Below are 144,179 nucleotides of genomic sequence, written 5' to 3' on the forward strand. Positions count from 1 at the left end.
TTTGTACTAATTCCTGAGTAATCCCACTTCATATGTTACTAGTGTAGCCTGGCTTGCTGTATCATCTCTAGAGATTTTAAAAATATATACTGTAGTTATGTTTGACAGCTGCAGAGCACTAATCTCAAAGCATTTTAACTGCTCTAAGGAACAGTCCTATTGAATTTATTAGGGAATGAATACCATCTTGAAGAATTTTTATACCAATCTATAGTAGGCATGTCCCATTCCATTACATTCTATAAACATTCAGAGCAATTTATATAGAATTCTATTAGTATAATCTCTCTATTGCATTATACAGGATTTGCTATAAGAGAAGGTAAAGTACTGTAAATAGCTGTATGCCTGTTCTACAGATTAGGTAGCTGAGTCCCTGAGATGTTTCATAACTGGGCTAAGGCAACACAGCAACCTAGTGGAGCCAGGAATAAAACGCAGTTTTCCTAGCTCTGACTCCTGTACTCTATCCCAGTGGTGCGCAAACTAGGGGGCATATATAATCAGCATTCACCGCTCAAGTGGTTTGCAGAACAGCGTATCTTCCAGAATTTCATCCTCCTAGGAATACCTGCCAAACACAGTGAGTTGATCCAAATTCTTTTCTTGACACTTTTTATGGCATCATACTCTGTGTGCACTGCTAATTAGATTGACTTGAAGGTCACACCAGGAAGGTGGAGGGGACAAACAGAGATGAGACTATTCATTCAGTTTAGTGTTAGAGCATCTGACTCACTTGAGAGGTCCTGGGCTCTGAACTCTATTATATATGTTGCTGGTTTATTGCCTTGCCTTAGATGCCTTAAAATTAATGAGAATCAAAATTAATTTTAAAGGCATAGTAGGCCTATTGTAGTTATGAAACTTACCAAATTGTTGAAAATAAGCCAACCTGTGCTTTTATTTGTATGTTTGTTGTTTTAAAAGGGCAAAAGGCCAAAGGTTCTTCATACCGCCCCCCCCCCCCGAAGTGACCCGCCAGTTTGCACACCAGTGGTGTAGACAAAGCCTGAGGCAATCATCAGTGGAGGAGGGTGGAGAATATCAGATCCCTAAATGCATCTTCAAGGTGTGCAGGGAGGACTAGAAGACAAGGGAGATCACTGATGTGTTGGGCAGGGAATGTAAAAAGAGTAGGAGTCCCTGAACCACAAAGGCCTGTGTTACCACACACCTGGCACACCTCTAGCCAGCCCTAACACTGCACCATTTTTAATCAGAAAAATTACCTAGAGAATCCTTCAGGAAGGATAGGGACACATCCATTTTGCTTATTCTCCTTCAGATATCACTGGTCTCCCTCTCTTCTGTATATATTTCCTTAGGCAATTAGTAATGCAACAAGGTCTTTATTATGATGCCCACTAATGTCTCAGGTTTATTAAAATAATTTTTGGTTTTAAATCCTCTCAATATTATGTTCTAGCATTATGTGTGATCATTTAAGAAAGAGGAATTCAATATTTCTATACAACAGAGAAACAAACTTGCATACTACCTTAATGACAACATGTACTTGAATTAAGTTCTGAATATAATCAGTGTAACATATCACACTAAAGTCTACTGAAACTTTATAGTATTTCCTTTTCTGCGTCACACATTGTTCTCCCTGGTACTAGTTAATGAAGGATGGAGTTCTGCCAGGCAAGTCCTAGACTAAAAGACTACATGCAGCATATATTAATGTGATTATTGAAAACATACAGACTTTTGTGTTACTATCCATAGCAGTCTTCATTAAAGCAAGACCCTGTAAAGACATAAGCTAGGTACAACAATAACCAAGCAAAATACAAATTTTACTTCTAGTATAGCAAACTCAGCTCTTTGTAGTGGGAAAGTCTGCTGCTGAGAGGCATGAAATGAAATGTGATTATGAGCTTAACTTGGATCACTACTCATATGACAATTCTGGACAAAGAGCTTATGGCATTGCATAAGTGACAAACTGTGAAAGAGATTACAAGCCTGCATTTTTGTAATGCTCATTATTGTTTATACTGGTAGTAAATACTGCACAATTCCAGCACCTTGAAACACAGGAGACTATTACAATTGTACCAAAGAAAATTTATAGCAGATTAAAATAGGCAGAGTGCCTCAGCATGCTCTCACTTGTTCCTGCACAACTCCACCGCTTTCAAGGGGCTTGTCTGGGTGTACAGTATCAGAAATTAGAATTTGGAACATAGTCTTCAGTTTAATCAGTGTGGGTAGTTATGTACATGCAAGTAGTCTCTCATGCCTGGGTGCCTCATTGAATTCACTAGAAGAGGGTGTGTGTGAGAAAGTGAGGTATGATGGAGCAGATCCAGAAAAAGGTGTTGAACTCACTGAATTTTATTTCCCATAATTAGATGAATCAACATTTGCCTGTTCACATCTGCCTACTCCTTATAACTAGTTCAGCATACTCACCTTCTTAATGAATAGCAGACAGCTGTGCAGAAAGGAATCATATCCTTTCCTTATTTGTGATTTATTGTGTGCACTTATATGGAATGTGAAACTGTACAAAAGGCCAAAATATAATAAAAGAAAGCCTTGTACAGAGCAGGATGCTATGCATTTCTCTCCACATCACTGGTGGGGGTGGGGCATCTTCAAGCCTAATGAGGACCCCCACTTCTCCCTAGTCCAGCTCCATTTTGAAATTGCCAGAAATTCTCCCTTCAGTCCACAGAGTGCAATTCAGTGTCTCTCAATGGGACACTCTCTGCATCCCCAGTGCTCCTCTAACTGAAATATGTCATGGCTAGGTTAGGCAGAGATGTGAGCCCTTCACAGCTCCTCCTCCTGCTTGGCTGGAAGCCAATGAAAAGTCCCCATCCTCTTTCAATATAATCATACCACATTTTCATTTAATCAGCCCTTGGATCAGCACAATTAAGATATTATCAGCATTTTCCAGCTCTCCATAGCTTCTCCTGGCTGCCAAAATTAAACATACACAAATAATGGCAAACTAACCCTAATTTTCCTTAGACTAAACCTTAATAATCACATTTTCAATAGGGTTTATTTTAGTGCTCTGATTTTTTTTAAGACCCTTCTTTAGCACACACTACAGAATTTTAATATGATGATTATTTCTAATGAGTTGTTAACTAGAGCTGAAGTCACCAATCTAAACCCAGGAGGACTTGCTTTTCCAGTTCTTATTTACCCTTGGCGATGTAAATTTTCTGCTTGTATTTTTTAAAATACTCAATCATATTACACAGTGAAATATTTAAACCACAAATTTACTTGAACATTAGTCATTTTATGAAGAGAATCTGTGCTCACTTTTGCACAAAATTATTTCACCAACAGATCAATTAAATTAAAACCCTTCTTCATCTGGGTGGAAAAATTAATATTTTCCATTGAGATTGCATAAAAGTTGTTTATTTCATTCATTCCTCCAAAAGTAAATCATAGTGCCAGAACTAATTTCACAATGACTCTAGCAGGATTTAACTTACTTCAATACAGCGTACTGTTATTAAGCAATATCAGATAAAGCCTATGAGAACTTTTTAAAACATATTAACAAAATATATAATTAATTTAACTGAATAGCTTTTAATTCAATGTGGTGGTGTCCTGCATGCTTTATTCACTGTTCAGATCACATCACAGACACTTTTGTTGCAACGAAAATTTGGATTTGGTTTCTTGCCCTTCCATTTTATTCTCAGTTCATTTGTTTCCGCATAACATCAAAAATACAGCCAGCTCCCCTCCTTGTGAGGCTGCTTTAGTCAGCCACTTCGGTAACATAGCCATAGATAATATTACATACAAAGGGCCTAATTCTTCACTGTTTTGCTCTTGGTGTAATCCAATAGGAACAGTAGCATTTCTCACACACACACACACTCACTTTGCACTCCATGAGCAATTTATATCATGTTAATCCCAGGACTGAGTGATTGGTATAGGAGCTCATTCCCAGTCCGAGTCTTCCAACTAGTCTGCATAATCTGCTTTTCTAATTTGTTTGAGCATTCTGAGTCTCAGTATGCACATTTTATCTCAGGATCTAACTTTAAGTATGACCGGAAACAAGGCTACATTAACGTTCCTTGGATGGGTAGTATGATTATCTACCCTTTGCCTGCAAGATGAGGCTGATGCCTGGAAAAAAGCATATTAAATTCTGTTTGCAAACAAATTCTTTTGATCTTCTGAATGCTTGTAAAATACAGTAATTGTTCCTAATGCCAGAAAATCTTGCCACAATATTACCATTAACATATTGGACTTTTCTCTCTCTTTGGTGTATTGTAAGGATGCTTCACATAAAGCAAATGGAGCGCTGTCCTTCCTGTTTTAACTCATGGAGAATGGATTCTGAAGTTTCAAAAAGTGGTTGAGATCCTCCAACATCCCTAAGTACTGTCACATTCTTTGCTACAAAGACTGCAGTGCATGGAAAGTTCACTTGCTTTTTTTTTTTTTTTCCCCAGATCAGAGTTCACAGCATTTGTCTTGCTTCATCAACAAAAGTTCCAACTTCAGTCCTTTGTACTTCCTGTTTATGTTCACCTCTTCTACAGTTACCATACTACCCTTCTAAAAATATGCTAGAGTGTTTGACCTTAATCACACAGTAGTAGCAATATAAGCAATAATGTTTTGAACTGTGATAATGTGCCATCTCCTCAGCAACAGGAGAGAAAACTAAAGGATGTGTGGGGCATAACAGGTACTTTCTAGCTGGAAGAGAGAAAGATGCAGCTCTGTACAAGTGTCCACTTTGGGTATGTCTACACAACTGCTGAAAGCAATAGACTAATGCTAGCATAGCTTGGGCTAGTGCGCTAAAAACAGCTGTGTAGCTGTTGCATTGACTGCTTCCCTAGGCTTCAGAGCCTGAGCTCCAGTCCAAGCCATAACATCTACACTGTTACTTTGAAACAAGGAGTCTGGTGGCACCTTAAAGACTAACAAATTTATTTGAGCATAAGCTTTCGTGGGTAAAAACCCCTCTTCTTCAGATGCATGGAAAATTACAGATGCAGATATAAATATACTGACACATGAAGAGAAGGGAGTTACCTCACAAGTGGAGAACCAGTGTTGACAGGTGTCAATTCCAGGAGAGGCAAAGCTGCTTTTATAATGAGCCAGCCACTCCCAGTCCCTATTCAAGCCCAAATTAATAGTGTTAAATTTGCAAATGAATTTTAGTTCTGCTGTTTCTCTTACAATACCCACCTGGGGAAGTGAGGAAACAGACTGACAGAGCGAGACACCTACTACAGGACAGGCCCAACAAGGAAAATAACAGAACACCACAGGCCATCACGTACAGCCCCCAGCTAAACCCTCTCCAGCACATTATCAACCATCTACAACCTATCCTGGAAAACGATCCCTCACTCTCCCAGATCTTGGGAGGCAGTCCAATCCTCGCTTACAGACAGCCCCCCAACCTGAAGCAAATACTCACCAGCAACTACACACCATACCACAGAAACACTAACCCAGGTACCAATCCCTGTAGCAAACCTCGTTGACTACTCTGTCCCCATATCTACTCTAGCGACAAGATCAGAGGACCCAACCACATCAGGCACACCATCAGAGACTCATTCACTTGCACGTCTACTAATGTTATATATGCCATCATGTGCCAGCAATGCCCCTCTGCCATGTACATTGGCCAGACAGTCCCTACATAAAAGAATAAATGGACACAAATCGGACACCAGGAATGGTAACATACAAAAGCCAGTAGGAGAACACTTCAATCTTCCTGGACATTCTCTAACAGATTTAAAAGTAGCCATACTTGAACAAAAAAACTTCAGAAACAGACTTCAAAGAGAAACAGCAGAACTAAAATTCATTTGCAAATTTAACACCATTAATTTGGGTTTGAATAGGGACTGGGAGTGGCTGGCTCATTACAAAAGCAACTTTCCCTCTCCTGGAATTGACACCTCCTCATCAGTTATTGGGAGTGGACCACATCCACCCTGATTGAATTGGCCCTGTCAACACTGGTTCTCCACTTGTGAGGTAACTCCCTTCTCTTCATGTGTCAATATAATAATGCCTGCATCTGTAATTTTCACTCCATGCATCTGAAGAAGTGGGGGTTTTACCCACGAAAGCTTATGTTCAAATACATATGTTGGTCTTTAAAGTGCCACCGGACTCCTTGTTTTTGTGGATACAGACAAACACGGCTACCCCCTGATACTGTTACTTTGAGTGAGCTAGCATGAGCCCCACCAGCACAAATCTGTGGGGCCAGACTGTGAGACTCGCTCGCGACAGCTGTGTAGACATACTCTTAAGAGCTACAGCTCCTTGGGCTCTGCCACATTTTAGTGTGCCAGCCCCAGAACAGCCTCTGGTGGAGAAAAAAAAATCCTCGAAGGGGACAACCTTGCACTTGGGAGATACTAGGGATCAAGAAATCACCAGGAAGGGACTGCTTCTCTCTGTTGTACATCTCACTATTGTATCACATGGACCATTACGGTAGGATATTATATAATATTTGTATGATGCTAATATGTATTACATTGTGAACATAGGAATTGCCAGACTGGATCAGACTTTTAGTCCTTCTAGCTCAGTATCCTGTGTCCAACAGTGACCAGCACTAGTTGCTTCAGAGAAATGTGCAACAAACCTCACAGGAAGCAGATGAGTGGTAATCTGTCCCCTTTAAGGTCTCACCCTAATGCCCAATAGTTAGAGACTGGGTTAAACCATGAAGCATGCAGCTTTATATCCACTCCAAAACTTTTTATTTAGCGAACTATTATAATTCTGGGTACTTTCATTTTTATATATGAAATCCCTCTTTGAATTTTGCTACGTATTTGGCCTTATTTATGTTAAAACTCTAGCACTTTTTCTTTTGAATATAAATGTCAAGCTGCGAATTTGCATTGTAGCCTTTAACTCCCTATCACATGCAGAAAATAAACATTTTGCATAGGTGGCCTGGTTTTCCAGCAAGGCCCTGTATCAATATAAAAGATCATGCCTTAGGTTTTCAGAGGTGCTCTGCACATCAAGTCATTAATTTAACCACTACTTCCCAAAATAATTTAGCCCATCTTCCATTTTTTTGGTTTTCAGTTTCTCATACATCATATTTTGTTTGGTTGCTTCCACAAATGTCCCACATTAGCCATTCTCACAGGTAGTTTTCTCTGGCTGTAACAGCCACTTTCTGTGTCAATACTTTTTACTGTGTTCCTGCAGTAATTTACCATATTTTAAAAAAGGCATTAGAAGGGTTGAGGCTTCCATACTCTATGCAAAAAGAAATGGAGTACTTGTGGCACCTTAGAGACTAACCAATTTATTTGAGCATAAGCTTTCGTGAGCTACAGCTCAGTGAACTGTAGCTCACGAAAGCTTATGCTCAAATAAATTGGTTAGTCTCTAAGGTGCCACAAGTACTCCTTTTCTTTTTGCGAATACAGACTAACACGGCTGTTACTCTGAAACCTGTCATACTCTATGCAGCAGTTTGTATACTAATATTTGTTTCATTGCCATGTAGCATATAAAACTTATAATTAGTCAAATAATTTTTGCGGCCTGCTTGTTATAAACCATTCAATCTAAAGCAGTGGTCACCAACTGGTCGATCATGATTGACTGGTCGATGCTAGAGGATCTCCCGATCGATCACAATCTCCGGCGGTGCAGCGGGGCTGCCGCTAAGGGAACATGGCCCTGGGGTGGGGGGGTGCAGGGGTCTCCCTCTGCACACTGTTTCTGCCTGCAAGCACCACCCCTGCAGCTCCCATTGGCCACGTGCCCCCTGCCCCCCTCAGGGGCCTCAGCGGCGTGTTGGCCCCTTCCAGGAGCAGTGTCGGGCTGGGGTAGGCAGGGAGCCTGCCTTAGCCTTGCTACGCCCGCCGCCGACCAGGAGCTGCCGGAGGTAAGTGCTGCCTGGAGGGAGGCCACACCCCAACCCCCAGCCCTGATCCCTGTCCTGGAGCCAGGACCCCATACCCCCTCCTGCACCCCAAACCCCACCCTGAGCCCCCTCCAAGACTCAGCACCCCATACTCCCTCCTGCACCCCAAACCCCACCCTGAGCCGCCTCCCGGAGTCAGCACCTCAAACCCCCTCCTGCACCCTAACCCCCAGCCCTGACCTCCCTCTCAAAGCCAGCACTCCAAACCCCCTCCTCTACCCCAACACTCTGCCTCAGCCTGAAGCTCCCTCCCAGAGCCAGCACCCCGTACCCCTTCCACAACCCCAACCCCCTACCCCAGCCCTGACTCCCTCCCAGAGCCAGCACCCCATACCTGCTCCTGCACCCCAAGGCCCACCCTTAGCCCCCTCCCAGAGCCAGCACCTGAAACTTCCTCCTGCACCCCAGCCCTGAGCCCCCTCCCAGAGCCAGCACCCCAACACTCTGCCCCAGCTTGGAGCCCCTTCTGCATGCAAACTCCCACCTAGAGCTTCCACCCCTCACTCCTTCCTACACTCCAACCCAGAGGCTCAGCCCAGAGCCCCCTCCCACACTGCGAATGCCTTGGCCCCAGCCCAGAGCCTGAACCCCAACCTGCTATCCCAACCCGGTGAAAATGAGTGAGGGTGGAGGAGAGTGAGCGATGGAGGGGGGGGATGGAGTGAGCAGAGCAGGGCTTTGAGGAAGGGGCGGGGCCTCAGAAAAGGGTAGATCCTGAGTTGCCCTTAGATTCAAAAAGTGATCTTGGGCATAAAAAGGTTGGAGATCATAGATCTAAAGGTTCAACCATATCCCAAGACCCCTCATCTGACTTTGATGGTATTATTGCAGGGATGAATTTGGCCTAAGAACTCTGCCTCTCCTATCCCAATATGGTATTAAGAATACTGAAGTGGGGCTGTGATTCAGAGACGGCTTTGTTGTACTAATACAGTACCATCGGTGTGTTACTCAACACTGCTCTGCACAAAACTTACACCATGAAATAGCTATTCAGTTAATCTTTCTGGACACTGTAAGCACCATTTGGTACCTTACCAAACAAACGTACCAAATGAGCAATCCTTAAGTCATTTTCTTTCAGTGTTAAAATGATCCATAATTATGACTCAAACAAAAATGTAAGATCTCACTAAGACAAATGAAATTCATGAAATTTGAAAACATTGCTTGGACTGTAGAGGCAGTAAAGAAAACTAATACCATAGTAGTCTAAAATCAAGCTGAACATGATAGATTAGGAAAGCAATAGAATAAAAATGTATTAATGAAAGAACATTTTCTGGAATGCATATACAGTGAGACTTGTCCAGAGTAACAAAAATTGGTTGCTACCTGATGATGGTCTTCTAATACAGATGCAGCAGAATTTACTTTTTACATTTGGACGAGTCTCCTACTACGAGAAATTGCCTAATATTTCTTGGGCCAGTTTCACTGTAAATTGAAACAAAGGGCATAGATTATTCTCCATTACATTGCAAACCCCCAAAATCTGACTATTTTGGGAAAAAAAAGTTATATGGCCCTGATCCTGCTTCCAATAAATTTTGACAGCAAAACTCCCACGGACTACTACAATAAGCAAGAATCACACTTCAATATGTTTGCGAGAACTTCTTCCTATAATGCTAAGATTAATGGAATTTTGAAAGATGATTCAATCAATGTAATAGACCATAGTAGACAGAATTCCCTAGAATTCTTCTGAACATACTAATGGAAGTTATATCAACCATTACACAATCTATAACCTCATAAGATGCAGCCAGAGGACATAAGATCCTGCAATCCAGTCCTCAATCTCCAAAAAATATCCTGCACTTCATTTATCACTTATTCATTTACCACTTAAAATATTCTACTTGCCCATTTATTAGCCTTAAGTTTGATACATTTAAATCTTTTTTTAAACAGATCAATATATTTAAATTTTTGTAGAGGAATAACTTTTTTTTCTAAAGAAAGTATCTCTCTGCCTGCTTAACCTCAACTAGGCTGAGGTCATTAAATTTCCAAAACTAGTCATTCCCACACTTGTAAGTGCTTTAGTTTTATGAATGATGGGATAGACAAAGCACAATGTTGCCACTTAGAAATCTTAAAATCTATCCACACTAAAAGGTGGGGCTTTAATTCTCTTTGGAGATGAGGAAAAGTTAAATACACATTTACAAATAGTTTATAAAAAGAGTTACAAAATCATTAATAGATGTTATGAGCATGCTACAGACATGAGTAATATGTGGTATAGGTATTTGTCAGCACATCAGTAGATGGTGTTACAACCATCTGATTTATATATCATTTATAAGCACGGTGGATAAAAATCAATGATTTAAAAAAAAATTTAAAAATCAGATTTTTTTGATAAAATGCTTTTTGAGGAAAAAAACCTATCTAAAGATAGTTTTAATTAAGATACATTATAGCTTAAAGATTGCTCATCATGGAATAGGGATTATAAATTCTAATTCTATAGTATGAGAATATATTCATGTAATATTTAGGAAAAGTTTTGTAAATGAGTTCCAATTGTTCATGGATTGGGGACCCAATTTTATGGAGTTCCAGGGGCTTCTGTATAGATTATTTAGGTTAATCTTTCTACCTACCCAATGGGACTCAGTGCTCAGTTTAGAAGATACCATCAGAGAGGCTTAGTTTTACAGTTCTCAAACTGTGGATTTGTGTCTCCAGAGATAACATGTTGTTAACAGCAAAAATGTTTTTAAACAAACAAACAAATAAATAAATAAATATATAGAGGTGAGAAATAACAGACCTCAAACCTATTGTCCCTCTGAAAATTTGTGTTCACAGAGTCAATCCCTTACCTCTTTCTAAAAGTGCAAAGTTTCAAAAAGTTCAATGAATAGAAGATTGTTGGGGGCAGAATAGATCTGGACAAGAAGTCTGGAGATAAATGTGAGAAGGGAGGACAGGCAGTAGAAACAAAAATGAAACTGTTTGAGCAGCACATTCTAGAAGTCTTGAGGTCTTTCTGAGTGTAGCCTTCATTGATTTGAGATCTACCATACCATTCTCTCATTAGAAGGGAAAACCTATAATAGCAGCAGGCTGTAAAAGATAACCAGTTTGGGAATATTTTAATGAAGTTCCTCTACCTGTGGGTAAGACAGGCATTTGTGCAAAATGCAAACAGTGCAACAAAGAAATGCAAGGCCTGTTTGCCCTAATGAAACAACATCATGAGAGGCGTTCCTTCTTAGGACAAAGCTGCTTTGAAGCTGATGAAAGGAATATGTCTGAACATGCAGGATCTTCAGGTTGGTAAACTTTTTTTATTTCATACTTTTCCAAAAGGACTGTCTGTCTTCCTTCTGGACTATTCTTGAATTCTCATGTTTGAGCAAAAAATATAGTTGTTACCCTATGGTACTATCATTTTAGATGCAGTTGTGATAAAAAATAAATAGCTGAAATAGGCAGATTTTCCTTTTACAATTTCACCTTTAAAGTAGTACTGAGTGTCAGTGAATGCAATGAGTAATACTAAATGGGCAGTATGGTAATAATAATTAAATAACTGCATTGACTTATTTTGTTTCGGAGAATCCATCCTTAACATAGAGGATTCTCAAGACTATCCACCTTCAACATCACCATCATTTTCTATAGTTTCAGAGTTATCTGCCAATGATAATGTTTCAGTCACATCATGTATTTCACATAGCCACAGTATATCACCTGTAGCAAAAAGAAAAAAAAATCTCCATCATCCAGAAACAACCATAGATAAATTTGTGATGAGAACCAGCAGATTACAAAAAGAGGTGATTGATGAAAAAATTGCCTGTTTGTTTTTGCAACAAACTCTCCTTTCCACATGATTGAGAACCCACACTGCATTAACATGGTACAGTCGTCATTAAGACAAGGATACAGTCCACTCAACAGAGTAGATGTCGCAGGCAAATTGCTGGATAAAGTGTATGAAAGAGAAATTGAGCAGTGTGCAAAAGGTCTAGAGGGTAAAATTGTTAACCTGAGTCTTGATGAGTGGAGCAATGTCCACAATAATCCTATTGTATGTGCTTGTGTGACAACAGAAGAAGGGAATGTCTTCTTTAAAGAAACAATTGATACGTCAGGAAATGCACACACAGCAGAATACTTACAAGAAGTAGCAGTAAAAGCTATAACAAACTGTGAAAAAAAATTCAAATGTCTAGTATGCAGCTTGGTCACAGACAATACTGCAAATGTATCCAAGATGAGAAGAAATTATTTAGAAGAGAGTCCCAAGCTAACAACATACGGTTGCAGTGCTCATTTGATGCACCTTCTAGCCAAAGCCTTCAGTGTTCCAGAAATAAAGGCTAAAGTTGTTGAAATTGCAAAATACTTCCAGTCATAAATATAAAGGGAAGGGTAACCACCTTTCTGTATACAGTGCTATAAAATCCCTCCTGGCCAGAGGCAACATCCTGTTACCTGTAAAGGGTTAAGAAGCTCAGCTAACCTGGCTGGCACCTGACCCAAAGGACCAATAAGGGAACAAGATACTTTCAAATCTGGTGGGGTGCGGGGGGGGGGGGGAAAGGCTTTTGTTTGTGCTCTTTGTTTACGTGTTTGTTCTCTCTTGGGACTGAGAGAGGCCAGACAGAAATCCATCTTCTCCAACCCATCCTAATCCAAGTCTCCAATATTGCAACCAGTATAGGTAAGCCAGGCCAGGCGGATTAGTTTCTTTTGTTTTATGTGAATTTTCCCTGTGTTAAGAGGGAGGTTTATTCCTGTTTTCTGTAACTTTAAGGTTTTGCCCAGAGGGGGATCCTCTGTGTTTTGAATCTGATTACCCTGTAAAGTATTTTCCATCCTGATTTTACAGAGGTGATTCTTTTACCTTTTCTTTAATTAAAATTCTTCTTTTAAGAACCTGATTGATTTTTTCATTGTTCTTAAGATCCAAGGGTTTGGGTCTGTGTTCACCTGTACAAATTGGTGAGGATTATTATCAAGCCTTCCCCAGGAAAAGGGGTGTAGGGCTTGGGGGCATATTTTGGGGAAAGACTTCTCCAAGTGGTCTCTTTCCCTGTTCTTTGTTTAAAATGCTTGGTGGCAGCAGCATACGGTTCAAGGACAAGGCAAAGTTTGTACCTTGGGGAAGTTTTTAACCTAAGCTAGTAAGAATAATCTTAGGGGGTCTTTCATGCGGGTCCCCACATCTGTACCCTAGAGTTCATAGTGGGGAAGGAACCCTGACACTTCCGTAACAACCACTTTGCAATAGCTGCTCTGAAAAAAGTGGGAGGAACCAAGCTAACTCTCCTACAAGACATGCGATGGAACTCAGTAGTGGACTGTTTTGAGCACTGTCAAGAACTGGCTTACTCTGACGACAGTTCGTGAACAAAATCATGAAAAAATTGGGCTTAAGAGAAATGTTGAACACATGCTGAGTACCCTGAGGCCTATTTCTGTAGCCTTGAACAAAATGCAGGGAAATAGCTGTTTTGTTGCTGGTGCTGTTGAAATTTGGAAGGAACTGAGTGAGATCTTAAAAAGAGAAATATGCAATGACAGAGTTAAATTACAAGCATTAAAAAAACGAATGGGACAAGCACTATCTCCAGCTCATTTTCTTGCAAATATTCTCAGTATTCGGTACCAGGGTCAAACCTTAACTGCTGAAGAAGAGGAGTTGGACATCCAGCAATCATCCTTCCACAATGCCAACTATAGTAAACTTCAGAGCTAAGAGGGAACCATTCAAGAAATATATGTTTGCTGATGATGTTTTAAAGAAAGTCACACCAGTGAACTGGTGGAAGTCACTTAAGCACTTGGATTCAGAGACTGTTGAAGTGATAATCTCACTCTTAACAGCAGTAGCTTCTTCTGCCAGTGTAGAAAGAATATTTTCTTCCTTTGAACTAATTCATTCCAAATTGAGAAAGCATTTGGGACCTGAAAAAGCAGGAAAGCTTGTTTTTCTTTTCCAGATTATGAACAAACAGGAAAATGAAGGTGAAGACGACTGAGTTAGCTGCAGAAGCCAATATTTGAAGTTTCTCATGTTGACCTGGCTGACGTAGTTGATTTAATTTTTTTTTAAATTTTCATTTAACTATTTTAGTTAAAAACAATTTTAACAAAAACAAATCTGATTTTAAAAAACTTTAATGTTTAACTAAATTCAAAAATTCATATGCTTGTTTTGCTAAAATATTATGTTTGCTGTTGAAGAAAAAAAATCCAGAATACATAATGTTGTTTTAGTTAAATAAAAGAATTTAAATGTCTGTCTGATGATGTTCTCCTCCTAATACAGCATGGCAAGAAAATCCTCCAAATATTAATGATTAATGTGTTGCATTTGAGATAGTTCACCTCCCAATGACTTCATAAATATCTGCTTCAATTACCTGTGGTAAATGAAATAACCAAATAATCATTCATTTTCTTATATAGCTGTAAAACTAATTGAAAAGTTTTCAAAATAAATCACTTTAAAAATGTATAGTGTGTACCTTCTAAAAATGAAATCTCTGAGTTGTGAAGAATATATATTAAGGTTATAACAACCAACAAGAATGCACTTTTATGTAGAAATCCATGATTAAATCGAGTCTTCCTGACTAGTGATTTAAATTATGATTTAAATTTGATTTAAATCAAATCCACCCTGTTTATAAGCAAACTACTGACTGCCGGAGTCTATAATAATTTATTACACTTGATTAAACACTTAAGACATCTGTTAATCATTTATTAATCCTGTATAAGACATTTATAGATAAAAAGAAAAGGAGTATTTGTGGCACCTTAGAGACTAACCAATTTATTTGAGCATAAGCTTTCATGAGCTACAGCTCACTTCATCTGATGCATAAAAGTGGAAAATGCAGTGGGGATGTTTTTATACACACAGACCATGAAAAAATGCGTGTTTATCACTTCAAAAGGTTTTCTCCCAACACCCCACTCTCCTGCTAGTAATAGCTTATCTAAAGTGATCACTCTCCTTACAATGTGTATGAAAATCAAGGTGGGCCATTTCCAGCACAAATCCAGGGTTTAACAAGAACGTCTGAGGAACCCAGAAGTCACCTACTACAGGCCAGGCCCAACAAAGAAAATAACAGAATGCCACTAGCCATCACCTTCAGCCCCCAACTAAAACCTCTCCAACGCATCATCAAGGATCTACAACCTATCCTGAAGGATGACCCATCACTCTCACAAATCTTGGGAAACAGGCCAGTCCTTGCCTACAGACAGCCCCCCAACCTGAAGCAAATACTCACCAGCAACTACATACCACACAACAGAACCACTAACCCAGGAACCTATCCTTGCAACAAAGCCTGCTGCCTACTGTGCCCACATATCTATTCAGGGGACACCATCACAAGGCCTAATAACATCAGCCACACTATCAGAGACTTGTTCACCTGCACATCTACCAATGTGATATATCCCATCATGTGCCAGCAATGCCCCTCTGCCATGTACATTGGTCAAACTGGACAGTCTCTACATAAAAGAATAAATGGACACAAATCAGATGTCAAGAATTGTAACATTCATAAACCAGTCGGAGAACACTTCAATCTCTCTGGTCACGCGATTACAGACATGGAAGTTGTGATATTACAACAGAAAAACTTCAAAACCAGAGTCCAGCGAGAGACTGCTGAATTGGAATTCATTTGCAAATTGGATATAATTAACTTAGGCTTGAATAGAGACTGGGAGTGGCTAAGTCATTATGCAAGGTAACCTATTTCCCCTTGTTTTCTCCTACCCTCTTCCCCCGCCCCTCTCCCCCTTCCGCAGACGTTCTTGTTAAACTCTGGATTTGTGCTGGAAATGGCCCACCTTGATTATCATACACATTGTAAGGAGAGTGATCACTTTAGATAAGTTATTACCAGCAGGAGAGTGGGGTTGGGGGAGAAAACCTTTTGAAGTGATAAACACGCATTTTTTCATGGTCTGTGTATATAAAAACATCCCCACTGCATTTTCCACTTTTATGCATCAGATGAAGTGAGCTGTAGCTCACGAAAGCTTATGCTCAAATAAATTGGTTAGACTCTAAGGTGCCACAAGTACTCCTTTTCTTTTTGTGAATACAGATTAACACGACTGCTACTCTGAAACCTGCATTTATAGATGTTCATTAAATATAAAAGTGTGGTCAACTAATTCTTAGAAGATGCACCAATCACCATGGTATTTCGGCACAAACCACTACCTTAGTTTTGTGATCCACTCAAACATAATCATATTCATCTGCATAAGAAGTTTGTATCAGATATGGAAACTATATCAAATGAAATTAGCATTCAAAATAGAGTCAAGGGTGTGCAATAATGCTTATTTATCTCCTTCTCAGTACAGATGTCTGCATCATGTTAAACATTTGAGAAGACATTTCTAGCTTTTGACCAAGTTGTAAAACTCCTATCTATTAAAGACCCTGGGCAATCCCTTTGGAAAATTTCTAGTTGGGTAATTATATGGGCCCAAATCCTAGCCACTTGTACAATTCCTGAGCAAACAGACCTTGTAAAGTGCAACGCTGTTGGTCAGGAGAGGTAGAATGCTGTCCTCAGGACATGAAACACCACATGTTGTAACCCTAGCTGTGGCTGCCACATCCCTCCTTTTCTTGCAGAGATTTTACATCAGTGGATCATCATACTGTAGCTAGTCTCTCTGTGGCCCATTTTCCCCACTCCCAAGACTCTGCTTGGCCTTGGTGTGAAGAGTTGATGACCCACAGCACTTCTGTTTTATGTGCGGCAGATATGCACTCCCTGTCCCCCCATTTTTTCTCCATAGCCTTCCACTCTATACAGTGAAAGCAGAGAGGTTCTTCTACATTGTAAGTCTTCTATGCCTGCAGGGCAGGGCAGGACTTATTCTATTTTACATTCCCATTTAAGTTCAACTGGGGAAGATCTCATTTCTCTAAAAAATTGCTGAGTAGTGTTATTGGTGCAGTGTGACTGCTGAATTCCACTCCAGAGGTGGGTGTATTTCAGAATATAAAGTATATGGGGATTGTTCTCAATAACAAGCACTATATTAGTTATCTTCTGAGAATTTCACAAACGTTTAGGGTTTCTCTTTCAGCAGGTGGAGAAATATAGCCCCAGCAAAAAAAGTTTCAGAGGTCGTAGCCTGAAACCATAGCAAGTTCCCAAGTCTGGTCTTTGAAAGATATTTTCCATGGAAATGACCTTTCCTTCCCCAAGGGAATGCCTGAGTGCCCCCTTACATTTCGTCAAAATACCAACTGCATGAGCATCCTCATACTGCACTATTTCTCACTGAAATACTGGCACCAAGTCCTCTCTTTATGAGGAGGCTGTACCCACAGAAACGTCAGCAGATGTTTGGAAACATAATTTCAGTTGAAAGTTGAAGTAAAAAATTCAAGTCTCCTTTGAATCTTGACCCCCTGTGTCTGTGGCTTTTATGGGTGTTTTATCTGGCTTTACTCCTACTTCAAGCCAGAGGATGTTGCAGCATTTCAAAGATGACTGGGACAGCTTATCCAATAATTTATTGAACTAACAGGAAGAAATAAAATGTAACGTAAACATAATATTGTTTCTAGCCTATCTTAATTCTGTCTCAGTATCTGCAACTGGTTCCTGTGTGTGTGCAGAAGAGAGAATATGAGAGAGTCAACAGGAATTGTAGGACACTACAAGGTGTGTCAGAATTTTAAACTTCTAGCTAAAGTTTAATGTGATGGAGTTGACTTTGGAAGAGGATGGGTGGGAATCTGTCCCTTTGTACAATCAGTAGAAAAAGAAACAAGTGGCAGATGGCCATTTATTCATTTAAAATAATCTAATAAATAAGGAAAGGCTGTACAACAGTAGATTAAGTTGAACTATTCATTGAAAGATACCTTTAAAATTGTTAATTAAATTCTCACTAGCAACAACATGTGGAGTAATAGCCAATCACATTCATATATTTTCCAGCATGCTGTCACTTTATCTTACAGAGCAGGAGTTCATGTGTCTTCAAAACCAGGTGTGATCCCATGAGCAGGAGGGATCATATGACCCACCACAGAGGCTCCTGGGTGATTAGAGACTCATTTCAATGAGAGCTCTCCATGAAGAGACCTTGAGGGAACCACCCTGAATGAACCAGATTTGAAAAACTGATCACAGAGATTTTAAATCTCTCAATGAAATACATTGCAAATTTCTTTGTTATAGGGGGGAAGATTATTGAAAGTTACTCAGCTCCCAAACAAATGCATTTCCCTCTCAGTGAGCAAGATTTGGCATGTCTCATGAAGAAAAGTTATTGGAAAAATAAAACAATCTATTTTAAAAAAAATTGAAAATATAACCTCAAGCATACTGATGGCGAAGAGCCTCAAGAAATTGGTTTGTTTTTACTATAACCCAGGCTTTTATTTCACATAGCTGTCTATCTACCCATCCTGGTATTTCTAGTGCATCCACCGCCATATTTGGGCGCCAGATAACACAGTTGTATGAGAAACTTATTCTGATATTTCAGAAGAAAGGGGGATGCATCAGAGAAATACAAGTAGTTTCAGACAATGGAAACAATTAGCACAAGTGGGAAGCAAACTGGAAAGCTACTGAGAAGCAACAGTGAGATTGTCAAGAAAGATGTACATTACACTGGACTGTGAAAGACATTGTCTAAATTACTAACAGAAGATGATACACACTATTAGAATTAAAGATCTACATTTATCCAGTCTTTTGCTTCTCTTTTCTTCACACAGGTCTTCAATTCACTGGACACACAAAAACTGCCACTGAAGCTGGGTGCGCAAGGAATATGGGATCTGGCATAAAAAATTTATGTATTGGTCATCTGTTAGTTTCACCCTAATAAGGAACATCTCAAATTTTTGGCACTGCACCTTTTCAGTTCTTCTTCTGTGGACAAAGATTAGGAAAGATTTAGTCACTGATCCTTTGTACAGGTTTAGGTGTAATTCCTTTATTAAATAAATTACTGAAAATACTATATTTATGATGGAAAAAGGCATTCTGAGAAGGTAGTTTTACAGCTAGGTTTGGAAAACAAATGGCAATCATTCAGCAAAAGGATGAATAGTAAGTGACACAAAATGTGCAGACCCAAGCGAACAATAGGTAAAGATATTTTGGTTATGGCACCATCTACAGCTCATGAATAATATTACACAACTAAAAAAAATACTTAGTATTAAGGCTAGTTTTTTGTCAGGAATATTTTTAGTAAAAGTCAGGGACAGGGCATAGGCAATAACCTGTGACCTGTCCCTGACTTTCACTAAAAATATCCCTGACAAAAGGGGTAGGTGGGTTCAGCACCCACTGCTGCTGGGGCTCCCAGGTCCCCCACCCCTGCGGTGCATGGGAGCTCCACGGTCCCCCTGCCTTCAGGGCTGGGCTATTGAGGGGTCCCTCGCCCCTGGGGCATGCCCTGACCCTGGCGCACTTCTCTACTCTAACTTTTTTTTTTTTTTTTACACTACAGGTACTAACTATCTATGAACTAAATGACAGTCCAAACAGGGAAAGCTACAGCAGAAAGCTGGAGCACAGCAGTTCCGAAGCACCTTCACTGGCAACAAGAAGGAACTGAGGGTGGGGGGAGCACACAGCACCCCTTATACCACGCCATGGTGGCATCACTCGGGGCACTCCCCTACGGAAAAACTTAGGCACCAGTGCACGTGGCGAGCACACACACCTATTGTGACATGCACATGAGCAATCACTCGAAGAACTTTTGGTACAAAGAGAAAATATCGAATGAGATCAAATAAGAAGTCAAACGTAAGATATGGTAATAGAAGAGTAAGACACCAGACGTTACTAGAGTAGTAAAATGTCAGTAGTAGGCAGTGAGTGTGCTGGAACAGAGGAAGATACAAGTAGGGGCTGAAACAATAACTCATCCATTATTAGAAATTAGAGGGAAGGAAAAATTAAAATGAGGAATAGAAATTAATAGTGGAGTTTGGAAAATTCCCCATCTAATTTTACCATAATTCTTTTTGTATTCCGAACATATACTAAGAGTATCTGCCAACATCTTCCAGCAAAATAACAAATAATTTCCATAAACATGCAGAAATTTGTAGAAATGAAATGAGACTTTGTCTTGACGGGGGATTTGCCCCAATTACAGCCTTTAAAGAAACTGTTCCAGCACAACACCTAGCATCAATGGGCAAAGTTGCTCTTTGCACCAGTGGAGTTTACCCTCAGGCTTTCAAAGCCGGGATAAACCCAGTGGATCCAATTAATGCCTTTGGCTGCCTACATTGAGGATTGCACTGGTAAAGCTACATCAGTGGTTAGAATCGGGCAAAAGCCCAGTTTAGATAAGGTCTTAGAGAGACATTGCGTGGGCTCCCAGCCCAGTGACAGGGGAGCTGTTGTGTGCTCTCCCTACTGGGATCCCCCCACACACATCAAGGGAGAGGAGCTAGAAACCTCCAGTCACCTGACTCCAGACACTACCCCCATCAATTGCTGTGTCCACCCCCACACAAAGGCCCCACCCCAAGCTATCTGCTACTCCCCTCAAATTAATCTGCCATTTCCACCCCCCCACACGCAAAAGAGGCCTCCTCAATTGATCTGCTCTTTCCCCTACAGACTCCCGCAACTGAATTAATCTGCTTTCCCCCCCCCCACCCCACGCACACAGAGACTCCCTCATTAGTTAATTGGCTGCCCCCTCACACACTCCAGCAACTAGGCCTGGCAAACACACCTCTTCACACGCTGTTGCTCCACACTGTGCTAGGCCTCTGCTCCCCTCCTGGTACTGGCTGAGGAGGGATGGAGGTGGTAGCTGGGAGTCACTCACCCGAGGCCGAGGGAGAGAGTTTCTTCTCCCCCACGCTGCCACAAACCAGCACAGGGGGCCGGGCAGTCCCCCTAGCACAGAGGTGGGCAAACTACGACCCACAGGCCACATCCAGTCTGTGGGACTGTCCTGCCCCGCCCCTGAGCTCCTGGCCAGGGAGGGTTGCCCCCAGCCTCTCCCCCGCTGTTCCCCCTCCCATGCAGCCATGCTGCCATGCGGGCAGAGAGATCCTGATGCTCTGAGCAGCATGGTAAGGGGGCAGTGTGTGGGGGGGATTTGAGTAGGGGGTCCCGGGGAGCAGTCAGGGGACAGGGAGCGGTTGGATGGGGCGGAGGTTCTGGGGCAGTCAGGGGTCAGGGAACCGGGGGGGTGGATAGGGCGTGGGAGTCCCAGGGGGCCTGTCAGAGGTTGGCATGTGTGGATAGGTCAGGGCAGTCAGGGGACAGGGAGCAGGAGGGGTTGGATAGGGGGTGGGATCCCGGGGGGGGGGCATTTGGGGCAGGGGTTTCCCAGGAAGGGGCAATCAGGGGACAAGGAGCAGGGGGGGTTGGATGGGTCAGAGGTTATGAGGGGGACAGTCAGGGGGCGGGAAGTGGGAGAGGGAAAATTGGGGGTGGGGGCCAGGTTGTTTGGGGGCACAGCCTTCCCTACCCAGCTCTCCATACAGTTTCGTACCCCAATGTGGCACTCGGGCCAAAAAGTTTGCCCACCCCTGCCCTAGCCGGAGCCAGGAGCACTCCTGCTCCCTTCACAGGAGGGAACTGCCCCCCCAGCCCATGAAACACTCTCAGTAGCTGCCTTTCCCCGGGTGGTGGGGAACGTTAGCCAATCAGAGGCGTTTACTGTGTAAACTGACACATTTCCTTTCCTTCTAGAGCTGTAGAAAGGTCTGGAAACTCAGTGTCTATGGGACAAAGTCACAGCTGGCAGTGGTGAACTCGCAAAGGGAGGGAAACCTGTTTTAGTGACCACACAAGGGACCTGCAGAAATAGCTGCCTATTACTGTGTAGTTTTAATGAAAGACTGAATAAAATTATACTGGACGGCTTTGAGATGTTTTAAATCGGTCATTTATAAGGCTGGGATTTAGTCACAGAGGTCACAGAATCCATGACTTCCAAAGAGCTCAGTGACTCAGCCAGCGCGGGGAGCTGCAGGGCCCCCCTCTGCTTGCAGAGGCAGGGAACTGTGTAGTACCCCCACTGTGCAAGGCAGCAGGACCACCCCCCACTCCACAGCTCCCCATCACCACGGGAGACAGAGGAGACCCCCAGAGCTCCCTCCAGGCAGCATGGGGACCCCCACAACTCCCTACCACCACAGGGGGGACACCCGCAACTCCTGGAGGCTACGCTGTTGGCAGCAGGAGGAACCCTCACAGCTCAGAGCCACAGCTGGTGGCAGGAGGAAGTCCCACAGTTCAGAGCTGACAGCACAGGGGGACCCTGGAGCTCCAAGCCCCCATGGGTGGTAGGGGGCCCTGGAGTTCCCAGCCCTCACAGCTGCCCAGGGTCCGATATTTTGTCTTGGATATTTTTAGTAAAAGTCAGGGGCAGGTCACCGGCTTCCATGAATTTTTCATTATTGCCTGTGACCTGTCCCTGACTTTTACTAAAAATGTCCAAGACAAAATCTTAGCCTTAGTCATTTAATAGTGACCTTGAGGGGAAAAAAAAAAGTCCCCTCCCCTTGTGTGTCCCCTCCTTTTTTTTTTTTTCTTGGTTTCTTTATTATGTTTAAAGGCCTGAAAAAGTTGACTGGGTTTTTATCTTTTATTTAAAAACGAAGCCATACTTTTTTCTTCTGCTTGTTTTTCATGCTAGAAATTGAGGTCTATCCTCCCCACCCCAAGAAGGTCTGATAGGATTATGACATCACAAACACTATGGCAGTCAAGCCTGATTACTGGAGAGAGGAAGTGATGTTTAGACAGACAACTTAAAACTCTGATTTATTGACGATTTTGACAGCACATTCTTAGGACACACTCCTAATTATGTCACTGGAAAAACTTCCATAACTTCAATGGGAGCAGTAGCAAAGCCTTATACCTTCAGTAGGTACAGAACCAGGGCTTTAAGAAAAGACTACCCAAAACCTTTTGCTCTGTTAGAATGATAACTTCTGAAGAGTTTATAAGATAAAAGCAGCAGCAGCTGGTATGATAGGCCATTGTTTTATAATCTGTGGATCCCTGCTTCATTTCTGTATGCTGCACTGGGAACACTAAAGATGCAGCTTGTTCAGGCCAGAGGCATAAGGGAAGAGAGTGAGTCTCACTTGCTCTTCTTATCTGGGGTGGCTCTGGGGAAGCAGCTCCAGCTCTCAGGCAGAAGCCATTCAAAGGTGGTGCAATTTAAAAGGAGGGCCAGCACACCATTTATACACCACCAGAGGGCTCAAAGCATGATTCAAGTGGTGTATAGCTCTTATTCACCCCCTGCAGAGAGTCAGCATTTCAACCAGGAATCACTGAATTTATCTGTCCTCTCCCCCCCATCCTCAGAGTTTGAGGCTATTATTCCCTCTTTCTGGACATAAACACTGTGTAGAAATGAAAATTCCCTATGGTTTTGACTGGAAACAGTCTTCTAAAGAGTTACTAATTGCATTTCATGGAAAGGACTATCAAATGGTGGCTTATACTTCTGCCCAAAAGTCCCTCCTGAATGGAGTTACAGAAACAGGAAGACACGAGTGTGATACCATTATTCCTTCTCTCACCACCCTACTTCATCCTATTATGTAGCACTGAACTTATATTTAATAGTGTAATACTACGTTGCCATTCTCCTCATACTACAAACCATCTTCAAGTGGTACCTATGGGAATTTGACACTTATCTTTAAAATCCTATATATAGAATACTTTTCTTACTGTAAGGAGGGGAATGTAATATCTGAGCACCTGGCAGTAATGCATTAAGCAACAAGAGTAACAACTGTTACATTCAGTTCATGCTCTCCTCTCCCTGAGGAAGAATTGTGTAAGGAGTGGTTTGTTTTCGGGGGGTGGGGGTTTCTTGGGGGGGGGGAGGGCAGGAAGGAGGGAGGGTTCCTTTGGCACACAAGGGCAGAAAATGGTGAAGGTTTCCTCAGTTCCTACTGGAGTTCATTCCACAGTTTCAGAATAGTTGTTGAGTTAGCACTGACTCTTGCACAGACAAGCTTTAAACGTTGTGGTAGAAAGTTCCACTGTGCCTGAGGAGCAGAGTTGTGGACCATGCTCTTAATCCTGGAGCTTTAGGTGGTCTTTTAGATATGCTCATCCCAGGCTGCTGGAGTATCTTGAAGATAAAGTTGAGACCTTAAACTTGATTCTTGAAAATGAACTTGATGTTGTGAAACTAGGTCTCGTGCCATGAGGTCAACTGGAGGAAGACTGTAAGGGAAAATTACTTCATGTGTTAAATAAATCAGACAATTTTACAAAAGCAAAAAATTTTAAGGTATTTAGCATCAGAATCCATATTGAGCTGCACAAAATCTATTACTCACATAAAAAGATTAAAGCTACCACCATGGCCGCATCTATACTGGTGAAATTCCCAGCAGGAATCAATGTGAATTTCCTTTGCATAGACATAGCCTGTTAACTTTGTCTTACTGAGGGAATGGATTTGTTCACAAGATTAGTAAAGAGAAATTACATCTCCCACTTATAAGTTATTCGTTCAAATTTGACCCAGGAAATAATTTTTGCTATCTGATAGTTGGCTAAAGGCATGTATGAAGTGAGCTGGTTGTTTTAGGCTGTGTCTACACTAGGAAATTGATCCAGTGCTGACAACGTTTTTCAGCAACTGGTCCTCCGGCCTTCAATCCGCTGCTGTTGAAAATGGTTCTACTGCTAGCATAAAATGGATTTGTCCCTTCTACCACTGCCATAAGACAAAACATGCTTTGAGCTATATTCAACAAAGTCTCAACTATACTTTATGTAATAGTGATGACTAGCATCTTGCACCATCTACATTACAAGCTAAACTACTGTCAACACCAGCTGGAATCCCTGGTAAAAATATGATGAGAGGTGCCAAAGAATGGACACAAATGCCCAATTCCTAGGAGTGATCACATCAGACCACAACTGAGGCACAGTGGAAAGTAGTTTGGAAAAGCTTGCACTGCTGCTGCTTGTTCATGCTTTTTCAACAAAAAAGCTCAATTTCTAGTGGTGCCTTTGTGGCACATTTCACAAATATTAGCATTTACTTTAAAAAAAATCAAATCCTATTATCCAGGCATTGCAATTCATATGGTCCTCTGCTACGGGGACTCAGCACTGGGTGACTGCCTATCTTGGGTAGCTCTTTACAAATAGATCACGTTTTACACTGAAGCCACGTAATGGTCCATGACTAAAGCTTCTAGGTGCTACTGCAACAAAAATAATGAAAAACAAATCACCTCTGACTGTCTTAGGTTCTGATCCTGCAGTGAGATGCATGCACATGGACTTCTGTGCCTATGCAAAGCTTCATTGATTTCAAGAGGACAATGCAGGGGTGTAAGAGTCCAACCATATAGATCAGTTTTCAGGTCCTGAATGTTAGCTCTGGTTAACTGGTGATCTCTAAGGGTTGTCTCTGGGAATCAAGATTTCAACTGCTTTGCACTAAAGTTCCGTAACATCTTGTCAAATACGAACTCAATCCTGCAATTTGGAATAAAACTTACAACTTCACTTCTCTCTGATATGTGCAGCAGGATCCAATTCCAGCGTTTCCCCCAGTACTGTAAGTTTTCACTAAGACCATCAACACAACACCATTATAGGGGAGTCTGACAACAATGCCATTAAACTATTAGTCTTATGTGAGCAGTGTATCTCACATACTGGTTTTAATTAGATTTTGTGTCTGGCAGTGACTTGATTTACTCAACAACTGAAATTTATAAACAAGTACTGTAGTAAAAGCTGCACATATTAAGACCTTGATACCCACGCAGAGTCAGTTAAAAAACAAACAAAAACAAATCGAGGCCCTGATCTTGTATTCCCCGCACCCCAATCTACATACGTATCCCACATTGGTGAAATGGTATTCTCAGTTAAGGAATTTTTTAACAGAGGGCTATATCCTTTGAGAAGGCTAAACAACACATTTTTTATAATCTTATGATTATACTCAAGATCTAGATCCCAATCAAGAGAATGAGGAATAGGTATATCAGATTAAAATGAATGAAAAGTAAACTACATCACAAGATGCTTTAGAATTAATTCATGGAGCAAAGCTTGGTTCATCCTTCATACAACTATACTCTAAATGTTCAGATACTGGACAATTTTACCCTGGGAAGGAAGACTGAGGAAGCAAGAGGATAGGGTAGCCAAACAGGACTGTAAAAATTATTTTCTCTACAGCTTAAGTAATAGAGCTAAACTATAGAGCTTTGGTCTGCATAGCTCAGTTCAGTTTAAGTGGAGTTTACTACTCATACTCCTTAGCTATTTTTCCAAATGTAAACATTTTCTTTTCTGGATATATAGTCAAAGGCTCAAACACTCAGTGTCTGATTTTTTTAAATTAGGTCTTTCCCCTTTTTTCAGATACAGCCTGGCAAAAATGAAAAGGAGTTTATCCTTTTCATGCCAGAATTATTTGCTGTGACACCCATACCTATGTTGTATGAAGTATTGTTCTGGTCCCAGATATTAGAAAGACAAGGTGGGTGAGGTAATATCTTTTATTGGACCAACTTCTGTCAATGAGGCAAGTTTTGAGCTTAGGCAGACCTGCATAAGAGCTCTGTGTAAGCTTGAATGCTTGTCTCTCTCTCACCAACAAACGTTGGTCCAATAAAAGATATTACCTCACCCAGACCTATAGCATTTAGCTCTTCTTTCCATTAACTTACACTGATTACCATTTGACTGACTGACTGTATGAAATTCTTACTCTGATGTAATAGAATTTTATAAAGTTGACCCCAAAGAATTCAAAAATCTCATTAATTGGTTCTAGGTTTGTCAAACATCTACCTTTCCTGTATTGTTACACAAGACTATTGCTAATTACACCATCAACAAATATAAAAAGCCTAATGCAATTTTCTCTTCAGATTTATTAATCCAGAGGCACTTAAATGTCTTACATTTATATAGTGTCTTTCTTCTCAGAGAGCTTTACAAACTACAATATGTACACATACAGGAATATCTCCCAACACCATGGAAATGCAACCATCTCTGACTACCACTAGTGCTATTTTGAAATGTCACCAGCTTGAGACTCCATAGTTGAGGATATGGAGATGATTTCATCAATACTTTCATTCTCACTATGATTATAATTCATTATTTTCAAACTTCCAGCTTGAGCAATTAAAAAAAAGACTACAACCAACATATACCACAGCTCCATTTTATAAGTGAACTAAGATTCAATCATTCTCACTGGATTAAAAATTTCTTCATTGACAATAAAAGTTTATCTTTTAAGGTACTGTTATGTAATCCTTTAAACAATGGTGGTCTAGAAGATCTTTCTAAATTGTTTTTACTATGTGTTCCTAGTTGCTCACCAGGTTATTCTTTAATATATCCATAATATAAATTATAGCTTTTAGGAATTAAATGAGGAGATGACCCTTGATTCTCAAACTGACTTCAGTACACTACAGGAGCCGGCCCATTTCTCCTTGTTTATGAAGCTGGATCTGGTTTAGTTTTTAAGGCAAAATTGAAAAAGTTTATGCTCAGTGCTGTTTCTAATCAATTTTGAATTGTAAAGCACCCTTGAACTTGCTGCAGAAGAGGATATATAAATGCACTTTGAGTGGTTTCTGCTTGTTAGTGTCAAAAATACAATAATACATTAAAAAAAATCCCAAATCCACTACTTTACATTACTGAAAACTTCTCTCCAGTCAAAAGAATAAAAACAGATATTTCAATTTAGAGAAATATTCTTTGCTGTGTCTCTTTAAAAAGCTACTAAAACATTTCTTTTTTTTAAAAAAAGTTGCAATTGGGTGACAACTTTCACAAAACAGCCATTATGGTAAATGCTGAAAATATAGGGCTATCATGAAAACACTATAATCTCACCTATAGCAGCACCACTTGCTTCACTATAAATTAGTCTGATATCAGTGTTTAAGAATTTGAATTAAAAACTGGTAAAAAAAAGCTAACTTTGCCATCTTGTGGAATGAAAGAGTTTATTTCAGTGTCAGGTGATCCATGGATGCAGTTAAGCTTCAAACACATGCCTTTTGGAGTTTTATTGATGCTATTTAACTTGTTGAATTTATTGCCTATGTCAGTGGATACCTGTACTAAGACATGAGGTCACTGGCATTTCTTCTGCTATGTAAAAGTATTTTAATATTGTGAGTGGTATGGGCAAGAAGTGTAATAACCTCAAGTTTTCAAGTTTCAAGATAAAAGGGGGAAATAATAAGTAATCTTAATACGAAAGATGATATTCAGTATTCAAAGAGCTGAATTAGTCACTAAGAGGAAGATATACACCCAAGTGTATACTGATTATATAAAAAGAAAAAAAGAAAACCTTGATAAAAGATGTACAGAGATCACATTTATTGTGTATTTAGTGCATGTCTTCATGTAGTGCATTCCTATGTTACATCATGTGTGCAACACTACAGAGCCACCAGAACATCAGTGTATGGCAGGGATTTTTAAATGTTTTCACAGTGTGGACTATAACTGTACATAGGCCTATGGACCACCAGCCTCCCATTCCTGATCACACAAACCATCTCTTTTTGCATTTGTGATCACTTAAAATCATGTGGCAACTACAGTAATTGTTTACATGGAAAAGTAATATTAAGAAAGTATTTACTGTATTTTTAGCTGTCTTTTAATAAAATTTGGCAGTTGGAATGAAAGAACCAGCACTCCATGGACTAGTGGTCCATGGACCACTGTCATACGATTTACTAATTTACATAAAAATTGCCTAAAAACCCCTCAGGAAATGGAGTCAAATTTTGATGAATTTTGAGATGTGGGACCCCAGACATCACATAAAAAGGTGGAAAGCAAAACAGAGGCTACCATCATCGCTCCCTCTTAAAACCCAAACCTATACAGCAGCTGGACAGGGTACATCCTATTTTAACAAGCGGGACAAAGAAGGACTCTGAGGGAAGACCATCACCACCACACTTCCCAGGAATGGGAGCAAAGAGGACAACTGAAAGTCTGCTACTGAGACAATTGAAAGTCTGCTACTGCTTTCATGGAGGGATGGTAAGTGCTTTAGAAGGATACATTTTGGGCCCAATTCTTGGTCCCATTAATGTCAGTGGCAAAACTCCTAAGACTTCAATAGGCAGATTGGTCTTTTAATCATTCTCCCTCCTCCACCATTGCTGTGGGAACTAAAATCATACTCCTCAACTTCCCAGAGCTGTCATGTGTGTCTACACAACCCCAAATGAAAAATAGTCAAGGACCCTGACCCCTGAAATACAGAATACCATTTTCACTACTATTATTTTTTTTCTGTCAGTTCCCTTCCATCTCAATTTCTTCTCAACTCTCCCCATTTGCTTCCACTGCCTTTTCTGCGGGAGGAGGCGAACACAGTGCAGCACTGCTTTTGTCGAATGGGGGAAGAATGGGAGACCGTGAGAAGCACAGGAGAGCTGTAGACAGACAGGCTGAAAAGGCCTAGAGATCCACAGTGGATCAGGCCTAATCTCTTTAACAGCAGAGGGAATTAGGCTCCTGCCCTCTTGGATTCAGTCCACCCTGCACCAGGAACAGTGCACATACAACACCCATCACAAAGCTTGGCCTCTACCCAGGTCTGGCACTGTACAGGATAGCAGGATATAGCTATGAAGGGGAGGACATCCTGCATCATGTGGGATAATTCAAAAGTATGCATAGACTAGACAGTGAAAATCCAGAATTGTTGCCAGAAACATGAGAGGCAGTAACCCTAATTTTAACAGAGTTCTTCACTGAAGGACAGGAAGGTCCATAAAAGTCAAATCAGCTGACTTCAAATGGTTTACATCCCAAGATGAATCAGGTTATATTGATTTAAGCCCAATTTAATTTAGGCAGGTTTTAAACCACAAGAATAAGGACATTCTTAGTACATATTAATAATTAAACCAACATATACACAATTAGCAATATCCTACATAATAATAAATGCTTAATAGCTTGCTTTGGATTATCCTATACCTAGTTAAATTTGTTTAAAAACAAGCCAAGTAGTTTTATCTTGCTATGTACTTTTCCTTTCTACATGTTCTCTGTAATTATCAGTCTCTGTAGTAGTTGCAACTTTATGGATTTTAAGATCCAAATTCAACTGTATCTTCAGTTATCTTCTTGAACTCATAATTTCCTCTACCATCCATGTGCAGGTAAAACTGTGGAATGAAAAATGTACATCATCAACCAAAAGACAAAAAATATTTTTATATTAGCTTTGTTTATCATAATAAATTGTATAAGCAAATAATTGTTAAAGAACAAAAACTAAAACCCTAAATCAACTGGTCAGAGGATGATCTCCTATTGCAATGCTTACCCAATTCAATTGCCTTTGAGGAATAACATTGTATGATTTTTTGGATATGCTCTGTCTCCATCTTCTGCTAGTTGGTCATACTGCTCATCACTGGGATTTGGTTTGTTGTGACAGATGTCTAATTTGCATGCATAATTATAATTATGTGTATAAATCTGGTATTTGTACACAGTGAGTCACTTACACCAATACCTGAATTGCAGAAATGTGTGCATAAATTAGGTGTGAAATGGTATACACTGGGGCAGTTAATAGGCGGACCATGGGCCAAACCTGGACCACCAGACACTTTTGAATGGACCCCAAAATATTTTTATTTACTTATTATTATTATGGGGTTTTTTTTATTATTTTCTCTGGAGTCTATACCTTGACCAAGAAATGTGGACTTAGACAATTGACTTCCCTCATGTACATTTTTGTATACACAAACTAAGCATGTGCTTTTTGAAAATCAGGCCTTTGTTAAAGATTTGGCTGGTGCTGGGGGACGGAAATTAGCAAAGGAGTATCCCCACAGAGCTTCAAATTTTATATATTTTCTAAGAGTAAAATGATTTCTTCAATTATTAATTACAATCCTTATTTTGTCCACTTCAGGACTATAACAGATGAAATTATGAAAAAGAATTTAGGGGAGAAAAGGAATACCTTTTCTTGGGGGACAAAAGGAATACATGTATCACAGTTTTACATGTTTAAAATGTTTAACATTCCTTTACCCAATATCTCCATGAACACTGAATTCCCCAATCCCTATCTGAACAAAATATCCACAGATTTTATGCTTCCCCACCTACACACCCCCTCTAGGGGGTAATCATATCTTATTGTAACTGGAAGGGAAAACGTTTGCTAAAACTATTTTATAGGATTATAAAAGCCATGTGTATTTCAACTGTATCAGATTTATTTTTTGTACTTATAGCAGTGTTCTCTTCATTGTACCTCAGCGCACATACACAAAATTTAAATTCCAGCCAATAATTTACTTAGTTATAGAGTAAACAAGGATTAGCCCCACAATTAAAAATACATCTTGCATGGCACAAAGGCCCTTTATAAACATGTGCATTGGCACCTTCGCCAGAAAAGTTTTATAGAATTGTTTAGCTACAGGCTCTTTTAATCAGTGTCCATAGACGAAGAAACACTAACTTTGAATATTTATATGGATAACCCTTCAGAACAGAAATGTAGGACTGTAAATTTCTTAGATTTTCATAACAGCTTTTTGTGAATCCTTCAGATACTGCTGCTGGACTATGAAAATATCATCTATGCTACTATTTTTTGAGAGGAGTGTGTCCGTTTGGAAGGCAAGACATTTGAATGCACCTGAACTCAAAGTCCATTTAATACCCACAAAAAGGCTAAATACATAATCATCAACAAAAATAAAAATGACATACATCGTGGTGTTTCCAGAGGGACTTTCTGTGAGAGACAGTGAAGAGTGTGATGCCAACCTATAGCAAGAAGAGAATACAAACATTAAGTAAAACTTCACCCATAAGACAAACTCAACTAATTTCCTCGATCCCTCACACTTGGTAACATTTTAAAAGATGAAACTAAAAGCTCATACTAATAAATAGAAAAGCTTTAAGGCCTTAAATCATTTATACTATGTGTGTGTAGCCTCAATATTGCACATTTTAGAGGAAAAACAAAAGAGGTTTTAGGTTTGGTTTTTTAAACCTACTGATTTATTTAAATGTTCTGTTTTTCCTGCAGGAGCTGAAAATATCAGACTAAAAAATTCACTCCCTATGCTTAGATGTTAGCAATGTCATAGGCTCTTGCAGAAAAAACAAATTCCTGAACTTGAGCCCTAGCAGGTAAGTAAAGGAGGAAATTATTTCCAAATATTTTGTTTTTAATGTATTTGATTGCAAACTAAAGTGTATGATGTTAATGATTTAAGAACTTGAAGTGCTTCTTAAATGCAATGAAAAATTCACCTTTAAAATAACCTGTAAGCAACAGTTGCAACTGTATTGAATGGTTAAGCTGTAAATGGTTAAAACAAATAGAAATGAAAGTGATAATAATTTTAACCTTCTGTAAGAGTCAGCTGACAAGGGGTTTGATTTTCCAGAGGGATGCATTATCAGCCACTTTGCAACAGTAAATCCTCAAAATAGAAAGCAGTACAACCTGGCAGCCAAACGGTAAATGTACTTAAACAATGAAATAACTACTGCTCTTTTGCACAGAGCCCATCCAGCATCAAAATTACTACTATAAAACGATCTTAGGGCCTGCTCCTGCTCCCACGGAGAGATCTGGATAAAGGTTTCAATTCCTGCAGGAGTTTGTTTCCTTTCCAAGGACATCACTGCTCCATAGTTAAATTTAAAGTGAGTTTCCCATTATAAGCTCTATTTTCAAACCCTTCTCCCCTTCCCCAAAAAGAAATCAACCCCCTTGATATTTCTCCGACCACATCCCATATGAGGGTAGAATATTTTTTTTTTTTTTTTTGAGAATTCTCGGGGAGGATGGGGAATAGGAAAGAAGTTAAAACTTCATGCTTTTTTAAATACTTTCTTTTCATTTACTTTTTGAAAGTTCCCCTAGTGTTGCTGGCTCCTATCTCCAAAATAGGTTCACTTACAAGTCCTTTTGTTTTGTTGGCCTTGCTGAGAAGGTTATTTTCCATAAGAAAAGTATAAGATTGTTTTGGGTGTTATCTAGATTCCACTTCACATTTTAATCAAGTTTTTGGAAATTTAATATTATCATGTCTAATATTGTTGCTGCAGTCCAGTTTTACCAATCCGTCAAGTTAACATTTTCCAAATTAGAAATTACATTCACAAAGAACAATTTACATGCATCTCAGCCTTCTTTCTTTATCTAAAAAAAACAGAAACAAAACAAACTTACCTTCCGGCAATGACTGTAAATGTAGCCTTCTACATCAACGCTAACAGCACTTGTACATTCATCGAGAATTGCAAACTGAGGTTTATGATAAAATAACCTTGCCATCTGGAATGCAAAACAATACACCATTTGTGAATAGAGAGCACAAGCACAATGCAAGTTTCTTCATCTTTATAATAGCATAACCTATTGTCTAAATGAGCATTTAAGAGATGAAACTATTGTAATCTATTGGAAATATAAAAAACATTTTAACAAATGGTTTGAAATATTTACACAATTGCTCAAAAACGTCAGTTTTTGTGCTACCATTACCTCTCTCTCGCAAAAGGCATAAATGAAAACTATGAAGCTATTTAAAGACATTTTAGTGTGATTTCATCCCATTACTCCTAAGTGTTCAGCAGATACAGTAATATGTACATTACCATGCAATAATCAGAGACTTGAGTAATACTGAAGCACAGCGAGTTACAGCCAGTGTGCAATGAAAATTTCCTTTGCTGTCTTGTCAGTTTGTCTTCTAGCAGACAGGCAGCTCACAGTCAATATGAATACTTAATTTAAAAAATGGTAATAGTTTGTCATAGAATATAATCTTAGGTGTATGTGTAACACATAAGCAGCTTTCCACAATTATCTGGTACTTATTAACCCAGAAATGTTGTGTATGTACTGCCATACCATCATTCTGGCTTGATTTTTGCTAGAGGAAAAAGGATGAATGCCAAAATATTTACATATATAATGATCAATGCTGTTAGTAGAAAGTCAAGTGTTCTCAACAATCACAACTAATACTGTAGTCTTAGAAGTTTTAACCAGAAATTATTGACTGAAAATTAAAAGGGGAAAGAATTTTTTTTTAACCATCGTTTACTGAACCTCACTTAAAATTTGAACACTTTATAGTATTCTTTGTATACTTTCCAAGGGTAAGAAATATTTTACAGGTTTCAGAATAGCAGCCGTGTTAGTCTGTATCCGCAAAAAGAAAAGGAGGACTTGTGGCACCTTAGAGACTAACAAATTTATTTGAGCCATAAGCTTTCGTGAGCTACAGCTCACTTCATCGGATGTATTCCGTGGAAAATACAGTGGGGAGATTTATATACACAGAGAACATGAAACAATGGGTGTTACCATACACACTGTAACGAGAGTGATCAGGTAAGGTGAGCTATTACCAGCAGGCGAGCTTACATAATAGAAAAGAATATGGTGATCTGATAAGAAAGCATTCAGAAATCTACATTACAATGTGAAAATAATAATGCCCACCTGTAGTAATTTAAGTTATTTTCATGAGCACTAATATTATAAAAACCTTACATTATTTCTTTAAAGAATAAAGCAATAGAAAAATTTACTGACTAGATATCATCTACGTTTCAGATTAGTTATACTAATTTACAGTATTTTCCAAGTAAGTATAAGATAGACACGCACTGCCATCCTCTGTTTTTCTCCTCCGCTGAGCACATCCATCCAGTCCTGAACACTATCCCAGCCACTTTCACGTTCCAGGATTTGACCCAACTGAACATTATCCAAGTACTCCTTCAGCACCTTTTAGCAAAACAATAATGCTTACAGATACACCTAAACATACTTCATGTTGCAATAATTTCTCAGATTAGTATAGTATACTATAATACTATAAAATATTAAAATCACTCTATCACCCAAGATATTGGTACCAAAAATAACATTTCAAAATGTAAACAAATCTAATGTTCTTACTTGCTATACCAATAACTTAAAAAATGAATGATACTTCAGAACAAGTTTAAATGAACAGTGAAACTGTCATTAACAGACACATGACATCCTTGACATCTGCTGGCAGGTAATACTAGAGGTTATGTGATAAATGGCGAAAGCAGCAGCCCATTAATGTGGCACGTTTAAAGCCACAACTGATGACCTTTGATTTGGTGAACCTTTGTATCTTACAGCCAATCAGGTTCAAAAATGGAAAAGGTGAATTAAGAGAAAAACCAAAATGCTATGAAGTCTCCCAAAGCAAAGAGCTGTAGGGAAGCCATGGTTCCATCAACATTTCCTGTTTGGATCTACATGGGGGGGAAAAAACCCTCTGAAAAAAACTGCAGAAGGAGTCCCCAGGTAACAGACTTGGGTTTCTCTATCATTTAACAAATTTAAAGTATAAATAATCCCACACTACAAAGAATCAGGAAAAGTAATGGCTGCAAATAATGGTTATTGAGGAGAATGTCTCTTTTACCTGGTCAGATATCCCCTTCTTCCTCTGGTCTTCTACAGTATCTGGATATATTACTTGGTCTCTGAGGGTTCCTAGCGTCATATATGGTCTCTGGGATTAAATTACAAATTATTACAGCATTACAGACCTATGTAACAGTCATCAAATAAAGAGGTAACAAAAAATACAACTATCAATTACTATGGTACTTTGCTTTACCTGAGGAACGTAGAAAAGCTTTCCTCTCTCAGGCTTGGTTAGACATCCACCAAACAGAGGCCACAACTGCAACAAGAAAACAAAAGTCATAGAAAGAAAATTTCTCTTAAAAAATTAGGGTGGGGGGTTGTGTGTTTTTTAAAATGATAAATTTCATTTTAGTATTTCCTTACCTCACCAAGAACACGGAAAAGTGAACTCTTCCCACATCCGTTTGGCCCACAAATCAGAACATTTGCACCAGACTGAACCTAAAATACATGTCAACACATTAAACAATAGGAAAATGGGTCACCATGTGAAGATTATAATCCCTGCACAGCCCTATAAAATCCAGACCATGACTTCATAAGACCTCAAAACTGGAGTAAGCCTCTTCATGTGCTACGATGGAGGGGTCGGGGGACTGCATGCAGTTTGGTCTGGTATGGGGGAGCTGAGTGAGAAAGCTACACTGGAGGAAGAGTGGTGAGCAGAAAATATTGCTGAAAAGCTTTGTGTTTGATTGGAAGGAGTAAATTGGCAAGACAGTGAAGGAGGAGGGAGAGAAGGAAAGTATCATCTTGCTTTTGTTAAATCCCTTCCCTACTTTTGTCTGCAGGTTGCCTGCTTGGAAGACTAGCCTTTCAGGGCTGGGATCATATTGCCTTGACTGCCTTTAGCACACATAATAAAGGTAGGCACTATATAATAATGTCAAGATTCAGGGCAAATCACTGAATTTTAAAATTTAAATGGTCAAGCCTGTTATGACACTTGTGAGATTAAGCATAAATACGTAATCATCTTGTTTATCAAGCATTATCTACCAATCTAACAAGCATCCTTAATTTAAACATCAAATGTACCCCTCGAGCAAGTATGCCAAGATTTAACAATTTTAAGAACTTAAAACACTACATCCCACAGGCAAAGTTAAGGATACCCTGTAAAAATACAACGTGAAATTCAATTTCCTAGCTTTATGATTTTTTTTAAGGCATATCCATTGAAGTTACAGATTCTTATTTTTAACCGTAACTCAAACTTTATTTTTTTTTGGGGGGGGGGGGGGGGCCTTGAATTTACCTAAAGATGTTGATGGGCAATTTAAAAGGAACTTATAGGATTAAATTGCCTTATTTTTATTCAAACTTTTTAGTTAAAGATGTTTCAAAATTACAAGATGCCATAATGACATTCTAGAAAGCAAAAGAATATAATCAGGTCTTCAGGAATAGAATATAAAATTAGTATAATTGTTATAATGGGATTTTACTTTTCCTGCTTTATGTCATAACTGGAACAAAGCATCAGATGAAACTGGGTACTGACTATTCTACTTAACTAATTGCACACCTATGGCATTGCAATTTTGTTTTCTAGAATGATGAATTTTTTACTATAAATCGATCGTTACAATCGAACACAGGAAAAACCTTCCAGTGCCACCTATTGGACATGCTGTATAAAAACAGCACGAGGAAAACGGCAAACTGTGGTACATCTGAGCTGACACAATCCATCTTACACCATATAACTTACACTCTGTTATTTCAACTGTTGGCACAAACAGGTTTTTATCATAAAGAACACTTCAATTAGGCAGACTAATATCCAGTAACACTTTCTTTTCATATTCTTTCTCCCTCTACCACTCCATAACTTGTTTTCTGATTTCTTTACGTCTTAGGTTAAATTATTCATGCTATTGTGTGTAAACTTCTGCAATATATTTGTTGATGCAGAAATGCTAGGATAAGGAAAAGATCAGTAATTTCTACTCATATTTACATAAGTGGAATGTTTTCAACTAGTTTAGACCCAAAATGTGTGTTTGGGTAGAAAAGAGGAGAACGCTTTTAAATATAATGAAAACATTTCTATTTACAAATAGATTTACAAACATTTACTCCTTTCTACTCATGTAGATTTTCTCAAAAAATTAACTATGTATTCATCATTTTTGTACGTTTTGTGTCAGATACAGTGGTGTAGCACTGGTATTTGAACAAGTCCCATATAAATTCCCAAAGATAGGTAAAATTGCTGGTTTTCTAAAACTATAAAAGTTGAAATACACACAGACACTTCCAGACAAGTTTTGTGAGTGTGTAGTACCACAACATCATGCTAGTGCTAGAGAGCCCAACGTGAAACAGTTTTTAAGTTTCAGTGCCAATGCCAAGCAAAAAATGTTAAAAAGTGGTATACAAATAAAGAAAGCATTACCTGTGAAAAGGGAATACAATTTTGAAAAAATCCATTTTAATAGCCCAATATCTTATTAACAGAGTTAATTAACAAAATATGATTACCACACTGACAGTATCCCTATCCTACACACATCTTTTGTTCTTATTCTTGATTGTTTTCTTTGTTCATAACAGAATAAGTTTGTGGGAAATAGTCACCTTCATTTTTGAAGTGTTACATGAAGATTTATATCTTAGAACTTACCTCAAAATTAAGGTCTCGAATCAAAATGTCTCCATTAGGAGTTGCTAATGGAACATGATCAAACCTATGGGTAAAATTGACACATTACTACTACTATGACGTATAGTTCTTTACCAACTGGTCAACTCTGTGGAAGAACAGGATACTAGAACACAAGCAGGTGCTATGAAGGTACAGAGTTGCATGTGGCCAGAGCTGGACTGCTTCTTGGATTTTTTTTTTTTTAATTTAAAGAAGAGTAGGAGGTATCTTGACAAACATTAACTGAAAGCTTCTTCCTGGCATTTATAGCAAGACTTGGCTAAAAAGACTGTAAAAGTCTAAAAGGGTTCTAAAAGGCGCTAAAAGAGTTGTAAAAAAAGTCAGGGACAACTATATAGGCAAGCCATAGCTGTCAAGTGCCTCAAAGATGAAGTGGCTTGAAATGTATATAGAGAACGTTGGAAAGCCAATGCAGAAATTCTAGTAAGAGATGTAGTTTAACTGATAGGAAGTATAATGATCTGGGTAGTCATGTTCTAGGGGACAGCAGGACAGGTCAGAAGGGAGATTGATTCTGGAGAACCAGTAGAGAGTACTAAGGTTGTAGAATGCCTTATGCAGTGAGGATTGGGAGAAAAATTCTGTAGACATTGTACAGAAGGAAGTGGATATAAAATATTGTTATATGTAATGAACTGTATTAAAAATAGTGATATAAGGCAAGACTAAAAAGCAGGTTTATATTTTCTATACATTACACTTTCTATACATACTTGATAAGATTATCAGTGTTGATAATTTCTCCAGCCCCAGGTATCAAGGGAATAGTTTGGGTTCCATCTCCATCTTAAATTTTAAAAAAGATAAACAAGTATTAGAGACTAGATTTATGTCTGCCAAGGTGTGAGTATTGTGCATTAAACTTCTGTCATAATTACCTTTCTCTTGTTGTGATATCATAGTCCGCTGATATCTGCCCCTGTTCAAGTCCTTCAGTACTTGCATTAATTCTGTAATTCGAGCTGTGAAGCTAAAATAAGGATGCATTAAGAATTAATCTTCAGAAACATTTTAAGGATTTTATTGTTACGCACAAAAATAAACTACTAATAAGTACCCTACACTGTCAAAATTAAAATCATAATACGGAAGAACTGTAATCACATTTTTGCAGTGTGATTGGGATACAGTACTTTCTGAATGCAACCTGTTTCAAAACATACGTGTTTATTTTTTGTTGTATGTCTTGGGCTCATTACCTCAAGCACCAGATACTGCAAAACTCTGGAATATAATCAATTTTGCTCTAGAACTGCATTAAAAGCTTCCTAATTCCAATAAAGAAATCTTCTAACCTCTGCAGTTTACCAAGATGGCCCTTAAAATGGTGAAATATTTAACACTTTAGAAAGTTAAGCTTGAAGGTAAAACTTTCATATTAAAATATTCTCCCAACAACATTACATTAAGATGGAAAATGGTTTACTTACATACTGCCCATCACTGCTGATCTCACATTCAAAACATCTGCAACCACTAATAGGCTCAGAAATTACCAACGTACTTGAAAACATTAATTTTCCCTAATATTCTCACAATAAGATGTTTATTAATGTCTATATTTTTGCTGCACTGTGCAAAATGAGTGCACATTTGTTTTGTTTTAAACTACAATCCATTTATAAACAACAGCTATGGAGTACAGGAACTACATATATCTAAAATAAAATAGTTTTAAGCAGCTGTGAACACCAGTTATCAATCTTACCCAGCCAATCTGGTCATTTCACGGCCTGCCAGGACTATTCTGCCCAGAGCTTGAGACATTCTCAACAACATTCTTCCGCTTTGGTAGTAATCCTTAAATAGCAAAATACAACTATGTTTACTTATGTGAACTAACAAAATTCAAGCAATTATTATATTTTACTTATTTCTATTCTGCATTACTTACCTCCAAGAGTTCTGAATGGGTACTCTTTTGATGGCGAGGATGAGCTAGGTTCAGAAACGGACGACTAACGACCAGGTAACCAACCACAGTAGCTAGGTCTGCAATATTTAAAAGTAAATGTTTTCTAGCAAGAAAAGTTAAAATCAGAACATAAAATGAACACATATTAAAATATTTGTAACACCACTTGTACTATAAAAAACATTCCACTAGCATTGGGAAAACACTTACATTTGGCAATGATAGTATCTATGAATCCCATAGAAAACCTAAACAAGATGAAATTATGCAAATGTTCCACCTGGAAAAAAAACAATACATATGAAAAAATGTAACATACACAAATATTTGCCATGCGCCCTGCAATTACAATAGAGAAGCAAATTTAATTCTAAAAAAATAATTTATTTTGCAGTAAATCAAAGAGGCCCCAATAAAGATTGTGACCTAATTGTGTTAGGCACTGAGCAAATCCAGATAGAGTCCCTACCCCGCAAGTGCTTACAATATAATCTGAAAGAACACACAAACAACTGAACAGTAAATAAGAGGAAAGTTTGCAAGTGATGCAAATAAAGGACCTGGGTTGTGAAATAAAGGTCACTGTTAGATAGATTAGCTATAGTTTCAAATAATCAGGAAATGAAAAAATATTAAATAAAATCAGCTAATCCTAACTGCTAAAACATCTAGCTATAACTGGTTCACCTTTTTTGGAGGTGTCACAACAGAAGTGGGTCTGGTGGAGGCATTTGATGAAAAGACTAATAGTTTCACAGATTAATTCAAGGAGGATGTACCACTTACAAGGAAGAATGGAAAAAAGTGTGGAGATGTTTATAGGAGAAGTAGACAGAGATATTAAAATCTCATGTCACTGGCAGAACAAAGATGACAGACAGCAAGAAACAAAAGTGGATAGGTAATGGAACAAGAGTGAAGAACCTTCAAGGTGAGGAGGACGTATAGTCTAAATTTTGGTCTTATGGGAAACAAAATTAGTGAATGGATTCAGAGACTGGGGGTTGTTCCCACAGTCAGAACAACAGGCCAGAAAGAGTCGTAGTGGCAGTTTTTAAATGGGCCCAAGTGAGGTAAGATGGGTGTCAAAAAGGTCCAAAGGGGGTGTGCATGTCACAGTAATCAAGATGGGAGATGAGGGCCTATTCAAGAATTTTAGGGAAAAAATTAAATTATGTTCTTTTGCCAGCGTGTGGACCCCTCATGCATTTCGGTATGGCCAATTAAAGTCCACAGCTTTCAGTTCTTCCCTCATATTTCCCACTTGATCCTACTCCTTTGCTGAATACACCACCTATCATTCTTTATGGAATATGAGATGCATGTTCTCTCTCAAAACTGGCATTGCAGCCACTCAATTAACTAACAGGGGCTACTACACAGGTTAGTTAGCACATGTCATCTTTTCATTAGGGTCCAAATAGCACATTCCTCAAGACTGCTCCAAAACCTGCCATCTTCTGTATGACACTAGTGAGACTGCAGTGTAGCTGTAACTACGTTGGTCCCAGGATATTAGAGAGACAAGATAGATGGGATAGTATCTTTTACAGGACCCGAAAAGCTCTGTGTTGCTTCAAAGTTTGTCTCTTACCAACAGAAGTTGGTCTAATTAAAAAATATTACCTCACGCACCTTGCCTCACTAGTAAGATCATCACTCACTTGGCCAGTAGCAGTCTTGCAAGTTTACATACTGTGTGCTAAAACTAATTTATGTAGTAAATTACACACACACCAAACTCCACTAAAGTGCTGGCACATATCAGTGGTTTCAATGTACACTACCTTTCAAGAAGTTTAGAGTTTAATAAAACATTAGAAATCCAAGAAATTTAGAGTTAAATTTCTAAGGGTATCTCTACACACGGATTAAAAACATCAAAAGGATTGTCCATTGCAAACTTAGAGAAATGTAAAACTCATGGCTGAGCAACAAGGCAGATGAGATTTAGTCCTATGCAGACTCAAATGATATGAAGAACTTCTATGATACTCTGAGGACAATCTATGGGCCTAGGTCATCAGGAACATCTCCAATACTGAGTGCCAATGGTGACACACTGCTTATTGTGAAAGAAAAGCTACTGGAAAGGTGGGCAGAACATTTTAACAATATCCTCAATCAACAATCACCTATTAGTGAGGAGGCAATTGACTGGTAGCCCCTGACTGATATCAACCTCTCTTGCTGATCCCCCAACGCTGATCTGAAACTGCGAAAGCGACCTGCTATCAACTGGTAAAGTACCTGGTGCAGATGCTATACTAGCAGAAGTCTGCTATATTAGCAGAGACTTGCACGTGACTCTGAAATTGACTGAAGGTTTCCAGTCAACATGGTCTCAAAGAACTATATCTCAGGAGTACAAGGCTGTATCCATCATCCACTTATACAAGTGGAAAGACAACAGACAATCTTGCAGCAACTATCAGGGCACCTCCTTGTTGTCCATAGCTGGCAAAATTCTTGCCAGAATTTTTGTGCAACACATTGAACCAAGGGCTCCTGCCTGAGAGTCAATGTAGCTTCAGGAAAGGTCAGAGGACCACAGACAAGGTGTTTGCAGCTCATCAACTTCAGGAGAAATGCCTGGAACAGAACTCCAACCTGTATATGACTTTCACTGATCTGACAAAAGCATTTGATACGGTCAGTCGGGATGGCCTTTGGAAGATCATGGCAAAATTCAGTTGCCCAGAGAAATTCATCACAATGGTTCAGCAATTCCATAATGGCATGCTCACTTCCATTATGGACTGTCGACGGTGAGTCATCTGAACCATTCCCAGTCACCAATCGAGTGAACCAGGGCTGTGTGCTTGCCCCAACTCTCTTTAGTATGATATTTTCTGCCATGCTTACAGATGCCTTTCGTGACTGACACACCAGGATTGGCATCAGATACCATCAATCTGAGGAGACTACAGGCAAAGACCAAGGTACAGGAAATGACTGTTTGTAACCCTCCTGTTTGCTGATGATTGTTCCCTGAATGCCAAATCTGAGTCTGACATGCAGCAGGGTATCGACTATTTCTCTTCAGCTTGTGGCAATTTTGGTCTCACAATAAATATCTAAGACGAGAGAAGTGATGTACCAGCCTGCACCACAAAAGCATTACATAGAGCCTATTATCACAGTGAATGGTCAAATCCTCCAGGCAGTGGACAAGTTCACCTATCTCAGCAGTACACAGTCACGTGCAGTTCACATCAATGATGAAACCAACACCAGAATTGCCAAAGCAATTTGCCTTTGGCAGACTACATACAAATGTGTGGGAGCGCAGAGGCATGTGTCAACAAACAAAACTGAAGGTCTACAAAGCCATTGTGTTGCCAACTTTGATGTATGCATGAGAAACCTGGACGGTGCACAGATGCCATGCTATGAAGCTGAATCACTTTCACGTGGGTTGTCTGAGGAAACTAATGAGGATAAGATGGCAAGACAAGGTTCTAGACACTGAGGTTCTCCTGTGAGCAGACATTCCAAGCATCCATACTCTGTTGATGAAGTCACAGATAAGATGGGCAGGCCAAGTCACCAGAATGTCAGATGAGAGACTGCCAAAGATGATCTTTTATGGTGAGCTAAAGGAGAGAAAGCGCTCTCAGGGAGACCAGAAGAAACTTTTTAAAGACAGGGAGTCTAGTTATCCTTTGAGGTGTTTCAACACTGATCCAGAGTTATGGGAAGATCTTGCTAATGATTGTTCTACCTGGCAAAGTGTCATCCATACTGGAGCTACAGTCTGTAAGCAGAGAACTACTGAGATAGAGCAGAAGCACCAGCAGCGTAAATCTCACACCAGCAGCATGTCCGCTGTTAATCAAGTAACCCATAGCAGCATCTCTTGTTCAGTGCATCACAAACTGTTCAAAGCTCAAATTGGCCTGATCAATCACTCGTGTTCACAGAAACGAAATCAATCAGTGATGTAGTGGTTGTCTTCGAACTTGAAGAATGAGCAACACTTTCACTTTTTAAGAAGTTCAGAGTTTAACAAAAAACTCATTAGAAATCCAGAAAATTTAGAGTTAAATTTCTAAGGGTATATCTACACAGGAATTAAAAACCAACTGCTGGCCTGCGTCGTATGACTTGGGCTCGCAGGGCATGGGCTCTGGGGTTGAAAAATCACTGTGTGCACAGTCAAGCTTGGGCAGAAGCCTGAGCTCTAGGACCCTCCACCCTTGCAGGGTGCCAGAACTCAGGCTCCAGTCCAAGCCTGAATATCTACACAGCAATATTTAGCCCCACAACCCGAGTCAGCTGACCCATGCCAGCAGTGGCTGTGCTGGTCTTTTATCCTTGTGTAGACGTACTTTAAGAAGCTACGATTAATTTGGTGCATATGTGCCAGACCGTTTGCAGTAAGATTTCTCCCCCTCACAATACAGTTTTCAGCTGAAGGAAGGATTGAGGCAAAAACAAAAAGACTAGCACAAATTCAGCATTATGAACCACCATAACAATATTCCTTAGAATTTGGTTAAGTGAAAATTTAGCATTTAAGCTATAATCAAGTATTTTATGCTCTCTTACCAGTTTATGAAAGGTTTTATGAATCGTCTGTTTTTCCCTTAAATTCCCATTATAAAAAGCAATTTCTTCACTAAAAAAAAAAAAAGACAATTCATTTAATTTTTAATATAGACAATCCTTGCAGAGCGACCAGCCTGAAAAAGTTAGCTATAAAAATGAAGCTCTAATAAAAGACATTATTTTAATTACCTTCTCACCAAAGATGAGTTTACAATATTACCACAAGACAACTGTAGGACAGAGCTTTATAGTATCTCAACTACAGTTTGCCTTTTAAAATGAGTAAATAATGGATATAGGAGTTATTAAATAATTAGTCCACATAGAAATATAAACATTTTCCTCAAAATTAATTCAGTACGTTTTTAGAATTTACTTGAGTAAGTACCTTGCAATACTACAAAGATTTCATTTATTCAACAAATAAATCCATACCTATTTGTAATGAGCCGTGAATTGACAAATCTGTACTCTCCTTCATATTTTTGTTCAGCAATCGTCATCCTGCCAATGGGTCTCCTTAGACGTGTAAGGAAAAAGCCTGAAACTATCAAGTAGGCCATCATGGTAGCTGGACCCTGTGAATATTAAAGAAAAAGACAGGACTATAAAAACTCTAGAACTAAGGAGCTGCACACTTGTAACTTCTGTAGGTCAAGCACACTGGACCCACCAGAGGCTCCTTGCATCCCTCTATTCCTCCTGCCACCAAGCTCCCTGTGTGCCACCGGCCCCTCTATTTCAGGAACTCCTGTCCCCCTACCCACTATACCACTGTCTCTCACATTCCTGGTGCTCATTTCTTCCCCCTGCTTTCCCCTCTCCAGATCCCTGCTTCTATGCCCCCCACCCCCCGTGTGTGTGTTAGGGGGAGCACTTCCCCCTATGATCACCAAGTCCAGTGCCCTCCAGGTGCCTGCTTCCCCTACTACCACCAGCACCCCAGTCCTCTTTGAGTCCCTGCTTCCTCCCCCTCCACCGCTCTATCCCTCCAGTCCCTGCTGCTTCCCCCCTACCCTCACACTCTTGCCCCATCCACACTGGAACCCCATTCTATCTCCCCGCTCCCTCCCCCCACCCCCGGCCATACACACAGTTATTCCCCCACCCATCCTCAGGTCTCTGATTCCCACCCTATAATCCTTCCCTTTAAAAGTCTCTTATTTCTGGTGCAATCCAGACTTCATACACTGTTCCCACACAGCAAATTAAGCTGCTGCTGCTCTGATGTATGTAGGCAGCAGCCGCGGGTGGCAGAGAGATTAGTCTGTGGGTCCTGATATTCCTGAAAATCAAGGAATAGTATTCCAATTTGCACCAATTCCAATTCGTGCCATAGATTTCTATAACATTCCGTGGAATTTTGTAATTGATCGGACACAGCATTCCAAAGTTATGGCATTGCAGATGAATGTCATCAAGTGTTGGACCTTGCTTCACTCAGCCAAAACGGATAAGCATTTCTTTAAGCAATAATTTTACAACTTCAAAATCTTTGAAAAAATAGTATAAGTCATGCCATCACAATGAAGAAGGATTAAAGTCTGATTTCAATTCAAAGCTAGAACCTGGACATTTTAAAAGGTGCTTATGTAACATGTTAAACTTTCAGCGTGCCATACCACATTCATGGAAGTTTTTTTTTTTTTTATTTTAAAATCAAATCGCTTTTCTTGTAGTTACTTTATAGTTAATACTGCATTAACATAGACTTACTAAATTATGTAACCATCTGAAAACAGCAAGAATTTATTTGGTTTATTTGAAAATAAATTTTATGTTAACGCTGGCACAGGTTTGCCATGATTAGTCAAAAGATTTGCTGCTTAACTAGCTTGCTTACCCTTCTTCCAAACCTAACAATGCACACACTGGTTACTTGCTGCTGGAAACTGAACATTTTTGTTAATGTACAAAGTTTGTAAGATTGGAAAATACTTACTAATTTTACTAATTTACTAATTTTACTAATTTAACAGATTTTTAATTTTAGGTTATGACATTATGAGTGTAATTTAATATCTCATTAAAAGGTGACAGGGCCAGAAAGAGTTAATTAACTCACAGATTGACCTGAACCATAGCCAAACTTTAAAGGAGGTTAAGAAGATATGTAAATGATTAGAGCTTTGAAATGTAAGTCTGCATTGTTAGAGATAGAAGGGTAGATGTTTGTTCAGGTCTTGTGATGTAAGCAAACAAGTCTTGTCTATTGCTATAGCTTTGGTTTTTTAACATTTATGAAGACACTGGAGTGAAATAGTATTATAGTCTATATGTCTCTTTGAAGGTTGTGGTAACCTGTAGCTGAACTGTTTAATGGATAAGTTACCTGTGCTAAATGCCATGATGTTTAGAAGAAGGAAAGTTAAGCCTGTTGTTCAGGCCAAAAGGCTGCTGGAAATGTATAAAAACCCTGGGACCCGATCCTTCTTCATCTCAGATCTGCTTTGGGTTTCAGGAGGGGGAAACCTTAAGCCATAAAGATTGAGATCCCCAGTCACTGACTGGAGTCGCCCTGAATATGGACATTGGACTATAACCTATGGACTATTTCTAAAAGGACTTTTGGCAACTACAAGCTCATCTCTGCTATGTATCTGAACCTCAAGAACTGAATTCAAGTCTGTATGTATATTGATCTTTTAACAAACACTCTCTTTTCTTAATAAATTTTAGCTTAGTTAATAAGAATTGGCTATAATAGCGTATTGTGGGTAAGATCTAAGTTATAAACCACTACCCTGATATAACGTGACCCGATATAACACGAATTCGGATATAACGCAGTAATACAGCGCTCTGGGGGCCGGGGCTGTGCACTCTGGCGGATCAGCGTGTCTGAACGGCATGTTAAGGGTGCCAGGCCAGGGCCGAGGGGTTGGATAAGGGGCAGAGGGTCGGGGGGCGGGGGGGTTAGGGAACAGGGAGCAAGGGCGGTTGGATGTTTTGGAGGTTCTGGGGGCAGGGTGGTCAGGGGATGGGGGCGTTGGATAGGGGTCGGGGCAGTCAGGGGACAGGGAGCCGGGGGGGGGGGGGAGTTGGATTGGTTGGGGGTTCTGAGGGGTCAGTCAGGGGGTGGGAAGTGACTATTAATAACGGAAATGCTTGAGGCCAAAGCAAGTTCGATATAACACGGTTTCACTGATAACGTGGTAAGATTTTTTTGGCTCCTGAGGACTGCGTTATATTGGGGTAGAAGTGTAACTGGACCTGGGTGTGGTGGCTGATCCTTTGGGATTGGAAGAACCTTTTCTTTTGTATGATGAGATAAGATTTTCAGTAATCATCATCATATCTGACTATGTGTCCGGATGGAGGCTTGAGGCTGGGTACTTTAAGGGAACTGCGTTGTTTGGACTTCTGAGTAACCAGTGAGGTACTATAGAAGCTGTTTTGTGCTGGCTTGGTATATCTAAGTATTGAAATATCCACCAGCTTTTGGGGTTTGTCTGCAGTTCACCCTAATTGAGTGACCTCAGCTGGTTCCCACGGGCAGCATCGTCACATAGGTTTACTACAACTTTAGCACTACTAAAACAGTTACCCTACACAAAGAAAAAAAACTTTCATTTCCTTCATATAGCAAAAGTACAGTACACAGCATTCCCTGTTAACAAGGCAACATTGAAAGCAGTTGCATAATGGAATCCAAGATGATACCATTTGCTCTTCTAAATACAGAGAAATATATGTGCTATCTCAGATGTAACTGAGAAGAAACTCTCCTACTAGAAACTTGAGACTATCACATGTTCTACAATTCTGAAGTTTAATAATTATGCAGGTCACCTGTAGTTTCTAAGACAACCCCATACATTCCTCCCTCTTTAGGCACAGACATAGACCCTACTATGAATTCTCTGGTGCAGTCTTCAATGTGAAATTATGGGAAATCAGTAAGCAACATTTATCCAGGGGAAAAGAAAGTGTGATGTGTGCTGAAGGAGTACTCCTTGAAAGAAAATTAGGCTCCCACTGTAAAGTATAACTTCTTTTATCTTTCTACAACTCATGAACAGAGGTAAGACTAGCAAATAGTAATGAAGCAAGAATTAGACACAAAACGCCTGTATGAGGATTTTTTTTCCCCACCTGCGAAGATAAAGCAAATAATTTAAAAAGAGCTTGTACTGACTCTTAAATTTTATATTAAGTCTAAGATGTTGCTTCTCACATTTCTGTCTTCTGTCCCAAATCCTGTACAACAAACAGCTCCCCTTTGATGTTGTAGGTTTTATAGAGATAGGAAATATGTTTTTGTAGAGTGTAAACAACTGTGGTACAAGACATAATCCAGCTAGAAAAGGTACTGCACAACTGATGAAAGCCTTTTGTACAACTGATGAAAGGAAACGAAGAACCTGCAGGTCTTTCTAGAAGTCATCTGTTCTCTTGAAAGCCTCCAAATTCTCAGATATCAGTTTTTTTATTTTGTTTCCTTCAAAATAGTGAGCTTTTATGGCACTTCATAACTAGTATGAAAACAGATGTCCATTTTCTGAAAGAATACAGTATATTTAAAAGTAGCTGAGTATGATTTTCATCGATCTCCAAATGGATATAATAGCTAAGACACTGAAAGATTTATTTCAAGCATCGTAAACTTTTTTTTAAAATAGATTTACCTGAGCTCCTATGGCATTTGTCAGCTTGAAGATATACAAAACTATATCCAAAAATGGCTGCAACAGAAAAAAGTTAGTATTAGAAGACACAGAAGAAAACATGGATATAAAGAGTAAAATCATCAGATTTTGTAGCATATTAATCGGGTACATACTTCAGTTAACATAAAATTGTAAAAGTTTACATTCCATAATTAAACAAAAAGCTGAAACAAAAAGCAACATTCCAGACAGCCTGATAATTTAGGCTACATATTTTGCTCAGCAATTGAAAATGGCATCATGTGTGCTTAATACTAATCGTCACACACCCTGCAGAGTACATTAAAAAATTATACCTCCCAATTTGGTTTAAGCTTGTTAAACTGAACAACAAAGGGCTAAATCCTAGCCTTTCTAGAAACAATCATGCAGAGTGGGGACGGTCTGGAATGAGGAGTGACAGCATACAGCTGGCCATGCATATGGCACAAGGGACATTCAACTTTAAAGGGCAGGATGACACCAGATTGTCATGACACTCCTGATGCAGTTTATCACTTCTCTGAGTTGCAGCAACTCAACTGCAATTTTGAATGCTAGTTACTACATACTAGACTGGCCCTTAATCTGAAAGCCCTCCCTTTTGGAGAGGAAGTTCACATCCCCAACATACTAGCTAGGTGTATCGCCTAACACATTTGTGCTCTCTGAATTCATCCTGGCTGGCTGCTTGCACAAGCATAAAATGGTCTCCCTGGCACAGTAATATACCAGACGGAAGAATTTCACCCTTGCGAGGTGTGTCCTAATGGTGGTCAGACAGTTGTTATGGGAGATAGAAGCCAAACTGAAAGGGGTTATTTGTTGATCAAAATATGTTAAAAAAATTTGTTTTACTAACTTATGGCAATTTAAAACATTATAAATACTATAAGTTGATCTAACTGATGGGTGGCTTTGTTTGTTTTTTAATGGATCACTAGTATTGAGTTGTGAAAACAAGAACTTAAAAAATGTAACTTCCAACAGATTTCCAATGTACGTTAGAACACTATGTGGGAAAAGTCACTGTTTTCTCATAATGATGTTCTAATTTATTTTATTAATATTCATCTTTAACTCCTAAATGAAAGCTATAGAATTTTTCTAATCTCACAAGTCTGATGGATCATACCAGGAAAAGCATTTCTTATTCCAGTGCATGTTTTCAAAGTGCCGTATATTACATCAGAGATTGTATACATATTCAATGTAAAATTGCTCATACAGAGTTACAGTAATTTGTGTATCCCTCAGAATGCTCTTATCCACCTGTGTCTACTTAAAGAAACAGAGGAGTACACGTTATGCGATAAACACCAATATCTTAAAAGCAGGAACCATAGACACATACCTCATGGTAACTACATCTTAAGAAGAGATATATCAATTGTGTGACTCTCCTTCTTTCTTACAAAAGAAAACATATCTAATAGTTTTAGTTTTGTTACCAGTACCACTCATGAAACAGTTTTCAAAATCTTTTCAACATCTTTTGTTTACTTTGCATATCTTACTCAGTTTGGTCAAGCAAGTAAATGTCATAGGACAAAGGCTGTGTTTGTATTTGACTACAAAAAAATAGAGCGCAATGAACACCGACTGCAGTGGTCACCAACCGGTCGATCCTAGAGATTCTCCCAGTCGAACATGATCTCCGACAGTGCAGCGGGGCTGCCACAGTGGCAGAATCCCTGCCTGCCCTGGCCCCACGCCACTCCCGGAAGTGGCCAGCGCGGCTCTGCGGCCCTCCCCCCCCTCAGAGCTGACACCCCAAACCCCCTCCTGCACCCAACCCCAGCCCTAACCACCCTCTCAGAGCCAGCACCCCGCATCCCCTCCTGCACCCCAACACTCTGCTAAAGCCCAGAGCCCCCTCCTCCACCCTAACTTCCTCCAAGAGCTTGCACCCCAACCCCCTGCCCCAGGCTCAGCCCGGAGCCCCCTCCCACACTGTGAACCCCTCAGCCCCAACCCAGAGCCCACACCACTTCCTGAAGCCCAACCCCTTGCCCCAGCTCAGTGAAAGTGAGTGAGGGTAGGGGAGAGCGAGTGACGGGGGTGGGTGTTAGGGGCAGGCGGCTTCGGGGAAGGAACTGGGTAGATCCTGGATTACCCTTAAATTCAAAAAGTGATCTTGGGTATAAAAAGGTTGGAGACCACTGACCTATTGTATGACCTATTCCATATACAAGAATATTTCATTTTAATCTATAGTCATTTTCTAATATTTGGACTGAAATACTGCAAGGGAATATTCTTCTATAAAATTAAACTGGTTCCTTTAAAGATAAATATCTGTTTCAAAGACATTTTTCTGTTGATCTTCAATTTTGTGAAAGTCTCTTGCTTCATCCAACCAGGTCTCAATGAAACATGCCCTACTAGATACCACTATTATAAAATTGTGAAGCATTAGGTTTATATTCACAACAAATCTAGCATTGTCCAACCAAACTTTCATGCAGGAGTAATTTCAAGGACAGAAAGTCATCCTAATAAGTATTTTTAAACCTGCTAGCTCTGCTCACTTACCCACCCAATTACTTCTGTACATAGAGCCAACTTCTGAACACTTCGATAAAAAAAACTCCTCCACTAAATTACAAAACTGCCTTCAGGATAGGCACTTTTGCTTCCCTGCTCCAAAGTTAGGAAACACACCTGAAACCATTAAGTAAAGAGGGCATTTCTTTATTCATTTCACCCTTCCCCACCACTGAAACACAAACCACTCACATATTAAAATCAAAGAGAAAAGACAAATAAGAATGAGAATTTTCTTTCCCTTGAAAACTAAATAATTGACAAAAGACTGTGCTCTCACAACCTTCTCAAAATGGTGAATATTAAAAGAAAACCAAAAGGAAAAAATTACTGTTTGTGGAAGGAGCATGGAAGGGGGGGAAAAAAAATCACAAATAAGGAAAAAGACCATTGTGTAAGGAAAAATATTTCCCTCACATAACACTGACTGAAATGAATTCACTAGATATAAAGTGGACTCAATCCTATACAATAATTCATAAATGAAAGTGATCTTCCTAAACTGACAAGATTTATCACCCATACATTTATTCAATGCTATTTGTATTCCTTGACACTTGTAATGTTTGCACAGTGTTTAATGATTCCAAATGACAACTATTAATAAAAGATTAAAGTTTTATTAAAGGAACTCACCTTACTAAGGTTTGAGTACAGGTCCACTACACTGTTACAGAATTTTTCCACATCCTGTGTGAGCAGTTGATCTGGATTAGCTATTCTGTTGTCCAGATTTCCCATTTTGTAATACGTATAAGCCCTAAAACATCAACAAAACAATGATTGAGAAACTTGCTATGTTTTACCTAAAATGAATCAATGATTCAAGTAGTATTAAATGAGTAGCTGAAAGCCACTTCAGAACATTTATAAACTCCACAAACTATCCCATCTCTTATTTGATATTTACTTGGATTTATTTTACAGTTGATACATTACACCGCACTTTTAATATTTTAAGCATTAAAGTTATGACTTACTGTAAATATTCCTCATAGAGGTATTTTGTGAGTCTTACTCGGAAGCAAAGCTTAAGTTCATTTAGCCCATACTTCAAAAAGTTATTTACCAGGGAGATCTAGGAATAAATAATAGTAATACAAGTTAATACAAACAAACCAAAAACAGTTGGATTAAATAGATCATGCAAATTGCTTGCTTACATTGGTAAAAGTTCAAAACACAATTTTACCTAGTCAGACTTTGTACACAAATTGATTTAAATTAACTAAGACCCAGATCTTGCAAATGTCTAAACACCAAAGTAGTCTCATTTAAGTCAATGACACCATTCACGTACTTAAAGTCAAGCAAGTGCATAATTATTTGCAGGTATCATGGCCTATATTTCTATTTCAATTTTAAAAAGCTTTGGATCATCAAATGAGTACTAACAATACATACTATAGTACTGATAAAAGTTAAAACTGGTCTTATTGTTACAACCAAACATTTAACTCTCATAAGCAGTTTTAGAATGTATTTACCATCTCAGCCCCACACCCTACCTTTAAAATTGTATCAGCTTGTTTTCTGGCCTATTTTAAAATTTGGTTGCATTTTTCTTTAATTAGGGAGAATCATTCCCCTTAATGTGCTGGGTTTATTTCCAGAACAATTTGTTTTAGCATTCCTAGGAGATATGAACAGGCTGTAAGTCACTTAAAAAAAACCCTGAATGTTAAAAACATTATGTGTTTTGAAAGATGGTTAATGTGAAAAATCTTACCTTTATTTTGAATCTGCTTGAAAAACAAAAACTAAATTATTTAAGTACCAGTAGTTACCTGATCACAAACCTTGACAACTTATTGTCATCAATTGGCAACAGGGATTTTAAATTACTCATCAATTCCAACAGACAAACCTAGCAGTCTAAAAGATTAATTAAGGGCAAGACAATTCTGCTGAATCAATAGGCAGCCAATAGAGAAACCTGCACTCAAATATTTCCCTACTTCTTACAACCAGAAAGTGAAATCAAACCACCCATTCTAAAAACAGTTTACTTTTAAAAGTTCTGAGAAATGCATTTGGAATCTCTTCATGATTTCTGAATTTATATTTTAAATCGCTTTTAACAAACAAACAAAAAAAAAAAAGCACTTACAGCAGGCATGGCAGCGATGAAGTTGAACAAGTACCTCTTGAAATCTTTTCTGCTGCGACCAATGATAGCACTGCAAACCACCACATGCTACGTATTAGTTGTGAGAGAAAGCAAGTACTACACACACACACCCGCCCACCAGGGAGGGCAGATGGGTGATCCTGACTAGTTCAGGAGGGCAGAGGTAACAGGGTATAAGAAAGGATCACTGTGGAAAACTGCAGTACCAAATGTTGTATCAACAACAACGTCAGGTAAAGTGGAAGGTGGCTCACTGAAAGCCACCTGCCTTCTCTCCTTGTTCTTGTTGTGACCCCTAACATTAGAGGCTACAGGAGGAGCTCACATATACTCTTCCCTGCTCCCATGGCACTTAGTAACCTTGGGTAACAAAAGGACACTACTCACCCCAGCAGCATACTGCCTTCGGGGGGGGGGGGGGGGAGGAGAGAGAAAGGAAGGTGCAAAGTGGAAAAAGTTAGCAAAATATGTAAAAGAAAAAGAGGAATAAGAAAGGAGGGGGGGAGAATACACAGAAGAGAAACAAAGAAAAACACAACAGAGAAGATGAGATGTGAGAAAACAAATGGACAGGAAAAGAGAATGAGTACTTGCAACCATATCAGAACATGGTGTAAAGAGACTGAGTAGGACCATCTGTCAATCCATTAAAATGGGTGGGTGAGGAATTGTAAATTTATTTTTAGGCAAGCAGTTAGCCTACATTTAGGATCAAGATTTATTTTTCTTCCTCTGTTTGTTGAGAAAGACTAAGTATAGATTTTTATTTTTAGAGAGATGGCAGGCAAGAAGGAAGAATCAACACCACCATTTAATTTAAATACCACAGTAAACACATATTTTGAAGCAAAAACAAATATGAAAACATAGGAGCAATGGAGTTTTTTTTAAAAATTAGCTGAAATTGTTCAAAATAAATCTATTATGGCAAAAACTTTTGAGATGAAAAGCAAATTGCATCAGTACTGCATCAGTTATGAAATATTTAGCATCAGTAGAGCATGTGCATGCTACTATTTTCAACAACTATTTACCAAGTGGGATTGAAGCTATAAATGTAAAAAGAATTTCTTACTTACGATTGCACTGCAAGAAAAATAAAATTGTACATAATTCAACAACTATATATATATTTCTGATTATAGAACCATAGAAATGTAAGGCTGGAAGGGACCTCAAGAAGTTCTCAAGTCTAGCCTCCTGCAATGAGGCAGGACCAAGTAAACCTAGACCATCTCTGACAGGAGTGTGTTCAACCTTTTCTTTAGAACCGCCAATGATGGGGATTCCATGACTCCCTTGGAAGCCTATTTCAGAGCTTAACTATGCTTATAGTTAGAAAGTTTTTCCTAATATCTAACCTAAATCTTCCTTGCTGCATGTTAAGCCCATTACTTCTTGTCCTGCCTTCAGTGGTCGTGGAGAACATAGAAAATAATGTTGCTTTAATGACTGCATAATTACACAGGTCAAAAGCACCGTAAAATACATTACTGCACAACTGCAATGGGAAAACTGACTTTTTCCATCTACTATAGGGAACACTACAACAGTAGTGCATTCTGGATTGCTCTCTGTAGGGACAGTTAATGTCTATCTCATGAGCTGATAGTGCCCTCAAAGACACCAATATCCACAAAACAAGAAAGATTGACTGATAATATCTACAGTATGAAAGAGCTAACTTCAATTTAAAAAAATGCATCCCACTTTAGAATCATGTAACTCAGATTTAAAAAAAAAAAATCAAATCCTCTTTCTTATACGGTCTGTGCTGCGTCTAATACTATTCAATATTTTTATCAATTTCTTGGATAACTGAGTGGAGAGTATGCTTACAAAATTAGTGGCAAAAGCAGGGAGGGGTTCCTAGAACTTTAGAAGACTAGACTGGATTAGAAATTAAAACGACTTTGACAAATTGGAGAACTGGTCTGAAACCAACAAGATGAAATTCAATAAAGACAAGTGTGAAGTATTACACCGAGGAAGAAAAAAAATAAAAAGCACAACTACAAAATTAGGAATAACAGGCTAGGCGATAGTACTGCTGAAAAAGGATCTCGGGGCTGCAGTGGATCACAAGTTGAATGAGTGAGAACAATGTGATGCAGTTTCAGAAAAGGCTAATACTCTGGGATGTATTAACAGAGTTGTATGTAAGACACATCAAGTAATTGTCCCATTCTACTCAGTGCTGGTGAGGCCTCAATGGAGTACTGAGTCCAACTCTGGGTACCATCCTTAAGGAAAGTGAGAGTGTGTCCAGAGGAGAGCAATAAAAATGATAAGAGGTTTAGAAAAACCTGACTTATGAGGAAAGGTTAAAAAAAAGAGGACATGTTTACTCGAGAAAAGACGACCGGGGGGGGGACCTACCAGTCTTCAAATATGTTAAGAGCTGTTATAAAGAGGATGGTGATCAATTATTCTCCACATCGACTGAAGGTAGGACAAGAAGTATTCAGCTTAATTTGCAGCAAGGGAGGTTTAGGCCTACACTACATGTCTACACTAGCGAATTTACAGCGGTGCAGCTGTACCGATGCAGCTGCGCCAGTGTAAGATTGCTCAGACTATCAGACAGACTATCAGGGTTGGAAGGGACCTCAGGAGGTCATCTAGTCCAACCCTCTGCTCAAAGCAGGACCGATCCCCAATTTTTGCTCCAGCTCCCTAAATGGCCCCCTCATATAGCCGCTCTATGCCAATGGGAGAGAGCACTCCAGTCGACATCATAAACCCACCTAAATGAGCGGTGGTAGCTATGTCACAGCCCTGAGCAACATAAATTTTGCCGACATAAGTGGTAGCGGAGACATGGCCTTAGGTTAAATATTAGGAAAAATTTTCTAACTGTAATGATACCTAAGCACTGGACTAGGCTTCCAAGACAGATTGGAATCACCCTAGCTGGAGGCTCTGAAGGAAAGATTAGACAAACACCTGTCTAGGTGTCCTTGCCCTGCCTCAGCACAGGGGGGCTGGACTAGATGACCTCTCAAGGTCCCTTCCAGTCCTACATTTGTAGTTTTATGTTTTTCTTTTTAAAATATCACCATTTAATCAGTGTTGCAGATGTTCATATATCATGTCATTTCATGTTATTTGGCTTAGACATTTCATATCTATCACAGAACCTATCTTCCACTATCATCACAATATCATTTCACATGAGAAACAAGACAATATTTAGAAGCAGCTACTTAAATAATTTACAGTACCTTTCAATGACTGTTCCATTTTGAATCATCCAAATATCACAATATGTGCGCACTATCAGCATAACGGCAATAAGTACCAAATAACCTGTCTAATACAAAACAAGCAAAGCAAATAATTAATGTTTAGTAATGATAACACAAAAATTAAAAGTTTACCTAATGGAAAATTATCAGGAAAGTAGAAATCTTCCACTCCTTTTTAAGGGAAACACTTTGCTTACTTTATAGGACAGATTCTAATATGTAATGTTTTCTACAACAAAAGTCCATTACTACACTTGTTATCAGGAAGATCTCTTTTGAAGAAGAGGTTACTTTTCTGCATTCTAAAAGCTACTATGGTTTATTACATATACCTACAGCTATGTTTTAGTCACAGGTATTTTTAGTAAAAGTCATGGATAGTTAACCAAAATTCATGGTCCGTGACCTGTCCGTGACTTTTACTGTATACCCCTGACTAAAACTGGGGGGAAGGGGGGCTCAGGGGAGGCCTGAGTATGGGGGGCGGGCAACATGGGTGCTTGGGGGAGGCACAGGTGCTGGAGAGGGGGACGCGGCCCGGGGGGCGTTGTGGATGCTGAGGAGGGGGACGCGGCCCGGGGAAGGGCTGCAGGTGCTCGGGGGGGTGCAACCCAGGGTGGCGCCGCAGGTGCTGAAGGGGTGGGGGGGTGGGGCTGGGGCAGGTTTCCTACCCAGATCCTGGGAAAAACGGCAACCCCAGCTCCTAGCTCCACTTGCTGCCTCCATTGTGCCCCAAGCCCCAGTTCTGCAGCTCCCATTCGCTGGGAGCCATGGCCAATGGGAGCTGCGGGGCAGTGCCTGCGGGCGGAGCTAGGAGCTGAGGGAGGGGAGTTCCTGTCACCGTTCCAGGGATTCCCCCCCCCCAGGTAAGCACTGACCTGCACTCCAATCCCCAGCCCTGAGCCCCCCCACACCCAAACTCCTACTGCTGGGGGCCCGAGACTGCCCCAGCAGCAGCCACTGGCCCATGGGCTGTCCGAGCTGCGCAGGGGGCTCCTAGAACAGCCACACTGGGCTGCTGCAGAAGTCATGTAGGTGACGGAATCCACGGAGCCTTACATATAACCCACTGAAAACTGTACACCACACATGACACAAGTATTCTAACAAATGGAGAGAAAGCGTAGACATGTCAAGGAACAAGCTTATGTACCAAATTTAAGCATTTAGGGGCAACTTTTCAGCCTAGAAAGCCGAACAATGCAATCTGTAATGAGCCTCTAATGCCTGTACATCAGAACTTTCGTTCAGAGTTCAACTGATTCTTCCATTCCAAAAATATCTTCAGATGCTTACAGAATATACAAGTTTGGTGTATGGAGACCCCCGGTTGGTGCATACAGCAAAGAATTTTATCTTGCAAAAAACTGCAGTCTGAGCAGTTTTCCTAGGAAGACCTTCATTGATTTTGGCCAAAATGGCTCTCTAGTAGGCAGAACTTGGCCCCCAAAAGCTAAATCACGATTCACAGTGATGGTTATTAACCTCTGGAAGAAATTGCCAAGAAAGGTAATCAATTCTCCATCATATATAGTAAATCAGCACTAGCTGTCCTTCTAAAAGATACTCTACAGCTCAACCACAAGTTACTGGGCTCAATTCAGGAATTACTAAGCAAAGTTCCATGGCCTATGTTATAACAGTCAGACTAGATAACTATTTAATTTTAAAATTATCTACTTGTGAACTTCAATTTCTAAAATTTAATCAAAAATAATGTTTTTTAATGTGCCACTAGTGACATGCTATTTTTCTAGTCTAGTACAAGTAAGAGAACAATGTATTTATGTTTTCAGAGCTATGATTACAAAAAAAAGCTACATGACTAAGAAGTTTGATCATTTTTATTTGTAACTGGATGGCAACGCTTACCTCTTTACAAAATGTTCTAGGGACCATTATTTTCAGGATTCGACATATTCTTGCAACGAACACTCTGTCCACGACTGCTCGCTCTTTTTTCCCTTCTTTCTGCATAGCATGGACAACATGAGACAAGAAAATTTAGGTCTTTTGTGTTCAGTTAAATTGTTACAACAAGCAGATAGGGAAAAGGTCGTATCCACATTAGGAACAAGTTGCCTTGTGCGGTATCTTGACATTTCTCTGCAATTAAAGTATGTTACAACATACCTGAATTACATGCCATGATTTATAAAACTGTAGTTCAATACTTAGTTACATTAAGAGTTATAAAAAACTAAACTAGATAGATACAAGCAATGCAGACCAGTATATACTCGTTCATAAGCCGAATTTTTTTAGTAAAAAAGGGAAGCATCAGAGAAGGGGGTTGGCTTATGAACGGGTATAGAGAGGGAGAGGTGGGACACAGCCCCTCCACCCAACAAAGGGAGCAACGATAGGCAGCACAGCCAGCAGAGCCAGAAGGGAAGAGGTGGGGCCAGAGTCTCGCCGCTTCTGGCCACTCTGCTTTCCCCCCAGCCTCCAAAAGCAGCTTCAGCTCCGGGGTTGGCAGGCTGCAGCCGTGCCACTCGGCCCCGCCCACCAGAGCAGGCTGCAGCCGTGCCACCCTGCCCACAGGGAACATGCTGCAGCCGCACTGCCCGGTCTGGCCCACCGGAGCAGGCTGCAGCAGCGCTGCCCAGCCTGCTGGAGCAGCTCCAGCCAGGCCAGACACATCCTCTCCTGGCCCTCCCCAGATAAGGTGGGAAGGGATGGGATGGGGAGAATGCGGGGGTCCTGGGCTAGGGGTGGGGTCATGTGGGGGGTTATCACAGGGGTTACTCCCCTGACCCCCAGCTTCTCCCCCCCAAAAAAATTTCCCCACCAGTTGCTGTCCTGGCCTGTCAGGGTAAGCAGCTGGCGTCCTAGGACACTTTGTTTACTTAGGTTTACCTCTGTGCCTACAGATGCTCGAGGTAAACAAACCATCTCGGCCCACCAGCGGCTTATCCTGATGGCCTGGGAGCCAAAAAGTTTGCCGACCCCGGAATTATAGGGTCGTCTTATGAATGGGTCATAAAAATTTTCCATTTTTACTTATCCATCTTGGGGGAGGGGGAGGTGTTGGCTTATATATGAACCGGCTTATGATTGAGTATATACGGTAATCTTCCACACTGGGCTCCGTTAGCATCAGATCAGTTTACCTATATTTTAAGTTACCTTAAAACAGATGATATAGACCAAGAGATACTGACAAAAGGCTCATTTTAAGACTCATCAGAACTGAGTAAAAATTAGGTTTGTCCAGGGTGGATAAAAATCAATGATTTTTTTTAAAAAGTCAAAAAAAAATCACATTTTTTTAATTTAAACCAGATTTTTTTGATAAAATCCTTTGAGGAAAAAACCTGTCTAAGGATAGTTTTAATTAAGATACGTTATAGCTCAAAGATATCTCCTTATAGAATAGGGATTATAAATTCTAATTCTATAGTATGAGAATATATTCATGTAATGTTTAAGAAAAGTTTTGTAAATGAGTTCCAATAGTTCATGGATTAGGGACCCAATTTTATGGGATTCCAGGGGCTTCTGTACAGATTATTTAGGTTAATCTTTTTATCTACCCAATGCAACTCAGTGCTCAGTCTTGAAGATACCATAAGATACCATGCTTAGTTTTGCAGTTCTCAAACTGTGGATTTGTGTCTCCAGAGATAACATGTTGTTAACAGCAAAAATGTTTTAAAATAAATAAATTATAGAGGTGAGAAATAACAGACCTCAACCCTATCGTCCCTCTGCAAATTTGTGTACACAGTCAATCCCTTACCTCTCTCTAACAGTGCAAAGTTTCAAAAAGTTCAATGAACAGAAGACTGTTGGGGGCAGAACAGATCTGAACAAGAAGTCTGGAGATAAATGTGAGAAGGGAGGGACAGGCAGCGGAAATAAAAGTGTAACCGTTTGAGCAGCACATTCTAGAAATCTTGAGGTCTTTCTGAGTGTAGCCTTCATTGATTTGAGATCTACCATACCATTCTCTCACTAGAATGAAAAACCTACAAAGGCAGGAAAAATAGGTAACTGGTGAAAAAATTGCCGTTTGTTTATGCAACAAACTCTCCTTTCCGGATGACTGAGAACCCACACTTCATTAATATGGTACAGTCATTAAGACGAGGATTAAGACAGTCCACCCAACAGAACAGATGTCGCAGGCAAATTGCTGGATAAAGTGTATGAAAGAGAAATTGAGCAGTGTGCAAAAGGTCTAGAGGGTAAAATTGTTAACCTGAGTCTTGATGAGTGGAGCAATGTCCACACTGAACCTGTTGTATGTGCTTGTGCGACAACAGAAGAAGGGAATGTCTTCTTTACAGAAACAATTGATACATCAGAAAATGCACACACAGCAGAATACTTACAAGAAGTAGCAGTAAAAGCTATAACAAACTGTGAAAAAAATTCAAATGTCTAGTACACAGCTTGGTCACAGACAATATTGCAAATGTATCCAAGATGAGAAGAAATTATTCAGAAGAGAGTCCCAAGCTAATAACATACGGTTGCAGTGCTCATTTGATGCACCTCCTAACCAAAGACTTCAGTGTTCCAGAAGTAATGGCTATTGTTGTTGAAATTGCAAAATACTTCCGTAACAACCACTTTGCAGCAGCTGCTCTGAAAAAAGTGGGAGGAACCAAGCTAACTCTCCCACAAGACATGCAACGGAACTCAGTAGTGGACTGTTCTGAGCACTGTATCAAGAACTGGCCTACTCAGATGACAGTTCATGAACAAAATTATGAAAAAATAGATGGCCAAAGTTCCCTCACATGCTGAAGCCTATTTCTGTAGCGTTGAACAAAATGCAGGGAAATAGCTGTTTTATTGCTGATGCTGTTGAAATTTGGAAAGAACTGAGTGAGATCTTAAAAAGAGAAATATGCAATGACAGAGTTAAATTACAAGCATTAAAAAAAACGAATGGGACAAGCACTATCTTCAGATAGTTTTCTTGCAAATATTCTCAATACTCGGTACCACGGTCAAACCTTAACTGCTGAAGAAGAGGAGTTGGCTATGACATGGACATCCAGCAATCATCCCTCCACAATGGCAACTATAGTAAACTTCAGAGCTAAGGGGGAACCATACAAGAAATATATGTTTGCTGATGATGTTTTAAAGAAAGTCACACCAGTGGAAGTCATTTAAGCACTTGGATTCAGAGACTGTTGAAGTGATAATCTCACTTTTAACAGCAGTAGTTTCTTCTGCCAGTGTAGAAAGAATATTTGCTTTTGGACTAATTCATTCCAAATTGAGAAAGCGTTTGGGACCTGAAAATGCAGGAAAGCTTGTTTTTCTTTTCCAGATTATGAACAAACAGGAAAATGAAGGTGAAGACAACTAAGTTAGCTGCAGAAGCCAATATTTTATGTTTCTCATGTTGACCTGGCTGACGTAGTTTAATTTTTGTTTTTTTGAAAAATTTCATTTAACTATTTTAGTTAAAAACAATTTTAACAAAACCAAACCTGATTTTAAAAAACTTGAATGTTTAACTAAATTCAAAAAATTCATGTTTGTTTTGTTAAAATATTATATGTTTGCTTTTGAAGAAAAAAATCCAGAATACATAATGTTGTTTTAGTTAAATAAATCAATTTAAATGTCTGTCTGGTGATGTTCTCCTCCTAATACAACATGGCAAGAAAATCCTCCAAATATTAATGATTAACCTGTTGAAGTGGAGATAGTTCACCTCCCAACGACTTCATAAATATCTGCTTCAATTACCTTTGGTAAATTTAAATTAGCAGCAAATCTATCTAAAAATCAAGCAAATATAGTAACAGTAAGGCCCCGATTCTGCACACTCTTATATGCAAGATATCCCACTGAAGTCAATGGGGGTACTGTGGTGCATAAATTTAAACATGCACTCAAATGTTTGCAGGATCATGGCTTACAAAGGCAGTGGACAGACAACAGATCAGGCCACAAGAAATTCTAGCAATGAACATTGGACCACTGGCTTGACCAAACTCTCAGGCCTTCTCTGCTCTCTAGAATTCAACAGTTTATAACTGAACTCATGGCATACAGTTTGTTGTGTCTATAACAGCTCTTGCAGGTTTGCATCACATCCACACTAGCATGGATCTAAACTGTTCCACTTGCAACCTGTTCTGGATACCCATCCCACAGTTCCCAACACAGTTTCCAGAAACAGGACATTCTGGAGATTTCAAAAAAATAGCTGTGCACTGAAGTATTAAGAGGGTTACTTGAACTTCAGGTAGCCTGTGTCCATACTATCACTGACAATGGTTCACGCATTGTATTCAGCCCTGCTGTAAGCAAGTACAGTCCAAATGGTATTTAGCACATTTATTAAACTGTTTGAGAACATTTACTTGTGGACGCAGAACACATTACAAACAGGCCAAAACCAATAAACACTTTTTAGCATGATAAATTTCTCTAGGGTACACCGGCCTAGGACTATGTTGCAGAAATTATACGAAAAAATTGCTTTTTGTGCAATGTTGCTTAATTGTTCTGGAAACTATTACAACCTAAGGTCCCAGTCTATTTAGCGCCATGCAGGCACTCAGGGAACCCGCCCAGGGACTGGACGGGGGAGCAGCAGCCCTCCCCTGGCCCCAACCTAGCCTGGCCTCCAACCTGCTGTGGCCGAGGAAGGGGCGCCTATCCTGCAGCCCCAGCACTGCCACAGCGGGGAAAGGCGCCTCTCCTGCCCCCGGCCCAGGTACTGCTGCGGTGAGAGAGAGCTGAGAGAGTCCTCTCTCCCTGCCGTAGCCCCGGACCATCCTCCTACACAAGCCCCTCATTCCTGGCCCCACCCCAGAGCCCACACCCTCAGCCAGAGCCCTTACCCCCTGCACCCAACCCTGAGCTCCCTTCCCACACTCCAAACCCCTGGACCCAACCCCCACCACGTGAATTTTGTTACGTGCACCAATACATCACCTCCATATTGGTGCACGTAACAAAATTCATTCCGCACCTAGGTGAGAAAAATTAAAGGGAACACTGATTACAGCGCATTAAAAAAATAGAGGTGCCCTGCAAAGTATTTCTTTAAAAATTGGGCTTGTGCTCCTTTTTCACCAAAGTTGTTTTTTATTTTTTGTTTTGTTTATTTTGTGTGCTTACTTTTCAGTTTAGAAGTATCATAAATGTCAAGCCCCATCTTCTCTGGTTTTGGTGGACGATGTGCTAGATCATGTTTATCATGAGCTCTCATACTAATTGAAGGGGTGGAATAAAATCTTGAAGACATACATTCTCACTAAAGTGTTAGTCACTGAAATTAAATACATTGTTAATAAAAAAGCCAAACAGTGACTAAAATATCACTCCCCTGCCCTAACTTTCACTTGCTTTGTTCTTAAAATATCAGTTTCTCTAGGTCTCCAGTCACAGAGAGTCTTTCCGGACTAGAAAGGAAATGAATTTCTAATATTAAAAACAAGCAGAAAAAACATTTCAGGCCTTGGTTATGCAGCATAAAGTGCCTAGTACTGACATTTACTTTTTAGCAACTCTTGAAATCTCATCTTATTTTATATTGTACTTTAAAAATCAAACATACAAATTTTGGCTTAAAAAGGTGCATTTTATTTAAAAAAAGAAACCTGAAATTGTTGAACTTTCAAAAGGCTTTTGTTTTTTAAAAAGGATTATAATGTCAGATTCTACACTAATTTCAACACTGAAAATTAGGAAAAAAATATTAGTGATGATCATTTTAAACATCAAATGAACTATTCCAATCAACTAATGCCAGTGTTTATAGGCAAAAAGAAAAGGAGTACTTGTGGCACCTTAGAGACTAACCAATTTATTTGAGCATGAGCTTTCGTGAGCTACAGCTCACTTCATCGGATGCATGCCGTGGAAACTGCAGCAGGCTTTATTTATACACAGAGAATATGAAAAAATACCTCCTCCCACCCCACTGTCCTGCTGGTAATAGCTTATCTAAAGTGATCATCAGATGGGCCATTTCCAGCACAAATCCAGGTTTTCTCACCCTCCACCCCCCCACACAAATTCACTCTCCTGCTGGTGATAGCCCATCCAAAGTGACAACTCTTTACACAATGTGCATGATAATAAAGTTGGGCCATTTCCTGCACAAATCCAGGTTCTCTCACCCCCTCACCCCCCTCCCAAAAACCACACACACAAACTCACTATCCTGCTGGTAATAGCTCATCCAAAGTGACCATTCTCCCTACAATGTGCATAATTAAGGTGGGCCATTTCCAGCACAAATCCAGGTTCTCTCACATCCCCCCCACCCCCATACACACACAAACTCACTCTCCTGCTGGTAATAGCTCATCCAAACTGACCACTCTCCAAGTTTAAATCCAAGTTAAACCAGAACATCTGTGGGGGGGGGGGGGAATAGGAAAAAACAAGAGGAAATAGGCTACCTTGCATAATGACTTAGCCACTCCCAGTCTCTATTTAAGCCTAAATTAATAGTATCCAATTTGCAAATGAATTCCAATTCAGCAGTTTCTCGCTGGAGTCTGGATTTGAAGTTTTTTTGTTTTAAGATAGCGACCTTCATGTCTGTGATTGCGTGACCAGAGAGATTGAAGTGTTCTCCGACTGGTTTATGAATGTTATAATTCTTGACATCTGATTTGTGTCCATTTATTCTTTTACGTAGAGACTGTCCAGTTTGACCAATGTACATGGCAGAGGGGCATTGCTGGCACATGATGGCATATATCACATTGGTGGATGTGCAGGTATACGAGCCTCTGATAGTGTGGCTGATGTTATTAGGCCCTGTGATGGTGTCCCCTGAATAGATATGTGGGCACAACTGGCAACGGGCTTTGTTGCAAGGATAAGTTCCTGGGTTAGTGGTTCTGTTGTGTGGTATGTGGTTGTTGGTGAGTATTTGCTTCAGGTTGCGGGGCTGTCTGTAGGCAAGGACTGGCCTGTCTCCCAAGATTTGTGAGAGTGTTGGGTCATCCTTTAGGATAGGTTGTAGATCCTTAATAATGCGTTGGAGGGGTTTTAGTTGGGGGCTGAAGGTGACGGCTAGTGGCGTTCAGTTATTTTCTTTGTTAGGCCTGTCCTGTAGTAGGTAACTTCTGGGAACTCTTCTGGCTCTATCAATCTGTTTCTTAACTTCTGCAGGTGGGTATTGTAGTTGTAAGAAAGCTTGATAGAGATCTTGTAGGTGTTTGTCTCTGTCTGAGGGGTTGGAGCAAATGCGGTTGTATCGCAGAGCTTGGCTGTAGACGATGGATCGTGTGGTGTGGTCAGGGTGAAAGCTGGAGGCATGCAGGTAGGAATAGCGGTCAGTAGGTTTCCGGTATAGGGTGGTGTTTATGTGACCATTGTTTATTAGCACTGTAGTGTCCAGGAAGTGGATCTCTTGTGTGGACTGGACCAGGCTGAGGTTGGTGGTGGGATGGAAATTGTTGAAATCATGGTGGAATTCCTCAAGGGCTTCTTTTCCATGGGTCCAGATGATGAAGATGTCATCAATATAGCGCAAGTAGAGTAGGGGCTTTAGGGGACGAGAACTGAGGAAGCGTTGTTCTAAATCAGCCATAAAAATGTTGGCATACTGTGGGGCCATGCGGGTACCCATAGCAGTGCCGCTGATCTGAAGGTATACATTGTCCCCAAATGTGAAATAGTTATGGGTAAGGACAAAGTCACAAAGTTCAGCCACCAGGTTAGCCGTGACATTATCGGGGATAGTGTTCCTGACGGCTTGTAGTCCATCTTTGTGTGGAATGTTGGTGTAGAGGGCTTCTACATCCATAGTGGCCAGGATGGTGTTATCAGGAAGATCACCGATAGATTGAAGTTTCCTTAGGAAGTCAGTGGTGTCTCGAAGGTAGCTGGGAGTGCTGGTAGCGTAGGGCCTGAGGAGGGAGTCTACATAGCCAGACAATCCTGCTGTCAGGGTGCCAATGCCTGAGATGATGGGGCGCCCAGGATTTCCAGGTTTATGGATCTTGGGTAGTAGATAGAATATCCCAGGTCGGGGTTCCAGGGGTGTGTCTGTGCGGATTTGATCTTATGCTTTTTCAGGAAGTTTCTTGAGCAAATGCTGTAGTTGCTTTTGGTAACTCTCAGTGGGATCATAGGGTAATGGCTTGTAGAAACTCGTGTTGGAGAGCTGCCGAGCAGCCTCTTGTTCATATTCCGACCTATTCATGATGACAACAGCACCTCCTTTGTCAGCCTTTTTGATTATGATGTCAGAGTTGTTTCTGAGGCTGTGGATGGCATTGTGTTCTGCACGGCAGAGGTTACGGGGCAAGTGATGCTGCTTTTCCACAATTTCAGCCCGTGCACGTCAGCGGAAGCACTCTATGTAGAAGTCCAGTCTGCTGTTTCGACCTTCAGGAGGAGTCCACCTAGAATCCCTCTTTCTGTAGTGTTGGTAGGAAGGTCTCTGTGGATTAGTATGTTGTTCAGAGGTATTTTGGAAATATTCCTTGAGTCGGAGACGTCGAAAATAGGATTCTAGGTCACCACAGAACTGTATCATGTTCGTGGGGGAGGAGGGGCAGAAGGAAAGGCCCCGAGATAGGACAGCTGCTTCTGCTGGGCTGACAGTATAGTTGGATAGGTTAACAATATTGCTAGGTGGGTTGAGGGAACCATTGCTGTGGCCCCTTGTAGCATGTAGTAGTTTAGAAAGTTTAGTGTCCTTTTTCAGCCAAGCTCTGCGATACAACCGCATTTGCTCCAACCCCTCAGACAGAGACAAACACCTACAAGATCTCTATCAAGCTTTCTTACAACTACAATACCCACCTGCAGAAGTTAAGAAACAGATTGATAGAGCCAGAAGAGTTCCCAGAAGTTACCTACTACAGGACAGGCCTAACAAAGAAAATAACTGAACGCCACTAGCCGTCACCTTCAGCCCCCAACTAAAACCCCTCCAACGCATTATTAAGGATCTACAACCTATCCTAAAGGATGACCCAACACTCTCACAAATCTTGGGAGACAGGCCAGTCCTTGCCTACAGACAGCCCCGCAACCTGAAGCAAATACTCACCAACAACCACATACCACACAACAGAACCACTAACCCAGGAACTTATCCTTGCAACAAAGCCCGTTGCCAATTGTGCCCACATATCTATTCAGGGGACACCATCACAGGGCCTAATAACATCAGCCACACTATCAGAGGCTCGTATACCTGCACATCCACCAATGTGATATATGCCATCATGTGCCAGCAATGCCCCTCTGCCATGTACATTGGTCAAACTGGACAGTCTCTACGTAAAAGAATAAATGGACACAAATCAGATGTCAAGAATTATAACATTCATAAACCAGTCGGAGAACACTTCAATCTCTCTGGTCACGCAATCACAGACATGAAGGTCGCTATCTTAAAACAAAAAAACTTCAAATCCAGACTCCAGCGAGAAACTGCTGAATTGGAATTCATTTGCAAATTGGATACTATTAATTTAGGCTTAAATAGAGACTGGGAGTGGCTAAGTCATTATGCAAGGTAGCCTATTTCCTCTTGTTTTTTCCTATTCCCCCCCCCCCCCACACAGATGTTCTGGTTTAACTTGGATTTAAACTTGGAGAGTGGTCAGTTTGGATGAGCTATTACCAGCAGGAGAGTGAGTTTGTGTGTGTATGGGGGTGGGGGGGATGTGAGAGAACCTGGATTTGTGCTGGAAATGGCCCACCTTAATTATGCACATTGTAGGGAGAATGGTCACTTTGGATGAGCTATTACCAGCAGGATAGTGAGTTTGTGTGTGTGGTTTTTGGGAGGGGGGTGAGGGGGTGAGAGAACCTGGATTTGTGCAGGAAATGGCCCAACTTTATTATCATGCACATTGTGTAAAGAGTTGTCACTTTGGATGGGCTATCACCAGCAGGAGAGTGAATTTGTGTGGGGGGGTGGAGGGTGAGAAAACCTGGATTTGTGCTGGAAATGGCCCACCTGATGATCACTTTAGATAAGCAATTACCAGCTGGACAATGGGGTGGGAGGAGGTATTTTTTCATGTTCTCTGTGTATATATAAAGTCTGCTGCAGTTTCCACGGCATGCATCTGATGAAGTGAGCTGTAGCTCACGAAAGCTCATGCTCAAATAAATTGGTTAGTCTCTAAGGTGCCACAAGTACTCCTTTTCTTTTTGCGAATACAGACTAACACGGCTGTTACTCTGAAACCTGTTTATAGGCAGTGATTGTTACAAGACATGTTGCCAAACTTGTAACACTGGTTAATTTAATGTTTGTAAAGTACTTTGATACAAAAAGGTCAGCATTTTACAATCTGCTTCTATCCCACAAAATGGTCCTGATTCTTCTCTTGGTTACTGTGATGTGATATTGCAGTAACTTCATCAAAGCCAATGGTATTGCACTAGATTTACACTAATGTACACAAGACCAAGATCTGTCCCTAGCTATCAAGAGCAAAGGCATTTTCTCGTGTCATAACATTTATTCATAGTAACGAAGAGGCTGGACCCTGCTCCCATTGTAGTCAATTCAGCAAGACTGGGCCAGGAATCTTTCTAGCCATTCCTTTGCTATAGCTAAATTATCTGTTACACAGTGAAAAAACAATGATATAGAAAGGTTTTAAAAATTATCTTGTCTTAGGGTACAAGATGATCTTGGAACGAAACAATTCATGTCTCTCAGCCTCTACAGATAAAGGTCCCAAATATACAGACCTTATATTTGTTAAAGACTATCTAAAATGTACGCTTTTTTTTTTTTTGCGCTTCTGCTGCTTAATACTGCATTAACAGCCTGACAAGGGTCCACCCGCCCTTAAAAAAAACACTTTTTTTAAAAAAACAAAACAAAACAAAAAAACCAAGAATGCCAAATCTGGTATTCCAGTTTTACTCGTGTACTTTCTTTACATATCAGGGCTGATCTACAGTTGAAAAAGTTGTAAAAATACAATTAAACTGATCTAGCAACTTAAGGTAAATTTATGTAAACAGGATTTAAAACAGTTTATGTGCTTTTACATTAAGGCTTTGCACTGCTGTAGGTTGACTGATTTACAGTTCATTTAGTTATTCCATTCAATATTTCTAGTCTAGGCCAGAATTCAGAGCACTTTACCAAAAACTATCACTAATTAGACTCTCTTTCCCATATTTCTAGAACAGACTACCTTGGCATATTATTAAGTGATAGGTATGCTGAATCTGTAAGATGTCCTTCCGCCAAATGTTAATAAAGCATAAAAGTTTAATAGATGTTAAAATTCTAGAGTGGCTAAAAAACTCCTTCTACTACTTCTTTAGTGATCATGGAGTTGTCCCAGGCACATAAGACCTGAACATTTAATGAAAGACAGACAGACAGACAAACAAAACAAACCCCGTCAGGCCTTGATTATGCACCATGACAAAGCAAAAAGGCACAAGGCTATTTTTTTTTCCTTTGGAAAGTAACCTTTAAAGAATTTGAAGACATTGAAGCCTGATATAAATAAAATGGGTACATTTTGAAACTTAAATTTATAAAATGCTTTGTGTTTTTCCCTTACAAAAGGAAGCTTCAGTACCTTCTTTAAAAAGAAAAGACCCCACAATCCAGTACTCAAAATCAAGAAACCAACCACCACAAATCTATGCATCCTCTTAGCTACAACTACGATAGCTCAGATTTGGAAAGAATACAAGAAGTTCAATTTTGGGAAGAAGAAGATTAATTAAATCTAAACCATATTTTATTGGTATTATTTAAAATAAAAAATAAGAAATAATTACCTCATTGTTCTGCAATGTTGGTTTTTCATTTTTCTTACTGTGGAGGAAAAAAGGATTTTACTTAGCTTTTTTCTAACATTTTTTGGTACTTAATTTTGCAATATCTTGGCCTCTTTAGAAAGTTTTAAAAGAGCAAGGGGATTTTCAGGAAAGACGTGGCATCTATATGGTACAGTACAATACACTATACAGCAAAGTATTTTATGTAATCTGAGAATTGCAAGTGCACTTTATGCACCTGTACCAAATCTAGTTCAGAATGTCTTGTCATTTTGTTTACATTTAGGAGTACAGTAGAACTAAACAAGCCATCAGAAGTCTCACCTGACACTATAATCTTTAAAAAGATTAAGAGGATTATGTTTTTGCTTATGTTCGACAAGTCTGATTAATTTCTTGCACATAATTACCAAAAACCATGGACTGATTTGCTGAAATTATTAGTCCAGATTTCGAAGATTCTAAGCACATTGCCATTAGTTTTGCATATTCATACCTGTAAATCTTAAAAGTATTTACCAAGTATATTTACCAGTATATAAATCTGGGCATTTTACCAGGCACTCCCATCACTGTTGTATTTGAGTACCCTACACAAATAAATGGATGTCATGTTCTGAATACCCATAAGGGATGGAAAGCATTATCTTCCCCCATTTTATAGAGAGGGAATTGAGGCACAGAAAGATTAAATGGCTTACACACAGCAAGTGTCTGACAGAGCTGGGAACTGAACTCCTATTTTCTTAGTTCTAAACCACTGCCTTAGCCATAAGACCACTCTTTTTTTCAAAACTATGTATTTAACAGAAACATTACAACGTTTTTTCACTCTCAGTGATAGTAAAATACTTAATCCTGGGACTTTATGCTATATGTTGTTTTCTATATTATACATTGCTGGGATTTTCATTTAACAAATGAAGACTCTCCAAGCAGATCTGCAGTTGCTCCACTGACTAAAATGGAGAGATCTGTGCCCAGGTACAAGTTAAAAATCCAGTCATTTTAGCTTTGATGTTTCACCCTATATACAGGGGCTGAACCAGTATGTTTTGTATGGCATTTGACATGTAACTACAAACAATATTATAATAGAGATTATTATTTTAGATAAACCTTTTACAGAAGAAATTAGACTTCTTGAAACCAGATTTCTGAAAGAACTTTTTTCCCTCCTGTATTTCTCGAAACAGTTAAAGAAAAACTCATTTACTAACAATTGTCATTAATTAGGAGTTCAAAGTACAAAGTCACTTCCTTTCCAATATTTCTAGAACAGAATACTTGGGCATATGAGAACACTGAATCACTGGACGGGAAGAAAGGTGGTAAACATTCAGAACGTACACAGAATAAATTTAAATATGCTCAAAGTTTAGAGCCCCAAATTAAGTTCTCTCAACAAACGGATTAGTTCCAAAATAAGTTTTTAGCAGAGGCCCTGAGGCTGTAACAGCATGCAGTTGCAGATGTCACCTCAGAAACCCAAGATGGGGTATCAGAAGTAGCAGGCAAAAAGAGGCAGGCACCAGAAGCAGCACCAATGTCTGTGCTGGGTGGCTACTAAAGTACCTATAATGTGTCCAACCATCCTGCCATGGCAACAGTAGCATCCTCCAACACTTGCACCTGAAAGCTCTGTTCTGACTGCACTGAAAAAGGGTCCAGCACTAAGTGTACGTTTTAACAAATCCCTGCTGGAAGGATCCATGTGTGTCATGGCCCAACCAGAAGAAAGAAGAGAACTGAACTACATAAAAGGGGAGGAGGTAGGAGGAAGGGGAGGAAAAGGGAAAGATGGAAGAGGAGACCTGCAAAGCGGAGCAGGGAGAGCAAGGAAGGCTTTGCTGGTGTAACTATACCAGTACACAGGTCCAGTGACACAACAGCACAATTAGGAGAGATGAAGCAATGGTAATTTGAGGCTTAGTGTTTCACAAGTCACACATGCCATGAACTTCACAGCAGTGACAAGGAAATGCTTGTTTTATAATCAACCCCTACAATGAAAAAAACCAGAGAAATGTAAATTCCATTACATAACACAAAGAACTAACAAGTGAATCCATTGTCATTTTAAATAGTAAAAGTTGTATGTCTTAGCTATAAGGGTATTCGGTTGATAAAAAGCTGTGTCACAGAATGTTTGTTACAAACTTACTTCTAAAGGCTGATTGCTGTAGGGTTTGTTTGGTTTCTCTGTTTTCCCCTCCTTAAGAGCCTCATTTCTTCAGCTTGGTACACACTGGCACTAATCCAGATTCTATTATCTTATTGTAAAGCTTTCTGTAGGAACTGTGGTTACATGTTCAGTGGATTCAAAGGCCAAAGAATACCCTCAAAATCAGATAGCAAGAGTGGTGGCTGTGAGCAATACTGCATTATATTGTGACCAAATACATTCGGGTTTAGAAAAAGATTCTCCACTATTCCAGGCCTCTCTCTTACATACAAAGAGGGTCACACACTTAGTTGCTTACGTAAACCAAGCACTGTGTACTTGTGGCACCTTAGAGACTAACAAATTTATTTGAGCATAAGCTTTCGTGAGCTACAGCTCACTTCATTGGATGCATACCGTGGATGCTGTAGCTCACGAAAGCTTATGCTCAAATAAATTTGTTAGTCTCTAAGGTGCCACAAGTACTCCTTTTCTTTTTGTGGATACAGACTAACCCAGCTGCTACTCTGAAACCAAGCACTGTGTGTTATCCAGTGTAAATAAAAATGACTGTTCAGGTGTAAGGGCCATCTAAGAGGTACCCAAAGGGCAGAATATTAGTTCAGCTGCCCTCAGCAACCAAGAATGTAGCTGAGGCTGGAAGCGTTGTAACAGAGAAATCAGGCAGGGAGCAGAAAATTCCCAAAAGATTTGGATAGGAGTAAAATCGTGATGGTGATGTAAAAAGTGTCCTGACAGAAGAACATGAACATGTTGTAGCATTTGTAGGCCAAGCGAATTGCACACCAGTGGCTTCTTGCATTCCTCCATTCCCCACCACAAGCTCCCTGGGTGTCACCCTCCCATCCAACTCTTTGCCCGGAAAGATAATGGAGCAAATAATTAAGCAATCAATTTGCAAACACCTAGAAGATAATAAGGTGATAAATAACAGTCAGCATGGATATGTCAAGAACAAATCATGTCAAACCAACCTGATAGCTTTCTTTGACAGGGTAACTAGCCTTGTGAATGGGGGGAAGCGGTAGATGTGATACATCTTGACTATAGTAAGGCTTTTGATACGGTCTCACATGACCTTCTCATAAACAAACTAGGGAAATGCAACCAAGATGGAGCTACTATAAGGTGGGTGCATAACTGGTAGAAAATCGTTCCCAGAGAGTAGTTATCAGTGGTTCACAGTCATGCTGGAAGGGCATAACAAGTGGGGTCCCGCAGGGATGGGTTCTGGAGTAATTCTTCCGCTCTACTCCGTGCTGATTAGGCATCAATTGGAGTACTGTGGAGTATTGGAGTACAGTTCTGGGCACCACATTTCAGGAAAGATGTGGATAAATTGGAGAGAGTCCAGAAAAGAGCAACCAAAATGATTAAAGGTCTGGAAAACATGACCTATGAGGGAAGATTGAAAAAAATTGGGTTTGCTTAGTCTGGAGGAGAGAAGACAGATGGGACATGATAACAGTTTTCAAGTACTTAAAAGACTGTTACAAGGAGGAGGGAGAAAAATTGATGTTAACCTCTGAGGATAGGACAAGAAGTAATGGCCCTAAATTGCAGCAAGGGCAGTTTAGGCTGGACATTAAGAAAAACTTCCTAACTGTCAGAGTGGTTAAACACAGGAATAAATTGCCTAGGGAGGCGGTGTAATCTCCATCACTGGGTATTTTTAAGAGCAGGTTGGACAAACACCCGTCAGGGATGGTCTAGATAATACTTAGTCCTGCCTTGAGTGCAGGGGACTGGACTAGATGACCTCTCGAAGTCCCTTCCAGTTCTATGATTCTATGAATCCTGTCCCATTGACTTTAACGTCAATGGGATTTGGATATCGGCAATGGCATATTGCTTATTAACATTTTTGGAACAAATGCCCCACCTGCAGCAGGTTTGCAAGGCTGCAGCCAGAGAAGGAAGCACTGGGAAGTGCCAGGCATGCAGGTTTGCAGAGCTGCAACCTGGAAATGAAGCGTTGGGATGCACCTTCCCTGGACATCACCCTACAAACTTGCCTGAAGCCAGTGCTCAACCCATTCCAGCACTTCCTTCAGGGGCTGCAGCCCTGGAAACCAGCCTGCACGCATAGGGACTACACAGGAGATAATGGGCTGCAGCCCAGAAGCTGGAGCTGTGTGGCACCTCTCTCTGCACAGCCTGGGCTGCATCCTGCTGGGGGACTGTACCTAGACTTCTGATTCCTGGAGAGTGCAGAGGAAGTATTGCGCAGCCCTTCCAAATATCCCACACTCCCACTCCTGTAGAAAGCCTCTACATCTAGCGTGCAGACCCACACCATGCTGTTCTCTGCCACAAGCAGGTTTGCAGGACTGCAGCCAAGGAAGGCACATCCCAGCACTTCCTTCCCTGGCTGGTGCCTTGCAAACCGGCCTTCCATTTATTAGTAACTGCCGGATAATAGCAACTTTTTGCTGGCAACAGAGGAGTTGCTAATAAGCGGAATTAACAGTATGTCTTCTTGCAGTGGCAGAGAGAAGGGTGTTCTGAATGAAGAGTCTATAATTATGGAACAAAGTTGCACACAAGTCAAGCCACAATCTCACCATTTGCAAAGCAAGGTGCAACATACATATATGAAAAAAAGACTTTCCTAAACAATTATGTAATAGTTATACCTACACAAAAGGAATTCACCCTCACTCTGCTCTGTAGAGAAATGTCAAATGGATAAGGAAGAAGAGCTCTATCTTCTTGACATAATTTGGATGTGAGGTGTTCAGGTATTTTGGTGATGAGTGCCACAGAAATGTCTATAATTAAATAAACGTTGGTAACAGACAAAAGCGTCAAACAAAAGTACAGTTACAGTTGCTAAGGGCAAATAACACCCACTTCAAAACCACAAAAATCAGGAAGTATGGAAATGGACACACCCAGACAGTGGACACTTCCCAAATGGACACACCCAGACAGTCTTTACCACAAAAAAAGTCAACAGTTATTGTAATACTGGGTATTGCAGCCATCTAGACAACTTTAACTCTGCCCTCTGTATGATGATACTGTATTTCCTAGTTTATGTGGTTTGATTTGGGTGATGTTTGTCCTTTAAAATTTTAATCATTTAAGGACTGTTTGACATATTGGATTTGTGAACTACTATAATATGTTGCTATTAAGAAGTGTTCACAGGGAGAGGCACAGTGGTGGTGTGTAGAGTAATTGTTATTGATTGTGGGCCAAAGAAGAGGGATACAGTATTATGGCAGGAGTCACCAGATGGTGCTATTAGTCTTACAAGTTATTTTTCTTAAATTGCGAACAGCGTACAGACTGGGAAAAAATGTATTGTTGCTAATTTTGTAATGAGAGTTATTTTGGAGGCCTGTTGCAATCAGCAAGAGTGTTTGCTCTATTCTCAATATTTCAGTTGTTTCCTTCAAACCAAGCATTAGTTTTTGGAGTGAGATTTCTGAAAGGGGATTGCCTTCACGCTGTTTGTGACGACCTCTGTTCAAGGACTGGTGTATACAGCATAAATAAATAACTTACATTTAGAAAGTAACCTGACTCCATGAAATTGATTTCCTTTTCAATGAGAAACCAACTCGCAATGCTCTGAAGTGAGTGGTGAAAGGTTTCCAGTGTCCCTGAAAAACCATGTTCACTTCCAAACTATGCAAGTAGATCAAACACTTAAGTACTGTATTGTGCAAACACTGGTTCTGAAATATTTACAGGAGGAAAAGCCACTTCCTGAATTTGTAAGTGTGTTTTGGAACTTGCCTTTGTTTCTGCATTGGAATACACATAAAACTTAGGTATGGTCCCACAGTTTACTTTGAGTATCAGGCTTGAAAGTGTACAGCTGTACATCCAGCTGTTAACCATGGGGAGGGGAAGAAGAGGAGAAATGGATTGGAAGAATTGCAGTTTCCTTTATGGGTGGTAGAAGTAGCACACTGTGGCACTCCTTTTAGCTTGTGTCTGTGACTTTGTAATTTTGTATGCAAAAATTACATTTTTTACTGCTGGGGGAATTCTGCACCAAATAATTAAAAATTCTGTGCACGTTTTAAAATTCTACAAAATTCTGCAAATTATATTTGTCAAAATAACTCTATATAACACACCAGTTACAATTATTTTGGTAATTTATTCAAAAATACCTGTCAGCAAATGTCTGTAACAATACAGATACAGGAAAAAATTCCCCCAGGAGTAGAGAGTTAAAGAAACCCATATGACAGCCCCATCCCTGTTTCTCTGCCCCCTCACTATCAGAGCCCAGCCGGGGGGCCAGACACTCTCATCCCCTCCCACCCAGAGCCCAGCCGTCCCCCTGCCAGACCAGACATTCACATCCCCTACTCCCCAGAGGCCAACTGTGGCCCCCGGCCCCCAGCCCAGACATTCAAACCCTCTACCCCACAGAGCCCAAGGATCCAGAGGGAGAAACAGTCTGATGCTGGGTACCGGGCTTGCACAGAGTTTCTTGCGCAGTTCCGCCACCTCCTTCCTTTAGTGCGTGCTGGGAACTGCAGCTGCTAGGAACACTCCAGTTCCCTCCCCCATCCCTGGCCTTATCTTCTGTTTGTGAGCTGGGCTCTGCTGGGTCAAGCAGACCCTAGTGGCAGCCAACATCTCTGCATCCCATTTCGGGGCGGAGTGGGGGTGCAAACAACTTTCATTTCTGTATTGCACAGTGGTGCAAAATTCCCCCAGGAGTAATTCTGTGTGTACACCAAATGTGGGAAGATACAGTCCTGAAACATAAACCCTTGTATCAGAGGCCCGGTATGAGGCCTAAGGCCTGAACTAAATGAATGGTCAAGACTTTGCTAACATAAAGCAAAGTTAGGCTGTGAGCTAGAGGCAGGCCCTGCTCACAGAAGTTGGCAAGGAAATGGCTGATGTTGCAAAAATATACATACCTAAAAGGTACTGGACACTAGAGATACCAGAACATTCCGATACTTGCACATTCCACACACATAACAAGTAACAGGCTGACCCATCCTAAAGACAGGGGCAAAAGGGTAATATGATGGATAGAGTTGTTTTGTTCAAACCAACATGTACAAGGTGAGAGGCGGCACCTCGCTACGTAGAGAGGTTGCACCTCAATACGTCAGGAACGATATGTAACTTGTTTGTTATAAGAATGCATCCCTGAGGCAGTGTCTCTGTACAGCCTAGGGGGCAGTGGAGTGTCCCGCCACTGACTGAGCTGCGTCCATTGTCAGGGGGCACATATTCGCAGTATGTCCTGTAAAGTCTGCTGGAAACTATTACTGTGCTTTGTTTGACAATAAACCTGGCTGGGTGCCTTCGTACCTTATCGGAGTTGGGCGTTCTCTCGGGGTCTGCTGTGCCAGTGATCTGCAGAGCTGGGGCAGCACACAGAGGGAACACATGCATGCAGCTGACTGTTATCAACATTGAATAGAGCAGAGCACCACACTGGTGACGTCTGACAACACCAAGTGTCTCAGTTTCAGGGCAACTGCACCTGTATTCCCCCTCTGTAGTCCACTAAGGGCACCTGCTTTAGGCTTCCAACTCCCAGCCTTCTCCTGTGTGGAAACCTATGTTTCACTCTCTTTTGACTGGAAATTTTAATGCTTCACAGTTCCCTGATTTACACTGTGATATCCCTAGCAAGCCAGTCTGCCTAAACAGGCCAATGCCTGAGCTTGGCTTTTTCTCCAAAGACTATGACCAACTATATCCACAGTTATAAGTTAAACACAGATCCTTCTAAGCAAGCACATTTATTCTCAAGGTAAAAGCATTAAACATATAAAAACATTATCTTGTTTTAGTATATACTGCATACGATACGTTAAACAATATTAAAACAACCTACACACATGCTAAAAAGCTTACCAGAGGTCACTTCAACTCCAACCTATGGCTCTGGTAGGTTTTTAGTCCTTCAAAACCCACAAGTGGGGTTTCCCTGTGGTTACAAGTTCATCTCTCTCAAATCTAGAAATAGGACCTGGGCTGGGCAGATCAGCCATTTCTTTATATAGCTTGGGCTGTTGACCTTGGCCCTCTGTAACAGGTAATCAGCAGACACTCATCCTTTTCTAAGGGCACATCTTCAAAAGACTAGGTTTTTGCATAACCAGAACTGGGTAATTTGCATTAACCTCCGCCTAGAGATTCCCCAGTAAAATCCTCTTAACACTTATTGTCCCAAAGGTCCTAACTTGTTTGGCACATTTTCAATATAGTATTCTGAACTCCTAGGTCTTACATCTATCACATCTCCCTTCTAAAGAGGTTACATACAATCCTAGCCCACAATAATACATAAACTTAACACAATATTGTCTTTTAAGCATATTGCAGGAAATTGCTCTGTTGCACCATGCACTGCAGATTCTTTGTAAATGAATTTCTAACAGTTTTTATTAAACAATCAAAAATAAACCTGATTAGAACAATAAAGAAATGTCTTAAAGTTAAACAGTGTTGTGGGGGGGGGAGGGGGAGTGTCTCCATTTCTTAGGCAACTATACTTCTTGCCTCTGCCTCTTCTCATTCTTCTCCCTTCTGGTGTTGTCATTAGCCAGGATGGGCAGAGATGGTGTTCCTAGCCTTTGTTTGCCAGAAGTTGTGAACGGGTGACAGCGGATGGATCACTTTATCACTATTCGGTTCATTCCCTCTGGGGCACTTGGCATTGGCCACTGTCGAAAGACAGGACACTGGGCTAGATGGACCTTTGGAATGGGTTACCATGGGAGGTGGCGGAATCTCCACCCTTAGAGGTTTTTAAGGCCCAGCTTGACAAAGCCCTGTCTGGGATGATTTAGTTGGGGATTGGTCCTGCTTTGAGGAGGGGATTGGACGAGATGACCTCCTGAGGTCTCCTCCAACCCTAATATTCTATGACCCAGTAGGGTTGTACTTATGTTGCGTGTTGGGGCCCAAAGTTAATAGGGGTATTTGATGATTCAAAGAGTTGGGCTCCCACATGTAATTGTGCTCGCTGCCCTGAGCTGGAACCAGGGAAAGAAAGGGAGCATGGCTGTGGGGGTACAGTGGGAAACATCTTTTGTGCAGATTTTGTCTGGGTCCTGATTGAGAGCACTAGATTGACAGTGGGCCAACAGACAGTATGAACTCCAGCAGAGCATTCTGCTTCCATACTGCCTTTAGGAGTTGCCTCTGCTTGTCCCTCTTTAATTACAGTGTCTTTGGCCAGTGCAACTCTCTCTGGATAGTTGCTCTTCTTTTTCCCTCTCTGACCACAAAAACAATCTCCAGCTCTCCATTGCTTTCATTTGGGAGAACAGGGGGGGGAAAAGGAAGTCTGCAATGAGATTGCCAAACATGTCATCCTGTGTTCTCCGTTTCTTCACCCTCAGGTTAGCCAGCTACTCAGCCACTGATAAAAGCCCTGTCCTGGAGGTCTAGCCATTGCAGATGCCATAGCAGGGGGAGTATGGAAAAAAAAAACAAGTGGAAGTCAAATCCTAGTGAGGTAAATAGAAAGGAGCATAAACACTGCCAAATTAAATGTAAAAATGTAATAAGAAAAGCCAAAAAGGAGTTTGAAGAACAGCTAGTCAAAAACTCAGAAGGTAATAACAACATGTTTTTAAAGTACATCAGAAGCAGGTAGCTTGCTAAACAACCAGTGGGGCCACTGGACAATCAAGATATAAAAGGAGCACTTAACGACGATAAAGTCATTGCAGAGAAACTAAATGAATTCTTTGCTTCAGTCTTCACAGCTGAGGATGTTAGGGAGATTCCCAAATCTGAGCCATCTTTTGTAGGTGACAAATCTGAGGAATTGTCACAGATTGAAGTGTCCTAGAGGAAGTCTTGGAATTCACTGAGAAACTTAACAGTAACAAGTCACTGGGACCTGATGGCATTCACCCAAAAGTTCTGAAAGAACTCAAATGTGAAATTGCAGAACTATTAACTATGGTTTGTAACCTGTTCTTTAAATCAGGTACTGTACCCAATGACTGGAAGATAGCTAATGTAACAGCAATATTTAAGAAGGGCTCCAGAGGTGATCCTGGCAATTACAGACTGGTAAGTCTAACGTCCGTACCGGACAAATTAGTTGAAACAATAGTAAAGAATAAAATTGTCAGACACATAGAAGAACATAAATTGTTGCACAAAAGTCAACATGGTTTCTGTAAAGGGAGATCATGTCTTACTAATCTATTAGAGTTCTTTGGGAGGGGTGGGGGGGGGTCAACAAACGTGGACAAGGGGGATCCAGTGGACATAGTGTACTTAGATTTCCAGAACGCCTTTGACAAGGTCCCTCACTAAAGGCTCTTACATAAATTAAGTTGTCATGGGATAGGAGGGAAGCTCCTTTCATGGATTGAGAACCGTTTAAAAGACAGGGAACAAAGGGCAGGAATAAATGGTAAATTTTCAGAATGGAGAGAGGTAATTAGTGGTGTTCCCCAAGGGACTAATCGTATTCACTTTATTCATAACCAGTCCTAGGACTAATCGTATTCACTTTATTCATAACCAATCTGGAGAAAGGGGTAAACAGTGAGGTGGCAAAGTTTGCAGATGATACTAAACTGCTCAAGATAGTTAAGACCAAAGCAGACTGTGAAGAACTTCAAAAAGATCTCACAAAACTAAGTGACTGGGCAACAAAATGGGAAATGAAATTTAATGTTAATAAATGCAAAGTAATGCACATTGGAAAAAATAACCCCAACTATACATACAATATGATGGGGGCTAATTTAGCTACAACTAATCAGGAGAAAGATCTTGGAGTCATCTTTTTGACTGCCACTGCACACTGCGTGGACGTCTTCAGAGAACTCTGAAGACATCCATGCAGCGTGCAGCAGCAGTCAAAAAAGCAAACAGGATGTGTCAAGGTTCCTCCCCCACTCTGAACTTTAGGGTACAGATGTGGGGACCTGCATGAAAAACCTCCTAAGCTTATCTTTACCAGCTTAGGTCAAAACTTCCCCAAGGTACAAAATATTCCACCCTTTGTCCTTGGATTGGCCGCTACCACCACCAAACTAATACTGGTTACTGGGGAAGAGCTGTTTGAACACGTCTTTCCCCCCAAAATACTTCCCAAAACCCCACTTCCTGGACAAGGTTTGGTAAAAAGCCTCACCAATTTGCCTAGGTGACTACAGACCCAGACCCTTGGATCTTAAGAACAATGAACAATCCTCCCAACACTTGCACCCCCCCCCCCTTTCCTGGGAAATGTTGGATAAAAAGCCTCACCAATTTGCATAGGTGACCACAGACCCAAACCCTTGGATCTGAGAACAATGAAAAAGCATTCAGTTTTCTTACAAGAAGACTTTTAATAAAAATAGAAGTAAATAGAAATAAAGAAATCCCCCCTGTAAAATCAGGATGGTAGATACCTTACAGGGTAATCAGATTCAAAACACAGAGAACCCCTCTAGGCAAAACCTTAAGTTACAAAAAAGATACACAGACAGAAATAGTTATTCTATTCAGCACAGTTCTTTTCTCAGCCATTTAAAGAAATCATAATCTAACACGTACCTAGCTAGATTACTTACTAAAAGTTCTAAGACTCCATTCCTGGTTTATCCCCGGCAAAGACAGAATATAGACAGACACACAGACCCTTTGTTTCTCTCCCTCCTCCCAGCTTTTGAAAGTATCTTGTCTCCTCATTGGTCATTTTGGTCAGGTGCCAGCGAGGTTACCTTTAGCTTCTTAACCCTTTACAGGTGAGAGGATTTTTTTCTCTGGCCAGGAGGGATTTTAAAGGGGTTTACCCTTCCCTTTATATTTATGACACTTGTCATGGCAGGAAAAAAGTCAGAGTGATTTGTCTGTTTGCCTGTGTCTTTTTTTGTGTCTGTGACCGACCCTGCAGCAGCAGTTCCTGTGGCTCCTGTCTCACAGAGCTAGATCCAGCTCCCCTGTCTGCGTGTTGTGACCTACAGCACCAGCTCACATGCCACTCAAGTTAGACCCAGCTGACCCTCCGTCATGACAGGGGGAACATGGACAAACATGACCAGTGTTACAACCCCGCATGCCAGGTCTCAAGACCTGGAGCTGCTGTTGCAAGGTGAGTGCAGGGCAGCAGGCCTAGTCCGTGGGACATAGGAGCCACTGCTGTGGGGTGAGTGCAAACCAGACTTGCTCTCCAGCCCACTGCCCCCTCCGCTCTGCACAGGGCAAGGATTAGGGCTGCAGTGCCAGAAGAGGAGGGTACCGCTGCGGGAGGTCAGTGCCTTTAGATAGTGCAAGGAGGGCGGCATTTTTAAATAAAAAAAATCAGGGAGCAGTCACAGGAAATGTAATAATCGGGAGGGGGAAGGGGGGCAGAGAGAGAGAAGAGGAGGGCAGAGTCCACAACTTCCTTGGGTTCAGTAGTGGTCTAACTATGAAAAAACCTGTCCACCTCCTCAAAAAATGGACAGGCTATATATCCACAGCCAGACAGTTTCCTACCATCTCTGGTTTTAATGTAAGTTCTCATGAGCTGTTTGCTCTTTATCTGGCACTGGAAGGCATCCTGGTTGTGACTCTTCTTGAACAACTGACTAGCAATGTCCATGAACCCATCTTTATTATGGTGGCTGGGCCCAAGAGCTTCCTGCACCGTTGCTTCTCCCCAGATGGCGATGAAATCTAGGGTCTCAGAGCAGCTCTAAGCAACTGCTCAAGGCATGTTGTAAAGGGTGCTAGAGGAATATTGAGCAAATAAGCCAATCCTGAGACTGAGCCAGCTTTTAAACAGGGGAGGGGCCATCTGGACAGCTTGGCCCCAGAGCAGTGGAGGACTCACAATAAACACACAGTTCAGTCATCCATATCTTCAATGCAGTGTGGACAGCTGCTGGATGATTATCAAAGTAGCATGCGGCAGCAATTCGTGCACATAAACAATAGATTGCACTAGCTCAATTTGCATCAAGTGCTCAATTTGCATTAGCACTCACTGAATGAGAATTCCAAAGTTCACAATAAATGCAGAGTTAGAGCGCTCCAAGGAGTTGTGTTACATTTATGCAGATATTTCCAGATCAGACCAACGGAAGTTAGTGTGGATTAAACCCCCATGTAGACAAGCACAAAGTTTAAACTAATTGTTTAACTCTCTAACACTGCTAATCAATAGGTATTGCATTTTCTTTTAAACTATACCCATATTTTACTATTAAAAAGTAACATCAGTAGCACTTATTTCCAAAGAGCATTCACTGGAGACAATTATGTATTTTATATGTAAGCTAGAAACCAAAAGTAGCACACAATTCTGGGGCTTTGTATTAAGTACTGTATTATCTACATTTGTACAAAGCCAATCAACCATCAGCACTCAATAAGTAAAATATATTTCTTTTGCTGTATTTTTACTCAACCAAGTTTTACTACACACACACACAAAAAGAGGAACAATTCTCATTACCTGAAACATTAGAATCAATATCAAGTTTCTTTAAGAGATTTTATTTCTAGAGTAATCAAGTTCTGAACATTTTTTTGCTTTTCCAGGCTTCTTTTTCTATGTGGTATGCTGATCACAGGGTAATCAGAGACCATAAGTATTGTAATCAGATAATACATTACCTTTCAACTAAGAGGACCTGGCTCCAAGTGTGTTTTAGGTCAACAGTAGAGTATATATTGCTTTTCACCTGAACTACAGCAGGTGTTTGAAAGTGATCATATGATGTATTTGTAATATGAGCAAAGTCCATATTGATTTGTAAGGAAGCTTTTACAGTGATGTAAGAACACTGGGATCTAAAGGAGACCAATCTATTTATTTTTATTATATAGCACCCGGAAATAGTAGGCAGTTCACAGAAGCTACATAGCTGCTCTGCTGAGTTTACAATCCAATTAGTTTCCAAGCACTATATTTCTTAAATAACTTTAGAAACAATCAAATTAGTAGCTATTACATTTTTTAAAAATGTTAAAAGAATGTCACAGTTGCAAAGTCGAACACTCAAAAAATAGGAAATGACTAAACTAAGGTTGCCTGTACAACCTTAATTTGGTCTCCTGATGTTTTATGCGTTAGGATATAGTCTTTAATTACATGATCACATACTACTGTATAGGGAACCTTAATTTTGGTATTTTCTTAACTTCTGAGTGTTTCACTTTTCAACCATAACATTTTCTTAATGCCTTTTTTGGATTTTAATTTCCCTAAACCTTTAGGGAAGCAAACAGAAAAAACAGAAATTCCATCATGGAACCATGCTTATCCCCTACCTTATGCGTCGTCAGCAGGGTCGGGACCTTCAGGTCTACAGAACAGACCTTTGCCACTTGAGCTAAAAAACCCATAGCACTAGTAAATTGTTCTCCTTGTAGTGGTTGGGCCATCTAGAGGAAAAGTCAAGTTTTGCCAGTAAATTTCACGGCTATTTGCTAGAGATAACAAAGGAATGTTAGGCTCAGAAATCCTGGGTCAATTCCAGGTTTTTGAAGGGAGTGTGCTCAATGGTTATAGAACAGGGATAGGCAACCTTTGCACGCGACCCACCAGGGTAAGCGCCCTGGCAGGCCGTGCCAGTTTGTTTACCTACAGCATCTGCAGGTTTGGCCGATCGCAGCTCCCACTGGCCACGGTTCGCTGCCCCAGGCCAATGGGGGCTCTGGGAATTGGCGCGGGCCTAGGGATGCGCTGGCTGTCGCTTCCCGCAGCCCCCATTGGCCTGGACCAGTGAATCGTGGCCAGTGGTGGCTGCGATCGGCTGAACCTCAGGACCCGGCAGGCAAACAAGCCGGCCTGACCCACCAGGGGGCTTACCCTGGCGGGCCGCGTGGCAAAGGTTGCTGAGCGCTATTATAAAACATTCTGCCCCTATACTCTAGCAGCCTATCCCTATTCTACCCCTCTGCTCCTATCCTATCCCTTTCCATGCTCCAGTCCATGTCCCCTTCTTCTCATATTGCTTCCAGGCAGCTTCTGTGCCTCCCCCCTTTGCATTCCATGTAGGCACCTTTTTCCTTTTCCACACTACCCGAGCACCAGTATGGAGTCTCCTTGATTTCAGTTCTCATTGCTGGTGCTACAGTGCCACTGAACACCCAGGAGGAGCAAATGTAGGAAAAGTCCTGCTCGGCTCTTGTAACTCTGGGATGTAGTATGCTTAGCCCTGTTGACATGTAGGAGCTGTGGGGAGATGGAGTATGGTCAGTACAGAGGGAATCTTTGGAAAATTTAGCTGCTGGCCTCCAAAACTCTAGTGATAATTTGATTTGCATACGGAGTTGTAAGTGGCCAAATTTGGCCAGATTTCATGGGAACAGCGAAAGGTATATCCCTGACAATAGGCAACGCCCTATCAAATGTTACATTTCTGCTCCAAAACATGAAGGCTCTAGAGCGTCTCAATAACTGTCAACATTTTTAACATTGTTTTCCTTATGTATTTTCCCCAACCTCATTCCCAGAAGCAGTTGAACCATTTTAGTTGAAACTTTCCACAAAAATTCATTTTGAAGCAGACACCAAACTTGAAAAATTTCAGCCCAATTTAAATTTTACAAAGATAAAAGCAGCTCAAAACGGTCTTATAATGGAAAATGTGAGGCAACCTTAACTAGAGTGTCACTACCAGTTCTACCCCCAGATGTGACTGACTTAAAAGGAGGGTGACACCAGTGCATCCAAAAATAGCACTTAGCCCAGTGTTTTAATCTCAAAAAGTAAAATATTCAAAGATGAATTGCTTCTTGTATGGCAAATTATTTAAGGATACAATAATTATATTACATTGGAATTCACAGGTCTTTAAACACCAAAGAATTCTACTCTTCCAGTACCACCTTGAATTAATCTGAAATATGTCTAGAAAGAGAATTAAAAGTTAACAGTTACTCATTAGAATGTTTTGACCAGGGACCACTACCAAATCAAAAATATTTTACATTTTGTGTTACATTACAAATCACACGGTGTTTGGGCCCAGTAACTACTTCTAACCACAAGCGGAAGAATAAAGTGAAACCACAAGAAGGTTGCTTATGACCAGCTTACTTATTCCCTGTCTCTACCTGAAGGTCCTTGGTCACTCTGTCAAGGGCATATTTTTCCCACTGATGGTAATTCACATAGAGAGAGCTCTTAGATCTTGCAAAATTGTATCACTCCATCTTCTTTTTGGTTGGACACATCCCAAGAGATGTGCTATGAATGACAAAATATATGCTGGAACTTCCTGCCCTATTGAAGTCAATGTAAGTTTTCCCATTGACTTCCAGGGGGCAGAATTTCACCCAGGATGCGTTTGTATGCAATCAGATATTATAATTACACCATACCAAAACAGATCTCTGCCTAGACACAATAAAGTTAGTATGTACTAAGTATACTAGGTATATGGTAGGTATATGGATTGAGAGTTATCTCCACTGGTTATATAAATCTATCAATATTTTCATGTACTTTATGGTTCACACAATTGTTATTTCAGTATCAATTATTTACTTGATTACACTAATAGCCATTTCAAAATTCAGACTTTTGTGACAAAGTACTAAAAGATTAAACTTGCTTATTGAGCTCTGGTGATATGGGGCAAGGACTGAGGCAGGATTTCATTCTTGGTTGTCCAATCTTTCTTTTTAATTTATTTCAATGGCTGCCAGTGGAGAATAGAACCCCATGCTTTTAAAAGCTAAAACAGATTTTAAGTCAGTCCCTTTAACAGAAGCAACGATTTTCAGCTGTCAGACACTGACCACAATAATTGGAATAATTTTTGTTCACATCAACAAATCTTAATTGATGTACTTGGGGGAAAAAAAACATTTCAGCATGATGTAATCTCTCAAATAGGACTAGTTTCTATGTATCACATATGTCTAAATTTAAAATTCTAACAGAAGCCACAACTTCACTTATATTTTTATGCAGCTCTGGAAGTAAACTAAGCAAGTCTAGTCCACTCCGGATAAACAAAAATCATGTCTGAGAGGATAATACTGATTGAAAAACAGGGCAATTTATTGTGAAACATTCCACTATACGGATATTTCAGTCAGAGGTTTTAATATAGAATACTAACAGAGTAGTTCCAGTAAAACAATGTTTTGTACCATTTCTTTTTAATAACTTCTGCATAGTTTGGTTAGGAGAATGCATCACAATGCAAAAGAACAAATGCTCCTAAATGATACTACACTTTTAAGTTTTATAACATCATTCATTAGTTTTGTGGATCTTCTAAACAAAATGTTGAGACACATTCAACTGGAAGGTAGTAATTGACCTTTCCCCTACTAAGATACGCAATATATGATTATTACACTACTTAAGGAACTTTTATGTTACTACAGGACTTGAGTCATACTTTACCTTGCCCTTAATCCCAAAGGCATCAAACAAGCAGGTGAAAGTTGACAGAGAAGAAACATTTTTGCAACTGCCTTGCATAAAGCAAAATTAGGATAGGTACTATGACACTTTGTGCAAGACACACGTGTTCTGGCTCTCCGAACAAGCAACTCCTTGATTTACTTAAGAAAATGATTTTCTAACCTTTATTTTATATGATTTGATTCCTAAATAGGGCTTACAATACCTACATCATCCTTCATGATACTCCTCAAACAAAAGGATTTCAAAGTCCAGAAATTTTTAAAGGTGAAATTCACTTTTCCCTGCACTCAAGCAATATTATCAGCACTGACAGAGAAGCTACATAGAGGAAAGAATTCCACCCACAAAAAAGACCAATTTACAGGGTGGAATAGAGGCAACAACTCTTCCACACCCCTTACTCAGTTACCCAGCTACTAGATCCATAGTTCTAGTCCGTTACCCCTTCTAGAGAGATCTGTTCAGGACCAGCAAGAAGCCCCCAGAACATCCACTCTGTCCCCCCACCCCCAAAAACACATACACCTTGTGTAATAGCCCCACAGGATTTAAATGGTGCAACACACTTCGAAATAATTTTTTGAGATTTGCACAAGAGCTTACTGTTGATTATTATTTATAGTTTAATAACTCAGAGGCCATACAAAAAAAATCTGGTAAAATGATCCCTGCCCCAAGTCATTTACAATCTAAATTAATGACAAGATGCAATAGGTGAATGAAACTGACAGACTGCAAGCAGGGCAAGGCAACAGTAATAAGAGTGTGCTTTCATGTAGCCTAATGGTGCATACAGTGTAACTCATCATTTGCCTAGCTTTTGACTGGTAACATTGTGAAAGCTACATGGCTGAAGTAAGGCTTATGAAAAAGTCTGGAGGACAGGGAAGTGGATGAATGGATTTTTGGTGGAAGATTATATCAGGTAAAAAGGCCATCATGGAAAATAAGCATACGTACTTGTGGGATAATTGGCTGTGTCAAGGTTCCTTCCCCACTCTGAACTCTAGGGTACAGATGTGGGGACCTCCATTAAAGACCCCCTAAGCCTATTCTTACCATCTTAGGTTAAAAACTTCCCCAAGGTACAAACTTTCCTTGTTCTTTGTTTAAAACGCTTGGTGGTGGCAACATACGGTTCAAGGACAAGGCAAAGAGCCCACTTGGAGATGTCTTCCCCCCCAAAATATCCCCCCGAGCCCTACACCCCCTTTCCTGGGCAAGGCTTGATAAGAATCCTCACCAATTTCTACAGGTGAACATAGACCCAAACCCTTGGATCTTAAGAGCAATGAAAAAAACAATCAGGTTCTTAAAAGAAGAATTTTAATTAAAGAAAAAGGTAAAAGAATCTCCTCTGAAAATCAGGATGGTAAATACCTTACAGGGTAATCAGATTCAAAACAGAGAATCCCGCTAGGCAAAACCTTAAGTTACAAAAAGACACAAAAACAGGAATATACACTCCATCCAGCACAGCTTATTTTACCAACCATTAAACAAAAGGAAATCTAACGCATTTCTAGCTAGATTACTTACTAACTTAACAGGAGTCGTAAGGCTGCATTCCTGATCTGTTCTTGACAAAAGCATAACACAGACAGACCAACCCTTTGTTCCCCCCCCCCCATCCAGATTTGAAAGTATCTTGTCCTCTCATTGGTTATTTTGGGTCAGGTGCCAGCTAGGTTACCTTAGCTTCTTAACCCTTTACAGGTGAAAGGGTTTTGCCTCTGGCCAGGAGAGATTTTATAGCAGTGTATACAGAAAGGTGGTTACCCTTCCCTTATATTTATGACATGCCCCCCCCCGCCCAATCACAGATAGGGTGAAACACTGGATGTGATTTCTTCCTGGAGCTCTAGGGGAAAACAGAGTTAATAAGACACAGGCATCCCTAAATATACTACTAACTGTATAAAGACTAACAATATTTAGTAGTTAGTAGTATAATTAGAGATTATAGTTAGTTGATTCTGGAAAACTTTCACTGGAGAGTGCACCAGCCACTTTATTAGAAGCTCCTGAGATGTGTTGTATGTCAAAATCAAAATCTTGGAGAGCTAAACTCCACCGAAGAAGTTTTTTTGTTATTTCCCTTGGCGGTATGAAGCCACTGTAGCACAGCATGGTCGGTTTGCAGGTAGAAGCGCCATCCCCAAACGTATGGGCGTAGCTTTTCCAGAGCGTAGACAATGGTGTAACATTCCTTTTCACTGATTGACCAGTGGCTTTCCCTCTCAGACAGCTTCTTGCTGAGAAACACGACAGGATGGAACTCCTGATTTGGTCCTTCCTGCATTAAGACTGCTTCCACCCCACGCTTGGACGCATCTGTGGTTACTAGGACCGGTTTGTCAAAATCTGGGGCCCTTAGTACAGGGTCAGACATGAGTGTCACTTTAAGCTGGTTAAAGGCCTTCTGAAACTCTTCAGTCCACTGAACTGCATTTGGCCGTTTCTTTTTGGTTAGGTCTGTCAGTGGGGCGGCGATTTGGCTGTATTGCGGTACAAATCACCTGTAATATCCGGCCAAACCTAAGGATTGGATCTGTTTCTTTGACTTTGGGGCAGGCCCCTTTTGAATAGCATCCACTTTCGCCTGTAGGGGGTTGATAGTTCCTTGACCCACCTGGGGTCCAAGGTAAGTCACTCTGTTTAGGCCTATATGAAACTTCTTAGCCTTAACAGTTAGTCCTGCCTCCCTTATGCGCTCAAAGATTTTTTGTAGACGTTCCAGGTGTTCTGCCCAGGAATCCAAAAATATGGTCACATCGTCAAGGCAGGCGACTGCACATTCTCCTAATCCCGCTAGGAGACCATCTACAAGTCTTTGGAAGGTGGCGGGTGCATTCCACAGCCCGAAAAGGAGCACATCAAATTCATACAGCCCGACGTGTGGTGAAGGCTGACCTTTCCTTGGCAGATTCATCTAGCGGTACCTGCCAGTACCCCTTGGTTAAGTCCAAGGTAGAGATGAACTGGGCCCGTCCCAGTTTCTCCAATAGTTCATCTGTGCGTGGCATTGGATAGTTGTCTGGGCGAGTTACAGCATTTAGCTTACGGTAATCCATGCAAAAACGTATTTCCCCATCTGGTTTGGGAACTAGAACCACCGGAGATGCCCATGCACTTTCAGAGGGGCGGATTACACCCATCTGTAACATATCCTGGATCTCCCGTTCTATAGCAGTTTTAGCTTGAGGAGACACCCAGTAAGGTTGGACCCTAATTGGGTGAGCATTACCTGTGTCAATGGAGTGGTATGCCCGTTCAGTCAGTCCTGGGGTGGCTGAGAACGTTGGCGCGTAGCTAGTGCACAGCTCCTTGATCTGCTGTCGCTGCATACGCCCAAGGGTCATGGAGAGGTTCACCTCTTCCACACCTCCAGCACATTTCCCTTCGTAATAGACACCTTCAGGCCACTCAGCGTCGTCTCCTCCCTGGGCTGTAAACTGACAAACCTTTAATTTTCTGGAATAAATGGGCTTTAGAGAATTAATATGGTACACCTTAGGCTTTCGGTTGGAGGTGGGGAATGCTATGAGATAATTAACAGCTCCCAGGCGCTCCTGGACCGTGAATGACCCTTCCCACGATGCTTCCATTTTATGGGCCTGGAGCGCCTTTAAGACCATGACCTGGTCCCCTACTTTGAAGGAACGCTCTCTGGCATGTTTATCAAACCAGGCTTTTTGCTCTTTTTGAGCATCTTTTAGGTTTTCTTTAGCAAGGGCTAAAGAGGTTCAGAGGATGATTTGTAGGTTGGTTACAAAGTCCAGAATGTTAGTTCCCGGAGAAGGTGTAAACCCCTCCCATTGCTGCTTCATCAACTGCAATGGCCCCTTAACCTCACGGCCATATACAAGTTCAAATGGTGAAAACTGGGATGAGGTACAGCTCTGCAGGCAAAGAGCAACTGCTGCAACACTAGGTTCCAATCACTGGAGTGCTCATTTATGAATTTACATATCATGGCCCCCAGAGTTCCATTAAACTTCTCCACCATTTGTTTGATGATGGTAAGGGATGGAAACCAAGCGATTCACCCCATTAGCTTTCCAAAGGCTTTCCATAGTTCCTGCCAGAAAATTAGTCCCTGCATCTGTGAGGATGTTGGAGGGCCAACCTACCCTGGCAAAAATGTCTGCTAGTGCCTGGCACACACTTTTAGCTCTGGTGTTACTTAGGCTACTGCTTCCGGCCATCGGGTGGCAAAATCCATGAAAGTCAGTATGTACTGCTTTTCTCTGGGTCTCTTTTTTGGAAAAGGACCCAGAATATCTACAGCTACTTGCCAAAATGGAACCTCAATGATGGGGAGTGGCTGGAGAGGGGCTTTGACCTGGTCTTGGGGTTTTCCCACTCTTTGGCACACCTCACAAGACCGGACATAGGAAGAAACATCCTTGCCCATTCCCTCCCAGTGGAACAACTTTCCCAAATGGTCTTTGCTTCTGTTAACCCCAGCATGGCCACTAGGATGATCATGGGCTAAGCTTAAATAGCTTTATTCAGTACTTAGTTGGAACTACCAACTGTCTCTGAGGATGCCAGTCTTCCCTGGTGTCCACCAGAAAGAGTTTCCTTGTATAAAAGTCCTCTTTCTACAACAAACCTGGATCGATTAGAAGAGCTGAGAGGCGGTGAGTTGCTCCGTGCCGGCTTCCAAGCTCTCTGGAAGCTTTCATCAGCTTTCTGTTCAGTCTGGAACTGTTCCCTTGATGCTGGAGACATCAGTTCCTCATTGGATTGTGGGCCTAGGCTTGGTCCCTCTGGAAGCAATGCAGGTGATGGGACTGTTTCCGTTGACTGTGAACCGCTCTCCGCTGGTGCACTATGTTGGGGTTCAGGCTCCAGCTGAGCCTCTCGTGTAGGGTTATCTGCTGCTGCCGGTGCAGGTTCAGTGGTGCCCTCTGGTGTTGGGGTTGCAAGTACTGGATTCAGTGCTGACAATGGTTCTGGTTGTTCCGCTGTTTCCGGTTCTGAGACTGGCTCTACTACTGCTGTTGCAGACTTTGGCATGGGGTCCGGTTCCATCGCCTCTGACCGGGTCCTGGTAGAAGTTTCCGGAACAGAGCTAGGTGTGACAGCTTGCTTAGCCTGGCTGCGGGTGACCATTCCCACCCTCTTGGCTACCTTCACATGATTGGCCAAGTCTTCCCCCAACAGCATGGGGATGGGATAATCATCATAGACTGCAAAAGTCCACATTCCTGACCAGCCCTGTACTGGACAGGCAACTTGGCTGTAGGCAAATTGAAAGAGTTGGACTTGAAGGGTTGAATGGTCACTTGGATCTCTGGGTTGATTAAACTGGGGTCCACCAAGGAAGCACGGATAGCCGACACTTGTGGTCCAGTGTCCCTCCACGCTGTGACCTTCTTCCTGCCCACACTCACAGTTTCCCTCCACTCTGAGGGTATCTGGGAGGCATCTGGGCCTGAGGACCTCTGGTGTGATTCCGATGCAATGAACTGTAATCTGTTGGGGTCCTTGGGGCAGTTGGCTTTTACATGCCCCGGCTCATTACATTCAAAACATCATCCGGCTGATGGGTCACTGGGGCAAGGTGGGTTGCTGGAGAACAGTGTGGCAGGACGATAAGGTGTCTGGAGTATTCCTTGGCTTGTAGTTGGGGACTTGGGCTGCCCACGGTAGTAGGGTGTGGTCTGAGGGTGTCCCTTCTGGTATCTGCTCCAACTGCGACCAGGGTTGTTTCTCTCTCCTCCCTCCACCCCTTTTGCTCCGGTTTGCCCCAGGTCTCTAGCAGTCTGGGACTGCTCGTATTGATCAGCATAAGAAGCAAGGCTTTCTGTGGAGTCCATTTTCTTATCCCCTAAACACTGTTTTATATCCTCCTTGGACATATTCAAAAATTGCTCCTAAATCATCAAATCACACATTCCTTCAAAGCTAGTTACACCCCTTCCTTTCACCCATTTATCTAACAGATCCTTCATCCGCCTGGTGAATCTTGCCCATATGCTCAAGGTTTAGCTGACCGCCATATTTGGGGTCGGGAAGGAATTTTCCTCCAGGGCAGATTGGAAGAGGCCCCAGTGGGTTTTTCGCCTTCCTCTGTAGTATGGGGCAGGGGTCACTTGCTGGAGGATTCTCTGCTCCTTGAAGTCTTTAAACCACGATTTGACAACTTCAATAGCTCTAACATAGGTGAGGTTTTTCGCAGGAGTGGGTGAGTGAGATTCTGTGGCCTGCATTGTGCAGGAGGTCAGACTAGATGATCATAATGGTCCCTTCTGACCTTAGTATCTATGAATCTGGTTTATATAAGCCACATTACTTAGCCCAGGTCCTCTCTTAAGGGCTCTAAATTTTACTCTATAAATTTCAGGTGTAACTGGAAATTGCTTTAAACCCAAATCCTTGAATTTATTATAGTCAGAAGCCTCATCAATAGGCATCTTACTGAATATGTCTAGAGCTCTTCCAGTCAATTTTGCGACCAATGTGGTCATCTTGTGAGCTTCAGGAATTTGATGGGAGTGTGCACAGTCTCTCAAAGATGAGAAAATATTCAGCAATATCACTGGATTCATCATACTGTGGACATAGTCGCTCCCATTTGTGGATTGTTGGGGAAGGATTGTTAGGGTCATTCGATATATTCCGATGAGCCTTTGCCTTCTCCATCTCCAGTGCATGTTTCCTCTCTTTTTCCTTCTCCTTTTCTTTTGCCTCCATTTTTCTCCTGTGGGCAGCCTCCCTTTTTCTTTGGCTGCCATTTATTTTTCTTTTGCCTCCATTTCCATCTGTCTGAGTTCTACCAGCCTTTCATGTTCCTTTTGTTTTTCCTCAACCTCAAATCTGGCTAATTCCAACTTCTGTTGAACAGTGCAGTCTCTCATCCTAACCTCTCTGTTCTTAACTAACTTTACACCCGAGAATTAGAAAGAAAACAAAACAAGAAAAAACTGGCTTGTACAATTTTGCTGTGCTGTAACCTGATATCCCCCCCCTTTTTTTTTTCTTGATAGCTGTTCTCAGCCTACAGAAAAATCCTTTTGTTATGCCTGCTGCTCTGTCCCGCAGGCAGAGAGACAGAATCTACAGCTGCAATCAACTTTTACAAAACCTTTTAAAATCCTGCTGTGCTTCTGGTTCAAAATGGTCTCTGGTTCAAAATGATCCCACTGCTCTGCCACCAGGTCAAGGTTCCTTCCCCACTCTGAACTCTAGGCTACAGATGTGGGGACCTGCATGAAAACCCCCCTAAGCCTGTTCTTACCAACTTAGGTTAAAAACTTCCCCAAGGTACAAACTTTGCCTTGTCCTTGAACCATACGCTGCCACCACCAAGCGTTTTAAACAAAGAACAAGGAAAGAGCCCACTTGGAGACGTCTTCCCCCAAATATCCCCCCGAGCCCTACACCCCCTTTCCTGGGCAAGGCTTGATAAGAATCCTCACCAATTTCTACAGGTGAACACAGACCCAAACTCTTGGATCTTAAGAGCAATGAAAAAAATCAATCAGGTCCTTAAAAGAAGAATTTTAATTAAAGAAAAGGTAAACGAATCACCTCTGTAAAATCAGGATGGTAAATACCTTACAGGGTAATCAGATTCAAAACATAGAGAATCCCGCTAGGCAAAACCTTAAGTTACAAAAAGATACAAAAACAAATATACATTCCATCCAGCACAGCTTATTTTATCAGCCATTAAACAAAAGGAAATCCAACGCATTTCTAGCTAGATTACTTACTAACTTAACAGGAGTTGTAAGGCTGCATTCCTGATCTGTTCTTGACAAAAGCATCACACAGACAGACCAACCCTTTATCCCCTCCCCTCCAGATTTGACAGTATCTTGTCCTCTCATTGGTCATTTTGGGTCAGGTGCCAGCTAGGTTACCGTAGCTTCTTAACCCTTTACAGGTGAAAGGGTTTTGCCTCTGGCCAGGAGAGATTTTATAGCAGTGTATACAGAAAAGTGGTTACCCTTCCCTTATATTTATGACAGGCTGGATATGTGATAAAGATTGGAGATGATGGCACAAAAACATACTAGAACTACTAGATAGGGTCTAACTAAGTTGTAGAGAGCCTTAAAAGTACTGACAGGAGACATATATATATTGGATGCACTGGAGAAGAGGAAGCCAGTGGAGGAACACTGAGGAGAAGATGACATGACCAAAGTGACAAGCAATGAAAATTATTTTAGCAGAAGCATTTGGATTAGATTTGAGGATGGCAAGGTTGTATCAGTCAAAGGTGAGGAGAATGAAATTACAGCAATCAAGATACATTTGTAAGGGCCTTGAAAATTTCTTTGGCAGTCTGGACACAGAAAGAAGGCCAAATTAGGTCAGGCAGTTTTAATTCAAATCGCCTGTTTAATTAGTTGGAAGTAATCTCTTCTCCCCAGATATGTGTACACTCTCCACACCATTCTAATTCATCTTGTAATAACAGCATTTGGGCTCCTCTCTAAAGTATATAACTGATCATTAGGAACAGTATTTTTAGGGTTACACCTGGCAAAACCCAAGGCATCACACACGACACACTCCATATGCAAGTCTCTTAAATTAAGGTTAAACTCCCACTTCTACATGTTCACTGACACCTATGAAAATAAATCTTTTTGACACAGAGCTTCTTCTTACCACTTGCAGCAGAAGTATAATATATTTAGATAGGTACAGTATGAAAACCTAGGACTGTAGTACCTGAATGCCTCTCCAATCTCACCACTTCCAGGTCCTCAAACAAAATCAGCACAGCAATATTATGCCTAACTTGTCCAAGCAAACGAAAGAAATAACTACAAAAATCCTATAAGACCCCAAACCCTTTAATTTTGAAACACAGGTTTGGCTCTTCACCTCAAATTGCTTTGGCATATTTTGCTGAATTAAAAAAATAGCCTGAGAAATACCATTTTTACTGTCATTCTGATAAACTGACAACTTCCTACAATAGTTGGAGTCCTTTCTTACTGTTTCTGTCATTGTGCAACACACCATCATGAAGCAGCTTTCAGAACCTGCCCTATTGGTAGCTCTTAATATATAATGTATCAATTAATTTTTTAATATTGTGAAGCTTTTATGATCATTTGTATGAAAGACACTTACCAAAATAAAATTGAGTTATTGCTCAATCATTGCTAAATTCTTACTTAAATCTGCTATTTACACCTACTACAGTATATCTTGCTACAAACCATTTCATCTTCTAGATCCACCATCCTGATTTGTTTATGTTTATTCAACACTTTGAAGTTAAGTACTGTGTAGGTGTTAGGTATGCCATATGCCTGTAATACATGTTCAATTACTCAGTCCAGCAAGAGTGACAGCAAAGGGCAGGTTGAATTTAAAATGCATTCCTAACATATCACGCACCTTCTCCTACATTTCCCCAACAGGAAAAACTTCATAACACAACTCACTCTTCAATTACACAGATTAGTTAACACAATGACATATGAAAACAAATATACCAAAATTTCAACCTCATATGCTACAGAACTAGGGTTGCCAAGCCTCCAGGATTGTCCTGGAGTCTACAGGAATTAAAGATAAAGTCATGTCGTCCAACCAAACTTGGTAACCCTATACAGAATCTGATCTCCCTCTCCCTGAATTTCTTATTGATGGAACATACTTCACTATTCTAACATATAGCATAGAACAGAGGTACATTATTCACAGCCCAATCACCGTTCTGTGCAACAGGGCCCATTATTTGTTAAGGATGGATATAATTTACCTTAACTCTCAAAGTTGTATGTCTGTGAATTCTCTCTCCAGCAGCACTTACCAGACTGAGGGAGAGCGAATGGTGAGGGAGAAAGACAGCTTTGTCTGCCGAACAGAAGGGGGTTTCTTGGCAGAACATGTCATGCACAGGGGGGAGGAGATCACGCTCTGCAATTAAAGACAAATAAACCCCAGCATTCTCCTGGCCAGGCCTAGGGGTGGTGGGAGACTAGCAGGGCTCTCCGCATCTTACTTCTGCCCTTCTTCTCTCTCTCATCCCGCAAACATCATTCACTTCTCCCCTTCTCAGTCCCTCAACCACCCCATCTGCCTCTCCTGCGCCCCCCTCCCGTCTCCATAAAAGCCACAACTACCCTTCCCCCCACTTCTCCACCCCCCCCCCCCCCGCCAGCCCAACCCCCTCTCTCCCCTCCCCCCACTCCGGGGACCGGCGTTGCCAGCCTGGGCCGCCCCTTACCCGTGCCTGGTGGCCGCTCTCCGGCGCTTGTTGAGCAGGCAGAGCAGGAGGCAGGCGGCCGCGCCGGCCACGACGGAGTGGCGCGCGGTCAGGTACTTGCTGTAGGCGGCCATAGAGCTAGCGCAGCGGCTGGGGGACTGACCCGCACCGAGCCCAGGCAAGGAGGCTGACGCAGGGAATGCCGGGAGCGGGGAGGGGGGGGCAGGGCAGAGGCCCCGCCCCCTCAGGCCGGCTCCTCTACTGCGGGCTCAGCCCCTCCTGTCACTCAGGCAGGCTCCGAGGGAAAGGCGGTGTGGGGGGGGGCCCAGGCTGTGCTCGGCGCGCGTCCTGAGCTGCCGTTATGCGGCCGGCCTGGCCCCGCGGGGGGGGGCCCCGTCTGCCGTGGGGCAGCTCGGCCCCTGTGCCCTAGGCCGAGTGCCCCACGACTCATTCCCCTTTGCAGACACAGGGGACCACGAAGTGCTTTCCTGGCCTTGGCGGCTCCCCTCTAGCCCAGAGAGACCCCTCACCTGCGGCTGGGGCGCGGCTGTTTGCAATAGATTCGGAGGATGGGCGTGTGCGAGTGAGGGGTTTCCAGTGCCATCTTGCTGGGCAAGTCCCTTCACCTCTGCTTCTGCACCTCACCCAATCCCTGCTCTTCCCTTAGCCTCTGCTTCTGCACCTTATCTCTGAGAAACTGAGTTCAGTGGACGCATTCATAAAGACACAGTAGTTGCAAGAGCCTGGAACAGCACAGATGGGCCAGATTTTCACCCCTGCATTCACACCCTGCACACTATTGCAATAATCTTTGTACAAACTATGCCTTGTGAGGTATCATTTGAAAATGAATAGCTCGCTGGTCAATATTATCATGGTGACATATGTGCAGCTACATTATATGAACATAAACTGAAATTATGACTGTCGTGTTTCCCAGACAAGTCAAAGACAAAGGACAAGCTAAGGCCTCTAGCCAGGTATCATCAAAGTTGATTGACAATCACCTGTCAAGTGGCCATTCTTTAGCAAAGAAGGAGGGCAGGAACAGATGGATCTGCATTCTAGCAAGCAACAGCACGGAACCTCTTTCCCCATGAGACTCTGTGCCATCTCAGTGGGATGGAACTTTATTTAGGAGAAATCCTCAGGAAAATGCTTTTCAAAGGTGACTGAACTACAAAAGGGAGGGGCAAAATCACACCTGTGTCTCTTTCTCTTGCTCCCTTTCACCTAAGAAGACAAAGGAATCAGCCTAGCTGTTTGACTTTGGGGGAGTTCCTGATCTGAGAATTTGGTTAGTAATGTTGCTGGGAACGTGTAATAAGGATTTTACCTTGAACCAAGTCTAGTTTGGTAAGCCCCCCCCCCCAGATGTTCTGGTTTAACTTGGATTTAAACTTGAAGAGTGGTCAGTTTGGATGAGCTATTACCAGCAGGAGAGTGAGTTTGTGTGTGTATGGGGGTAGGGGGGGATGTGAGAAAACCTGGATTTGTGCAGGAAATAGCCCAACTTGATTGTCATGCACATTGTGTAAAGAGTTGTCACTTTGGATGGGCTATCACCAGCAGGAGAGTGAATTTGTGTGGGGGGGTGGAGGGTGAGAAAACCTGGATTTGTGCTGGAAATGGCCCACCTGATGATCATTTTAGATAAGCTATTACCAGCAGGACAGTGGGGTGGGAGGAGGTATTGTTTCATATTCTCTGTGTATATATAAAGCCTGCTGCAGTTTCCACGATATGCATCTGAGGAAGTGAGCTGTAGCTCACGAAAGCTTATGCTCTAATAAATTGGTTAGTCTCTAAGGTGCCACAAGTACTCCTTTTCTTTTTGCGAATACAGACTAACACGGCTGTTACTCTGAAACCTGTTTTAACTTTATTTCTCTTGCAACCATTTCTGATTTTAATACCTTATTCTTGTACTCACTGAAAAATCTCTTTTTGTAGTTAAACAAACTTGTTTTAGTTTTTAATCAAAACTAATTCAGTGTTATGGGAGCAACAGACTGCTAATAGCTGAACAGTCTAGGAGAGGGCTGAACAGTGCAGAGCACATGCTTTTGGGAAAATTGCACTGGGCGTGTGTGGAGGTCATCCTACAGGTAGTAACCAAGGCTGCTGGAAGCCAGAATGTGGCTGGTATGTTGCTGACACTGGAGTCTGCATTGCTGGACCAGGGCTGTAGCTATACCCAGATACTCAGGGTGTGACCTGCATGCTGTTTATGAGTGGCCCAGTTTGAGTGCTACAAAAGCAATGCACTATGAGGCACCTTACGTTGCAGGGCAAGTGGTGATACAATGCCTCATTGTTCTAGATTGCACCCCAGAACATGACAGGCCAACTTCTATTTAGACACCTAAATAACTGCTGAAAAATTGGCACCTAGCTGGGAACTGTACTCTTTGAAACATGCCTCTGTATTTCCAGGCAGCAGGGAGGGACTGTGGTGCCTTAGGTACAAAAACAAGTGTGTGTAATCTGAGACAATATCTGCTTTTGTAGCTTTCAGATTGCTTGTCTAGCTTCTTTCTCTTTTTGCCCTTAGAACTTGTGGTATTTAAACTGCGTTCACCACTGTGACGTTTGACCACCTTATTTTAAAAGATTTTTTCTTCTTTTCTTGTCTCTATCCACTGATTGTGGGGAATTTTTTTTTTAAGCAGTGGAAAAGTTAGCTCAAAGAAATACGTTTCGTTCTGAAACGTATTTTCTAGTTCTGACTCCAGTTCCTATTTTAATCTTCCAATGTCAACCTCTCTTTGGCCTTGTTTGCATGTAAAGAGCTTGTCTACATGCAAAGTTGCACAAGTTTAAAAGCAGAGCTACATACAGCCTTGCCATGGAATAACAAAAGATGTGAATTGTCTGGTCATTGATTTGAACTCAGCTGCAGGCATGCAGATATCCCCTTTCAAAGCTCCATTTCTGACAGTCGGCATGTTTATCTGCTCCGGTACACAAAGCAAAGCATTACTGTGGAATGCTGCTGCTGCCAAGGCAGACATGTTTGTGTGTGGGGGGGTGCTGATGGGGTTTCCCCCTGCTGCTGTCTGAACTTACAAGACAGCATGCTGACATGCTCTCTGCCCCCCAAAACACACTGTCTCTCCCCCCACATACACACAACACACTCCCTGTCACGCTCCACCCCCACCCACCCCCATTTGAAAAGCACGCTGCAGCCACTTGCACACTGGGATAGCTACCGCAATGCACTGCTCTCTGTGGCATTGCAAGAGTTGCTAATGTGGCCACGCCACTGCGCTTGCAGCTGACAGTGTAAACACACAGCAGTGCTTTCCCTGCTGCAGTCTCCAAGGGCTGGTTTAACTCCCAGCGCTCTACAGCTGCAAGTGTAGACATAGCCTGAGTGTAGGAAAAAGGGAATGTGAATTTGGCACATCACCATTTTAGGCCTCATCAGGATGAAGGGTGAAGCTGAGGCGGGCAGTAGGGGTGGGGGAGACAGGGATTTCCCTACACCCTCCTTGGGGGGTGTACACCCCCCGAATTTTCCCACCCCCCCCCAGTTTTGTGAACTAGTTACATGCAGTATTGCCAATTTAGTGATTGTTTGGACATTTTAATTGAAATTGAAACATTAATACACACTTTAAAAGTATATAAAGTGTATGATAAAATACGTGTATCTGAAAAAGTATAATAGATTTGAAAAGTATGAACATAGGCTAGCTTCCTTATACAGCTGTTGTTTTTTAGGACAATGTCAGTGCATTCATTTCAGTGATGTTGGCCAACCTAACAATTTCAAATTATTATTTGTAAGCAAAGTCTAAATGAGCTCTCCCTGACAGCTAGTGATGAGCTAGGGGCTGGGGGGAAAGGCTTCAGGACCAGATTGTATTTACATTTACACCTAATCTACCTAGGTATCCAGCAAACAGAGCTGTGTTGCCCAAGTGATAGATTTTGGCTGGGGTTGGGTTACAAATCACTTGAATGCGGGGTGGGGGGGGTAATGAAATGTTATTTTTATTGTATGAGTAAAGGGCAGTAGAACTGTATGTAGCCTCTGCTCACTGAGGGCATCAAGAGAGAGGGTAGGGACAGGTGTTTTGCTTGATGGTCTGCCTGAGTCACAAGTACTATTTCACCCTCTCTGCTGTTTAAAGACAGAGCTGATTAGGCTCCATAGATAGTCTTTTGTTTTCTTAAGTGACCACTGCAGCTGAAATCACTGATAATCGGGTCTAAGTGCTTAGACCTGTTGTGAGACAGTGTTTCTGTGGAAGAGATGGCCCAGTCTGTACTAGCAGCAAGGTTCCCCCACTGAGAGCTCAGCTGAAATCCTTGAGAGCTGGATGGAACCTCCAGAGGCCAACTCACAGAGGTCACAGTGGCAGGTGGCAGCAGAAGGTGATGGCGCAGAGCCATTGGCAACAAAGCGATGGAGTGAACAGTGGCACAACAAACAGTGGCCAGAGCGAACAGTGAGCAGCTGGAGGAACAAGTAAGGTGCCTTCTTGCCCCCAACCTGGGAGGTGAACTCACGTGAAAGCACCTCTGAACTTTGAGTCTCCACTGACCAAGTACAACACCGGTGACTGTTAATGAGGCTGTTAAGAATGATGGAGACACAACACAGTTCATGCGAACAAACATGGCTGTGGCATCGTACTTTCTATTTAAGCAAGAGATACCACACACTGCAAACTGGAGGCCAATGTTAAGTGCATTGTCACTTGTTCATCCTGAAGTTGAACACTGGTTCCAAACAAGACCAGCAAATGCTCACTATCTTTCTACAAGAAATTCAACTGACTGGCTAGAAGGATGTGGTGCAACAGTGAAAGACTCAACAGCTGAAAAAGTGAAGAACTCTCTCACCACATTCAAAACATTTGCGTACATGGCTGATGAATGCACAGATGCAAATGGGCATCAAGTATTAAGTCATTGTGTACATTATCTTGATGTCAGTGGTAGGCCAGTAGATGCATTTCTATATGTTCAAGTTATAGAAGACACATTGGCTGCATCTGTGACAACCCACATTTTAGAAGAATTAAATGCTTGTCAGTTGGACCCCAAACAGATGGCTGCTTGTGCATTTGATGGAGCTGCAAACTTCTCTGGAAGACATGGTGGAGTACAAGCTTTGCTCAGAGAAAAGTGTAACCCTAATCTCTCCTATACACACTGCAGAGGCCATCTACTCCAACTAGCACTAGTACAAGCTGCAGACTCTTCAAAAGACATTAAAAAAGCTATAAAATTAATGTCTTCGTTATGTTATTTTTTCAGCAAGAGTCCAAAAAGACTGAATATATTGGAAAATACAGAAGATACACTGGGACTGAAGTTCAAATTAGTCCAACCTGGGAAAACCCACTGGCTTTCTCATGAGAGATCCTTGGCTGTTGTCTTAAAATTACTCCAGCCATTGTTACTGGCTTTGAAAAGTATCTACCAAAATGGGATAGATCTAAGTAGTGAGGCTGGTGGATTACTTTTGCTCCTACATTCAGAGAAGTCTATTGCCATTGGCTCTCTTGTAAGTCTACTATTGAAACCACTTGGGTCATTAAACAATGCCATGCAGGCACCTGCTACAACAGTAGTAGAGCTCTGTCCAGCAATAGAAGGTACATTTGGATCAATCAGAGAGCTATCCATTGAAAAAGTACTGCAAGAAGCAAAGACTTCAGTCCAGAAGTTGACTAATGAAGGCATTTATACTGAATCCTTACGTGAAAAGGACAAGAAATGTTTGTTAAGACAACTAAAAAAGTACACAGACTTGTCTCTTACAAATGTACGACAGCAACTTCTAGATTCTACTGAACCTCTGCGTAGCTTTTACAGATCCCTGTCCTATAAAACACCTCCAGTTGAGTGGAGTGAGGCACTACCAGCAATGGGACTGCCATGTGCTCAGGACAGAAGAGAGAATTTGAACACAGAATGGAATATCATATAACGAATGAATGAAGATTTGACTTCAACTTCTTTTTTATCACGACTAGTGGCTTGACCCAATCTTTATGCTATGTTTTCTGGGATGAAAGAAGTAGGAATTCATCTCATGCTACAGTCACAAAAGCTACAATTGAGCATTCTTTTTCATCATGGAACAGAATTTTGTGTTCTGAAAGAAGTCATCTTCTACCTGATCATGTTAATGAACTAGTGAGCATATCAATTGAAAGAATGGAAGTACCGGACACACGAGAAGCCACCAAAGATGAACGCATTGCATTCAAGAAGTTCATTAACAAGGTTGCGCAAAATTATAACAAAAATCCAAGAAGGGTGTGGATGTAGCACTTCATAGAAGACTTGAGTAGCCAACTTTAATTTGTGTGATGATTTTGAAACATGAGTTAAATCTAATAAAATGGTCATGAAATATTTTTCAGTTTTTACTATGGTGCCATACAGCCCACCTTCATCCTCACGGTCTCACCCCTCATAGGTCCTGACCATGTCCCTCCCTCCTCCCCCCCATAAATTCAGACACCCCCCCCTAATTTCAATTCCTGGGGAAAACACTCCAGGGAGAGGTATTGTTATGAGCTGGGTGAAAATGTGTTATGGGTTAAATTACAACCTTGTTCAGACTGATGGCTAGGGTTATGTCTAAACTATGAGTGTTACAGCTGTGGGACTACAGCTATGCTGCTTCAGCGCCATAGTGTAAATGCTGCCTATATGGACAGAAGGGGTTTTTCCATCGATGTGGGTAATTCACCTCCTTGAGTGGTGGTAGCTAGGATGATGGAAGAATTTTAGCTGCATGTATTGCAGGGTGTAGGTCTGCTTAACTGTTGTGCTCAGGGGTGTGAATTTTTTCACACCCCTGACTGACATAGGTAGGTCAATCAAAATTTTAAGTGTACACTAGGTCTAGCACTGCGTGGGCAGGTGGTTCCACTGGCTAGTGTCACCAGGTTGGGGTGTATGTTTGCATGTGAGGGAAGATGGAACATACAGAAATTGAGAACAGAGAGAGGGGCAGAGGGAAAAAAAACCAAGAAAGCCCAGCAGTAGTTGGTGAACACACTGGGATCCTGGAAAAAGCGAGAGAGAGAGAGCTTCTGTGTCTGCTGGCTGAAGAGGCTTAGGGTTGTAATCTAAGAAATTGCTCCTTTTGTTCTTGGTAGTTCTTGCATTTGGAAAAGCAGGACTTTGTACATTCCTCGTAAACAAGATTACATCAAAGAAAATATCAGACTGCATCAATTTCTGCTACCAACTGGAACATCCGCATGGCCCTGAATAATAAGAGGGGCAACAATAATACCTCTAGCATTATTCTTCTGAGGATCTCATGCCCTTAAAATATTAATGCATTATTTCTCAAAACATTGTTGTGAGATTTCACTTAACATATGGGGAAACTGAAGCACAGAGAAATTATCAACTTGTCCAAAGTATATAGTGAGTCAGTGGCAGAGAAACAAAAGTAGATAAAGTAGTCCTGACTCCAGAAAATGCATGCTTTGTCTTTCTGTATGCTGACTCTACTTTTATACAGGAACATGAGATTCCAGGGACTAGATCATCACAAATGTAACAAAAATATGTGCACTGCCTGACAATACAGAAAAAGGCATATGCAGACACACTGAAGATGCAAAGAGTGCAGGAGGCAGGGCCAACTGAAAAAAATTTGGGGCACTATGAAGCCATTTGATTGCCTATACCTCTTCCTACCACTTTCTCTTGCGCCTCACTCCAAAAATGCCTATACTATGTTGGTGGGGGATGAAAATGATAACATGCCCAGAACTCAGGGTTGGGGTTGGGGGGTGAGAGAGACAGGATGGATAGAGGTTTTCCTGTTAAACAGGTGGAACAGAGTTCTCAGCCCAGCTATTCAGGATGGGTTCTGGGCTGAGGATTTCAAGGAAGCATGTACCTATATGACCAGTTACTATTGTAATAACTAAGAAAGGAATCAGACTTGGGAAAAGTTCAGCTAATTTATTGGTAGTTTAGAAAACTCCTAGCCACTGTGGGTTTGAAATGTCCTTAAAGAGGAATATTTTGTAGTTTGTGTGTCAGTTAAGAGTGGCTGTAGGGAATAGGAATGGCAATCTGGCATTCTCTACCTTCCCTGATACAGTCAGTCAGAAGTAGCAGGCTAGCCAAGAGTCAGGAACAGGAGAAGACTGACAACAGGTATGCAAAGCACCACCCTGAAGGCAAAATAGTGAAGATTAACATAGAATGGGGACTAGCCAGAGACTAAGGCAGGGGTGGGCAAATTTTTTGGCCCAAGGGCCACATCTGGGTATAGAAATTGTATGGCAGGCCATGAATGCTCACGAAAATGGGGTTGCAGTGCAGGGAGGTTACAGCTCTGGCTGGGGTTGTGGGCTCTGGGATGGGGCTAGAAATGAGGAGTTCAGAGTGAGAGAGGGGGCTCCAGGCTGGGTATGAAGGGTTTGAGGAGTAGGAGGGCACTCTGGGCTGGGACCGAGGGGTTTGGAGGGCAGGAGGGGGATCAGGACTGGGGAAGGGGGTTGGGGGGCAGGGGGTGGCTCAGGGGTGCAGGCTCCGGGCGGCACTTACCTCAAGCAGCTCCCGGAAGCAGCGGAATGTTCTTCTCCGGCTCCTACGCGGAGGCGCGACCAGGCGTCTCTGCTGCACGCTGCCCCATCCGCAGGTGCCACCCAGCAAAACCCTAGTGTAGATGCAATTATAGCAGCATGAAAGCTGTTTGGACAATCTAGTTTATTTTGCTTGCCAAAACAGTACTAGCTATACTAGCAAAAGCACTTTTTTGCTGGCAAACTAGGCCTACACCAGGAGGGTTTGCTGATATAGCTATGCTGGCAAACCCTTTCTAGTGTAGACATGGCTTTATACTGGTATTGTTATTCCCATTCCTGTACAGGAATAATTATAGTAGTATAATGCACTTTTATACGGATATAGTTGTGCCCACACTACAGGGGTTTTTAACCTATCCCCTCAACTAACTAAAGCTAACTTTGACAAAATCCCCTTTAACCCACCACCCCTCCAGTAAAAGTGTCACACAAACTAACTTGCACCAAAATGACTAAAAGATTTTTAATTCACATTTTTTGTGAACACCTCGTCTACACTGACATCTTGGCATTTCAGCCAGAGTGCAGCAAGCTCTATGCTTCTCGTGGAGGTGGATTACCAGGGGCGCTCCAGCCACGGAGTCCAGGCATTCTAAGTGCCTTGCCAGTGTGGACACCTCAGGAGTTAGGGCGTCTGGGGCTGATTTAATGCGTCTAACTTGCAAGTGTAGCCAAGCCCTCAATCTTTTCCTGTGTATCCCAACTATAGAGTTACGTATGGGTCACACATAGTTTGCAAGATAATCAATAGGTTAAGCCTATTTTATTAATAAGAAATTTAGTGTTATCTTGTCAAGATCTTGTCAATTTTACTTTGCTGCTCACATGCAGAACCATAGGTGAACAGGATCAGAGAGAAAAAAGGGCTGTTATGCTGTACCATTGAAATCTCAAGTCAGTTCTGACCTTTCAACGTACATGAAAGAAGGAGTAGAAAGCTAATCTTAAATCTCTGATCCACAGGCCCTGACTTTCCAAAGTGCTGGGGGTTGCTTGACCCCCAGCTGTGCCCCAGGCCCTGCCCCCATTCCACCCCTTCCCCCAAGGCTCCACCCCTGCCCTGCCTCTTCTCACCCAGTTTCACCCACTCCTTCGAGTGTAAACAAAATGAAAGATTTGTTGGGAAAATGGGTGAGGGGTAAAGAGGTGGCAAGTTTTGAAGGAATGCTTGATCTTGTTGCTCAAGAGCATTTCCTAAGCATATGTAAGGCCGAAGTAAAGCAGTGTCTATGGGATAAAGATGTAAAGTCTGTGGGTGAGATGGCTTTTTTAGCTGATGCCTTTGAACAGACTCAGGTGTCTATTGAGGGCAGGCAATAGAAAGAGGGGTTCAAAACTGGTGGGAAGGGACGATCCCATTTTGCTCCGGGAAGAGAGAAGGGGTTGGGAGCCTAAACATTCTTACCTAAAAACATTCCTCTAACCCTCATCCCAAATCTCCTGTAAAAGCAGAAGAGCCCAGAAGGTGCTATCAGTGTAATTCCACTGATCAGAAGAGGGATAAATGCCCAGTGCTAGTAGGAAGCAGGCAACCAATAGCTCACGTTAGTTCTGCTGTCCTCAACACAGAAACGCCCCAAGCAATTGAAACCTGTCATATTGGTTTTGTGAGATTAGCCTCTGCAGAACGAGATATGGAGCATGTTAAGGCTGTCCAAATTAATGGCAGGGAGTGCTTGGGGCAGAGGGATACAGGGGCCCAGATCTCTCTGGTTAAGCAGAATGTGGTCCCAAAGGCCAGTATGCTATCTGGCCAAATGGCAGAGATTGTGGGGGTGGGCAAAAGCAGATTCCTCGTATCACTAGGTAAAATCCATGTGGTGTGGGAAAGTTTAGAAAGTGTTTTGACTGTGGGGGTAATAGAACACCTCCTAGTCGACCTGCTTCTTCTAATGATTTTTTCCATGTAGCTCAGGTTAAAGTATTTGCCTGCAGCAGGAGGAAGTTTTATGCTGGGACCCCCAAGGGAAAGGGTAAGGTCTCAGGAACTGCTGAGAGAATGGGAGAGAGTCTCCTTGATTCTTCTGCAGCAGGGGGAAGCCACATGCTTCTTTTGTAGTTATTTTGTTTGCTTATTCTACCTGAAGCAGTGAGATTGATCTGAAGCTTGTCAGAGACTCCCCTTGGGATAACAAGCCTGGTACATATCAATTTCTTTGTTAAATTGACGAACTCTTATAAGCTTGCAGCATCCAGTAAGCATAAATGGACACTGCAAGTCGGCGGTTCCTAGGGTTGTGTCTGGGACTGGAGATATTGGCTAGTGTAATTTGGTTGCACGATCCAAGCAGCGGTAGCTGGGAGCAGCTTACATGCTAGAGTCTGTGCATGAACAACCCGGGAGTGGGGGTTCTCACAGTAGAGCAGGGTAAAGCTGGCTCCCAGAGTCAGGGATTGGAGTGACCTAACAGATCACTGGTCCAGAGGCCCTGGAAGGGTGGGGGAGGAGCGGGCGCAGGAAGAGGTGCAGCAAGGGTGGAGTGTGCTCAGGGGAGGGAGCAGAGCGGGGGCGGAAAGAGGCGGATGGGGTGGAACCTCAGGGCAGGGGGCGGAGTGGGGGCAGGAAGAGGCAGGGCAATGGTGGAGCTTTGGGGGAAGAAGCAGAGTCGGGGCAGGGCCGAGTGGGGATGGAGCACCCCCAGAGAAAGCTGAAGGGTGTTGTCTGTGCCCTGGGGAGTGGTAAACTTCTAGAGCCTTAGCAGGCTTCAGCAGTGGTTCCTCCCTTGGCCTCTGGCACATTTATTGGGCAATGACTCAGTCTGCCACTCCTTCTCTGAAATGGGGCTTCTCAGCCCACCTCAGGCCTCCAGAACCAGTGCTGACCCCCCAAGATACCCTAGTTACTTACACACAGCCCTCTCCCACAACTCCACCCAGCAGCAGTGGTGTAGTCAAGCCGGAACATGCCAGAATGCCATTCAGATATCATTCAGCAGCAGCAATGAGTACCCACCAGCTGCGCTTTCTGTTGCTGCTCCTTGGTATCTGTGCTGCCTGGCTTGTGTCTGTTGCTTGGTTGACGCTCAGCAGGTGAAACCCTGCCACTGGTAGCATGAGGGCCAGTTTGGCTCTGAGCCACCGGGCTGTCCAGCAGCAGGATGAGGAGAGGGAGTCCTCAGAGCCTGGTGGCAAGTCTGTCCTTCCTTCCCCAATCCTCTCCCTCCTCCTCCAACTCTGCCCCATTCCCACCTTTCCTGGTGATGTGAGGCTCTGGCATGCTGCTGCCAGCACCCAACGAGCCAGCTCTGTCCCTGGTGCAGTGGCGGTGAATCCATCCTCCCCTGGGGCCTGAGGGTAGAGCTGGAGTCAGCAAGGGAGGGAGCAAGATACAGGGAGGAGAGGAGACAGGGAAGAGGCTGTGGAGGAGGGAGCGAGACACAGCCAGGTGCAGTCACCACACCACACAGCTCCCTGCGCTAACAGTCCCATTCCACTGCTTCCACCATAGCCTCCACCCCACCCCGCACAGCTCACCCACCTCCCCTTGACCTCCTCTCACAGTCCACACTGAACCTCCTAGCCCCTGCTTAAACCCATACAGAGCCTGCTACCCCATCCCCAAATAAACACCACAACTCACTCACATCCCGCAAATAACCCCAAGCCCCATAAAACTTCGTCCTGCCTTAGCCACCCGCCCATCCCCCTCACTACCACACCAATCCCCATCTCCCCAAATAAACCAACTCCCTGTTGCAACACACCAAATAAACACCCCCCTAAAATATCTGCACTCCCCGAAGCCCCACATCCCTACCCTGCCCCTGCTCATCATTTCCTCAAGCCCTATTCCCCAATAAACCCACATCTTAAAACCTCCCCTACTCTGAGCCCCCAATCCACAAGACACCTATGCCAAGGGGCAAGTGTAGACCAGAGCATGCAGGGCCAGGGCCAAGTGGGGAGGAAGGGGCAGGGAGCAGGTATGATGTGGGGTGTAGAGATGGAAGCTGGGAGCACAAGACAGTTCCAGCGCTATGTTATTGCCCAACAGTTGTGAAGCTTCTGGGTTACAGTTTAACTCTTTCAAGAACACACAACAGTTGTGAAGTAGTTAAACACAGTCCAACACTTTTATGCTCTTTTATACTTAATTATATAAGGCACAGGAGAGCACAGCTCATACAAAATAATAAACATCTGAAATGGCAATATCCCACACTTCCTATCTCACCCTTCCCTTGTGAGTCCTTGAGGAACCATCTGGCCCATTCAGGGCAGAGTGTCCTTCCTCATGCAGGCTGTTGCATGCTAGCTAGTCTCTCTCCCTCAGGAGCCCCTTCCCAGCTTCTGTGACCATGAATGTTGCCATTTATATCAGGGGTGGCCAACCTGAGCCTGAGAAGGAGCCAGAATTTACCAATGTGCATTGCCAAAGAGCCACAGTAACACATCAGCAGCCCCCCCGTCAGCTCCCACCCCTTGCCTCCAGTGTCTCCCACCCACCAGCAGCACTGCCGATCAGCACCTAACCCTCCATCCCTGCGCCTCCTGTCCACCGCAATCAGCTGTTTTGTGGTGTGCAGGAGGCTCGGGGTGAGGGGGCAGGGAGGAGGAGCAAGGGTGCAGCAGACTCAGGGGAAGGGGCGGGGGCTTTGGGGGAAGTAGTGGAATGGGGCTGAGGCTGGGGCTTGGGGCAGAGCCAGGGGTTGAGCAGTGAGCATCCGGTAGCATATTGGAAAGTTGGTGCCTGTAGCTTTCATAGTAATATGAAAGGAGCTGCATATTAACCTCTGAAGAGCCGCATGTGGCTCCAGAGCCACAGGTTGGCCAACCCTGATTTATACGAACCCTGCTGCCAGATATTAACAGTTTAATAGTTTGCCTTGATCAAGTCCAAAGCGAACTAATGAAATTTTCATGTAAACCTTGGTGCTGCACATTAGCAGTTCATGTTTAAAATCAAGTTTACACAAGTTAAGAAGGAAGGTACTGTACATCTGGGGTCAGGCTTGAGTTATGAGAGATTACAAGTATCGGTTACAAGGTTCACAAGATACATACATAGTACATAACCAGCATAGACCCAGATTGGGGTGCGGTAGTTTTTAAAGTGTCAGTGAATAAGTCACCCATAGAATGAATTTAGAGTCCAAGTCAGTATTGGTGTAGCAAATAGGTACATGGATGGGGTGTGTCCCTTGGTTCGTCAGGGAAGAAAGTGGGTGATATCCCTGACCGGAGGTCTCATTTACTCATCCTAGTACTGACGGTGTCCTGTGATGTGCTCTGTGTAGATGTCACTGGACCACCTGATGGTGTCGGACACCCTGAGCTGTCTCATAAGCCGGGCGTAGCACCAACCGACTCTGCACACTCTCAGCACCGGTTCATTGTGGGGGTCTCACGCGCCCAGGGCTCCCACGACCAGGGATCTGGACCTCGTAGTCCTAGGCTCTCAGGATGTTGGTGAGCAGGTGGTACATTGGTGCACCCTGGTGCTGCACATTAACAGTTCATTAGTACACTTTCATCTAATCCAAAGAGGACTAGATCAAAGCAAACTAACAAACCTTTAATGCACCTCAGCATGGTCTATGCCCTTACCATGACCAAAGTATGAAAATAATTTTTTTTTACCATGACTGTGTCATGCATTATTTTTTTGCCATGACAGTACCATGAATTATGCATAATTTTACCATGACAAAATCACATCCATACTTATGAGACAGAGATATCCCTGATCCACTTTCTCTATAAAATTCATTATTTCATATACTTTTATCATGTCCCTTCTTATATGTCTCCTTTCTGAGGTAAACAATCCCAGTTTTTCCAATCTCTCTTCATATGGGAGTTATTCCATGCCCGTAATAGTTATGTCTCTTCTCTAACCCCCTTTAAATTCTGCAATATCCATTTCTGAGATGGGGCAATCAGTATTCCAGATATCCATTGATTTATATACAAATATTCGCAAAAAGAAAAGGAGGACTTGTGGCACCTTAGAGACTAACCAATTTATTTATTTAGTCTCTAAGGTGCCACAAGTCCTCCTTTTCTTTTTGCGAATACAGACTAACACGGCTGTTCCTCTGAAACCTATACAAATATTGTAATACTTTCTCTTATTATTCTCAATCCCATACCTTATGGAATTTAACATCTTGTTCGCTTTTTTGATGGCAGCTGCACATTGAGGAGAGGTCTTCATTGAACTGTCCACAATGATGCCCAGGTCCCTTTCCTGAGTTAATACAGTTAATTTAGAACCTTATGTGGTGTGTAAGAGTACTTTATGTTTTCCCCCTTCAAAATGCGTTACTTTGTATTTATCAACATTTAACTTAATTTGCCATTGTACTACCCAGTCACCTAGCTTGGTTAGATCTCTGAACTGCCTCACAGACCTCTCTGGTCTTGACTAAACTAAATAATTCACTACCTCATTGCTCACCTCCATTTCCAGATCATTATTAAATATATAAATAGGGCTTCTGTTTTTCAGGGTTTATTTTTATTTTTCAGGGTTTATTTTCTGCAGTTTTTGAGTTCTATGTAGATGCCAAAAAATCAGGGGATTTGGGGTTTCTCTTTGTATGTATACGTAGTACTTTTTCAAACAGGGCTACATTAAAGAACACTAGGGGTTCTTTAGTGCTCAGCAGCAGGGTCTACGCAGACTAATTAACGCACAACACATTAGTATGCTTTAGAAATCACATCCGCATGGTCCACATTATTGCTCTATGTCAGGGGTGGGCAAACTTTTTGGCCTGAGGGTCACATCCGGGTATAGAAATTGTATGGTGGGCTATGAATGCTCACAAAATTGGGATTGGAGTGCACGAGGGCGGGGAGGGCTCTGGCTGGGGGGTGCGGGCTCTGGGGTCGGGCCAGAAATGAGGAGAGGGGGCTCCAGGCTGGGGCAGGGAGAGGAAGGGTGCAGACTCTGGGGTGGGGCTGGGGATGAGGGGTTTGAGGTGTAGGAGCGTGCTCCGGGCTGGGACCAAGGGGTTTGGAGGGCGGGAGGAGGATCAGGGCTGGGGCAGTGGGTTGGGGTGCAGGGGGGTGGCTCAGGGGTGCCGGCTTGGGGCAGCACTTACCTCAAGTGGCTCCCGGAAGCAGTGGCATGTCCCCTCTCCGGCTCCTACGTGGAGGCATGGCCAGGTAGCTCTGCTGTGTGCTGCCCCATCCTCAGGTGCCATCCTGCAGCTCCCATTGGCCACGGTTCCTGGCCAATGGGAGGTGCGGGGGTGGTGCTTGGGGCAGGGGCGGCATGCAGAGCAGAGTCCCCTGGCTTCCCCTATGCATAGGAGCCAGAGAGGGGCCACACCGCTGCTTCTGAGAGCTACTCAGAGCAACCTCCGACCCTTCTCCCCGCCTGGAGTGCTGGAGTGGGGCAAGCCCCAGACCTCGCTCCCTAGAGGGAGCTCAAGGGCCGGATTAAAATGGCTGGCAGACAGGATGCAGCCCGTGGGCCGTAGTTTGCCCACCCCTGCTCTGTGTAGATAAGCCTTCAGATAAAAGTCAGGGAGCAGAGATACTGCCTACATAAATAAATAGCTCTAGAAGAGGGGAACACTGATTTTTAATTTTTTTCATGTATTTATTTATTTATTTTGTATTGAGGTGCTTTATGGGTGTTTATCCATTGAGAAACCGTGTATATAAAACAACATTAGACTCTGTATGAACCTCTGAGGTAGCCCACTGTTATTTTTGCCACAAAGAAAAATGTTGTTTAGCTAGAGAACCCAGAAAAAGGGGTTGGGGAATTTTAAGGGGCATTTAAATGTTTCTATCACTGAAGTAAGATCTTTTACTGAAAAAAAAAATAGAAAATTCACTTGTCCTTTTAAGAGTTAATGTGTCATATTTAGAGACTAGATTTAATAATTAAAATATAAAACAGAAATTGAAATGAAATTTACAACAGAACCTTAACTACAGTGAACCCAGAGGGGAAGACTAGGACTGGCTGGACAAAGACAGTGGGACTGGAAAGAGAAGCCTAAGGAGTTGAGACTGGGTAGGGAAGGAGAATGGGAAAGGAACAAGGAGCCAGAGATAGAAAAAAAAAGGACTGGGACAGGTTGGAGGAGATGGGACAGAAGGAGTCAAGTTTGGGGGCAATAAACAGAAGAGTCTGTGCCCACTAGAATACACTCTCCTCCAGAGGTTGGAATGGAACCCAACAATCCTGAGTCTCACCATTCCACTGCTCTAAGTGACTATCTGTGAAACCTACAGCAAAGTGTATGTCTTATCTCCCTCTAGTGCTGGTCCACATACAGGCTGACAACTTATAACTGCCGTCAGTTACTCCATTAACTCAAGTGGCAGAAGTCTGTGTGATGGCTCTAAATGTTCCAATCCTAATTATGAACTCTGTGAGTGTCAATATGATGCCACAAGATGGAATTTCTATTTTTAAATTTGCTTTTTTTAAAGTGTAGGAAATTACAAAAAAAAGTTAAAAGACTATTAAGATTGAAAAATGAAACACTCAAAAGTTAGGAAATGCCAGAATAAAGGTTTGCTGTGCAATCTTAATTTGGTCCCTTTATGTATATACATTATGATAATAATTAATTTTACAATCACCTACTAATTTTTCCACAAGAGTCCTGCCTCACTTAGTACACAGGATGGACAGTGCTCTGTGAACAAATCAGGGTTGTGTAGTGAATGAGGCTGGCGTTTGTAGGACCCCTGCAAAGGTGCCAATTCAGATTTTAGCGGGAGGGGTACAACTTTAACCGTTATTCCAGGGGCTACTTAGGCACCTGAAAACTCTAGGTTTTTTTTGCAGATAATAACTTCGATTAGATTACAGGAGCACTGTATCTAATTCCTATATAAAGAAATTATATATATATATATATATATACACACACACACACACACTCCAATTAAAGCCATATTTTAAGTTTATATGTAAGTTTAGAACAATCAGGAGATAATACAACAATATATTTCCAATCCCAAGCCTTGAGGTTGAGTTAGAACTGGTCAGCTGTGTCCTGCTATTAAACCATTAAGACCCTCATTCAACTCGGTGGTGGGGAGGAACCTGTGCTTTGGGAATGGGAGGAGTCCATTTCAATCCCCATGGTCAGGATAAAGACCCATATGAGGCGGGGGTGCTACAGCCACTGAGTGGCCTGTTGCTCTTTGGGAAGAATTCTGGATTTGAGAATGACAGGGCCCAAGATCCTATCTCAGACAAGCCCGAGCAAAGACAGAGGAGATTACAGAGTGGAAGCGCTTGGTGCACAGAGATTTCTTATGCTGATGTCAGAAGTAAGTTCTGAACAGCTGGTTCTGAGGGCAAGCTTTGTCTATCTAGGCAAGTGTGTAATGAATAGCTGGTGTGTACATGCACCATGTACCTCTCGTGGTTCCCATAGCTGTCATGGGCCCTACTGCTAACAGATAGCAGAGATTGTCCATTAGCTCAGGCATCAGGGCCCTGGTGCTTTGGTGCAAGTGATGGGGGTTCTGCCTCAGCTGCAGCTGTGAAGCTCTCCAAGGCTGTTGTGTGCAGCACAGTGGCATGTGGCAGTTCCAAATGGCTATGGAACTGTTACAACGGAGCAGAACCTCCCTGAGTTACTCCTTTGCCATCCCAGTGCCCAGTGAGCTGTTCAGTGCAGAGAAAAGATTGTTACAAACAGAACAAAAGGTCAAATAAAAGCTGGCCACTGTAATTTGAAATCCATGTGTGAGTGACATGGACCATCATTTCAGCAGTAGCTGTGAAAAACTTGAGTCTCCCGAGCCCCCTCAGCTGGAATCCCAGCCTGGGACTCCCCAGTTCCATGAAGCTGAGTGCCAGGGGGCACTTGCTGCCATGTGGGGCTCTAGGAGGCCTTTCCTCCTTGCCACTGCCAGGCAGTTCTGTCAGGGTCAAAGGTTTGTCAACACCAAGGGACAGAGGTCAGCCCTGTGTGCAGCAAAGGCCCCAGGACTACAATGACTCTGTGAGTGGCCTGAGCAGTGCCCCGTGGGTGTGTGTCAGTGAGATGTTCAGCCAGGCCTCCCAAGAGCCACAGCTGCACAGCTCAGCACCCTGGCTTTGTCAACAGAGAAACCCTGGCCGGGGATGAGTCTATTTAAACTGTTTAAACACCCTCTAGTCAGGTACAACTGGTGATTAGCAACTTTAATGAGATCCTTAACCTCAGGTGCCCTCTCTCCCCCAGCGCTGGGAAGGGCCAGGCCCCAGGCTGGCAACATGGCTCTGCCAGGGCTCAGCCCTACACACAGGTTAGGGAGCATGAGCACAGCCAGTGGAGCATGGCCAGACAGCGGGTCTGGGGAAGGCAACAACCCCATCCTGGGCTAATCGACCACACAGTCCCTTATGACAGATCCATACAGCACCTAGCACATTTCATGTATGCTCCATCACATAACCCCACTTGTAAACCCCTTGCCCTCCTAGTACCTATGCTGATGCTCATGTGTCCCCTTCTCCCCTAACCCCTCCTCTCTCTTCCTGCTCCCCTTCTCCCCTAACCCCTGCATTCCCCTCCTGCGCCCCTTCTCCCCTAATCATGCAGCTTGCCCTGGATGAGCCGCGCAGCCCATTCTCCTTCTGGCCTTCCCACCAGACGTTGTCGGACATCTGCAGCATGGTGATCATCTCCCACACTGCAAAGTTCAGCCCTTGCTGGTGTCACTCCCCAGAGAAGGGGTACAGGGTCTGGCAGTGTGAGCCTGACATGCTGTGTCACAGAGCTGGCCCTCAGGGGTGCCATTTAGGGAGGGGGGGTGTACCCCAACCAAAATCTGAAATGACACCCCTGTTCCGCTGTGGTACAAAACTCAGGGGGGACAGGTGCCTCCCCCCTCTCCCTAAATAGCATCCCTGCTGCTTTCATAGAAGCTGAAAGGTGTGTGTTGACTTAGGCAGGGAACTGCAGTGGGAGAGAAAGGAGGGTCTCATGTTTAAGGAAGCTGAATGCCATCCTGGAGATTTGGATTCTATCCCTCCTCTGCCACTTACGGTGAGTCAATTAAACTAAAATATTCATAGTTGGCTCATAATTGCGTATGCCTCATTTTCTAGATGCCCAACATGAGATGCATATGACCTGATTTACATAAATGTTTAGAGCTCTTGCAACTTGAACTGAAGTTGACTGAAGCTTTGTTTTGAACATATGAAGTGCTATAAAAATGTTAAGAACTTTAAAAAATCAGGCTGTAGGAGTCTCAATTTGGGCACCCAAAATCTGTGGACACTTTAGACAATTTTGACCTTAATCTCTCTGTCTCAGTTCCCCAGCTGTAAAACATGGACAATAATACCATTGAATCTGAAAGGGGTATTGTGAAGATAAATTCTTTAATATGAGTGCTTCACAAACATTATGATGTGCACACCACAGAAATACCCAGAAGGAAATTAATATTTTAAGGCCTGGAATCACACACTGAATGTGGAGGATAAAAATAAATATTAATGACTACCCATTCACTGAATGAAGCAGGAGTCCTTTGGTAAAAAAAAGTATGTGATCATGTAATCATAATGCATACACATAAGAGGACCAAATTAAGATTGCATAGGCAATGTCATAGAAAGAGGAAAACCAGCCAGATTTGGTGACATGTGACACTGCAAGGGCACACCTAGATTTATGTAACATAGGGATCGAGACTTCAGTATCACGCAAATGGATGGAGGAGATCCCCAGGAGTATAACATAGAACAAGAAAAGAAGGGGACAAAGGAAAAAATCCTGAGGGATAGTGCCAGAGAGCAGTAATTGCGGCGGAGATGCTGAAGGAGTGGTCAGAGAAACATGAAAGAACAAGACCACAGAAGCCAAAAGACAAGGTTATGATTAACAATATGAAGGGCAGCCAAACAATTAAGGCTGGAAGAGGTTGTTGGAGATGGTAGAAAGAGATTTCATTATGTGAAAGAGTGAACAGAACATAAGCAAAACTGAAGGCAATCCAGGAAAAAGGCAGAGCAAAAGAGGTCAAAGTTACAGAAATAGGCTACCAGAGTTTTAAATGGGCCCCTATTTTATATGTTCTTAGTTTTTTTTATTTATACCAAGTAATATTTGTTAAAAATTCAAAGAGGAAATGAAAAGAGAAGCAGTAATATTTCAAGAAATAGAATTCTACAGTTCCTCTGAGCTATACTGTTAAGGGCCCAAATACACAAGAAAGTGGTAGTTCTCCCTTATAAAGAGTTTATTAGTAGTTGTTATAAATAACAGTTAACCCTACTTAGTGACCCTAATTTTATTCTAGATGGGCCAGGAAAAAAGCAAAAGAGTTTCCATGCTCAGGCTGTCAAAGCAGACAGATTTACTTCTCAGTGTCAAACAACTTTTCCTTTCCTTCTTGGCAGGGTCTCTCTCTCTCTCTCTCTCTCTCTCTCTCTCTCTCTCTCTCTCTCTCTCACTCACACACACACACACACACACACACACACACACACACACACACACACACACACACACACACACACACACACACACACACACACACACACACACACACACACACACCCACCCCTTGCTCTCTCTCATACAGGAAAAATAAATACATCAATCTTTCTTTCACTAGAGGAAAATAACTGCTCAGCATACTCCTTTCTAGCGGGAAAAAATACTAGATTTCAGGTTCATAGCATATGGTGATGTGTCTTCTGTAATCAGTGTGGAAAGACATTCAACTCCTTCCCACAAACACCCCCAAAGCCCCACCCTTCTGATTGCTATCCCTTGAAGGCTCATTCCTTCATGCCCAACAGCTAAATCAAAATTTATAGTGTAGGGAAGGATTTCCTCCTTCACCCTAGTGAGTTTAACCCAGGGGTGGGCAAACTATGGCCCAAGGGCCAGATCCAGACCACCAGTCGTTTTAATTCAGCCCTCCAGCTCCCGCTGGGGAGCGGAGTCTGGGGCTTGTCCCACTCCGGCACTCCAGCCGGGGAGCAGGGTTGGAGGCTGCTCCACGCAGCCACCGGAAGGAGCGGCGGGGGCTGCTCTGTGCAGCTCCCGGAAGCAGCAGCATGTCCCCCCTCTGGTTCCTACATGTAGGGGAAGCCAGGGGGCTCCACACACTGCCCCTAGCGCTGCCCCTGCAGCTCCCATTGGCTGGAAACCATAGCCAATGGGAGTGCAGGAGTGCTGTGGACAGGGCAGCGTGCAGCAAAGCCACCAGGGGGGAGACATGCCGCTGCTTTCGGGAGCCGCTTGAGGTAAGCGCCGCCCAGAACCTGCACCCCTGAGCCACCGCCCCACCATCCCAATTCCCTACCCCAGCCCTGATCCCCCTCTGAACCCCTTGGTCCCAGCCCTGAGCACACTCCTGCACCCCAAACACCTCAACTCCAGCCCCACTCCAGAGCCCGCACCCCCAGATGGAGTCCTCACCACCACTCCGCACCTCACCCCAGCCTGGAGCCCTCTCCAACACCCTGAACTCCTCATTTCTGGCCCCATCCCAGAGCCTGCACCCCCAGCCAGAGCCCTCACCTCCTCCTGCATCCCAACCCCAATTTCATGAGCATTCATGGCCTGCCATACAATTTCTATACCCAGATGTGGCCCTTGGGCCAAAAAGTTTGCCCACCCCTGGTTTAACCTCTTCACTGTTCAGATGGGTGCAGAGCACATAAAATAAATAATATAATAAGCAGGTAGTATCCCCACCCTGTTCCTACTACAATAATCACACAATGGCTGTGGGTCAAGCCTTCCTGGAGTTTGCCTTTGTCATTAAACAAGAAACATAAACCTAATCCTAAACTTTTTCCTGAGCTTGGTCATATTTCTCTCTGCAAGAACTCTCTGGTCCTAACCCTAGTTCATAGAAATTATTAATCTTTTTACAATCCTGGGTTGGAAATAAGAGGATTTTCCTGGTGTGGCTTCCAGGGTGAGTTAGCAGAAAGACTCTAAAGGCATCCCATTACAAGTACCTTTCAACCTAAAGGGTCCTAAAGTGCATTGCAGTTTGTACAGAGATTACTTCACCCAGCCCTGAAATCACATGACCTTCAGGATGGAAGCTCAGCAGAGGTACCTGTCCTGCTGTCCCATCCTAGCAGCTTGAGGCAGCTGTTCTGATTACTAAGGAGTCTTCTCTCTCCCAGTTACAATCTGTCTCTGCTCCTCCCCAGGCTCTCCTCAATTCTCCATGTTCAGACTTCACAGAGGAAGCAGCAAAGGCAGAGAGAAACCTGAGCCACAGCTGGCCAAGGAGAGGATGATTGTCAGACAGTCTAGCAATAGAAACCAGAACAATGACCCCAGCTGCCCCATTGTTGGGGAGCCAAAACCTGGGGGGAGGAAGGATTCCAGACCTTTGGGTGAAGTGGGATCTGGGAGTGGAGAAGGAGAAAAATTAATCTTACCTGGGGTGTGGAAGGGAAAGAAAGAAGTAATTAAGATCTCAGAGGGAAGAGGGAGAGAATTAAAAAAAAAAATAGGAAGAGGGAATGCTGGGAGGCTGGAGAGAGAAAGAAAAGGTGCCACAAAGATAGTGAAGGGGAGAGGTGAGCCAGAGATGGGTAGCAGTCCAATGCTTAGTGTTGCAATGCCTAAGTCCTCTTTGTGAATTTAGCTAATTTATCTCTGTTTGACAAATGGGGAAACCGGGACTCAAAGAATTACAGTATTATAATCAGCTGGGGCTGTAAAAGACACCAAGTGAGTGTGCATAACATGATATCTGCTGCAACATCATACAATATGTGCATCTCATATGAAAAGATTCAATAGCAAAGCACTGTCATATTGTAAATTATTGTAGTATTAACCTGGAAAGTGGCAGGTGTATCACTTTACAATCAAGTTGAATATGTTTAAGATGGGGCTCTATAAATGTTAAAGTAACTGCATAAATTACTTTAGGACAAACACTTAAATTAAATTTTGTAACCTCATAGTATCATATTATGAAAATAAATATCATTTTGAAAAGAAACCTAGGGTTGATATGTAAAGTGTAGAAAATAACAATTTGATCCTGCAGCCAAAGAAGTCAAAGACAGAATTTCAGTTGAGTAATATTGGTTGTATGATCAGGATTTAACAAGTCACGTCATCTGTAGACTATCTAAAGTATACCATAAGCCTTTAAGAAAAATATCAGATTTTACCAACCACATTAGAACCTGTCTAGACAAAAAAATAAGCAATGTTTTTTTGCATCTGGAAAACCATAGTCATGGGTGCCTTTGTTTTTGGGACAATCCCCAGGTCAAGTTTAACGCTGTAACAGGGGGAAGAGGGTCACAGGCTACCACTTATGGTACGAGAGAAAGCTTCCTCTCAGCCAGCAGCCAGTAAATGAGCTTCCTCTTCTGATGAGTAGTTGGTGTGACCTTTGGTCACAAGGAAGGGCAGCGAGGCTGAGTGCAAGACACAAATCCCATGACTACGGGATTCTAGACATTCATTGGGGAAAGGCCATAGTCAGTTACAGCAGCAGCAGGATTGTTTCCAAAATTCATGTAGTTCCTGAGTGTGCCACAGGATGGTGCCAGCAATTTAGTTTTGTAAACCTTTCAAAGGGAATCTGAGAATAGTTATTTGAAAAAGCTAATGGTAAAGGAAGTGATCAACACCAGTATTAAACCCATTAGTTGAGGGCATGCTTTTATAGGCTTCCCGGTTGTTGAGCTCCTGACATTGTGAACTACCATGCAGCTTTTAATTTGCTTTCCTGACTTCAAAAAAAATTACAATTTTATTTTCCAAAACGTAGATAAAAATATAACATTATTAACAAAAACATAAAACATGTTAATTGCATAAACTAAGACTTTTTCTAAAAGATTTATCTACTCTGTTTATAGCTGCAGGAAGTGAAAAGAAAATAGTATAATCAAACTTATAAACAGTGACAACTATATTAATCATTTATGCAGCCCTCAGAAATTGGACCACATCTACTTAAAGAGACATTGTCAGATAGCTTAGATAGAAAATTTAGATTGGGGGGGGGGTTAAAAAAAAGCTTTACAAAACCTATGGTACTGTTACTAAGTAAAACAAATGGAACCAGTATTTTGTTTGATTTTTAAACTCTTTTGAAGCTGATGAGAACTAGAAAGAAATGTACTAATCTATTTTCACTACAAGAAGTCCAAAATGTAAGCCCAGCAATAACCAGTTACAAGCAATAACCAGTTACAAGTAAACCGAGCCCCAACCCACAAACCCAGCCTCAATCATGTAATCCTTATGGACTACATGCTTGAGTTAAGATTTGTAGTACCAAACCCTACATTTCTAAAGTTCTTCTCATTATAATAAAGTGTTATAATACAAGTAAAGAATAAAAAAACTATATTAAATTTACCCTTCCATGTTTCTTTAAACGTCTGCATACTATACACAAATACTTTTCATTTTTGTTACAGAGCAATTAGCTAGCTTTAAAGTGTATTACAAACTGTTTTCTTTAAAACCATGTTGAATTTATTTATGTGCAGAAAAGGCAAAGGTAGTAGTAACTGTTCTTTCAAACTAAACTCCTCCATGCAGTGGAAACTTGGCGAACAAAATGGTTACCAGCCAACACGATTGTTTCTTTAATTTAATCTGGTACAGTGCTGCTCTTCAACAATGTCATGCTGAGAGAGAGATGAGGAGTGCATATAATATATAAAATATTGAGAATGAACAAATAAATGAGGAAGGATTTTATGAAGAAGGAATGATAAAGTAAATTAGTATTGGAGGGTCACATTGGTTGACCAAAACTGCAACCTTTCTTGAGGTGTGCAGTGCTTCCTTTGCAAAATGTTAGAATGCCTACAAAAAATTAGCCCTTGGGTGAAAAGTAGCTGGCTCAAGCAAAACCCAGGCAAGACCAAAATGAAGCCGGGAAAATGCTTCCAATAAATGCCCAAGGGCATTCTACTGAAGGCATGAAGTCCTAATTTGTCAAAGTGGTGCCAAGCTTTGGGATCTTGTTTGACTCCTCACTAAGCTTGGATGACCAGGTACCGTCATTTTCCAAAAAATGTTTTCTTTCACTACGGCTTGCTAAGAAACTTCATACTTTCATTCCAGAAGAGGACCTATCCACAGTAATCCATGCATTTGTTACCTCCTTGCTAGATTACTGTAACTCATTGTATTGAAAACTGAATGTGAAGATGATGCACAGATTCCAGCTAATATAAAATGCAGCTGCACCCCTTTTCCGTGGTTCAGGCCACCCTAAGTACATCAGGTGTGAGTTCAAGTCCCTCCACTGGCACCCAGTCAGCTTCCAATGGCAGTTTCAGGCCTTTGTGCACATTTTCAAAGCAAAAAATGGATCAAATGCCAGCTACACTGAAGGCCAAATTTTGAACTGTGAACTGCTGTGACAACTGCACTCCTCTGAGACAATGCAGAGATCACTAAACTCAGGATGAAGCAGGCGAGAGCTAAGGACAGAGCACTCTCGATCAAGGGCATCCAGCTATGGAACAGTCTTCAAAAGATTAGGTGATCCCGAGTCTGACCAACTTTAGGAAATGTTGCTTTTTCACCATGAGTAATGTTCACTATTTGACTACTCCTTTTATTCCTAAACCCCTCCACTGCCACCTCCTAAAAAAACAAGCAAAACTAACAAACAAAAAAACCTATCCCAAGCAGTGTTTTGACTCTGAAAAGGGAGAAGTGCAAGAGATTCCATGAAATTCACTAGGGATTTTACTATTACTATGGATTTTACATGGATGGAGCTCAGATTCTATAGTGAGGGGTCGCAATATAAAAATTAAAAATAAATAGATACTGACCAGTACATCTTTTTGAAATTCAAGTAGATCATTCAATCTTATCTGATCCACATTATCTATTTGAAAAAAATTATCACCAAGTCAGATCAGATTTACCTATTATGAATCAAAGTTAGAAAATTTATTGGGTTCATACTGCTCCAAATATTATCTGATTTTATCCCTTACTAATGCTCCTAGAATCTGTCCCACCAGGGCCAGTTTTACTAGTCTTTAATTTCCTGGTTCTTCCTACTGTAATTCCTTTCTGAGTGAATAGAACATGTACTTTGTCTTGCTCAAAGAGTTCCTCCCCCCTCTCCAAAGAGCCATCAGAAGTATCCATTATACACCAGTAATCTTCTCAGCCATCTCTTTCAGGATTATAGGGTGTAACCCATTCCATTCACAGTTTGATCTGTCTTTGAAAAGACTATCAAGATTTGCTCAGGTGGAATTGCTAATGTCCTTAATTTCTCACTGTCATTCCCCCCCCCCCCATCACATTTAATTCCATTTTGACCATCTTGTTTTTTATGAGCACAAGCAAAATAAACTTGTTTGTTTTTGCTGCTCCTTAGTTGTCAGAAGCTTCTCTGGTCATTCAGTTCCATTTTATGCATTTAAAGCGTCATTGTTTTAGTTCCCCCCTTCTGCCACTCACTAAGTTAAAGATGACAATCAGTTTTGACCCTCTTTCATCTTCAAAATGGGTCTGAGTGGTGAGGTTCAGAACTAGCCTGAGACCCAAAGGCTACATTTCCCAAGAGAGCACGAGTATTTTGAGTCAATGTTTTAATTTTCTCACTGTTGTGAGTGCATCGTTTTGCTGCTTTTAAAAGGACCTGCATGGTTTTGCCGATGTCATGATCCCATGGTGTTTTCAGTCATCTATGATCTCTCAGGAAAGTGAGGATGAATAACATCTGAGTTTCTAGTATAAAAAAAAACCAGAAAAAACACCTCTAATATCCACCATAAAGAAGCAAAAACTGGCTCAAGGCCATGCCTTCCATTAACTCTAATTGGCATTGGATCAAGTCCTATCAACTGGTAGAAACACACTTTTATATAAGGCAGAATTGACCCATAGATTGCTTAGGGAAAGGACACAGTACACTACGTGACCCTAGTACAGAACATTCACTGGAAGCCAGAAGGCATTGCATTGTGGGATAGAGTTAGTGCAATCAATTGAGCAGGGCTAGCTGCATTGCTGTCTGCTATCTGCACTTTGGAGAAATCACTGCAGAGTGTGCTGTTTCAGACAAACTCAGGATAAAGAACTCATTCCAGATGTCCTAGCCAGGCACGATGCCCTTCCTCGTTCAGAAGTATTTTATCCACTTACTGTCACATAAGGCTCCTAGAATTATAATGTCGCCCCAATTTGTTGATTGAGGCTCTGAACCAAAATCAGACTTCCAGTCAGCAAGAAAATGTGGATACATTAATATTATCAGTTCCCTCCATTCACTGCTAATCCACATGTTTGCAATCTTGCAAATTCTGATACATCAGTCCACAATGATATATAAACATTCATAACATTAATATATATGGTCCCAAAGATATTGGGCTTGCAATATCTGTCAAAAGCTTTGTCAACATCTACTCTCTTATGCAACTGGATGCCTGAATAAAGAGCTGACACTGTTATTCATTGGTATGGTTTATGCTGAAGCTTATGCTGGCAACAGGTATCTCCAGGATTTGTCCTGGAGAACTTCTAGGTACCTACACAAAATGCCAGAAAGCTTTTCTAGGTGGAGGCAGTTGTTTTCAAAGCTATTCCAAAGCCTTTATTCCTCATAACAATGTTTCCTAAATCTGATCTGTGCAGAGTTAGATTATATAATAGTTAAAACGCCAGTGGTGGAGCTGCACTGGTATAGTAATGATAGATTTTTTTTTCTGAAAAATTCCTATCTGTACTTCCTGCAATTGTGCACTAGGACCTTAGTCCTACCTGTTTATTTGGTTAATTCTACTATAAATCATGACCACTGGACGGTCCGCTTCCATTGCTGACAATTTGATTCCATTCTGATCATCCAAGAAGTACAATGGAGAGTAACATACCATTCCAGACTGTGGAATGCAACAGCATAATATGAAGTCTACCAGGCTCTGTAAGGAATTCAGAGCTACTGCCACCTTCTTATTTCTAATCCTATTTCCTGTTGATTGTCCTGCATGGGGTAGAGCTCCAAGCTCAGTCACAGAGTTCCAACTCCTGCATCTTCCATAACATGCCTGTTCTAGTAAAGGTCAGATAGTGCTGCAAACCTGCTGGCACCTGTATGCCATTCTGCCAGAGTACCCATGCCATGCCCTTGCAAAATTCTGCTTGTATGGGGTGAATAACTTTTGATGGTTCATCATCATTGTAAGAGCGAGTAGATTTTGTGCCTGGACTGGTTCATTCTCATGACAGTTTTACAAGACTGTCTGTGCATCTGTCTTGGGCTCTGCTCATCTATTTGTGGCATCCCTCAGGTACTGGTCAGTTATGTTAGTGTGCAAAAGAGATTTTTTTTTTTACCCTATTCTCTAGCTGTGCATTTCAGGCACACATCTGGTCTCTGAAAGTTGTGTTCCATGAAGCAATATATTAAGACCATGCTATATGCTCAATACAACTGCTCATTCAAATAATTAATACCACTTTGATGCCATCACAAACAGTTATATAACTAAATCTGGAAAGGAAAAACAGACAAGAGCTTCTAAAAATGCAGTTGTTCCAAATTTAGAGAATCTCAAAAATAGTGAGCCTACTTCTGATCTGACTTACAATGGTGTAAATCAGGAGTAAAATCATATATGGTGTAAAACCAGCATGAGATCAAGATCAGCCCCAGAGGTTTCTTCCTTGTCCTTGGCAGGCTTTGAGTTCTTGGAGAATTTCAAGACTCATCATGGACTACTACCTGATCTGCTACTTTGATTAGGTGTGTATACTGGAGTCTGCTCGTTATCCCCTTTTTCTAGTTTTGTTTAGAAATGAGTATAAACTGTCTTGTACATTACTGATTCCAGAGTTATTTACATTCCACTGTGATTTAGATCTCATGACTTCCCCCAAATTATTCTGTGTGATTTTTTTTGCCATTAAGACAACTCACACCTTCAGAGAACTGAATTTGGTCTTTTATAGATCCATCCTATGAGAAGGATTAACTGGTGTCTGGATTGTGGAGAGGGCTTTGAGAGATTTGGCTTACTCTCTGCAATAATAGTGTGCACCAAATGGTGCATTGTCATGCTCTATTGTACTTCTGCAAAACCACAAGCAAAAATAGCCTTTAGTTGTTTCTGTCCTCAGACAACTCTGTATGAAATAACTACGATTAATTATAAAATCAACAACTAAATAACCTCACCTATCACCTCTCCCCATTATGGTCAAAATTCCCTTATTTATCTTTTATCAGTTCTAAATCTATGATGATAAATTGTACTCAAAATATTTTACCACACCTATAAACATGTACTTCTAGAGAGCCATTTGCACCTACAGAGCTCACACATATTTACATAATAATTGAAGCTATGGAATTACACTTGACTGTGGAGCGGGGTGTATAACCCAATTCAGGACTTGGCAGTGAGGGATTGGGAGAAAGAGAAGAATTTTCCATTCCATCAGGTTGTAGTAGTGGACAGGAATTCCGGCAAGGGCCCCCAGGTGAAGACAATTAAGGTTTCCTAGCAGATCTGGAATGTGCTGGGAGCAATCAATTGACTGCTTATAAAGCAAGGAAGGAATGTGTCCTGATTTTCCTTGTTGGGGCTTGTTATCACAGTGAAGACAAGGGAAATATTTATTTTCCACCCCAGGAGAAAAGGTGTGGTTTTATGTTCCACCTGGGAGAAGGGTAATCTGAACAATTTAACCCTTTTCTAGTGTATGTGACAATAGACCATAAAATTCCCTTTAAACCCTAAACTAACTAACTGTTGTATTGTTTTGTGTGGCTGTGAAGCAGGACAATTATTTGATGTAGCACAACCACCTCCCACAAACTCTTTAAATGCTTTTCTTTGCTAACCTGTCAGAGGTCCTTAGAAATCATTTTTTTTCCCCAGTGGCAAATAGTGAAGTCTTACCTCCCAGCCATTGCAAGTTTTAAACTCTATTAAGGGAATTGTATTTTAGATCATTTGTTTTTATTATAACTTTTAAATTCCAAATGAAATTAAACAAAGATTTGTTAAGATTTGTGAATGAAGCCATGTCTACCTTGGCACAAAGCTAAGTTAATTTTGAACACGCTATAGTGTGCTACATGAAAGTTTTAAAAACTGTTCTGGAAAGCACTTTACTACTCCATAAACAAGGTCATATTACTCATTACCCTCTTCTCAACCTGACTGATCATTGCATCCAACTGTTGCACCTTCTCATTAACTAAGGCCTGACACCTGCTCAGAAAAGGTACAGGGATCTATCCAGAGACCATCTTGCAGGATAGGGACCTAATGTTGTAAGCTGGGGAAAGGACATGTCTAACTAAATATTTATACGGCACTTAGCACAATCGGGACCCTATGGCTCTCAGTTCCCTCATTCTGAAGCATGTCATCAATTTCGATCCAAAAGTTACCTATCTTCTACATAAATTGTGTCCTCACTTTAACTGTTGAACTTACATAAAAATAAAGACTTATAAAGGTTGAGGTTAAACAATAGTTCATTATACTACAGGAATTAATTCACAGGATTTTAAGTTTCCTGCATAAATACACTTTTGTGCCCCTCACTTTGGGTCTTCATCACACATTGCATCCCACAGTTGGGCTTGGGCAAGTTAAGGGGCATTTAGGACTCTGATCCTTGACTCGGGCCTCTAACCACTGTTATATTACTACTACTGTGTTTAAAAAAACACACCTTAACATGAGTTTGTAGGCTTGAGTTTGTAAACTATTCTTTTCACTTTTAAACCGCACTGTTTACTGTGATGCTGGTGTACAAGTGACAAAATGTTAACACTATTTAGCAAACAATTGGTTTTTTGTTTGTGTGGGTTTTTTTATTGAATACAACTATTTTTTTGCTATTTTAAGAATGCTGTAGAACTAATATCTCATTCCTATCAATTTATATCAATCAAGAACTGAGGGGAGTTAATTTTCAACTTTACTAGTGAGAGGCATACAAATGCAATTTTTGTCCATTTAAACATAAAATCCATTCAAAAATCTGTTTTAATTACTGCACTATTCAAAAAAGAATAGATTCATACTCAATATATTTTTATGCCATGTACATTTCTTGAAACTACATCAAGTTTTCCTATTCACTTCAATTGACTTTGGATCAGGCCCATTGGAATCAAATTGGATTTATTAATTCAAGCAAACTAACCAAAAATGGATTAGTTCCACTATCTTGCTATCCTCCCCTATTCTTCTGACTCCTTCTTATGCTCCCAGTCATGTTTTCAAGTATGAATTTTATTTACTCACTCCTGTTCTATTAAATAATCTTTGATTTCCGTACATTAGTTAATAATAATGGTCCAGATCTTGTACTTGTTCAGGCAGAAATCCATCTAAAATCTATGACAGTTTTACTTCAGTAAGGTATAAAGGAGCTGGCTCAAGTTGTATAACAAAATATTAAATAATAGTATTAAGCAACAAAGATCTCATTTAAAACTGAGGCCACCAGATTCTATTCCCATGTTATTCTAATCTGACATCAGCATTGCATCTACTGTCCTCAGACTAGTCAAATTCATCATCGCAATTCAAACTAACAGAAACAAAACAAGAGAGAGCCAAGACAGCATTGCTTTTGGAGTAGCAACTTTGTGATTTTTTCAGAGGTGCTGCTTTTACCATTTAAAATTCTTCTAAGGAGCAATCCCACAATGAATACTCTCTGAAAATAGTAATACCACTATCTGTTTATCTGACTCAACAGTAGTCATGAGATGACAGGGATGATGCTGTTACAATCGTGACCAAACAGCTGAAAATACAATTCTACTTCCTTGGTGAAACACCAGCTCTGTCTTCTATAGAGCTACCAATAAAATATTTTCTTGGCAGGGATTTCAGCATCCCTTTTTACATATTTGATTATATCCTTCTCCCCAACACTTCACATCTTGCTTGTCTTTATCATGCAAAGATTTACACCCATGCTTAACTTTCTGCACAGTGAATAATCCAGCTGAGGTCTGGAACTACTTTCAGCATGCAGTTAGGCTTCTGTAATGTCTTTGCAGGATCATGGTCTTAGATTACAAGCTATTTGTGTATGTTGTCACTAAAGAGTTAGCCCAGATGATTGGTACCTGAGTCTGAGCATGAAAGTTAATTTAGCCCAGTGTGAGCTATCACACTACACTGTCATACCTGAGTTACTGCATCCTCACTAGTGTGCTGTCTTGTGTGTGTACCTAGGACTTCTTGGGGCACATGCAATGGTTTTCTGTATGTTTTTTTCCCAATGAATTGTGGAAGAACTTATTTATTTATTATTTGGCGTATGCAGTCTGGTCAAGCCAAGCCATAGCATTCTTATCAATTATGTTCAAGGCATGAAGATCTCCAGGATGTTGAGTTATTTTGCAGTCCTCAGCAATGTGTGTCATGGTTTGTGGCTGCCCACATTGGCATAGAGGATTGTCTCTAAAACTTACCTGTCCTTCTGGATGCATAGACAGAATTGTGGGAAGACACTGGAGGACCATCAGCACTCAAGTAATTTAGACTGCATCCTCACTGCAAAGTAGATGGGTTACCAACCTGATTGAAAATGGAACCGTTGCTCTGATTCATACCCCCAGCTAGTCCAGATTGAAAGCACTCTTGAGTAAGAGCCTGAGTTAACTCTTCATTGATGACAAACCGTTTATGAGAGGATACTTACCTTCCTATGTTTTGTATAGGACCTTCTACAATAAGATCTAGATCCTTACTAGGATCTCTGGCTACCATTGCACTAGAAATAATGGACATAATAATCCTGATTCTGCACCTGCTAAAATATAAAAACTTGGCTTGAGATAGAACACACATCTTTCCTGCATGCCAATACACTGATGTATTTGTCTGCAATTCAGAAGAACTGCTCTACCCAATATCCTAGTCAAACCACATTAAAGAGCCACCAACTAAAAAGGATGATTAGCTGTTAGAAGTAAGAACTAGTGCAGGGTTTAAGGGAGGATTTGCCTTTTCCCACAATGTACATCCTTGCACAACTGCTGAGGTGAGTTACCTGTTCACTCCCCCAACCCCCAACTTTCTCCTGAGTGTCACATGTTGGCCACTACCTCTTGAATAATGAAGGACATCACAGATACCTGGTTTGAGCTGATATTGAAAGTCTTATGAGTCTGATCTTGCAATCCTGGCACTGCAATTACTTTTGTGAGATAAAGTCATTGGGCAACCCCAACTGGAGCACCTTCTATCAGCAGGCCACAGTATGACAGGCACACCTAGCACAGGGTTCCTCCTCCAGAGTCCCAAAAAATAGTCCACCATGTTTAAGGGTAGCCCTTGTGGGCTTAATTTATTAAGAGTTCCATGCATATATAAATCATAACAGAAGTTCTACTACCATGGTCTAAACACTACATGCAATGTTTATCTCTGGCATCTCTCACCATATCCTGATTTTCCACTACAGCTCTTGAGCACATCCTCATGTCCTAGCTCTCCAGTGCAATCCCCTCCTGTCCTTATACTCGGATAGCCCCCCCAGACCTTCCATCCTACTCTTCCCAGCAGGAAGTCCCCCAGTCTCTCTGCTGAGAGATCATCTTTACTAGGGAAACATCCTTCACTCCCCTTGGAGTCACAGTTCCTCTAGGTTCAGCTCTCCAGAACAGTAGATGTTGGCAAGTAAACTCCTCCACTGCTCTCCTGCATTCAGCCCTCATCCCCAAGTCTCCAGCTTAGAGACAAGAACTCCATCTGCTGGTCACTGGCTTTCGGTCCTCCGACACTGCTTGTCTGGCTTGGAGACACCAGCCAGGAAGCCATCTTACTATTTTCCTCCTGCCTTCTCCTAGGAACTGTATAGTTTCCAGGCCCTAACCACTCTCATCCTCCCCTGACTAACTCAATCTTCTCTAACCCTGTGCATCACTTCCTGGACGTTTATAGCTTCTGGGTGCTACCCCACCTTCCCAATTGACCAAACTGGGAGCATCTGTTCTGGCTCAGGGGTGATGGACTACTTCATTTACAGGGGTCAGCCACCCTCTGACAAAGGCTACTTGAGTGAGTAAGGGATGGTAGGATTGGGTTATATGTGAGTGGGATTACATAATACTATTTGTAGTATGGCTCTATTACAGCGGTTTTCAACCAGTGGTACATGTACCCCGGAGGGTACGCTGAGGTCTTCCAGAGGGTACATCAACTTAAATCAGGGGCCCAATTTAAACTAGTTTTTCAGTTGTAATAGAGTCAAAACTAAAGCTTTACCTAAACACAGAAAGTGTACTGTGTCAGGGTTCCTCCCCCCACTCTGAACTCTGGGGTACAGATGTGGGGACCCTCATGAAAGACCCCCTAAGCTTATATTCTACCAGCTTAGTTTAAAACTTCCCCAAGGCACAAATTCCTTTCCTTGTCCTTGGGCGGTATTGCTGCCACCACCAAGTGATTTACACAAAAATTCAGGGAAGGGTCACTTGGCATCCCTATCCCCCCAAAATATCCCCCCCAAGCTGCTTCACCCCCTTTCCTGGGGAGGCTTGAGAATAATATACCAACCAATTGCCTAAGCAATGAGGGTACAGACCAGACCCTTTGTCTTCAGGACACTGACAATCAGGTTCTTAAAAGAAGAACTTTATTATAAAGAAAAAGTAAAAGAATCACACCTGCAAAATCAGGATGGGAGGTAACTTTACAGGGTAATAAAAAGATTTAAAACACAGAGGATTCCCCTCTGGCTCAGCTTCACAGTTACAAAAACAGGAATAAAACTACCTCTCTAGCATAGGAAAATTCACACGCTAAAACAAAAGATAATCTAATGCATTTCCTTGCCCTACATACAATTTCTGTGAATTTAGATGGATTATATTTTCAGGAGACGTTGTACCTGCTTGGCTTCTCCCTCCATCCGGAGAGGGAACAACAAAGAGAGAGCACAAACAAAACCTTCCCCCCACAAATTTGAAAATATCTTCTTTCCTCATTGGTTCTTCTGGTCAGGTGCCAATTAGGTTATTTGAACTACTTAACCCTTTACAGGTAAGGCGATTCAGTATAGCTGCCAAGGAGGGATTTTACGCTCCCCTTCTCTCTCTATTTATGACATACTGCTTTAACTATACTGGTACAGTTAAAACACTACAAACCTCCTAGTAAGGATGCATTATACCAACAGTTTATTCCCGCACTAGAGGGGAATAATAAAGAACCTTTACAAGGAAGTAATTGCATTCAGGGGTTGTACTAGTATACTGTAATTATTTTGATAAAAATATCACACCCTTAACCAGAATAGTTACATTGCTCAAAATCTGTGCATCCAAAAGCCATCTTTGCATGCCTTTGCTGGCATCCAAAAGCAGTTGTTACTGATATAGTAGTGCAGTCCCCAGCATAATTGGGAGCTCTGGCAATAAAACTGCTTTTGGATGCCAAACAACATTTTTGAGATTGGCACAAAAGCTAAGAGTCCTGTTTCATCACCTGATCTCCCCTAACACTAAAAGCACCATATGTTCTTTCTTCAATTTATTAATTTTTTTAACCTTTGCCACAAGCCATCTCTCTATAGAGACCCCTCTTCAATTATTGTAAAAAGATATGATGGATCTTTTTTCACACTTAAAAAGGCATATTTTGTAGCTGCCACCATATCCATGTTCATCATCGTTGTGAAATATCAGTTTCGTTGCTAACCTAGAGTGGAATTTTTGCTTCATAACTGTTTTATCTGGCATAAAGGTAACAAAAGCTGATCAGCACAGTGTCCAAATGGCACTTTGTTTTAATGTTAAGGGCAATAACTAAAGCAGGGAATGGTACTTCTAGGAGGATTCTGAAGGGCTGTGGCAGCTGAAAGACAGGAATTGAGTGAGTTATACTAGTCAGTGGAACTTCTGGCAACTGAAGGAGGTGCTGGGATTTGCCTGCTTCACACAATCCTTCCTCCTATTCCTGACCATCCACCGGCTTTGCAGCTGATCACCAACTGAAGGGTAACATTTTTGAGAAATGACTTGTTAAAATTTTGGAAACACAGCACTGGCCACATACACTGCAATCCTTTTATCTGAGGTTGATTGCAGACTGGGTCATTTTATGTCCAGTTGCATTTCTCACAAAATACCTCTAGCCTTGCATCACCTTTGAGGGACAATTCATGATTTTCAGGGCCACTAGTTCTATGTAGCCTATCATGGCTAAATATGATAATAAATATATATTTTGCCCCTCACTGTGGCATCTCCCCCACAACCATCCAAAGACCTGGCCTTAGAGAGTAACAGTCTCAAATTTTTTGGGTCCTATCTGTTGGTGAATAAAGGTGGAATTCCTTGTTTGCCTTTTTTTTTTCTACCGCTGTGCTCTAAACTGATGGTTTCAATGACTTATCCATAATTCCTCAAGTCCTTTTCCTTATTTTATGATGGATCATTGTAGCATTTAGCACATATTCCCTAACTTGGTTTCTTGCTCTTCCACTAAATTACTTTACGGTTGTTTACCCTTCCATGATTTTGGCATCTGCTGGATCAATCCCCTGAATTATCCAAATCCTTTTGAACCTCATTGCATTGTTCTTCTTTGTTTGCTTTTTCTCTAAATTTAGTATCAGCAGACTTGGATAGCTTGTAACCATTTAGTGGATTTATAAATTAACATTAACATATAGTTAGGCAAATGGTTACAGGAAAGGAAAGAAACAAAATGTTGATTAACAGTGCTGAAATTTAACCCAGTAAAACTATTGTTATTAAGTGATTTCAAAGACTTTGTTATTTGTCGTATGCTGATGGACTGCTAATTAGAGAGATAAGTAATGTCATAATTTGGTTTGTTGCTCCAGGAGTGTCAGACCACAGTCCACAGAGTTCAACAGTGCGCGCTGCAGCCACAGGATCATCATATTTGGAGTGGGTTTTTCTAACCAAAACAATTTGATTCTGCACAAATCTATGAATGTCACTCTTCTAATTTTTCTAGGCTCCATTATTACGGCTGGAGCTGGTAATGCCTCCTATAGTTAAGTGTGCCTGACACTTCCCATTACAAGACCCCTTTTTTCCCTCCAGTTGCTTATAACTTTGCCAAACTTCTGTTGTTTGGGCTTGAATTTTCCATGCTGGGTGTCTGCCTCAGGCTGTTTTTTGTTTTTAATTTCAATTAAAATAGTTCAACCATTTCTGAGAATAAGATTAGGGTAGAATATGTTGTTTTGCCCAAATTAAACAAAATTCTTACAACAATTTTGTTGAGTACTAGCATCCCCATGCTTTGGAACAGGGAGTTGAAATTTGGCAGGGGTGCAGGGCTAGCTTTGTTGTCATCTCCATGACAATTTGCCTAAATTTGGCTTAGTTATAAGGTTCTGAAAAAAATCATTTTGTACATGCTCAGTAGAGACTTGTTAAAGTCTGGCAACTTAATATCTCTGAAGATTCCACCTATATTGAACATGCTCCAGCCTACGACTGCAATGGCGGAACAGGAGTTTCCCTTCAATTGCTCCTTTCAGCAGCCAGTGGCCACTGTGGTACTTGGCACAGGAACTGAGAGGAGGAAGACGATCTCTCCTGTGCTTTTAGTGCTCCCCCTGCTGGTGCCCTGGCAGCATGGAGGAGTCAGAAGCAGACTGACTGAAATACAGGATGAGGAGCTGGGACTTGAGGGAGGATGGGGGGAGGATGGATGGAGTAGAGTGGGTCCAGTCGCCTGGGGGAAGACTGGTTCTTGGAGCTGGGGAGAGATATTGGGACTGCTGGACAAGGAGACTTGGATTGGGAGCCAGAGGAGGAAACGGAGACCAGGGTTCAGGTGAGGTGAGGGACTGGGCACTAGTCTGTGGGAATGGAGGTAAAGACAGATTGAATGAGGAGCTGGCAAGGGAAGACTGAGACTGGCTGGGCAAAGAGACTGCAACATAGAGCCCCAAGGGGGAAAGACAGGAATGAGGAGCACAGGGAGAGAGACTGGGACTGGGCACCAGGGTGTGGGGCAGGGGTAGTCCACAGGTAGACCATGGGCCAGATCCAGACTGCCAGATGCTTTTGGAAGGACCCCAACATCTTTTTATTTACTTATTATTATCATTATTGTTTATTGTTGGAGTTTATATATATATATATATTATCTGGAGTCTGGACCTTGACTATACCTTAACCAAAAAATTTGGACCTTGGCAAAAATAATTGACTACCCTGGTGGGGGGAATGTTGGCCCTTGAACTCAGAGCCTGGAAAAGGAGACTGGAACTGGGATGAGGAGCTTTGGGAGGTGGAGACTTGGACTGGTTAGGCCAGGAGATTAGGACTGAGACTGGAAGAGCGAGCTTGTGTGGGGGTAAAATGGGGAGTGATCTAGTGTGCTCACTAGGGCACACTCCCCTCCAGACCCTGGAATTTACCCCAAAATTCCTAAGTCCAAACATTCCTCTGTTGTCAGCAAATAGCTGTCACTACTAGCAAAATGTGTGTCTTTCCCCTCTAATCACTGGACCAGATAGAGGATGACAATTTATATTTGCTATCCGTTATTCCTTTAGCTCCAGTGATAGAGGTCTGTGCAGTTTATCTAAAGGTTACAAACTCGCTGATTTACCATATGGGTTTCAATATTATGCCACATGAGGAAACATTAAAAGAAAATTAAGATTGAAAAATCAAGTACTCAGAAATTAGGGAATGCTAGAGTTAAAGTTGTCCATGCAATATTAATTTGGCTATCTTTTGCATATGCATTATGATACAGTCTCTAACTACATGATCACGTAATATTTTTCCAAAATGCCCCTGCTTCATTCAGAGCACAGGAAGGACAATGCTCTGGTGATGAATCAGGGTTGTGTAGTCAAGGAAGTTGTTGTTTTTAGGACACTGACATAATATGCTGCAGATGTTGGAAGATGTGTAGTGAATGAGACAGGGAATTACAGGAACAGAAGCGATGTTCTTGTGGTTTAGGAAGTTGAATATTTCCCTGGAAGACTGGAGTCTATCCTTGCCTCTGCCACAGAATTCCCTGGTGATGCTGGGCAAACCACTTAAACTCTTCACAAGTAAACCTGGCACAGACCGCTTTAATTCTCACATTTCCTAACTTCTGAGTGCTTGACTTTGCAACATAAATGTTTATTTAACTTATATTTGTATATAGTAGTTTGCTACATTAAAATAAGTTCTTGTCTGAAGCCTTGTATACACTGGAGAAATTTGAGGTTTCAGAGTAGCAGCCGTGTTAGTCTGTATCCGCAAAAAGAAAAGGAGTGAGCTACATCCGATGAAGTGAGCTGTAGCTCATGAAAGTTTATGCTCAAATAAATTGGTTAGACTCTAAGGTGCCACAAGTACTCCTTTTCTTTTTTTGGAGAAATTTGGTATGTTAACCACTATTTGAGCTTCCTAATATGACTGCAATATACCATGTCTTTATGATTCCAACAATGCCCAGGCACACACACCAACATTTTGAGTAGACTTGCTTCAAGCAAGGCTAACCACCTTGTAGTCCTCCTCCATCCCAGTATACACTAATGCAGAACCAGCATAAATAACAAATGCTAATTTAGTACCCTGCATAGTACTAATACTCCTCCCATTGTTATCCAACAGTGCACCAATTAATTCTTAGGAGGTCTGTCTGGTCTAGTTTCTGAATTTTATAGGCCTAGGGTAAAGTTTTGTGGAAGCCCCTTTTCCAAACAAATAGTGTTGTACACGCCATAGCATTGACCTCTTCTCCATTGATGTAGCAAGACAATTCTTCATCAGCGTCTCAGAAGACATCTCCTTACGATCACATGTGGTGCAGCTTTTTTTTTTCTCCTGGTGATTTGGCAGTGTTGTTTTCCAGTTATGCTTGGTGGTATGAGGCAGACATTTTGGCAGCGATGACCAACAGGGGCAACAAGAAAATCCAGTTGCGGCTGAACTGTTGGTGGGCCGATGACCAAATGTCCAAGTGGATGCTGAATACAGCATCATTTAGTCCATTAATCAGTACCAGGGAAAAAAATTAAAAGGGCTGGAGCCCCAAGCAAGGCCCAAGGCAGTCAGGAAAATCTGATTATTTTATGAGGAACTAAACCATACTCTTGGGATTTACCCATCAATGCCACCTGAAATACTGAGGACAGCGCCAAGGCATCTGTACTGTGATGGTCAGAGAGAGAGAAGGAAGAAAACCATGTCTCCATCACCCCAATGGAGATCAGGAATGAGTAGGAGGAGTGGGACAGCACTGAAACAATGCCAGCATCCTCTCTTCGGAGAGTCAGGCTTCAGAGGTGACAGCAGAGATGACGGTGATCCTGGCTTGGGAATGGAGAAGCCTGATGAGGGGCTTGCTGCACAACGTGGCTTTTTCAGTAATTATTATTATTGTGGCTGGGTTTGCAAACTTGTGGCTGGAAAGAGGCCAACAGATTCTTACGACCGTCTAGTATTGCTGTGAGGTGGGTGGGGGCGGCGACCTCACCTGGGGGATGAACATGCCCCCTCAGTTGTGACACTGCACGCAAGTCGCAGCGGCCCCAGTCCAGCCCCCTCACACCCGAGCTTCTCGCCACCGGCTTCCCGAGTTTACCGCCGCCGCCCCGCGCCGCGCCGCGCCCGGCCCGCTGCCGTCTGGCCCATTGCATGGGGCTACGGGCTGAACGCCGCGGCGTAGCGGCGGCCGGCGTAGTGCCTGGCGCGCGGAGGCACACGCCACGCCGCCCCCTGCCTGCTCCCCTCTGAGCGGTGCTCTCGGCAGGGCGGGCCCGTCCCCCACGGGCGGCGCTGAGTCCCGCCAGCTCAGCGTCGCGTCCTCGCTCCCCGTCCCGCTCCCAACCTGTTGCTCCATTGCCCCGCCTCTGATAGGGAGCTGCCCAATGGGAGGGGGCGGGCGCGAGGGGGCGGGGCCGGGAGCGGTCGGGGGCCGGGCGGCTGCGGCGCTGGCCGGAGGGTGCGAGTTCAATGGGCAGCGCGGAGGGATGCGCAGGGGCCCGTCGCGGCCCGACTGCTGCCTGCGCTCGGGGACTCGCTTCTGCTGCCATCTCACGGCGTCCCGCTCAGCCCGGTAAGGACCCCGCCCGGGAGCGCGTCTCGCCCCCGGTGTCCGGCCCGGGCGGCTGCTGTCGGTCCGGAGCGTTGGGCGCCCACATGGGGCTGCAGGGGCCATGCCAGGCGCCGCGAGGGGCGGGCCCGGGGGAGCTGGGGGCGCGGCTTGGGTCCGGGGAGTGGGGTCCGGCAGGCGGCTCTGAGGGGCTTCGGGACTCGGCTGTCGCCGCGAGAGTGGGGCTTACCGCGATCCGCTCCCAGTCCTTGCCGGGCGACGTGCGCCCGCGGCGGGGCGGGCCCGTCTCCCCCTGCGTCCCCATCCGCTCTGGGCTCAGCGCCTGGGGGCCCCTCTGTTCGGGGCGTCCTCCGTGTCTGCGGCCAGCGAAGGGGACCGAGGGGCGGCTAGGAGCGTCCCCTAAGTCTTCTGCCCCATGAAGTGCCCCGTCCCCCTCGGCTCGCCCCCCGGTGAGACACCCCCCCCCCCGGCGGGCTGCTACCTGCGCCCATTTCCGCTCAGCCTCCCCCGTCCCCTGCGGTGTGTTTGCGGCGAGAGCGGCTCCTCTCCATTGTATGTAAATCCTGGGCAGGAGAGCGAGGACGTGCGAGTTGGCAGCGGGCTGCATCGGCTGGTCGAGGGGGCCCCTGCCTGCCGTACAGAGTCCTGCTAGGAATGCGAGACATTCCGTGTGGGAGGCAAACCCTCGCTGTAATCGGGCCCAGTTGAAGCTGCACGGCAGCACTCCTGTGTGCTCTGGCTGCGTTTTATAAACAATCCGGGTTGAGAGATTTTTACTGTCCCTTTAAAAAACAGATTTGTAGATTTTCGCTCCAAAGGAACTCTTCAAAACGTGACCCTGTAAAGGAACTTTATCGCCTGCGAGAGAAAATTGTGCTGAGAGAGCAGATTTCTGAAATCGTTGGTCTGGGGTGTGTGTGTGTATTGGGTTTTTTTGTGTGCGGGGGGGGGGGCGGTTGTGATGGGAACTACTTGCTCTTATCCGAAGTCTGGAGATATTTATAACAGTTGTTTTGGACTTCCTTCAAGAGACTCTAGCCTAAAAAAAAACTTTTTCTAGTAATGAAATACCTGTGTTCTGTGAGGAACACTCTTTTTTTTCCTCCTCCCTCTGTCTTATGACCAGTACAAGTGAGGGAAAAAATAGAAGAGCGTATCTACAGCAAAAATTTGACTGAAGGGGATAAATATGTAATTCCTAATATTACTTTTTTCTATAATCTCTTTCATTTGTATCTTTCAATTTTTGTGTATTTTAAAGTGTTTATATATGTCTTACTGTGACCCCTGAATAGTCATTGCTATCTTTCCCTTTTTGTGTGAGTTAGTCACACAATAGTAGAGGAGAGAAAAACATTTTCAAAAGAGGGAAATGTAAAAGCATCGTCATATCAAGGGGGACTGGTTATGTGAAAGACAGGATTGCAAAGTAGCTTTCTGGGTAGGGAATGGGAACTGAGAAAGGTTGCACAAATGTTTTGCTCAACGGTATGTTTGTTTAATGTAAACTTCACCTGTAATCACCTCCTCCACACACTTTAGCAGCTTTCTATTAATATAGGTATGTTGGAATTACTTACTTTATTTTCAGCATTGTTTATATATTTTGTTATAGTATTATTCGTACTACTTCAAAACAGCAAATATTATCAAGGCAGTTAAACTGGGTTAGTTAAACTCTAAATTTTCTTTCTTTTTAAGCATCTGACCAAAATGCTGTAGCATAATTTTTTTTATGTAATTTCCTCATCTTTATTATTCCTGGTAATTTTAAAACAAAATGGAAAAAAGTAATGGAAATGCATGAGAATACTATCTGTCAGAACATATGGTGGGAGTATTCAAAACAGAGGAGTTACTGGCTTCTTTAGATTGTCTATTAAAAATGTATGCAATAATGCTTTCAACCTGCAGTAAATACCTACGATTGTGTTATAATAAATTCTTGTTTTCTCATGTTTATAATAGAAATAGTTAAACTAGCAGCTTCACTGAGGTGCGAACAAATGTATTGTAATCTCTGCAATTCAAAGTCTTTATAATGCAGTTTACAATTTTTTCCTCTGAGCTAAACATACATTGTAAACATAAATTCTCTTCTTTTAGTGTTGAGCGGATAGTCATTTATCAAAATGGAGCCATACCTGATTTTGCTTCCTGGAGGCTTATGCTTTGAAGTGAATTACTTCACTTGGCACAATGAAGTAGGAATGACTTTGGTTTTCTTAAATTAAATGAATACAGATGGCTCCTTAGTTGTATCAATTTATTCATTCCAAAGTATAAACTTTCTTTGGGAGTGAACTTGCTAAAAAGTGCTGTGCTAAAACTAAAATAAAATAGAACTCCCTGAAATTAACTCCTGTAGGTTTTACAGATTGAATCTCAATATCTGACACACTAAAGAAGTTACATTTTTGGAATCTCAGTAGCTTCTTTGCCTTCCTTTGTGTTTTTAATGTGAGTTACTGTTATTAAAAACAAAAAAATGGCAGTTGGCTTAAAATCCCATGTTGCAATTAAATTTTAGTCTTTTTCAGACTGTTTTCCTTTTTCCATCGAACTCTGGTAGGCCAATATGAAATTTTACCATGTGTAACCAACAATTTTATTAACTGAAATGGTATTGAACATGGCCTAGTGGTCCATGTGTTTTTGTTTAGTATTATGCCAATTTTTCATGGTTGTTGGCAACTGTTCAGCCATGGTAAAATTTTATAGTGTAGACCCGGCCTCAGTGTATGCATTATAGAGTTTATTACAATTAGGGATTCATGAACATGTGTTCAGGAAAGAGAACAGTTCTTTGGAGTAAATTTAGAAATTAGTTTGTGTAGTTCCAGGACAAAGCTTATAGACTACCTTCATGCACCACCTCCACCTGGTCTTCAGGTAATGCTAGCATTAGTTATTTGCTTTATAACTTCTTATAATCAAAGGAGTTTAAAACTATTTTATTAAATGTTTCAATATCCAACAACTTAACATTGAAAATACTGACAATGCATGAAAATATGTAAGTTTTACCTTTTAAATGTTGTTCTTCCATTAAATATCACCCTCTTTCTCTCCCCCCCCCCCTTATTTTTAAGGACTTCGTCTTTGGCCTTTCAAATGGACATTAAGTGACATTGAATGTTAGCTGCAAGAATTTTATAAGTACTGCATCAGCTGGGATGTTGCGACAGAACGGTGGAAGTAACAAGCGTGGTTTGGGATTAGCCCGACTGTCTACATCCAATTTCTTCACCATCGCCAATTCAGGAAACTGGGGAATGGGGCGCAGCACCAAGAGCAACTCTCTGAGCAGTATTAGCTCCAACTCTGATTGCTATGACAGTCCTATTGTGGATCCAGAATACATCATGCAGTTGGTGAATGATGTCAGAAAATTTGCAGATGTGCTACTGTATTTGAAAGAAGCCATTCTTTCAGAAGGTGCGTCAACTGCTTTATCCTATTTCTTAGCTGATTTGAAATTCACACACATAGCTGTACTCAGTAGGAACAGAAGCAAGCATTACTGTGGTTTTTACTTGTGTTTTTTTCTTTCTGCCAAATACTTGCATGATTACAGGAAGTGGTGGATGTTACTTTGGGTGCTACGTTTCCTCAGCAAACACAGTGCATTCTGTTTCCTAATGAGACATAACATATAGAGCTGATACAGTTGGTAAGACTTGAGTAAAAGGGAGGAGGGGAAAGTCTGGTTCCCATCAGACTGGCTGAACTGACACTGGAAAAATAGTTAAACTTTAAATCAGTCCTTTAAACAACTGACTGATGTTTCTGTAATTACAAAGAATACTGTTGATATTTTGGCCAAGATCCAGTTTTCCATGCTATTACAATTGTTACTGTTTAATAGGCTCATGTGTTAATAATTTGAATGGAGCTTTAAAAGGTCTAATTTTAATGGAGTTTAACTTTTCTGTAACACTCGCTTTTTCCAGGCCAAGGTATTTGTTTACCATCTTCTGCTAGCAGGTGAAAACTACAAACTTGCTTTCTTAGTCTGTCCCCTTGGAA

At 41.8% G+C, this 144,179-nt stretch overlaps 2 protein-coding genes across 13 annotated transcripts in view; one reads left to right on the forward strand and one right to left on the reverse strand.

Moving 5' to 3' along the window:
* Nucleotides 1–22,747: 22,747 nt before the first annotated feature.
* ABCD3 (ATP binding cassette subfamily D member 3) lies at nucleotides 22,748–98,800 on the reverse strand. Of its 6 annotated transcripts, none has more exons than XR_012160408.1 (24): nucleotides 98,634–98,800; nucleotides 70,908–70,944; nucleotides 59,061–59,159; nucleotides 57,165–57,253; nucleotides 53,920–53,989; nucleotides 52,790–52,887; nucleotides 52,446–52,569; nucleotides 49,242–49,298; nucleotides 45,049–45,191; nucleotides 44,614–44,683; nucleotides 40,273–40,342; nucleotides 40,042–40,139; nucleotides 39,856–39,947; nucleotides 39,026–39,117; nucleotides 38,861–38,933; nucleotides 38,106–38,169; nucleotides 35,840–35,917; nucleotides 35,667–35,732; nucleotides 35,469–35,558; nucleotides 34,670–34,789; nucleotides 33,221–33,325; nucleotides 31,741–31,797; nucleotides 29,977–30,167; nucleotides 22,748–24,180 (listed from the first exon to the last, which is right to left on the reverse strand). XR_012160408.1 is itself a non-coding variant. In XM_073357002.1 (24 exons), exons 2-24 carry the CDS (start codon nucleotides 98,297–98,299, stop codon nucleotides 30,090–30,092), a joined length of 1,953 nt encoding a protein of 650 aa, XP_073213103.1. In that variant the 5' UTR covers nucleotides 98,300–98,323; nucleotides 98,634–98,717; the 3' UTR covers nucleotides 28,329–30,089. The 6 variants fall into 6 exon arrangements, 5 of the variants coding, with proteins under 5 accessions (XP_073213103.1, XP_073213102.1, XP_073213106.1 ...); XM_073357002.1 differs by lacking the exon at nucleotides 22,748–24,180 and adding an exon at nucleotides 98,217–98,323 and having other exon boundaries at nucleotides 28,329–30,167; nucleotides 98,634–98,717; XM_073357001.1 differs by lacking the exon at nucleotides 22,748–24,180 and having other exon boundaries at nucleotides 28,329–30,167.
* A 41,203-nt stretch (nucleotides 98,801–140,003) lies between these two features.
* The window catches only part of ARHGAP29 (Rho GTPase activating protein 29), a 94,276-nt gene continuing 90,100 nt past the window's right edge, over nucleotides 140,004–144,179 (forward strand). For 3 of the 7 annotated variants that reach the window (XM_073357006.1, XM_073357012.1, XM_073357013.1), the window contains exons 1-2: nucleotides 140,004–140,153; nucleotides 143,243–143,588. In XM_073357006.1, coding sequence (XP_073213107.1) covers nucleotides 143,327–143,588 — 262 coding nt within the window. In that variant the 5' untranslated portion in view covers nucleotides 140,004–140,153; nucleotides 143,243–143,326. Of the gene's footprint in view, nucleotides 140,154–140,351; nucleotides 140,600–140,642; nucleotides 141,062–141,447; nucleotides 141,712–142,148; nucleotides 142,355–143,242; nucleotides 143,589–144,179 lie in introns of those variants that run through there. The other 4 variants (XM_073357009.1, XM_073357010.1, XM_073357008.1 and 1 more) reach the window with 4 other exon arrangements.

The sequence above is a fragment of the Lepidochelys kempii genome, chromosome 8, assembly GCF_965140265.1.
Source record: "Lepidochelys kempii isolate rLepKem1 chromosome 8, rLepKem1.hap2, whole genome shotgun sequence".
Classification (NCBI taxonomy): Eukaryota; Metazoa; Chordata; order Testudines; family Cheloniidae; genus Lepidochelys; species Lepidochelys kempii.

Bases quoted from the DNA above. Each gene is read 5' to 3' on its own strand.
- ABCD3 (XM_073357001.1), bottom strand. From the start codon at position 98,746: ATGGCCGCCTACAGCAAGTACCTGACCGCGCGCCACTCCGTCGTGGCC. The intron at 39,118-39,855 runs GTAAGATTGATA...TCCTTATTTTAG, and splicing joins GAAATGACCAGATTGGCTGG to CTTCACAGCTCGAATTACAG. The intron at 31,798-33,220 runs GTAAGTTTGTTT...TTCTTGCTATAG, and splicing joins TTTACAGTCATTGCCGGAAG to GTTGGCATCACACTCTTCAC.